Genomic DNA, 144,179 nt, shown 5'->3' with positions numbered 1-144,179 from the left:
ACGTTGAAATCTAAAAGTGGAGAAGCCTAGTTCCCCACTTAATGGGGAGCAGTGAATTGTGAGGCGCACTGGCTGTCAGCGAAGGGAGAAAGGCTGGTGGAGCGCGGTGCGGTAGTATAGCCACCGCAGCAGCACAGACCCAGCAGCAGCACCTCCTTCCCAGGAGGGGACTGCTGAGCCAATCAGCACGATGATGGCTGTGGCCAAAGAGGCAGACCCGGCAGAGTTAGATCTCTCCTTTGTTCTGCCTCCAGTTCAAGCTCAGGCAGTCCTCATGTGCAGCTCCAGGACTGCAGTTGCTGGCTTCAGCAGTTGCTTACTTTCCCAAGAGTAAATCCATGGGGGAAAGAGACCACTGAGTTCTCAAAAGAGCTCCAGAAAATGGGCTCAAGAAGGAGCAACCCACCCACCCTGCTATAAATCAGGAGCAGGCAAAAGACCTCAGAAAGCCAAGCAGGGAAGAGCAGCAAGGCCTCCATTACCGTCAAGACAAAGATCACGCTTTCTGGGAGGGAAAGCAGTGGAAGAGGAGCAAACTCTTTGCTGGGAGTTTGGAGATCAAGGAGCAGGAGAGGGAGGTGGTCCTGGGAGGAAAGGAAACCCTAAAAGGCGGGAAGAAAGGAAGCAGGAGGGGGTGAGGCTGCAAAAGTTAACTAGGGCAGCAAAAGTCTATAACTTTCTCCCCCCACCCGGCTCAGGAAGCAACATGCTCCTTCCCCCTTTTAATTTCTCACCAGCTCAGCCAGACTTAAACAAAGGGTATAATTCCCCCCCTCCCTGCTTCATACAGCATTTGGCAGCTACTATTGGGAAAGGATAGGTCACATGGCAGTGGCCATTTTAAAATGGAACCAGCCCCATGTTGGTGGCAGCACAAGTACAAACAAAAGTAACAGAGGCACGAGTTACTTTTAAGAGCCGCCCTAAAGAAGGCCTTCGCCCCTGCATAAGCTACGAGTATCCGCTGCCCAAGCCAAAATGGAAAGAAATTATCACCCACTCTAGGGAGAGGGCAAGCAATAAAGGATTCATATAAATGGACATTGCAGCACTCCCAATTCCCCCCCCCCCCGATTAAATCCTCTCCTTTAAAGTTTACTGCAGGGGCTGCGGCTCAGTGGTAAAGCACACGCTTGGCAACTGGTAAAATGGGGGTGGAGGTAAAGCTACAGAAAGCTCTCAGGCTTAGCCACAACCAGGCAATAACCTACACACAGCTGGGAGTATACAAAAGCAATGCTCCTGCACCCCATTATTGAGAAGGGAGAACTTGCAGGAGCTTCAGCACTCATCCAGACTTCATTTTCCTAGAAGGAGGGAACTGGAGATTTGTGGCATTTTGTTTACTGTCCTCTAGACAAAGGTCCATAACATTGCCTGTCCATTCAATCCCTCCGCCCTATCAGCAGTATGGGGAATTTCTTTGATCTGAGAGTCACCCTTTCCCCAGCCTCACATCCTCCTACCCACCAGGACTCACTCGGCCCTTCCCCTGGGCCTAGTAGAACAAAGGTTACCAAATCAGGAATCACAGGGAAATCCTTAATCTCTTTGTACTCAGAAGAACTGAGTTGTAAGGGATCTCTCAAGGTAATTTAGACTGACCCCAAGCACATCACATTCTGGAGGGGTGCATAAGAATAATAGCAGCAGGGTTTAGCATCTGCCTTGCAGGATGCAGCAGGTCCCGGCTCAAGCATCCCCCTCAGTATGTAGGCATATAAAGATTAGACATTCTAGATAAGGAATTTTAAACCACCACTCCCAAATGCCATAGACGTATGCAATTCCATGGTATGACCACACTTGAAATACTATGTACAATTCTGGTAACCACACTTGAAACCAAACAAAAAAAAAAGGCAACAAAAAGGAGAGCAACTCCCTTATGAGGAAAAAAAGGTTTCAACTCTTTGGGGTTTTTTTAGGTTTGGAAGGAGGCAAGACATGACATGCATGGTGTGGAGAAAGTAGAGAGGGAGGCAATTTCTCTCTCTCCTATAACAGGAGAATGCAATAGGGTCATCCCATGAAGCTAATTTTGGGAGAGTCAGGGCAGATAAAAGGAAGGACTTCTTAACACAGCATATACATAAAGTATGGAATTCACTTCTACAAGATGTAGTGACGAAAACCCATTGTGGACGGCTGTAAAAGGGGGCTGAACAAATTCCTGGAGAAGATTACTATCAGTGGCTTCTAGCCCTGCAGGCAGCTGGTTGGCCGGTATGCGAGTAGAATGCTGGACTGGGTGGACTGATCCAGCACAGCTCTTTGCATGTTCTTATGCTAACATTATAGGTGTGGGTCAAATGGGCATAAGCGTCAGAGAAAACAGACCCCAACACAGGCTCAGTACAGAGTCCGCCTCAGGCAAGGGGGCAAGGGCAAGTGAATAGGAACAGCACCAGCCTTCCATGAACTAGGTCCCTGAGCCAACTCTGACATTCTGCAACAAGGGTAAGAAATAGCAGAAGGCTGCACCTGGTGATAATTTGTGTCACAAAGGAAGAACAAGGTTTCTTCGGCCAGTTGCTGACACTCTAATCTACTTAATAAACAGTTGTTTTGGCATGATATGTTGATCCAAGCTCCAGTTATGCTTCTTGTGAACCTGTTGTGAGCAGTTTGTCCCCCATAAACTGAGGTCACAATTTTGCAAATTGCCAAAGTTTCTTCAGTAAAAGGTGCTGGTGTGTGCGATTTGTTCACCACCCGATAATTTTGAGCCTGGATTGAAAACAAGCAGTCTACATGTAAACTTACCTTGATCACAAACTTTGAACAACAAACGCCCAATTTTGAAACCAACAATTCAAAAGCATTCTTGATAGTTTTGAACATTATGATCTGTACTAATGAGGAACAGGTCACAACAACAAAACAGTTTGGGCTTGGGGTGACATATGAAGCTGCTTCCCAGAATGGGAAGGAAGAAGAGTTTGATTTAGAAGATTGCTCCTAATGATGACTAAAACGGCAAGGCTCTCTGTATTGCAACTAATTTCATGAAAAATTGAAAGGATAAGAGGAAGAGTGCACAATTTTGTGTGTATCTGTGATTACTGGTTGATGAGGAATATGGTGTCTACGACAGGTGGGCAACCTCTGAGGGTCTGGAGGCCAATTTCCAGTCGCCGGAGCCCATGGGGGCACCCACCCACCCACCAGTGAAATCCCAGCCATTGAATTGTCGCTGAATTTCAGCAGTCCAGCGGCAGGGGCTGCAAAAAAAAAAGTACAGGTGGAGCACATGTAGCCACCACTGGTCTGAGACATAAAGTTTCACAACATAGTTTACAGCAACGTTCTATACGCATTTACTCAGAAGTATGTTCCATTGAGTTCAATGGAGCTTTTCCCCAAGGAAATGAGTATAGGAATACACTCGTAACATAGGGATTCCCTAAACTTAAATGTCAGGCTAAAAAAGAATGGACTACATAAGGCAGGACAGAGCCCAAGGAAGACTGTCTCTGTCACCACTCTTACCTAGTTAGTGTGACCATATGAAAAGGAGGACAGGGCTCCTGTATCTTTAACAGTTGTACAGAAAAGGGGATTTTAGCAGGTGTCATTGGTATGCATGCAGCACCTGGTGAAATTCCCTCTTCATCACAACAGTTAAAGCTGCAGGAGCCCTCCCTTCTTTAGTACCTGGTCACTCTAGTATAGCTCTGGCAGCTTTTTTTAAAAAAAAACCTGGGATGTTACAAACTGAGACATACAGTTGAAAGTTCATAAGTAACCTCTAAAAACATTCACTGGGTTCCCATCTAAAGTCACTCGCCAGCCTTACCTCTGCTGGTAATGGAGCTGCTCTGGACTTCTCCAGGGCTAGAAGACAGAAGAGGAGAACAGCAGCCAGGAAGTGCAGCCTCATTGCGTTCAGATCTTAGTCTCTCTGAAACAGGACTTCTTTGGGTTGTTAACACCCTACTGTGATGTTACCCAGGTCTAGGCTTCCTTTTTATACCTAACAGAGAGCAATAAATGCTTCAAAGGTGACCAAATACTTCTTCCTCTTACGTTAATGCATATTTCTCATCCCTTTTTTCCTTGTCCTTATCTTTTTCCTCCCGTATTTTTTTTTTAAAAAAACTTACTTGACATTCCTGAAACTTTGAGCAATACCAGTACTAAGAATATGTAAGAGCAACAAAGCAGGACACACCCACAAGGAATATTGAAATAGCTGTTCAAGCCTGGTGTTTATGGTAGAATGCTATAGTGCTTCACTGAGGTTTTGAACGATTTACAAAAAACATGACAATTAGTATTAAAGACCATCCATTAATATATATATACACAGAGCGTTACATGTATAATAAATCTGATATTCCCCAATGTTATTCAGTAAAAACAATCATTTAAGTTTTTACTGAACTTTGAGCTGTTTGCAGTATGACAGACAGAAACAAGAATTATTCATTGATCTTTCTAAATTTTATTGACTTTAGTAAGTAAGAGAATGAGGAAGATAGCTCAGTTATTTCAAATGTCAGAGGTGCTTAGTAAATGTTGTATTTTAGGATTTTAATTTGTGTGAACTGCCCAGAGAGCTTTGACTATTGGGCAGTATAGAAACGTAACAACTGAATGAAATAGATAGTAGTTAATGCTTTAACTAGTTAATGCTTTAACTAGGACCCAGGTCCAACAAATGCTGTAAAGTGGACAAGGCACATTGAAGTATTTAGCAGAAAGAGTTAAAGGTCACAGTTGAAAAGTTGTATGTCAGTCTGAAACAATTATTTACTCATGTCTTTGTGCTTCTCTACATCAAGCAAAAATCCTGCAGCCTTGATGTCATTGTGAAAAGGACCCGCAAATGTCCATGAGCACACAATAAATGCCTCGTGTAGAGACAGCTTTTGTTTCAATGAATGTTAGCGTGCTCCTCACTTTCAGTTTATTAGGTCTGATGGAAGATCTACAATGGAGGAGAAAGGAAGCAGATGGGGCAAGAAGTTCAGTGATTTTCATTGCCTACGATACTGGCAGGTCATTGGCTAGTTTGGTATAAAGATATGGACGCTTACTTTTGTCTTCTTAATATTTTTTATTATTCTTAGGTATAACAAACACATTGACAAATAAATACGTCTTGCATGCATAGCCAAAGGTCTTGTAGAGCCCAATTCAGGTACATAATTTCTCAGGGTATCTTCACAGCCCCACATTCCCTTAAAACCCTGCAGCATTGCAGCTTCAGGATGGGGATAGTTGATCACCACAGCAGGAGAGAGCATGGGCTTTTCAGCGGCCGTTTGGATCATCAGGCCCACCCCCTGCCCTCTCTCTGGAGTTCCCCATTCTTCCAGTGACCTATCAGTGGTCGCAATCCACCCCCAGAATGTCCCTAGCCTGAAACTGAAGCAAGGTCACCGCCAACAGATGGTGGGAAGGCAGTGGTGACCTCACATCAAAGCAAAGAGTCATGGTAAGTCCCCAACTGTTTGAAACTGCAGCTTTAGGGAAAAGCCCCGTGGTGGCTGCGAGTTGGCAGCTGTGTTGTACAACCAATGTAGACCCACAACACAGCTACCACGGGGTAACAGAGCACATAGGCAGCACCCAGAAAAGGATAGATTTGTGCCATTTTGTATGGAAAGGATCAGTGCTTACTCTGTCTTTTTTGAACTTCATGAAACTTCATTTTCACCATTAATGTTTCATCCCACGTTGTAATTAGCCAGTCAATGATCTCTGAAACCAGTATCCAACAAAGATGGTTTTAACAACCACCACCAAGACTGAGGCTGCAATCCAGTATGGATTTCCTCATGAGTAAATCCAACTGATCTCAGTAGGGCTTACTTCTGGGTAGACTTGTATAGAACTGCACTGTAAATCTTCGTCCTCATTTGATTTAAGAATGTTCCAATTTTCTTCACTACAGTCCAGAACTAATTTCAACTGCTAGGCATGATTACATGGACAGATAGAGGACTGGTTTTGCCCCATTGATGCATGGTTTTACCCCATTGAAAATGTAATCTTTAGAATAAGAAAATTAGGACTTCCAGCTGTAATGTGAGTTAGGATACATGCCTGAAGGCAGGGTAGACACAGAAAGTGGCCAGTACTGGAACTGGGTTTGGGGAGAGTGGATATACCATGAGGGTGTGGGACTAAAATATATTATTTCAAGGAACCAGCCCTTCAAAAACCAAATAGATGGCGGGACAGAGGCACAAAGTAACCAGACATTGAATTTGGGTTTGGGAAGAATGGATGTGCTCTTTATGGTATTCTAAGTTTGTAATCATATACACACTTATTTGGGTGTGAGCCCCATTGGACACAGTCAGACATATCTGAGCGCTTCTCTACATTATGCAAAAATCCCACACCTTTATAGGGTTTTCTTCTTCCAAAGTCTTTCTGGATTACAGTGGGCTCCTTTAGATGGCAAACATGTGATTTGGAATTGAAATCTTCCTTTCTCAGCAATGTTATATACGTTCAATGAAACATCACCATCTAGTGGTTGTTTTATAGCTCTATGTTGGCATTACACACTGCTGATATATTGCGTTAATTTTTATTTCAGTTTATCTCCAATATTTTGGAAAGCAAGATAAAGGGGGAAAGCACGGGAGACGTCCCTGAAGTTGACAACATCATGTAAAGGACTTGCAAACCTCTGTGCAAACCTCCAAGAATGACCAATCACGAGCAGCTCTTAGGGATGGGGGAGAAATTCATTCAGTTTACAATACAATAAGTTTGAGTGCAAACTTACCTAATTTGAACTAATACTTGAACTGAAACTCAGTTATCCTTCAGAATTTCACTGAATTTTGCAGTGGAGTTTTCCAATCCAAAATGTACAGAAAAAATGCATATACAAGTGAAAATAACACCCAAAATGAATTATATTAGGGAAAATTCATGCAAAGAATGTGTTTATTAGTTAATGTTGTGCACTAAAATGTATGTATGCATACACATTTTCTTTCAGGCTTTTTTTAAAAATGGGGACAAACCAAAGTTAAAAATAAAACAATGAGAAACTGAGAGAATAGAAATTGATTCACCCACCCCTATCTTATTTTTGTGTAAACAGAAATACGACTGCACTTTAAAACAGGTAAGTCGAGTACCAGGCCTTCAGGGCAGATCTTGATCTCCAGGATGGCTTCTTCATTGATAACCTTTCCAAAGGAATTCCAACTTACATCTCTGGTGTGTCAGTACATTTCTATTTTGCTGATTCCTTGCTGTAAGAGAATGAAGACCTATAATTATATGGCCAATTCATAGGAATAACACGGGTAAATATTCCATCTTAGAATGTGACGTATTTGGGAAGCTGTAACATGAGGGAAAGCGTTTTGGAAAAACTAACAAATTTAGCCCTAATTCAAGGAAATACGTATTTCAAGGTTAGGCAGAAAACAGATATGTGGGTGCCAGAAGTCTTCCATAGTGCTGCTTCTAAAAAAGCCAAAGTTCTGACAATACTGCTCCATAAGAAAATTAAAGCATAAACGTTCAAAGTAGATTTCTTATACTGAGCCCTCAAATAGGAGAAAACTTAGTGTTTTCCATCATACGGACAAAACTCCAAAACATAAGAACATAGGAAGTTTCCTTACATCATGGGCACTATCCAATGTTCAGAAGAAAACAAGCCCAAGCAAGTGCTTCCAGAACAGGACACTCTGCAGCGCTTCCTTCCAGGAGCTGTGTGGATTTGTCCCATTCTCAAACCACTAGTTTAGCTAGTTATCAGTTGCATTAGTTCCCCTGTGGAACTCCCTGCCAAGAGAGGCAAGGTTGGCTCCCTCTCTGCTGTCCTTTCACCAGCAGGTTTATTCAAGCAGGGGTTTTTGTTTGTTGGTTTTTGGTTTTTTGCTGTGTAAGCAGGTCTGTCTTTATTCTGTGATTGTTCTGCTTTTTATTTATGTTTTTCTGTTGTTTTACTTTGTGAACTGTCTAGAGAGCTTTGACATGGAACCCTATAATAACTTTGCTAAAAAGCTCACTTGACGGCTCAAATATCCCTGATAGGTTGCCTCCAGCATAGAATGGCATTCCACATTATTTAGAATAAAAGAAACAACCTGCAACAGGGGTGTTGAACTTCTTTCAGCCTGAGAGTTGAATTCCAGTGGTGGGTGGGTCTGAAGAAAAAAGGGGGCAGGGCCTTCTTGAAAGGCTTAAAAAACCACACAAGGGAGCTAGTCCAACCATGGATCATTCATTTCTTGTGCTGGCCCTGCTCTTGCACACAAAGGCCAAGGGAATGAATGAATGAAACACATCTATGTGAAACTGTATAATGGCTGGTTGCTAAATACAATAAACTTGACTTGGACTTGGTACAGATGTTGTGGAATACATTGTTGCAACTACCATTATTATTATTATTATTATACAGGAATTCCTTTGTTATTTATTATTTAGATTTATACCCGGCCCTTCAAATACATTGTCAGAGCAGCTTACAACAACACATTGAAAGCACCATAAAACAACCCAGGGCGCAATTCTATGAGGATGGTCTTAAGCCTCTGAACTTGGAGGCTTACCGCTATCCAAAGCAAAGCAGGAGGCAGGGCGGATATGATCTTTGTTCCTGCTCTCCTCCTGCTCTGTGTTTCAGCTAGGCGGGCTTTTTCACATGGTATTGGGGAGGGGGAAACAGGAGAGTTGAGGATTCTCATATGGAGGCTTCCGCAGTCCCCTCTCCTCCCTGCCCACGGACTCACCCACTTTGCCTTCCGTCCGCTGCCACTTTTGCGGTTCTCTCCATGCCAGCTGCAAGAGGGAGCAGGGCCGGGGTGCAGGGTCCTGGGTTCCAGGTCAGATCCAGGATTCGGAACTACCCTACAACTAGCATCCATAGGATTGTCATACATATTAAAATTAATCTACAAAAGCAGTGTAAAACTAATCTGAGTATAATAGATGACAGAAGTTTTAAAAGTTTAAGAATCTGGGGGTCTTGCTAGACCTACCAGAAAATCCGTCTGGGAGGCAGGGCGACGGCGCACTACAGCTAGTGCGCGCCGTTGCCCTTTTCCACACATCAACACGCGACAGGGCAAGGGAAAGCTGCTGTTTCCCCCCTTAAAGGGCCATGTACGCAGGAGCTCACCACCGGAAAGGTAAGTGCTTTTTTAAAAAAATAAAGGGTTCCCCGCTCCCCCTGATTTCCTCCCCACGATGTGTGAGGACCCCCTGCCCACTTGCTCGCCCGTCCTCCCCCGTACATCATGCCCTGTTCCCCGTCCTTCTTTCCCCCGTCCGCCATGCCCTGTCCCCTGTCCTTCTTTCCCCCTGTCCCCGATGCCCTATCCCCCGTCCTTCTTTCCCCGCCGTGCCCGTCCTTCTTCCCCCCCGTCCGCCATGCCCTGTCCCCCGTCCTTCTTTCCCCCCCGGTCCGCCATGCCCATGCCCATCCTTCTTCCCCCGCCCCCGTCCGCTATGCCCGTGCCCGTTCTTCTCCGCCCCCTCTCCTGCTGGGTCCGGCCTTTCCCCCGGCCTCTATCTCTCCCCCACCCGTGATTCCCCCCCCGGCCCGATGGGCACAGCGCTCCTATGAGCGCTGTGCCCAGAACGTGGCTTCTCCCAGCTACTCACGAGTAAGCGAGCAGCCGGGAAACGCCACGGACCCTGCTAGACCTTCCGCAGCCCCGGCCTGAGGTCGGGGCTGCGGAAAAGCCAGGCCATAAGCGAATCCGCTTATCCCGGGTTAAGGGAGGTCTTAGCCTGGCCTGACCCCGGAATCCCCTGTGCGTCATCTGGATGCACAGGAGGGAGACTGGGCCTCACACCACTCTAAGACCTCATCTAGCAACAGCCTGGGACAATGAAAGAAACAACTCTGCCTGGTGCTGGAAAAACATCACAGTGGGCATTAGGCTAATCTCTGGGGTAAGTATGCCAAAGATAGGGCACCACCACTGCAGTAGCCTCCCACCACACCTCCCAAGGTTCATAGTTAAACGATGGAATTTGCCAAAGCATCTACTGAAATTCACCAGCATAATATGCCGGTCATAACACTCGGTCCTGCCAAGTTCTGAATTAACTGCAACTCTTGACCTGACTTCAGAAGTAATCCCAAGTATAACCTGGACATTACTAAAGCATGGATCACTCTGTCCTTCCTTTTCCATTTGGAGGGGTGTAAAGATCAATTTATTTTGTTGTGCCTTTTCTGATTGATTTTACCTGGCAATTTTGGAACTTTTGACTCTTTGCCATTCTTTTTAATCTGCTGTTATCCTTGTTTTTGTAATTACTACTTGTAGTTTTAAAGTTATTAATTACTATTTTTTTAAAAAAATGTGTCTGTTATTATTGTCAACCATCATTATAGTTGAAACATAATTACTAATATTGTAAATACAAACGTTGTGATAATTATATGTTCACATCCTTAGTTTTTTATGTAAATTGGCTCACGGCCATGACAGCTCAACTATATAGTTAAAGCTTCCTGCTGAAACTAAACTTTGTAGAACAGTGGTTCCCAATTAGCTAAATACTGCGGACCCCTTGTTTTTCAAATGTCAAGCCATGGACCCCCTACTTTTTAAAATTTTGTTATTTCTATGGTAGTTAGTTACCTGTGCAAAGGAATTTTTTGGAGAAAATAAGGGGTAGCCCCTAATAAGCAAAGAATTTTAGGTATACTAAAAACAGACCATAATGTCTAGCAGCTACTAAACCTTTTATTAGACTGTAAGCCTGAGGGCAGGGACTGTCTTTTTTGCTAAGTGTAAGCCACTCTGAGAGCCTTTTTTGGCTGAGGAGCGGGGTATAAATATGATAAATAAATAAAATAAATAAATAAATAAATCATGCATCTTTTTGTCCCAAACAATCCCTTCCACATCCAGTTCAATATTTCCTACTTTTAATCTCAAATCTGGATCAACATCGAGCCGACTTCTATGCTTGTTCTTCATACAACAAAATGTCAAAAATGTTTGTTCACCAAGATATATGGAACAAAAGGGAACTAGATGTTTCAAAGCTTTTTCACCTAACTTCTTATAATCAGGAAAAACCTCCACCCAGAATTGGTCCAGTCTATATTCTTTGAAAAATGATTTCAATGAACCATCACAAGTCACGTCAACAAGTGCATCTTGTTCTTCCGCAGATAAGAGTTGTTAGTTGTACATCACCACATTCAAAAGGATTCCTTCTCCATGAGTTTTCAGGATTAGGTGCAGGGAAGTAACCTCTGAAGCTAGTCGCTAAATCACGCAGGTACTTTCGCGCATGATGTCACTGTCAAAGCAAACAGAGCGCGGGAGATGGCATATTTTCTTTTATTAAAATGCGGACCTTGCAGAGCTAATATATAACTGGTGCCACGGACCCCCTGGGTGGGTTATGCGGACCCCCTGGGGTCCATGGACCCCCAATTGGGAGCCACTGGTGTAGAAGAAATGCTTTCTTAGACAAATATAATTTAATATTATGGACCACAAGAGGGCGCTAAAATAAACACTTCAAGACAAAGAGAGTATTATTTATTACAGTAGCGTGACTCTCAAATAGATCTCCTGTTAGGCTCCCATTTAGTTATCGTTTCTGTTGAACTTCAATAGTTCAAATGTCATAACACTGAATCCCTCTGTGTTGTTGTTGTTGTTGTTGTTGTTGTTTTTATTGTGAATTTAACAAACAAAAAATAGTGAAAAGCAAAATGAAAAAGTATCATATAATGGGCAATATCCATGGTGACTTCCTGCAAGTAGCCAGTCCTGCTTGTGCAATGGAAATGTAGTGCTTCCAGAGGCAACTCGAAATGAGCGGAAATGTTTGTTTCTGGAAGGAGCAGGCCAGCACAACTCGCATAAAGAAGCTTGGTCAATCTGCTCCATTCCAGAAACAAGTGTTTCCACAGAGCCTCTGCTGATGCAGAATGTTGCGTTTCTTCAGTAATTTCTGAAGGCCTTTTAGCAGGGTCTCTGTCCACATAAGGATGGGTGACAGAGATGATACTATGTTCTGCTGGTATATTAGACTCTGTGATTGTGGTGTAATGTTCTTTAAAGATAAAGTATGTCTGCACTGTATTTAAGTAATCAAGGTTTGGGGACTAATGAGTTCCTTGCATTCAGAGTGTGCTGCCGTTTGTCTGGACGCTGGTCTCCAATGGAGAAATAAACATTGTTTGTTTGCCGTACGGGAGCCTCGATTGCTTTGGCCTCTGCTCCATAAATCCCTCGTAAGAACCAGACATTATAGTGATACTCTCTTCATTGGTTTAGAATTTGTGGATTCTGGGCCACCAGCACATAACTGATTTTGAGAAGAGGGAGATCCCTGAGGAGATACAGGGTCTTCTCTAAAACCATTTGGTATGCTCTCTGAGACAGGAGACAGTGAAAAATAAATAAATTTTGGGTATTTTTTCATGGCTTCTTTTTTAAGCCTCTTTTCCTTTCTTTTAACAGGTCCGCTTTCAAGATGCGCAAAGACATTGGGGTGTGGGATGGGGAGACACTCAGTGGCAGCCAACAAATTTTCTGAGGGTGGCACAGAAGAGGCAAAGTACATTTATGAGTGGGCAAGCTGTGTCCCACATTAAATTTCTGAAAGAGAAATAACAAAAACTATCACATTAAAGCTCCAATGTCCCATTGTAAACATATTTTCTCTGGAATAAGCTCAACTGATTTTGTTTAGATATAATTTATATTTTATGTTGCAAATATGACTAGGGTGACCATATGACCGGATTTGCCCGGGTTTTTGATGGCAAATCTGGGAGGGGGAAGGGAAATCCGGATTTTTTTTTTGAAGAGCAGCTCTAATGGGAATTAACAAAAATGCTTATAACTCCGTCATTTTTTAAGATAAAAACATGAAACTTGGTACAATGGTAGCTCTTAGGAAGGGCTTTAAACATACCAAATTTGAAACAGATCCGTTCATCCATTGATTTTTTAGGATTTTTTTAAAAATTGAGGTTTTAAAATTATTATTCTTTAAATCGTCATTTTTAAAGATAAAGAGATGAAACTTTGCACCATGAAAGGATTTAGGTAGAGCTTTAGCCACACCAAATTTGAAACAGATCCGTTCATCCATTGATTTTTTAGGATTTTTTTTTAAATTGAGGTTTTAAAAATATTATTTTTTAAATCGTCATTTTTAAAGTTAAAGAGATGAAACTTTGTACTATGATAGGATTTTGGTAGAGCTTTAGCCACACCAAATTTGAAACAGATCTGTTCATCCATTGATTTTTTAGGAATTTTTTTAAAAATGAGGTTTTAAAATTATTATTTTTTAAACTGTCATTTTTAAAGATAAAGAGCTGAAAGTTAGCACCATGATAGCTTTTAGGTAGAGCTTTAGCCATACCAAATTTGAAACAGATTTGGGGCCAGTAGCAAACCTTGTTAACAACAACAGCAGCTTGCAATGAGTGAAGATACAGTCAGAAAAGATATTTGAGGGAAGGGGAGAATGTAACACACAGAGTATAGCAAAAGCTTCAAAGTACAGCAAAACCTACAAAAGTAGGAGTGAGTGAAGTTAATTTCAGATACATTGAATCTCTCACTTGTTCTTTATTTCAGTGATTTTAACCTTAAGATGTTATGTAGAACAGATTTGTCTTAAATGTGTGCTGTAAAATCAGACATGTGACCAAGGCTATGTTCGGGTGGGCACGCCCCCTTGGTACTGGACACGCCCCCTTGGGGGCGACCATGTTGTCCTCCTTTTTGGTTTCCAAAATATGGTCACCCTAGAATCAACCATCTCTCTTAAAGGCACACGTTTACAGAGTAACTCACAAGGTAGGAGGGTAGTTGAATTCTATATAAGCCTTTAAAACCGGAAAAGCAATAATTAAATTAATAACTGTGTATGGGGTCTCCACCATTTTGGGCCCTTAGATTTGGCACTTTGAGAAAATGCCATGGGCATTACTACAAAAGGATTGCCATGGGTATGGCCAGTCCCAAAATGGCTGCCATGGGTATGAACAATCCCAATATTTACTACTACAATGAAACATTCATTTATCACAGAAGGCTAAAACACAAGTAAGTTGCCCAAGAACCTTAGTAAAAAGCAGAAGTTGGGCATATGAGTCCCCAAACATAAAGCCACTCCTTTGAACTTCTGCTCCAACATAACATCCCTTTCATAGGAAGCAAGTCATTTCCCCAAATCACTTCTAAATAAAATACATCACCCATACACACACATACACAATCTTTTCCTCCCCACAGGTCCCTGGCCCTCAGTTTTTTCCTCCCCAGCCCCTGGCCTAGACCCTCCACTTTTTCTTTCCCCACAGTATTCACCTTTTCTTCCTCCCCTGAAGCTCAGGTACAGCTGCTCACTTCCTATCTCCACTCGACTGCTCTTCTCTCCTTGGAGTCCACATGCTCTCTCTGCTGGTTCTGTCCAATTAGAATTGTTCTTTTTTCTTCTCTTGTCTCCTTTTCTCCGGTTTTGCTGGCCAATCAAAACAGTAGAAGAGAACCTGAGAAAACTATGTTGGGGAGTATTAAGAGGCCATTATAATTTATAATTGCGCAACGAAGGGAGGGCCTTCTGCTAAGTCTCTATGAGCTCACTGGTACTTGTAGGCACTGCATTGAGGACCCTGTAGTGTATGTCTGACTAGGGTTGGGCTGGGTTGCTGCAGCTACAACCACCTTGCTCATGCTGCCATGACAAAAGGACACAGCCACTAGTAGAGTTGGCTTTGTGATTCCACCCCACCCCACATTAAGTTTATGGAGCTCAAGTTACAGGATTCTGCAAGAAAAGAGTTGGCACCAATGCCAATGTTCATGTCCCCTCCTCCATATGGGAGGCCTCCCTCATATGTGAGTCCTGGAGCAATTCACCTGTGCCTACGCCCTCCCCACCCTGCTGCCATAATAAATGGATTAGTCTTTAAAGGTGCTACAGGACTTTTTGTTGCTTGTGCTGCAGCAGACAAACATGGCTACTCCTCTGGAGGTTTTAATCCGGCAGACTAATCCTTTTATTGATGAAAAGGAAGAGAAGCCGAATGTAAATCTGGTTGCATTCATACAGCATCTTTATTACTCACTTTGCACCAAACTGGATGGTAGTGGTGGTGGTTAGTATTTGAATGAAGATAAGTACGTGTCCAATTATACAAGTATATGCTAGGAAAGATGGACTAATGTTTTAAAACTGTAGGAACAAATTCATTTTGACCCTACTCAGTTCAGGCATGGGCTCAGCCATGTCAAGTTAGGGTTCTTTTTCCAGTGGCAAATGATACGACTTTTCAGGCCTTGAAAGTGAACCTGATCTCTGATCTTTGGAACATCATTTAATTTTTGTGGTGCAACTTTCGGCTATACATTCTTGATTATCAGCGATGGCTTGATTAGATGACTTTGTTAGTTAATAATTACTTTCCATTTGCCTGAATTAGATGGCAATAACTGATACTGTAGGGAAACCTTTCATCTGGAAATTATACCTGGGCAATCAAGGCTATGTAATCACTAGCTCAGTAAATGAGCTCGCAATGTGCTCCTTTAGCATACATTGTCCTCAAACAAAATATTACCTGGGAGCACCAATTGACAATTAAAACATGGAGTCCAGAGAACACCCATGATGTGGCTCTCATTGGACTTAATCAATGCAGATTGGGAGTGTAAGAGCCATAGCCCCTCTCTCTTTCTGTCCCTTTAAGAGCCAGAATTATCTGTCTGTACCAAACATCTCTCCATGCCATTATCTAAGAAAGAGAGAGAGAGAGAGGTGCTTCTAATCATGCAGCTATTCCACCTTTCTTTCTGTAACAAATGTTTTAATAAAAAAGACAAAAAGATGGAAGAAGTGTTGGGAAAAGATGGGAGGATTAAAAATGGAATGTGGCGATGTCTGGACCCCCTGTAAAAGTTCTGTGAATGAAGCAAGGCAGCTGCACCATAAAAGCTGTGTCTGGAAGCACCCACAGCATCTCCCTCTGTTCCACAGAGAAGGGCCAACATCTGTTTGGCAGGAAAAAATCAAGAGAAGATAGTTTCCATTTGCAAGGCACTTCCATGGGAATAAATCTGGAGTTGGCAATGTTGCAGTTGCATTACTCCCCAGGCACCTCCCCTGGTGCCCACAAAGGTGCCACCTTCTGGTGGCTGGAATCACTTCAAAGAGAAGCTCTGGCCTACAGCAACCACCATCTTCATTTGCAAGAATGAGTCCCACATGAATCCAGAGATGTTCTTAGGTGCTGAAGCTAGCTAGTAGCTGCAAGCCAGAGCTTTGGAGCTCCATCAGACGAGTGTTTTATTGCACACTCGTTATTGAGCACTCACGGATTTTTGTGGTTCCTTCTCATGACATTGTCTGCCTCCCGCACTCCTCTTGCCCCTTCTAGCCTTCTTCACGTGACAACCCCCCCCCCAGTAAGTCTGACTTATTTTTAAAGATGGACATTGCCGCTATCTCCTGCTATGTACAGGAGAAGCAGCGGGATCAAATGGCCCACTGAATGGGCCTTTGGCATGTTGTTTACTTCCTCTTTTGAAAGAGGAAGTAATGAGGGACAAGTGCAGGGGCGGAGAAGCAACAGTAATCAAATGAGATTTCTCCCTGTGTGATGACGCTCTAAGTCCCACACAAACCCAGAGATGTTCTTAGGCGCTGAAGTTAGCTAGTAGCTGCAAGCCAGAGCTTTGCTCTGTAGCATGCCCAGCCACCCAGCAAAGGAAAAACAATAATACAAAATGGGATCTTTGCTGATTTGTGACTGCAATCAATGAAATGTTGATGATGATCTCTGCCTCTGCTACCTTGTAAACTGGGGTGAGAGGGTGGCAAGAAGCCAGCGGGAGATTTGGGAAGCTAGATGGGGAGCTTGGGAAAGGTTGGCTGGGGCTGGGGGTGGAAGCCAATTGTGGGGGAGTTTGGGAAGCCATTAAGCAGACTAGAAAAGCTGGCAGGGCTTGGGGGAAGGGTAGTGTGCTTGTGTATCTCTGAAGGATGGTGGATGAAGGTGTGAAAGTTTAGGGGTGAGCCAGGGAAAAGGAGCTAATTTGGGGGATCCTGGGAAAGTGCGTGTGTGTTTGCAGCATGAGGGAATGTGCATGTTTTGGCGTATGGGTGAGTGCATCTTGTGTGCTGGGAATGTTGGGAGAAGAGAGAGAGAAAGTTTTGGGACAGTGATCCTGAAAGACAGAGAGAACTGTGGGTTCAAAGAACTGGTTCTGTATTCTGAGGCTCAGACCCCATCTTTGTCATGTATTCAGGTTCTTGGGTAAGATACTTGTCTTTTAGTGTTACCCTGTAAATACACACACACACACACACACACACAGATCAGTCTTGTCCATGAACTGCTAGCTTTCTAGGTACAGGCTTTTTCTGTTATTTGGTGTATATGGAAGCAGGCTTCTGCTCTCTGTGTAGTATAGGAAAAAAAACCCTGTACCCTGTGATACCTGATTGTGTGCTTCAGTTCTGAGTGGCAAAATCTACAGGCATAGCATGGCAAGCCCCATGCAATTCCACATTGTCCAGTCCCTGTGGGAAAGGGTTGGCAGCTCTGCGCAGCTCAGTGGCACCTGCCTGGTCCTTGCCATTGCTGCTGCTAGTCAAAGAAAGGTATATGTGGGAGAAGCGGTGTTAAGGCATGTGTATACCTTGAGCTTCTTCAGATGAGCATTTTATCGTATGCTTGCAACTGACCACTCACAGATCTTTGTGGGTCATGTGGCCAATGCAGTGATCATCCTGGGTGTCTCCCGCTCTATTTCCTGGTTTTAGCGCTGTAAATTAATCCACAGAAAAGCCAATTTTTGTTGGGATTTTTTGCTGTGTGCAGGAAAGTTGTGCTATAAAATGCCCAGCAGAAGGCACTGTTCCCATTGATATGTATGGGCCACGTGGACTCTGCTCTGTTTCCCCGTGTAATTTCAGCTCATTCCCAACACAGAAGAAAGCAGAAAGCAAAAGCAACAGCATGCAACGGTAAGGAAACGCAATTTCCCCATCTGAAGACGCTCCTTGTTAAAGGGATGCTCACAGCCAAGCTGGAGGAGAATGTAATGCAGAAAGTTGGAGGGAAGAATGGCAAACTCAAAGAGCACTGAATGTTGAGCATGGCTACCAGCTTCTGCATCTCTTTGTTGGGTACTTTGGTGGACATCTGGTTCATCCAAGCCTTTATTGACAGAAGCAGAAGAGATGCACAGGCCTCTCACACTGCCTGGCCTTGCAGGGCCAGCGGCAATGGTAGGCAACGTTGTGTACCTGCTGACGACCCCACAAGGCCCTCCTCCTGGGATTGCTCTTCCTATTCACCTTTGCAATCCGCTTGTTCATGTTCCTCTCACTCTGACCCAGGCAACAGTGGTGGTGAGAAAGAGGATCCTTAGATGCCTACTGTCTACTGCTCACTGGTTCTCTGCCTGTCAAGCAAGTGTGTGGGAGCAATTGTGAGAAAATGGACGAGGTGCAATAGCAGCTGGTGACAATGGTGCTGAGGAGGGAGACGCACTGAGGGAGGGGCTCCAGTGATAGTGTCTTGCCCAAGGGCCTTATATAGGAAGCTGCCTTTTATGGAGTCAGGCCATTGGTCCATCTAGTCCAATACTGTTGACATTGATTAGCAGTGGCTGCCCGGGGTTTCAAGCCCGAGTTTTCCTGCTCTATCTCCCAGGGATCATTACTGGGAGCGTCTGCATGCAAAGCAGGTGCTCTGTCATAGTGACTCACAGACCCTCCTTCAAAAACTTAGAGCACTGCCTGGCAGGATTACCTTTGGATTGGCTGAGGGCCCTCCTGTCTGACCACAAGATCCCCAGGCATTATTTTATTTTCATCCTCAAATCAATGGATTCCGCACTGAGCAGGAGGGTTGGACACAATGGCCTTATAGGCCCCATCCAGCTCAACTATTCTATGATTCTATAATCCTCTGCATCCCTCCACATTTCATTCTGTGGGTGCTTTGCTGTTGTGCCGGGGCATGACAGAACTGAATGGCAGTATTCCTGGTGGGAACCAAGGATGAAATGACCTTCTGATGTATCAGGTGGTTAAAAATCATTGCAAAGAATCAAAATCTCCCACCAAAAGTGCCATGAGGTATTGTTTAACTGCATCAGTGTGGGTAGCTACATCAATAGGCTGTGCTGAGGGAATGATTGTTCTGCCTTTTGTGGCATGATCCACAAACTACTTATCTGAATTAGTCGGCTGAAATAGAGGGAACTGCTTATCTTATCTCCCTGAGGATATAATTTGAGAATTGTAACTGAAATGGACTGAAGTCCAACATGGCACCCTGCCTGCTAAACAGTGCCAGGGCCAACGAACACCCAGTCAGATTAACACAGCAACCTGCCTGTCCCCCGAGCTAGAGGAGAAATGGTAACGTCATAGTTGTGGTAGAGGGGTGGGATGGGAATAGGGGAATTTGATGGCAAAATGAACTTATCTTCCCAAAGTTCCCTAGCAGTTATGACATCCTGTATTTCAGCTTCTGCTTTGTGCAGCATTTTGTGACCAGTTCCGACTCCTGAAATTATCGCAAACATGGCATGATTTACTCACGCATGATGCTCAGATATACTTGAACAAATGTTTAATCCATGCATCCAACATACAGGGAAGTGGACTGAGCTACACAATTATTCAATATCTGTTAAGTATTTAGAATTCCAAATAGGTGGTTTTTCACAGAGTACTGGTGAGAAGTATGTCTGAGTACGAGCTACCTTGCGAAACATGGTTAAGAATTTACAATGAAGCCAAAGTTAGGCTAAATAGTGAAAAAATACATAATCATGTACATGTAAACTGGTGGCATATATTTTAAGTTCCGGATGGGCTCATAACTATGCAAGAATAGTTGCTCCTAAGAAAGTCAGAGATGACTTTCCACTAGAGCTAAAAAATAAAACAAATTAGAACAAAATCCAGTGCATGTTGATATAAAAATAAAGTCCTACAACTCCCTACATGCATAGGATTGTGCCCTTACAGGTTTACAGTGAAATTCGTACAAACATCTACTCAGAAGTAAGCCCCATTCAGTTCAGTGGGATGTACCTGCGATTCCATACCCACTTACCTGGGAGTAAGTCCCACTCAACCCAGTGGGGCTTACTTCTGGGGAGCCCTGGCTCAAGTTCTATCGCCACCTGATGCAGGGCAGGACAGACCACGTACCACTGCCACATTGTCCCCACCCCTTCCCTTATCCCCCTTACTTTTGCCACCACTGCGTGTGCTCTGTTTGCATACTCATGTTCCCAGAGGGAGCAGTTGCAGGGCTCTCACAAAAGCTTGCCTGGATTCTGTGGCCTGGGCAAGCTCCTGCAGCAACGGGGCTGTCTATACATGAGGAAAGTCCCAGAGTGGCTGTGAATCTGCACTGCATCAGTTATATGATGCAGCTGTAGCTTCACAACCACTGTGGGGGCTTTCCCACGAAGTTGCCCATTGAAAAAGTCGGGGACTTAGCCTGACTTTTTCATTGGGAGCGAGGTCAATACGGTTGTTGTCGCCTGGGGTCACTCTGGGGTCAATCCGGGGTGGTGGTCCTGACGTAAGAGGAAGGGGGGCAGCTTTGGTACCCAGGCTAGATGAACAAATGCTCTGACTCAGTATAAGGCAGCTTCCTATGCTCCTATGTGTCACTCAACAGGCTGGTGGAGGAAAAATGCAGGCTTCTCAATTTGTCTTCGAACTTTTAAAAGCATATATGCCAGGTGTCCAGGCTGCAATCTGACAACCATAGATTGTTTAGAGGAAACCTCCTGGAATATCTACTGCCCTGGCATTTATTTATTTTTAAATACATGTGCCACCAGTTTAATAAATACGCTTACTAGAATATTGCTCCCAAATCAGTCCTGTGTTGAGGCTTATGTTTGCCCTATGAACACACACACACTCACACAGCCCTCAGCAGCACACACATTACTCAGCACAGTTTGAACTTGTTTGCCTTTGCTGTCCACCTCCCAAATTCAGCCCAGCTAGCTGCCATGAATTTACCTCTTCAGAATTTCGAACTGGAAAAGCAAGAGGCACACACCTATGCGGTGGGGTGGGGAAACATAATGGGTGGCTTGCAGAACAAATACAGCCAATAAATAGATCTTCCCCACCCCTCTTCAACACAATGGAACAGCTTCCAAAGGCAAGCTGGACTTGCAAGGCAGAGCAGAGAAAGTTTGTGCTCTTTGCTTGGGCAAATATTTAATTTCTCTCAGCAATATAAAGACATTACAGAAAGAAAGCATTGATGCACATTTGTTTGTTAAAATAAGAGTTTCAATTAAATCAAGGTACCACCCTGATCTTTCTTTCTTTTGCAATACCCAATTTAATACGTTCTTCTGAGCTGCCCTATGGAAAGAGTGATCAGTTCAGCAAGGAAGGAGACAAGAATTTTATAGGCGACGTTTTCTAATAGAGTAAAGAGCTAGAATCAATTGCAGCGGCTTGACCTCTCAGGGTCATGTGACTAATTGCACTTTAGTCAGCCACATCAGTGTGTGAATTGCTTTCAAGATAAGTCAAGGCATAAATCCCTCTTAGAAAGGTGAAGCACACTTCAGATTGTGCGGAGAAACCACCTCTGTTTTAAGCTCCCCTTTTTACAACTGACAATCATGACATTCGATGGCACCTGGAAAGTGGAGAAGAGTGAAAACTATGACAAGTTCATGGAGGTGATGGGTAAGATCTATGTTTTCTTTGCTTCCTGCGAGAATCGCCTTAATTACCACCATTCAAAAGGTTGTTTGTTGGATGTAGCTCCTGCCCCCTCTTTTTTTGCATGGAGTTTGTCTATGTCATAGTGTGCTGTTACTCCATAATTGAGCAACTACACTGTTTACCAACTAACTCCTAGTATTTTGCTCTAAAGCTTGTCTCTTTTGCCTTCCAAAGGGAATTTTCTTCGAAATACCATGCCGGTAAATCCTGCATAATTTTGAGGGTTGCCTCTCCCTTTCTGTCAAGAGCAACTTCTAGAGATACTGCTGTGTTGAGAAGGTTCTCCTAGCATAGGAGATGCAGTTAGGTGGAATTGCTTTGCCCCTTGAATTTTTTGAGTGTACAAGTGTTAAAGGCACAGAAATGGCTATTAACTCTTGGCACGCCATCAATTAGTTAGAGTTGTAATAAAAGAACCCAAAGGCGCCCACTTCTGTTTATGCATTACATGTTTATCCTGTCCTTCAGCCAAGGAGTCCAGGATGTTATGCATCACATGCTTTTATCCTCATAACAACCCTGTGAAGTAGATTAGCCTGAGAGATAATGACTGGCCCAGAAACACTCTGTGATTTTTATAGCCAAACGTCTAGTCTGGCACTGTCCAAGTGCTACACTAGGGCCTTAGCTAGACCTAAGGTTTATCTCGGGGTCGTCCCGGGGTTGTCCCTGCCTGCTCCCGGGATCCCCTGTGTGTCATTTACATGAACAGGGACCCCAGGACATTCTTGGGATAAACCTTAGGTCTAGCTAAGGCCTAGGTCTCACTTTGGTGAAGTTTGCCTTCCATGCTAAACTTGCAAATGTTGGGGAGAGGATTTCATGTTTCCAAAGGCAACCTCTCCTAAGCCCACAAGCGTTTTTGGGAAATGAAGATGGTGGTGGCCAAAGCGTCCCTTTCCAGTGATTTAACATCCCCTTGAGCACAATATGAAAATCCACAAGTCGACTCTGTATTATGTCCCCTTAGCAGAAAGTACTTAGGTCCCAGGCTTTCTTTTGCTTTTCCAAGCATTTTAGCCCTTGCTTTCATCCTGCTGCTATAGGCCAGTCAAGGCATCTGTGGCTTTTCTCAGCTGTCTCCCAAAACTGGCTTGCTGCGCCAACCCACATGGTTAGTTACAGCTGTTCACTCTATTCCATTTAGGGTGACCATATGGAAAGGAGGACAGGGCTCCTGTATCTTTAACAGTTGTACAGAAAAGGTAATTTCAGCAGGTGTCATTTGTAGACATGCAGCACCTGGTAAAATTCCCTCTTCATCGCAACAGTTAAAGCTGCAGGAGCCCTGCCCTCTTTTGTATCTGGTCATACTAGGCATGGCTCCTGCAGCTTTAACTATTGTGATGAAGAAGGGATTTCACCAGCTGCTGCGTGCATATAAATGACACCTGCTGAAATTTCCTTTTCAGATTCAGAAGCCCTGTCCTCCTTTCCATATGGTCACCCTACTATGCAAATTGACATGCTATGCCCAGGATTTGTTTTGTAACTACAGCCTTTGCTTCTGTTCCAAAAAATTTAGAGCAGCTATGCCAATGCATTCCTATAATGGATTTAATCTAATTAAAGTAATTATGCTCATTGAGCTCAATGTAGCTTAGTGCTGAGTAGGCAAGTATAGGATTTCACTTTAAGCCCTTTTCATTGAAGAGAGTGGGATGGAGGGGCAGGAAGTTACTATTCAAAGTGTCACTGAGGTAAAACAACAACAACCAGGAAAGCGAAATGGAGATGGAGACGCAACAGAATTAGTACGTCCAATATTCTTCCTTGGCTTCAGTCTGTGGCAAGGTGCACATCACATAACTTTTGCACTGACTAAACATCCAACAACATTAAAAGGATATAGCAAGAGAGATAGAAATAATCCGTCTAAACTGGGTGAGTTAGCACTGAGCACACATGAAAACTATTTCCAAGGTCAGAAGCAAAGGAGATTGGGTCCAACCTGCCCATCTCTAGCCTTCCTCTAGTCAATTTGTGTACTCTTTTTTTTAAAAAAAGTTTTTTTAAAAAACCAACTCTTCTGCAGTGCACCTCACTTGCTATCCCCTTACCTTCCTAGGTATTAATTTCGTGAAGAGAAAGCTAGGAGCCCACGACAACCTGGCGATCACAATCCAACAAGAAGGAAACAAGTTCACAATCAAAGAATCCAGCAGTTTCCGCACCATAGAAATAGTGTTCACTCTAGGAGAGAATTTCGACTACAGCTTGGCCGATGGAACTGAACTCCATGTAAGAGACCTGCTATTCCATGATGCTTTGTTCTTGCTTGGCTCGTTCTCTGAAAGGATTACAAACCAAAGCTATCCCTGTCAGTCCTGCTTTGGTTTGGGGCAGCTTCTAACCGTATATAAGCTCAACCATCTGAAATTTCTGTCTTTATGTTTTAGGGTAACTGGGACATGAAAGGAAGTCAGCTGGTAGGCACGTTCCACCGGAAAGATAATGGGAAGGAACTTAAGGCACTGAGAGAAATCGTAGGAGGAAACATGGTTCAGGTAAGTTCACCTGGAATAGCTGGTGGGTCTTTTCATTGATAATGCTATTTGTTTTTGACAAGAAATCATGTTAGCCTTTTGACAAGGAATGGAGCAAATATTTTTAAGTCCCAATCCTAAACATTTACTTCCAGTTTGGATGGAGGAATTAGTGGGGGGTTTCATTTTCCTTTGCACGTTAAAATCATTGGGATGACAGCCTGAGGGAGCAATCGCTTATCTCCTCTAAAAGTTGAAAAACTTCAACCTGAACATATATAGTTCATGACAAGTGAAGCCTACCACAAAATGTTGCCATCTTCAGGGGTCCTATTCAGGATTCCAGCCAGCCATGCCCTCTTCTAGAATACTCCATTACAGTCACACAGAAACACACACCAGTTTTCTGTTTTTCCCTTCAACAGCCAGTCATTCAGTTCCCCCTAAACATGCCTCGACTCTTCTGGGGGTTTCCTCCTTTGTTTGTTTGTTTTTTTCTCCCAAAAGATTTCTTGTTCTCCTGCAAAGCTTTAGGCTCCTGCAAGCCTGCTGAGACCTCTCTCTTGTGCAGGGATGGTGCTCCATAAGGATCCACACTTGGGGAATTATTGGAGTTGTAGTCCAGCACATTTGGAGGGCACCAGCTCATGAAAACCTGGTATATAGGATATGCTTCCCCACTCATTGGTGTTCCAGAACATAACATTCTTTTTGGCAAGAGGCCATTCTAGAGTAACTTCCTATGCCTATTTTTTTTTTTAATAATTTTTATTCATTTTCAACACTATATAAACATAAATGAACATTTCCAAAATATATTTGAAACAACACAATAAGAAAAAAAAATACATCAAATATCTGCTTCATACATATTGAATAATTGTTGAGTACAAATATCAAAAACTATTACATATGCCTTATCACACTACAACATTTCCATTCTTAACATAAAAGTGCACCCCCCACCTCGGGATCATTCTTGAGTCCAAAATCTAATCATTTCTTCTGATGGTGGTTTCCCACTTCCCTTAGTAAACACGAACACTAGGAACTGTTTCCAAATTCCTTCGAACTCATTTATTTTAGTTACGCCTTTTCTCCACTTAATATTGCATGTCAGTTTATCATTAATGGCTATGTCCCATACTACTTTATACCATTCCTCAATAGAATATTCCCCTTGGATCTTCCAGTTCCTAGCTATCAACAATCGTGCTGCAACCAACAAACTCGATATCAGCTCTATAGTTCCTTTTCCACACTTTATATCTTCAAATAGTGACAGCAATGCTATTTTTGGTGTTTGTTCTATTTTCATTCCCACTATTTCTTCAATTTCTGAAAACACCATCTTCCATAATCTTTGTACATATTTGCATTGCCACCACATATGTAAATACGTTCCTATTTCCCCACATCCTCTCCAACAATTTGCTGAATGTTGATCACTTATCTTGTTCAATCTAACCGGGGTTAGGTACCACCTCCATAAAATTTTAAAATAATTCTCCTTTATTCTTACTGATAAACTTCTCAACACTCTTTGTTTCCATAGTCCCTCCCAGCTCTGTCGCCCTATTTGTATCTTCAAATCTGATTCCCAAATCATTTTCTCTGTATTCTCTCTAAACTCCTTCTCTAACAATATTTTATATATTTCACTCATTAATCCTTTTGAAACTATACTACCTCCTTTTCCTTTCTCCTTACTTACTACTAATTCTTCAAACCTCGTCATCTTTCTGCACATTCTATTATCTTTAATCCACTTTTTATTCCATTGTTCTAATTGACCATATTCTAGCCAAGATAGCTTCTTCTCCTTTAACAAATTTTCCATATCTTCTCTTGTTTTAATATCTCTTACCCAATCCTTTAATTTTATTTTATTTTTCTCTTTTAGTATTTTACATAATCTACCCTTTAGATCCTCTGGGAAATTCTTTAACATTATTATCGGTGCTAAGGGAGAGTTGCTCGGAAGCAGCTTCCCTTTAAATTTGCTCCAAATTTCCCATTGAGTCCTCAGGAGTGGATTATCTATACTTCCAACCCATTTTCTTCCTCCATCTTTAAAAAAAACATTCTCCAGATTCATCTCTACCTTACTTATGTTTTTTTCTTCCATCCAATATAAATCTCCTACTCCCATAATTGCTTCTACAACATGTCTTAATCTATTTGCTACGTAGTATAATTTTATGTTTGGGAGACCCATTCCCCCCTTTTTTTGGCTTAGGTACCAATTATTTTTATTCACTCTTGCTCTCTTTTCTCCATTACAATATTTATTAATAATATTTTGCCAACTTTTTATCTCGGTTTCTGATATTTTTATAGGTAGCATCCTAAATACAAAATTAATTTTAGCTAATATCTTCATTTTTATCAAAGCTATTCTCCCAAACCAAGATAAATTTAATCTTTTATATTTCTCCAATTTCTCTAGTACCTCCTTCTTTAACCTCGTTAAATTTTCCCTTTCTAAATTCTCTAGATTTTTTGTAATTTTAATTCCCAAGTATTTAATCTCATTCTTAACTTTCAATTCCATTCCCTTAAATTCCCAATCCTTTTCTTCCTTCTTAGTATAGTTAAACAACATCATCTCTGATTTAGACCAATTTATTTTTAACCCTGTAATTTCCTCAAACTCCCTCAACTGATATTTAATTCTTTCTAATTTTCTTAATGGATTCTTAATGGTCAATAAAGTATCATCCGCAAACATGTTTAGCTTTATCTCCCTTACCTCTCCAATTCCTTCTAATTCTTTATCCTCCCTTAGTGCCTTCGCCAAAACTTCCATAACCATTACAAAAAGGACCGGCGAGAGCGGACATCCTTGTCTTGTTCCTCTGGCTAGTCGTATCTTTTCAGTAAGTCCGTCATTTACCACCACTACCGCCGTATTTTGGGAATATAGCTGTTCTATTACATTTTTAAATTTATTTCCAAATCCCAATTTATCTATAATACTCTTTAGTGCCTGCCAGCTCACACAATCAAAAGCTTTAAAAATATCTAATGCCATAATACCTGCCTTAATATTTGCTTTTTTTATTACATTTATTACATTTAAAACTCTACCCACTAAATTATGCATATGTCTTCCTACCACAAACCCACATTGATCTGCCCCTATATATTCTGCCAAAAATTTATTTAGTCGTTTGGCCATAATAGATGTAAAAATTTTAGCATCCTGATTTATTAAAGAAATAGGTCTATAAGAATCAGGATTAGTCAAATCTTTATCTGGTTTTGGGATCAGAATTATCACTGAATGTTCCCATGATTCAGGTATCTTCTCTCCTGATAATATCCTATTATAAAGTTCCATTAATTTTGGAACTAAACAATCTTTGAAGACCTTATAATATTCTGGACCCAAACCATCTGCTCCTGGTGATTTACCCACTTTTAACTTATCAATAACTTCTTCAACTTCTCTTTGAGTTATTACTGACTCCATTAACTCCTTATATTCTGATTTTATTTCCTTCTTTATAAACCTTCCAATATACTCCTCCACCTTTTCTTGTTGAATTTCTTTACCCTTGTACAATTCCTGATAAAATTCCTGAAAAATTTTTATTTTAGCTTTCATTGCATGACAATAATTCCCTCGGCTATCTTTCAACGTTTCTATCCCATTCCTCCCTTTTTCTTTTTGTGTGAGCTTGGCAAGCAACCTCGAGTTCTTATCACTGTTTTCAAAATATTCCCTTTTCATATACATTAAATTCTTTTGAATCTCTTCTATATTTAAGTTTTCTAATTGTTTCTTCTTAGCTTGTATTTCCACTAATTTATATTTATCTTTACTTCGCCAATATCTTTCCTCCAAGTTTTTAATTTCTATCTCTAACTTTTCCTGTTCTGCACGTTGTTGTCTTTTTAAACTACATGTTTCTCTAATACAGATTCCTCTTGCTACAGCCTTCATGGTGTCCCAAATGACTGACCCAGCTGTTCCTCCTTTTTCATTAATTTCCCATGACTCTGACAGTTCCTTCCGAATTTTATCTACTATTTTATTGTATTTCAATATCTTTGTGTTCAACTTCCATCTATATGCCTCTTTATAATCTTTCTTAACTGTAAATTCTAAACTTAACAAGGCATGATCGGTTACTTTTATTACCCCCATTTCCATTTTACAAATCCTCGTTGCAAAGTCTTTTGAAACAAATATATAATCTATCCTGGAGTATGTATGATGAACTGGGGAAAAGTATGAAAATCCAGGCCTATTCCCATTAAGTAAGCGCCACGAATCTAAATAATCATTTTCTTTTACTAATTTATTCAATATAGTCATATTGTTCCTCTTTTCAGCATTAGTGGGATTTGACCTGTCCCTTTTATTATCCATAACCATATTAAAATCCCCAGCTAATATAGCATACCCCTCCTTAAATTCTTCTATTTCTTTAAACAACTTTATAAAAAACTCTCTATGCCTCTCATTTGGGGCATAAACATTAATCAAAGTATAAACCTTTCCCTCAATTTTACCTTTTAACATAAGATATCTACCCTTATCATCCTTTTTTACTTCTTCTAATATAAACCCACTTTTTTTTGAAATCAAAGTGGCCACTCCATTTTTTTTTGATGTCCCTAATGATTTTTCATAATAGGCTAACCACTTTAATTTTATCATATTCGAATTCTCGGAGCCTTGGTGTGTCTCTTGGATCATTATAATATCTGATCCCTCTTTATTTAGCATTTGTTCTATTCTCTTCCTTTTCACGACTGCCCCTAAACCTTTAACATTGAGTGTTGATACCTTTATCTTTTTATCCATAATCACCCTTTTGAAATCTCTTCCGATCCCTTGTGCTCAGCAATTCAAACTTGCTTACATAAAAACACAAACTCCGTACATAAAGCCCCCACCCTCCTACCCCGATCCCTCCTCCCCTACTTTCCCCCCCTCCCCACCCCCCACTCTAATCCCCCCCCATATCCCCGTGAGTCTAGTACTCCAGCCATCTACTTTAAAGGGGGAGGGGGGAGGCAGTGCTGTGCCTGGCCGGCAGGTTTCTATATTAGCATTTTTATTTGCAATTATCTCCAAACATAATTAACAATTCTCTTACTCTCCAGATGTCCCAGCCTCATTCCCTCCCCCACCCACTCCAGCCCCATCTGCTTCCCCATCCAGACCCAGCCTCTTCAGCAAATCTTTACCTTGATCCAATGAGGTTACTCTGTGTTCCCTCCTCCCATATGTAAATCTTAAAAAAACCGGGTAACCCCATGCATAAGGAATTTTATTCTTCATTAATGTTACCGTTATTGGTTTAAGACTACGTCTCCAATTTAATGTGCGTTGAGAAAGATCATTGTAAATTTGCACTGGTTTGCCTTTACACTGTATCTGAACCTTAGATCTCAATTCTTTCATAATTTGCTCTTTTTTGTAATAGTTGCCAAATTTCACCAGTATGTCTCTAGTCCCTTTGTAGTTTTGCCCCCCCACACGGTGGACTCGGTCCAGATCCGATCCATCTATTGGTATGTCAGGTATCAGCTCCTTGAACCAGTTCACGATAATTTCTCTAAGATCTTCTCCTTGCATCTCCTTCAGCTGCTTTATTCGAAGCGAAGATCTACGAGATTGATCTTCCACGGCAATCAAACGCAATTCCCATTCTTTAAATTGTATATTAATTAATTTTTCGAAAGCCTCTTGTTTCTTCTGGTCCAGATCCGCTTTAGCCTCTATCTTTTTGATCTTATCCGAATTTTCCATCGCTTTATCCGCAATAGTACGCATTTGTTTTCTGAATTCACTCATATGCTGATCCATTTTTTAAAAAATAATAATGTTATTTTCTGCTATAATAGCCTTGATTTCCATTAAAGAGGGAGGGTTACTACCACTTTCGTTCCCCCCTTCTGCCATGTTTTCTTCTTTATTTGGTATTGTATCCAAAGAGACTGGGTCTATATCTTCCTCTTCCTGTTCAACTCCAGGGGCTGTACTTTCCAGGAAGGAGAGGTAAGCCAAATTATGATTTGAAGGTTTCTTTTTTTGTATATTAAGCTTTTCCCAACTTTTGATCTTTTTTTTAACGTTGGGCATGGGTCCCTTCTGGGTAGGGCATAAATCTTAGAGTCCAACTCTCTTCCTTAGCAACTTATGCTGGCTTCTCTATTATATAGCACTCACAGCTCCTTCTTCACGAGGAGGGGGGACAGATCCAGTTCACAACAGCATTCACTAGAGGGGATCAGATTTAATCATTCAAAGTCTCTCAGCATCCCACATCTCCCTCACCGAATGCCAAATGCAGCTTTTTTCGCCCCTTCACCCCCCCTTCTCGCCACGCCAATAAATCCAGTCAACCACTTCAACCTTAGAAAGCCAGCATTTCAATCGTTCCCATATGAGATAAAGATGAGAGGTTATAACACAAATCAATGTCCAGCAAGCGTAAATTCCTTCTTTTTAAACTGCGTCAGAGTCAGCGTTTACTTTACTTTCACTTTTGACAAAGTTGCCGTTTAGACAGACATTGCATTAATCATAGTTCATCTCACCTCCCTTCTCTCCACTTTCCCGGCTCCTGTTGGTTTTATAATCATTTTCTGTCAGTTGCTCAAAGATTTATGCCCATTAAAAGAGAGATAATTGCCTTTTCCGGCAAGCGCCGTTCAGAGCCTCAGAAGAAACCCGCCATCGCTCAGGCTGCCAAGCTCCGCCCCCAACTTCCTATGCCTATGAGCTTTTCGATAAAAGGCCATTGCATCTAGTTTGGTTTTGGGCGCAGAATTGAGATCTACATGAGAAGTATTTCATTTCCTCCTTCTCTGTTACGTAACTTCTAAGTGGCACTGTGGTGTAGTAGAACAGCACAAATATGCAAGAGAAAATTGCTTTTGCTTTTGCAATTAAATGCTGCATTTTCCCTGCTCTTAAAAAGGGTTGAGCTCAGTGAGATTCCCAGGTAGGACTGCAGCCTTATTGTGGCATGAGCCATCATAGGCAAGCGCCAGAGATGACTGGGTAGTAATAAGTAAACCTACTTAGAAAGCTCCACATTTCACCTACCGCCATACTACCTTGAACACGCCCGATCTCGTCTGATCTCTGAAGCTAAGCAGGGTTAGGCCTGGTTAGTACCTGGATGGGAGACTGCCTGGGAATACCAGGTGCTGTAGGCTAGGGGGGGAAAAAAAGCTCCACATCTCACTTTGAGAGGTGTGGAATGAAACCATCCCTGGGAAATTCAACATTGTAAATGGAATCTCTGTAAACCTCAGTAGCATTCTGACCTGTGTTTTGTTAAACCATTTCAGACTTACACCTATGAAGGGGTTCAAGCTACAAGAACCTTCAAGAAAGCGTGAACCATAGCCTAGAACTGGAATCTGATGGAAGAATTGTTGTACTTCTTTTTACAGCAACTGTGCTTTCCCCACTAAGCCCAAAGTAACTGTATTCAAATATTATTGCCTGTGTTCCATAACTGAAATGCAATTAAGATATATTTATATTTTATGCCCATGTCTGTTTAGGGAAATGGTGCTGCTAAGCGTACAAAGAATATTTACCTTTTATATATGGGCCAAAAATAAACATTGTTTCTACTCCCATTTTTTCAGGATATCCATCTGTCTTTCATTATTATTGTGTATCAATTTCTGGATAAACTTAAAGAAAAATAGATTGCTTCCTACACAATGCAAATCTAAACAAATTGGCAGTGTTTCAAGGAAGTGTGATGTAGTAGTGATGGGGGACTTCAATTACCCTGATATCTGTTGGGAGACCAATACTGCCAAAAGCGGCCCTTCCAAGAAATTCCTGACATGTGTGGGTGATAACTTTCTCCTACAGAAAGTGGAGGAAGGAACTAGAGGATTGGCAATCCTTGACTTGACATTGACCAATAGGGATGACTTAGTGGATAAAGTGGCAGTTACGGGAACTCTGGGGGAAAGTGACCACGTCATACTTGAATTCTTGATTATGAAGGAGACAAAAGTTGAGTGTAGCCATACACGTACTCTGGATTTTAGGAAAGCTGATTTTAATAAACTCAGAACTATGATAAGTAAGGTCCCATGGCAAGTGAGCCTAACGAGAAAAGGAGTGCAGGATGGGTGGGAGTATTTAAAAAAGGAAATTTTAAAGGCACAGTTACAAACAATTCCAACCAGGAGAAAAGATAGAAGACAACAGAGGAAACCAATGTGGCTCCACAAAAAGCTTAGAGATGACCTGAAAACAAAAAGGGATACATATAATCAGTGGAAGGAAGGCCAGGCTACAAAAGAAGAGTACAGACAGGTGGCACAGAAGTGCCGAAATGGCGTTAGGAAGGCTAAAGCTGTGAATGAGCTGAGATTAGCGAGGGATGCTAAAAGCAATAAAAAAGCTTTCTTCAGATACGTGAGTAGTAAAAGACAGAGGAAAGAAATGGTGGTTCAACTGCTTAATGAGGATGGCAAATTGATAACAGATGACAAAGAAAAGGCTGAAGTGCTCAATTCTACTTTGCCTCAGTCTTCTCCCAAAAGCGGGTCTATGACCCCCCTGGAGAAAGTGAAGCAGAAGTTGAGGGGGCAGGATTGCAGTTTGAGATTGATAAACAAATGGTCAAAGAACACCTAATTTCCTTGAATGAGTTCAAATCTCCAGGGCCCAATGAACTGCATCCTAGAGTAATGAAGGAGCTAGCAGAAGAACTCTCAGAACCTTTGTCTATTATCTTTGCAAAATCATGGAAGACGGGTGAGGTGCCGGATGACTGGAGGAGGGCTAACATTGTCCCTATCTTCAAAAAGGGCAAAAAGGAGGAACCTGGGAACTACAGACCAGTCAGTCTGACATCCATCCCTGGGAAAATTCTGGAGCAGATTATAAAGAAGTCAATCTGTAAACACCTTGAAATCAATGCGGTGATCACTAGAAGCCAACATGGATTTGTCAGGAACAAGTCCTGTCAGACTAATTTGATCTCATTTTTTGATCGTGTAACCTCCCTTGTGGACTGTGGGAACGCGGTGGACGTCATATATCTTGACTTCAGCAAAGCTTTTGACAAAGTACCACATGACATTCTGATTAACAAACTAGCTAAAAGTGGGCTAGATGGAACAACTATTAGGTGGCTTCACAGTTGGCTACAGAATCGGACTTAAAGAGTACTTATCAATGGAACCTTCTCAAACTGGGGAGAGGCAATGAGTGGGTACCGCAGGGCTCAGTCCTGGGCCCAGTGCTCTTCAACATTTTTATTAATGACTAGCTGTACCCTGCCACTCGTTGCTGTGGCATAGTCTGGTTAAATTGAAAAGAAAGAAAAGACAAAGCGGATGTTTCTAATATGTTTAATTTCACAATGCTTGTGGATATACAATATTTTTAGTTGTTCCATTGTCTGTGTAGATATAGAGATTGTCTGGTTTGCCAACTCTAGAACATGCAACATATAATTGTCCATGTGAGAAGCAATCTGTGTCTAGATCTAAACCGCACAATTCTAAAGATTGGCCCTGAGCTTTGTTGATGGTGATTGCAAACGCCAATCGAATTGGGAATTGCAATCTCTTAAAATGAAATGGCATATCTGTTGGAATCATAGGAATGCGAGGAATGAGGACATCTTCACCTTTGAAAGGTCCTGTCAAGATTGATCTCTGACTATAACAATTGCCACTTCGTCTATAGTTGGAGCATTGAATCTTCGCACATGTTCTCCAGCAGGCGTTTTGACAGCATGAATAACAATCTTGTGTATAGCAGATGGCATCATGTCAATTGCTGTTTTGAACAAATGTACTAAATTGTTTTTTTCGTGAAGTAGCTGTTGCAGTTTTGAAACAATGGACCTTTTTATGCCGGTATAAATTCCGCAGCGTGCATTCAATTCATCATTGCCATCACCAATGAAATACATTTGTAGGAATTTATGTTGACTATCTTGAAACGGAAGGAAGGAGCCGGCTTTATGATAAATTTGTCCTTTGACTTTGAAAGTTGGCATAAATGGAGCTGTGATGATTTCTGCGCCGAACGACGTCATTTGGAAGCATGAGTTGTATTTCCTGATGTTAGATAGGAAATGCTTTGATTCTGCGGTATATCCGGCAAGCAAAGTTTGTAAAGGCTCTGGTGGTTCTCCAAGTTGAGGCAGTTTAATTTTTCCAGCAGCGCAACACATTCCTTTTGTTTCTCCATTAAATTTAAGAGCCTTGCAATAAGGACACACTTCAGTCATAGTGCCGATGAGAACATGCCGCCTCAAACTATAATCATCAGCTGGGTTGTACCGGAATGCAAGGCGATTGTAATCGTGTGATTGTTTACCACGGAGTCGTGTTTGACGCTGATGTGCTGTTTCTCGTTGATGTCTTTCAGCCACTCTCAGCCTGTCGCGTTCATTCTGTTGAGAACAAAGCAGATCTGAAGCTGTAGAACGTGATTGCCGTGCTCGCAATCGTGCATCCTCAAGTCTGGCTGAACGTTGCTTGGCTGGTTCCTTGGCACGTATTTGAGGCATTCTTTTTCTTTTTTTCTCATTTGCTGATGCCCGTTCTTCCTCAGTCTGATTTGCAATTTCTCGTTGCAGTGCTTCCACTCTGCGAGTACGACGACCTAAGTGTGATCTTCTGTGAGGCATTATTTGGATGAAGTAAAGCAAATTGTTTGGTTTTTTTAAAAAGGATGTTTTTACGGTGAGAGGGTTAGCTGAAACTCCTGGCAGTTACCTTTCTTCAGAACGTGTAACTGTCACAGGTGTGACATCTATATTCACTCAGCCAATTGTGAGAGAACATGCAAATAAGAGAGAAGGCAGAGGCAGTGGATTGGCCTACTGGTTGGCGATGTCACAATGATCAGCAGGACTGGTTTTGAGGAGGCCTATTTCTTCAATTTTAAGACAAACTTTTGTCCCCATATAGAACATAGTTACATAACAACGCTCGCGTATTCGAATGCAACGTTGTGTCAAAATTTCAAAGCAATCGGTAAAGAACTTTCGGAGATATAACGTCTGTTTCGAACGAACATTTACATTTTTATTTATATATAGATTTGGATGAGGAGGTGCAGGGAACGCTTATCAAATTTGCAGATGACACAAAATTGGGAGGGATAGCTAATACCCTGGAAGACAGAAACAAACTTCAAAGTGATCTTGATAGGCTGGAGTGCTAGCCTGAAAACAACAGAATGAAATTTAATAGGGATAAATGCCAAGTTCTACATTTAGGAAATAGAAACAAAGACACAGTTACAAGATGGGGGATACTTGGCTCAGCAATACTACAAACGAGAAGGATCTTGGAATTGTTGTAGATCGCAAGCTGAATATGAGCCAACAGTGCGATATGGCTGCAAGAAAGGCAAATGCGATTTTGGGCTGTATTAATAGAAGTATAGCTTCCAAATCACGTGAAGTACTGGTTCTTCTCTATTCGGCCCTTGTTAGGCCTCATCTAGAGTATTGCGTCCAGTTCTGGGCTCCACAATTCAAGAAGGATGCAGACAAGCTGGAGCGTGTTCAGAGGAGGGCAACCAGAATGATCAGGGGTCTGGAAACAAAGCCCTATGAAAAGAGACTGAAAGAACTGGGCATGTTTAGCCTGGAGAAGAGAAGATTGAGGGGGAGACATGATAGCACTCTTCAAATACTTAAAACATTGTCACACAGAGGAGGGCCAGGATCTCTTCTTGATCCTCCCAGAGTGCAGGACACGGAATAACGGGCTCAAGTTAAAGGAAGCCAGATTCCAGCTGGACATCAGGAAAAACTTCCTGACTGTTAGAGCAGTACGACAACGGAATCAGTTGCCTGGTGAAGTTGTGGGCTCTCCCACACTAGAGGCCTTCAAGAGGCAGCTGGACAACCATCTGTCAGGGATGCTTTAGGGTGGATTCCTGCATTGAGCAGGGGGTTGGACTCGATGGATTTGTAGGCCCCTTCCAACTCTGCTATTCTATGATTCTATGATTTTATGATTCTATGATTAGCCTGATCCCAAGACCACGAAGCTCTAATTAAACTGGCTTAAGGTTCAGTCCTATGTATGTTCAGACAGAAGGATGTTCAGACAGAAGAAAGTCCTACAACTCTCAGCATTCCCCAGTCAGCCATGATAAGACCTGTAGGACTTTTGGGGCGTTGCTAGACGGGGCTGTAGCGTGCGTTACATACCGTCGTCATCTAGACAGATCCAGATGACGTTCATCCTGTGGTGAAACCTCTGTTTTCCGTGTTTTATGAAACGACTTTAAGCAAGACTTTTCCTGTTGGCGCGTGCTAATTTGGATTCGGGAGGCGGAGGTGTGGGACGAAATGAGGTCAGCGCAGTTTCCGGCGAGGTCAGCACTGGTCAGGAAAAGGCGTGCTAAGCGGAGTGGTCAGCGGTTTCGGCCAAACCTCCTCCGCCATTTGCACCCCGTGCGCAGCTGTGGCCCCTTTGCATTGTGTCAATACTAGGCATGTGCTCCTCTCCGATTAGGAGCGTAGAAGCAGTAGCGGATTGGCCTGCTCCGCCTTACCCAGAGTAAGGGTAAGGGTAAGGGTAAGGCGGAGTAGGGGCGGACCGCGGACCCCTAGAAGCAAGGCGAAGAGAAGCAACCATTTTTCGGAGCTCCTAGTTCAGGCGGAGCGCTCCGGTCGCCATCTTGAAAACATTTCACCATAGGATTGCATTGTGGCAAATAATCGCGGATAACTACATTCTTTTTGAAGCTATCATTCTGGAAATTCTTGTGCACAGAGAGTCGTGGATGGGGGTCATTTTGAGACCACTCTCACCTCTCTGCATCGTGCAGGTCGCGTGCTATATTTTTTTGAAAATCGGGTCAACCGCGCGGCTCAAACGGCGTTTTTCGGCTTTTCGCCCATAGGATTGCATTGCGGGAAAGACTCGGGCATAACTGGGTTGGTTTTTAAGATATCATTCTGAAAATTCTTGTGCTCAGAGAGTCGTGGATGGGGGTCATTTTGAGACTACTCTCAACTTTCTGTATCCTGTGGTTCACGTGCAATATTTTTTAAAAAATCGGGGTTTGGTTTTTTTTTAGTTTTTTTGAAGCGATGACAGGCACATTCAACTCCCAATCCTGATGAGAATTGATCACCTCAGAAAGCATCATCCTCCAATCCCAGTGTTGGAGGGGGGACTAAGGCAGACCCACCCTGAGAGCTTTCTGCTTTGTGTCTCTTTGTGGGTTGGCGTTCGTGGAGGGAACACTTAGTTAGTTAGTGCTCCTGCTTTGGACTTTGGAGATAGATTAGGATAGATTTAGTTTGGCGCGCGTGTGTGTGTTTGTTTGCTTCTTTCTGACTTATAGCTTAGTTTGCCCTGTGTTTTTCCCTTACTTTGATTTAATATAAACTTTATTTTTAAATTTTGGAGTGTGTGTTTGGTTGGTTGGGTTGGTTGCCCCCCCTTCCCTCTATTAAAGCCTGACTGTTCTGCTTTTGTGAAAGCTTTCTTTTGAAAGCATACACACACTTCTTGTCCCATTTCCCTACATTTATTAGTAATATTCTTAAACATATTTTTATATTCTTTTACATATTCTTAGTAGTATATATATTAGTATATTCTCATACATATTATTAGTAGTATTAATATTTTATTCTTCTTATACAGCATACACACTTCTTGTCCCATTTCCCTACATTTAAACATATATTCTTCTTATACATATTCTTAGTAGTACCTTATACATATTATTAGTAGTATTAATATTTTATTAGTCATCATGAGAAGAGGGAGCAGGCGTGCTGAAAGCAGCAAGGCTCAGGCTGGCACCAGTAAGCAGGCAGGTGGCAAGAGGCAGGTGGCAGCAAGAGGCAGGTTGCAAGAGGCAGGTGGCAGCAGTGCTATTAGAGGAGGAGGAGGAGTATCTCCTTCATTATCCTTTGAGCCCATGAGCCCGCTGATGGACCTAGACGAGGTCCTCAGCACAGTGGAGGGGGAGGAGGAGGAGGCGGTGGTCCTCCAGGATGTGGGGGCTGAGGAGGAGCAGCAGCAGGCCGAGGCTCTCTCCCCAGTCTCATCCCACCCCTCTTCCGCTGCCACCCCTGTTTCTGTGGCAACACCAGAGAGTTCAGGCGGGCAATTGGTGATGTCACCACGGAAGCGAAAGACAAGCATCGTGTGGGACCACTTTGAGTTGGGAGCGGATCCCCGCTTTGCTGTCTGTCGCCACTGCAAACTCAGCCTAAGCAGGGGTTCATCTACAGGGCATTATGGAACCAGCAGCATGAAGATGCTTCTTCAGAGGAAGCACCAGTCGGTCTTGCTGGGGAAAGAGGCGGGCAAGGCGACTGGTTCCAGGGGAAAGCCGAAGGCTGCTGCTGGCACTGCCACTCTAAGCTCTCCATCTCCCATCCCCACAAGGGTTAGGCAGGCAACCCTGCAGGACATGGGGTGGGGGAAGTATGGACCCACAAGATGGCGTTTTCCAATGCCCACCCAGGGTGCTACTGTGGTGGGGCATCTGCCGGGACTGACTCCTCCCCAATACTAGATCTATGACATGTCACTCTGCCTGCCCCTCTGCTAGCCTGTCCTCCTCGGTGACCGACTCGCTGGGATGGTTTGCGTTTGCAATGCGTGACTAACTGCAGTGCTGGCTTAGAAACCAGCCATCCTGACCTCACTTCCTTGTGCCCCCAGAAATGCCCGCTGCCTGCCTGCCTGCCTGCCTGCCTGTCTGCCCGCCTCCCCCGGGGTGCTGCTGTGGTGGGGCATCTGCCAGGACTGACTCCTCGCCTGCTCTGCCTGCCTCTCTGCCCGCCTGGTGCCTGGGAGATGAGCTTTGCGGTTCGTGCCCAGCACCCTCTGGCACGCTTGCTCCCAGTCGTCCTCCTCTGTGCCCCTCAATGTGTAACTGCTGGCTTAGAAAGAAACAACCAGCCATCTTTGCCTCACTTGCTCCTTGCGCCCGCTTACGGGTTGGTTTGCTATGCGTTAGTGCTCAAGCCATCCTTGCAGCACTACAATGCATGCTGCCTGCCTGCCTGCCTGCCTGCCTGCCTTCCCTCCCTTCTCCCCTTCCCGCCTTGCAGGGATGGTGTATGTGTCTTGCTTTGACTCAGGGGAGAAGTCCTTCCTGCGCTCACTTAGACTTTATCAAGTTCAAAAATCCATTTTTCAAGTGTGGAAGAAGATTTAGGGTTATCTCATGGCATGTTGGGATTTCCTTTGAACTGGCCCCATTGAGCTGTCTGCATTGCAACTTTAAATCCCTGACATACTGGAGTGCCCGATTTTCAAAATTTCCCCTAACATCAGGGGATGATGGGATTGCCTTGAAACTTGGCATCCATGTGGACACATGGGTAAGCTGTCCTGGTGCTGAGTTTGAGGTTTCTAACGTGCAAATTGACGTAGTTGTAGAATGGGACTTGATTTGGGGTGCCAAAAATCAGGGGATGATGGGATTGCCTTGAGTCTGGGCGTCCATGTGGACAGATAGATAAGCTGTCCTGGTGCCAAGTTTGAGGTTTCTACATGCAAATTGACGGCGCTATCCCAAGGGGTGTGAATGGGGTGCCCGATTTTCAAAAATTCGCCAAAAATCAGGGGATGATGGGATTTGCTTGAAACTTGGCATCCATGTGGACACGTGGATAAGCTATCATGGTGCCAAGTTTGAGGTTTCTAACGTGCAAATTGACGGAGCTATCTAAAAGGGTGTGAATTAGGGTTATGGGTGGTGCGTTAGAGGTTAGAGCCACGCCAAAAATCAGGGGTTGATGGGACTGCCTTGAGTCTGGGCGTCCATGTGGACACATGGATAAGCTGTCCTGGTGCCGAGTTTGAGGTTTCTAACATGCAAATTGACGGAGCTATCCCAAGGGGTGTGAATGGGGTGCCCGATTTTCAAAAATTCCCCAAAAATCAGGGGATGATGGGATTGCCTTGAAACTTGGCGTCCATGTGGACACATGGATAAGCTATCATGGTGCTGAGTTTGAGGTTTCTAACGTGCAAATTGACGGAGCTATCGAAAGGGGTGTGATGGGTGGTGCATTAGAGGTTAGAGCCACGCCAAAAATCAGGGGATGATGGGATTGCCTTGAGTCTGGGCATCCATGTGGACACATGGATAAGCTTTCATGGTGCCGAGTTTGAGGTTTCTAACATGCAAATTGACAGAGCTATCCCAAGGAGTGTGAATGGGGTGCCCGATTTTCATAAATTCCCCAAAAATCAGGGGATGATGGGATTTGCTTGAAACTTGGCGTGCATGTGTATACGTCCATGAGGTGTCATGGTGCCAAACGTGAGGTTTCTAACTTGAACAGAAAAAAAGTTGTATACTTTTTTAGCTTTCAATGCAACCCTATGGGGGGAAAAAACGGAGCTCCGGATCCGGATCCGGAGCTCCGAGCGGAGCGGAGCGGAAGTGGGCGGAGCAGGGGCGGGGCGAAGTGGGCCGCTCCAAAAATGGTGGATCTCTAAGTGAAGCGGAGCGGGGGGTCCGTGCACACCCCTAGTCAATACACTCCCCTATCCTTTCGACTGTATTTGCTGGGGGGGGGGGGGGGAGTGACGGCGGCAGGCTGCTGATGCCGGTTTCGGACCTTCGCTGGTGCGGAAACTGATGGGGCCCCCTTCTTTCTGCTAATGATGCCAATGAGCAAGGTTTGCCCTTCGCCATAGACACAGGAAGACTAGACGTCCGCAGTTTGAATGCATTTTATTGAATACATGTGGTGCAAAGGACGTTGGGATGGGGGGGGGGGGAAGGCACAGGGCCGGTCATCGCCAGCAAAACTCAGAGGCGTGATGGGGGATATAGGCACAGAGTGCCCATGCAGACGGCTGTCCTCGGATCACAGTACGCCTGTCATCACCCCCGAAAGGAAATGACAGCATCCCTGCCTTGTCAATGTTGCCGCTCAACAATGCCACTCGTTCCCATCCTGCTGCCACCGCTGGCCACGCCCCCTGTGGGTCATCCCCCAATCCCAACTGGTTCCCCTGTGCCCAGCCTGAGGGGTGTGTGGCATGGAACAACAGCAGAAGCGCCACTTCAGCTGCCGCCGCCGATCTACGCGGATTCCGCTCTTTCACACTTGCGCAAATCATGCGGCGGGCGGAAAAAAACAACCCGGAAATCAGGCCGGTGTGGCTGCACAACTCGTGCTCGACCCGACAGCAGCACAACCGGAGCAAACTCCTGCAACCAGCCCCCTCCAATACCGGGATAATCCACACAAGGTGTGGACCATGAAGTGTCACACCTAAACAGGAAAATCCGGTTTCACCCCCTCTCAACCATGGAACACCCAGTAGGTCTAGCAAGGCGCTTTTTCTGTCTCAACATGGGATTGTACCATTAAAAACAAAGAGCATAACCTAGCCAAGTTAAACACGTTTAAGTCCCATTGAGGTCAGTGTGACACTGAAACAGGTGCTTAACATTCAAATTTATTTATTTATTTATTTATTTATTACATTTTTATACCGCCCAATAGCCGAAGCTCTCTGGGCGGTATAAAATCAATGGGACTTAAAAGCTGATTCATTTTAGTTGAATAAGGGTGCAATCCTATGCTTATTTAGACAGAAAAAGCCTTACAACTTCCAGCATTCCCAGCAGCTGATTGCAGCTAGTTTTTGTTCATCTCTGTCTGTGAATGGCCATATATATATATATATATATATATATATATATATATATATATGCTTCTCCAAGGCTAAGAAAATAGCTTATAAAAGCCCTGCAGTGCTTGTCATCCGACATTGCAGGTTGAGGTATTCACTAGGGGTGTGCACGGACCCCCCGCTCCGCTTCACTTGCAGATCCGCCATTTTCCGGAGCGGGTCGCTCCGCTCCGCCCCCGCTCCGCCCACTTCCGCTCCGCTCCGCTCGGAGCTCTGGATCCGGATCCGGAGCTCCGTTTTTGCCCCCCCATAGGGTTGCATTGAAAGCTAAAAAAGTAAACAACTTTTTTTCCGTTGAAGTTAGAAACCTCACGTTTGGCACCATGACACCTCATGGGCGTATACACACACACGCCAAGTTTCAAGGCAATCCCATCATCCCCTGATTTTTGGCGAATTTTTGAAAATCGGGCACCCCATTCACACCCCTTGGGATAGCTCCGTCAATTTGCATGTTAGAAACCTCAAACTCGGCACCAGGGCAGCTTATCCATGTGTCCACATGCACGCCAAGTTGCAAGCAAATCCCATCATCCCCTGATTTTTGGCGCGGCTCTACCCTCTAACGAACCACCCATAACCCTAATTCACACCCCTTTAGATAGCTCCGTCAATTTGCACGTTAGAAACCTCAAACTCAGCACCATGATAGCTTATCCACGTGTCCACATGGACGCCAAGTTTCAAGGCAATCCCATCATCCCCTGATTTTTGGGGAATTTATGAAAATCGGGCACCCCATTCACACCCCTTGGGATAGCTCCGTCAATTTGCATGTTAGAAACCTCAAACTCGGCACCATGAGAGCTTATCCATGTGTCCACATGCACGCCAAGTTGCAAGCAAATCCCATCATCCCCTGATTTTTGGCATGGCTTAACTCACCCCAAATTGTCCCATTCTACAACTACGTCAATTTGCATGTTTGAAACCCCAAAGTCGGCACCATGATAGCTTATCCACGTGTCCACATGGACGCCAAGTTTCAAGGCAATCCCATCATCCCCTGATTTTTGGGGAATTTATGAAAATCGGGCACCCCATTCACACCCCTTGGGATAGCTCCGTCAATTTGCATGTTAGAAACCTCAAACTCGGCACCATGAGAGCTTATCCATGTGTCCACATGCACGCCAAGTTGCAAGCAAATCCCATCATCCCCTGATTTTTGGCGCGGCTTAAACTTTTTAACTCACCCCAAATCAAGTCCCATTCTACAACTACGTCAATTTGCACGTTAGAAACCTATCCTTTGGTCCCATGACAGCTTACCCATGTGTCCCCATGGACACCAAGTTTCAAGGCAATCCCATCATCCCCTGATGTTAGGGGAACTTTTGAAATTTGAACACTCCAGTATGTCAGGGATTTAAAGTTGCAATTGCAGACAGCTCAATGGGGCCAGTTCCAAGGCAATCCCAACATGCCACGAGATAACCCTAAATCTTCTGGCACATTTGAAAAAGGGATTATTGAATTTGATAAAGTCTAAGTGAGCGCAGGAAGGACTTCTCCCCTTAGTCAAAGCAAGACACATACACCATCGCTGCAAGGCGGGAAGGGGAGAAGGGAGGGAAAGCAGGCAGGCAGCATGCATTGTAGTGCCGCAAGGATGGCTTGAGCACTAACGCATAGCAAACCAACCCATAAGTGGGCGCAAAGTGAGGCAAAGATGGCTGGTTATTTCTTTCTAAGCCAGCAGTTACGCCTTGAGGGGCACAGAGGAGGACGACTGGGAGCAAGCGTGCCGGAGGGTGCTGGCCACTAACCGCAAAGCCCATCTCCCAGGCACCAGGCGGGCAGAGCAGGCGAGGAGTCAGTCCTGGCAGATGCCCCACCACAGCAGCACCCCGGGGGAGGCGGGCAGACAGGCAGGCAGGCATGGGTTGGCGGGCCCAGAAAAGCTGGTACCTTGCACAAGTAAGCCATAGATCTGTGGGGGAGTCAGTCCCAGCAGATCCAGCTACCTCACAAGGATGGCTCCCAGGCAGGCGGGCAGGCGCCTCCACTGTAGTGGCTGTGCTCAACTCGGCGGGCGCACTACAAGACGAGTTGAAGTGAGAGCTCACTTCTCAGGAAACGTAGTGGCTGTGCTACGGGAGATCGGTGGACTGCTGGAGCTTAGCTTTTTCTCTGAGGGGAAGTCCATGAGTTGAAGTGACAGCTTGCTTCTCAAAGACAGGGTTACAGCGGAAGAGGGGTGGGACGAGACCGGGGAGAGAAGCTCGACCAGTGACTACTACTAATCCCCACATCCTGGAGGACCACAGCATCCCACACAAAGTGGCTGTGGTGAAGTCAATGGCTGTCATGAGTCGAAGTGAGTGCTGACTTCTCAGGAGGAAACTTAAACTGTCCCTAGTATGCACTAAGTGGCTGTGCTATGGGAGTTCGGTGGACTGTTGGAGTACCAGCCGCAATTGGGGAAGTGAATGAGTTTCAGTGAAAGGTTGCTTCTCAAAATCAGCACACAGATCAAGGACTCCATTTGATCCCTGAGCTATCTAAAGGGTGACCCGTGGACTGCTGGAGTTTTCCTCCGGTTCCCAGTGGCTGGGATGGGTCTTGGCTTCTCAAAGCCATGGCACTGCTGCATATGCAGTGCAGCTTCTCGAAAGAGAGCTGTCCCACGGAAAAACGGTGCATTACTGGAGCTTAGCTTTTTCTCAAAGGGGAAGTCAATGAGTTGAAGTGAAAGGTTGCTTCGGAAGTCTATGGCTTTCATGAGTTTCAGTGACAGCTTGCTTCTCAAAGAGGGCGTTACAGCGGAAGAGGGGTGGGACGAGACCAGGGAGAGGAGCTCGACCAGCTGCTGCGACTAATCCTCACCCACATCCTGGAGGACCACAGCATCCGCAGTAGTGGCTGTGGTGAAGTCAATGGCTGTCATGAGTTGAAGTGAGTGCTCACTTCTCAGGAGGAAACTTAAACTGTCCCTATGCACTAAGTGGCTGTGCTATGGGAGTTCGGTGGACTACTGGAGTACCAGCCGCAATTGGGGAAGTCCATGAGTTGAAGTGAGTGCTCACTTCTCATTAAACTTAAACTGTCCCTATGCATAAGTGGCTGTGCTATGGGCGTTCGGTGGACTGTTGGAGTACCAGCCGCAATTGGGGAAGTGAATGAGTTTCAGTGAAAGGTTGCTTCTCAAAATCAGCACACTGATCGGGTCACCCAGAGGACCACAGCCTGTACGTAGTGGCTGTGCTGAAGTCAATGACTTCCATGAGTTTAAGTGAAAGGTTGCTTCTCAAAGGCGAGGACTTGCCTGTTTCATTTTCGCAGCGAGACAGGCAGCTGCAGTAACACTCACAACCACACACACAAGGACAGCTTTTGCACAGAGGCTCATGAGTTCAAGTGACAGCTTACTTCTCAAAACCATACTTCGGGATCAGGGAGTACGTCTTCCACTCCCAGGGCACTCCAAAGGGCGACCCGTGGACTGCTGGACTTTACCTCCCTCAGTTGGGGAAGTGAATGATGAGTTTAAGTGAAAGCTTGCTTCTCAAAGACGGGTTACAGCAGAAGGGGAAGAGGAAGAGGATGAGACTGAGGAGAGAGAGGTTGCTTCGGAAGTCTATGGCTTTCATGAGTTTCATGAGTTGAAGTGAGTGCTCACTTCTCAGGAAAATTAAACTGTCCGTACACACTAAGTGGCTGTTCTATGGGCGATCGGTCGACTGCTGGAGTACCTCCCACACATAGGGGAAGTCCATGAGTCGAAGTGAAAGCTCACTTCTCAGATAACTTGAATTGCGAGACTGGGGAGAGACGCTCGGCCAGCTGCTGCAACTAATCCTCCTCACCCACATCCTGGTGGAACAAAGCATCCACCGAGAAGTGGCTGTGGTGAAGTCAATGGCTGTCATGAGTCGAAGTGAAAGCTCACTTCTCAGGAGGAAACTTAAACTGTCCCTATGCACTAAGTGGCTGTGATATGGGCTTTCGGTGGACTGTTGGAGTACCAGCCGCAATTGGGGAAGTCCATGAGTTGAAGTGAGTGCTCACTTCTCAGGAAAATTAAACTGTCCGTACACACAAAGTGGCTGTGGTATGGGCGATCGGTGGACACCTGGAGTACCACCCGCACATAGGGGAAGTCCATGAGTTGAAGTGACAGCTTGCTTCTCAGGAGGAAACTTAAACTGTCCCTACGCACTAAGTGGCTGTGCTATGGGCGATCGGTCGACTACTGGAGTACCACCCGCACATAGGGGAAGTCCATGAGTTGAAGTGACAGCTTGCTTCTCAAAGACAGGGTTACAGCGGAAGAGGGGTGGGACGAGACCGGGGAGAGAAGCTCGACCAGCGACTGTTACTTATCCCCACATCCTGGAGGACCACAGCATCCACAGTAGTGGCTGTGGTGAAGTCAATGGCTGTCATGAGTTGAAGTGAGTGCTCACTTCTCAGGAGGAAACTTAAACTGTCCCTGTGCAGTCAGTGGTTGGGGAGAGAGGCACGGCCAGCTGTGCCTCCACCGTAGGGGCTGTGCTCAAGTGTCTGAACTTGAAGTCGAAGTGAGAGCTCAAAATTGCTCCATATGAGACTGGGGAGAGAAGCTCGACCAGCGACTGCTACTTATCCCCACATCCTGGAGGACCACAGCATCCGCAGTAGTGGCTGTGGTGAAGTCAATGGCTGTCATGAGTTGAAGTGAGTGCTCACTTCTCAGGAGGAAACTTAAACTGTCCCTATGCAGTCAGTAGTTGGGGAGAGAGGCACGGCCAGCTGCTGCAACTAATCCTCCTCACCCACATCGTGGTGGAACAAAGTATCCACCAGGAAGTGGCTGTGGTAAAGTCAACGGCTGTCATGAGTCGAAGTGAGTGCTCACTTCTCAGGAGGAAACTTAAACTGTCCCTGTGCAGTCAGTGGTTGGGGAGAGAGGCACGGCCAGCTGTGCCTCCACCGTAGGGGCTGTGCTCAAGTGTCTGAACTTGAAGTCGAAGTGAGAGCTCAAAATTGCTCCATATGAGACTGGGGAGAGAAGCTCGACCAGCGACTGCTACTTATCCCCACATCCTGGAGGACCACAGCATCCGCAGTAGTGGCTGTGGTGAAGTCAATGGCTGTCATGAGTTGAAGTGAGTGCTCACTTCTCAGGAGGAAACTTAAACTGTCCCTATGCAGTCAGTAGTTGGGGAGAGAGGCACGGCCAGCTGCTGCAACTAATCCTCCTCACCCACATCGTGGTGGAACAAAGTATCCACCAGGAAGTGGCTGTGGTAAAGTCAACGGCTGTCATGAGTCGAAGTGAGTGCTCACTTCTCAGGAGGAAACTTAAACTGTCCCTGTGCAGTCAGTGGTTGGGGAGAGAGGCACGGCCAGCTGTGCCTCCACCGTAGGGGCTGTGCTCAAGTGTCTGAACTTGAAGTCGAAGTGAGAGCTCAAAATTGCTCCATATGAGACTGGGGAGAGAAGCTCGACCAGCGACTGCTACTTATCCCCACATCCTGGAGGACCACAGCATCCGCAGTAGTGGCTGTGGTGAAGTCAATGGCTGTCATGAGTTGAAGTGAGTGCTCACTTCTCAGGAGGAAACTTAAACTGTCCCTATGCACTAAGTGGCTGTGCTATGGGCGTTCGGTGGACTGTTGGAGTACCAGCCGCAATTGGGGAAGTGAATGAGTTTCAGTGAAAGGTTGCTTCTCAAAATCAGCACACAGATCAAGGACTCCATTTGATCCCCGAGCTATCTAAAGGGCGACCCGTGGACTGCTGGAGTGTAACCTCCCTCACCCTCAATTGGGGAAGTGAATGAGTTTCAGTGAAAGGTTGCTTCTCAAAATCAGCACACTGATGGAGTCACCCAGAGGTCCACAGCCTCTATGTAGTGGCTGTGCTGAAGTCAATGACTTCCATGAGTTCAAGTGAAAGGTTGCTTCTCAAAGGCGAGGACTCGCCTGTTTGCTTCTCAAAAAACCATACTTCTGGATCAGGGAGTACGTCTTCCACTCCCAGGGCACTCCAAAGGGCGACCCGTGGACTGCTGGAGAGAGGCAGCCTGGCTAGTGGTGGTGGTGGTGCCAGGCATTGCCTTGCCCCCTGCTTGCACCTCACCTAAACGTGCAGTCAATCATGGACAAACGGTTGTAAACCGCCCAGAGAGCTTCGGCTGTGGGGCGGTATATAAATGTAATTAAATAAATAAATAAATAAATAAATGGAGTCTTTTGGAACTGGGTGGAAAACTATCCGGATGAGTTGACTAAGCTGTACCGGACGCCACAGAAATGAAATGAACTCAAGTGCGGTGCTTTGCCCTCACAGTCAGTCACACACACGCACGGTGACAAACTCTGCCTAGTGCCTACAGAGAAAAAACCAGCCTGCCTGAACTGTAGTGTGCCTGCCAACCCAAGGAGGGGTGGAATTAAAGGGAGCCTGCCTGTCACTCCCACGAGGGCTTGAGGGTGGGGTATCCCAGCAGGGGGAGATTGCCCTTCAGAAAGACCAGCTGCTCCACCAAGTCCGGCTCCAAGCGAGAGCGGTGAGGGGTCACTATGTCGCCCGCCATAGAGAACACCCTCTCGCTTGGAACACTGGTGGGTGGGCAGCTGAGTCGATCCATGGCCACCCGCGCCAGGTCCGGCCAAATCTGAAAACGGGATGACCAGTAGGCCAGGGGGTCCATGGAGGAGTCCTCGATGGGCTCTGACAGGTAACGCTGCACGGTGGTTGCAGCGTCATCCTGGCTGGTGGCTGGGGAGGGTCTCTGCCCAAACACGGTGTGCAGAGCCTCTTCCCAATACCCCTCGCCTGTGCTGCTGCTGGGAGGGATGCACGTGAGGCTGCTGCTGGTGCTGCTGGTGCTGCTGCGGGGAGGGGTGGCCTGCTCCTCTGCCTCACTCTGCCCCACCCTCTTGGCCCATGCCGCCCGCACTTCGCCCACCAGCGTTTCCACCCAGTGCTGCCTGCTATTTGGCCCACAAAGCCCATCCTTCACACGAGGGTCGCACATGGCTGCCAACATGTGGACCCTGTCGGTTTGGATGGGCTCCAGCCTCCGCGTCACGCCGTCCCTCAGCCTAGTCACCGCTTCGCGGACCTCGGGCTCGAAGCGCCTGCCGGTGACGGGATCCCTGTACTCCAGAAAGTCGCCCATCTGTTTCTGGAGATGCCTGCATACAGGGATCACCTGGCTGAGGAGGGCAGAGCTTTTGCTCAGGGTCTCGGTGGCGTTCAGGAACGGCTTGAGGACCGCCACCAGCTGGGACATGGCGTCCCACTGCTGCTTGCCCAGGTGGTGGACGCCCATGTCCCTGACCCTGAACAAGTCGTAGATGGCACGCTGTTGCTCCACCATCCGCTCCAGCATCAGGTAGGTGGAGTTCCAGCGTGTCACCACATCCTGCACTAGCCTGTGCTGCGGGAGATTCAACTCCTCCTGCTTCTCCCGCAGCAAGCGACTGCCCTTGACGCTGTGGTGGAAATGGCCTGCCACCTTTCTGCAGCTCTCCAGGAGGTTACGGATCCCGGACAGGGGACCGAGGTTGGGCTTGCTGCTGCCCATCCCAAGGCCATCCCTCACCACCAGGTTCAAGACGTGCGCGATGCAGCGGACGCCCTCGAATCCGCCGTCGCGCACCGCCTTCACCATGTTGGCTCCCCCGTCCGTGACCATGTAACCGCGGGTGACCTTCTGCCCAGCTAGCCACCCATCCACCATGCGGTTCATGGCCTCCGTAATCTCCCCTGCCGTGTGGGACTGGTCCATCACTTGCGTGTGGAGGAGGGCCCAGCAGTAGCCCTCCTTGCCAGTCCCTGTAGTGCTGGATCCTTCCTGCCCCACGGCTGCCCACCAGTGTGCCGTCAGGGACAGGTAAGCGTGCACTCCGCCCTCGCTGGACCAAATGTCCGAGGTGAAGTGCACCATCCGTGCCTCTGCCTGGCACAGACGACCCAGCACTAACTCCCTGCAGGAACGGTACAGGGAAGGCACCACCCGCCTGCTCAGGGTGGTGCGACACGGCAGCTTGTAGTATGGCACCACAAGCGCCATCAGCCTCTTGAAGCCTGCGTTGTCGACGAGGCTGAATGGCTGGTCGTCCAACGCCACCATCTCACCGATTGACGTGGTGATCTGGGAGGGCGTTGGAAAACGCCATCTTGTGGTTCCATACTTCCCCCACCCCATTTCCGGCAGGGTTGCCTGCCTAACCCTTGTGGGGATGGGAGATGGAGAGCTGAGACTGGAAGTGCCAGCAGCAGCAGCAGCAGCAGCAGCAGCAGCCGCCTTCGGCTTTCCCCTGGAACCAGTCGCCTTGCCCGCCTCTTTCCCCAGCAAGACCGACTGGTGCTGCCTCTTAAGATGCATCTTCATGCTGCTGGTTCCATAATGCCCTGTCGATGAACCCCTGCTTAGGCTGAGTTTGCAGTGGCGACAGACAGCAAAGCGGGGATCCGCTCCCAACTCAAAGTGGTCCCACACGATGCTTGTCTTTCGTTTCCGTGGTGACACCACCAATTGCCCGCCTGAGCTCTCTGGTGTTGCCACAGAAACAGGGGTGTGGGATGAGACTGGGGAGAGAGCCTCGGCCTGCTGCTGCTCCTCCTCAGCCCCCACATCCTGGAGGCCCACCGCCTCCTCCTCCTCCTCCCCCCCCTCCACTGTGCTGAGGACCTCGTCTAGGTCCATCATCGGGCTCGTGGGCTGAAAGGAGAATGAAGGAGTTGGGGATACTCCTCCTCCTCTAATGGCACTGCTGCCACGTGCCTCTTGCAAACGGGCACTTTTCCCATTCCCACCCTCAAAAAGAGAACGCCGGGCACAAGTTGCAGAAGAGAGTGGCTCTGCCTGCTGCTTGTCCTGCTTCTGTTTTGGAGCAGTCAGCCAAGGAGTTGCCCGTTTGAGTTTCACAGGAGGAGAGGAAGCCTGCTTACTGCTGGCAGACTGAGCCTTGCTGCTTTCAGCACGCCTGCTTCCTCTTTTCATGATGACTAACAAAATATTAATACTACTAATACTATGTATAAGGTACTACTAAGAATATGTATAAGAAGATATAATATGTTTAAATGTAGGGAAATGGGACAAGAACAATAAAATATACTACTACTAATATGTATGAGAATATACTAATATATATATCTATATCTACTACTAAGAATATCTACAAGAATATAATAATATGTTTAAGAATATTACTAATAAATGTAGGGAAATGGGACAAGAAATGGGACAACCACTACTATAACAAGAACAAAATATGAATACTACTACTACTAATATGTATGAGAATGTATACTAATAGACTACTAAGACTATGTCAAAGAATATAATATAATATGTTTAAGAATAGGGAAATGGTGTGCGTATGCTTTCCCCAAAATGCTCAATCTGTGGCTGCCTGTTGAACTTGACAAAAGCAGCCCACTCCGTCGAAGTTACACAGAGAAGAAAAAGAGAATCCAATTTTTTTGGTATATTTGGTATATAGAAGATAGAAGGAAACACAATCAGGATTTAAGAGAGGGGAGGGGGGAAAAGAACCAACCACTACTATAAGAAGAACAAAATATGAATACTACTACTAATATGTATGAGAATGTATACTAATAGACTACTAAGACTATGTCAAAGAATATAATAATAATATGTTTAAGAATAGGGAAATGGTGTGCGTATGCTTTCCCCAAAATGCTCAATCTGTGGCTGCCTGTTGAACTTGACAAAAGCAGCCCACTCCGTCGAAGTTACACAGAGAAGAAAAAGAGAATCCAATTTTTTTGGTATATTTGGTATATAGAAGATAGAAGGAAACACAATCAGGATTTAAGAGAGGGGAGGGGGAAAAAGAACCAACCACTACTATAAGAAGAACAAAATATGAATACTAATATAATATGTATGAGAATATATACTAATGGACTATGTGAAAGAATATAATAAAATATGTTTAAGAATATAAATGTAGGGAAATGGGACAAAAAGTGTGTGTATGCTTTCAAAAGAAAGCTTTCACAAAAGCAGAACAGTCAGGCTTTAATACAGGGAAGGGGGGGGCAACCAACCCAACCACACACTCCAAAATTCAAAAATAAAGTTTATATTAAATCAAAGTAAGGGGAAAACACAGGGCAAACTAAGCTACAAGTCAGAAAGAAGCAAACAAACACACACACGCGCCAAACTAAACCTATCCTAATCTATCTCCAAAGTCCAAAGCAGGAGCACTAACTAACTAAGTGTTCCCTCCACGAACGCCAACCCACAAAGAGACACAAAACAGAAAGTTCTCAGGGTGGGTCTGCCTTAGTCCCCCCTCCAACGCTGGGATTGGAGGAGGATGCTTTCTGAGGAGATCAATTCTCATCAGGATTGGGAGTTGAATGTGCCTGTCATCGCTTCCAAAATAAATAAATAAATAAATAAAAAAAACCCAAACCCCGATTTTTTAAAAAATATTGCATGTGAACCACAGCACGCAGAAAGTTGAGAGTGGTCTCAAAATGACCCCCATCCACGACTCTCTGTGCACAAGAATTTTCAGAACGATAGCTTAAACCCCCCCCCCAGTTATCCCCGATTCTTTCCCTCAATGCAATCCTATGGGCGAAAAGCCGAAACGCAGTTTGAGCCCGCGGTTGACCCGATTTTTAAAAAAATATTGCACGTGAACCACAGCACGCAGAGAGGTGAGAGTGGTCTCAAAATGACCCCCATCCACGACTCTCTGTGCACAAGAATTTCCAGAACGATAGCTTCAAAAACAACGTAGTTATGCGCGATTATTTGCCGCAATGCAATCCTATGGCGAAATGTTTTCAAGATGGCGACCGGAGCGCTCCGACTGAACTCGGAGCTCCGAAAAATGGTCGCTTCTCTTCGCCTTGCTTCTAGGGGGTCCGCGGTCCGCTCCTACTCCGCCTCTGGGTAAGGCGGAGCAGGCCAATCCGCTACTGCTTCTACGCTCCTAATCGGAGCGGAGCACATCCCTAGTATTCACGCAATAATCCTCCAGTGTAGTGTACTGTTATTATACTTCCCTACTGCAGTTTAGCCACCACTGCTGAAAGAAAGTAGCTTACGATAACCATGCAATGTTGTCCTTGGTAAATATTGCAGGTCAAAAATGGGGCTGAGGCTGGTTTGGACTCGGAGGCAAAAATACCCCTACGGGTTGCAGCAAAGATTAGTCTTCTTAAATGGCCCCTTCAGACTCCCTCCTTGCTCATATCTATTGCCAATTGCATGCAGAAGCATCCTGCTGCACACAGAGAGCTTGCCCTCTTTTAGGATCATTGGGGTGGGGGTGGGGAATTGCGTTTCCCTACCATCATTTTGCGTCCTGCTTCTGTCCCACAATAAGGATGAGCTGCTTCCTCTTTCTTCACATAGGGAAGACAGATGGAGCAAGCAACGACCACGTGGTGCATTCAGTGGGCGTTTTTATTGTGCGGCTTCTGCTGCACACAGCAGGAAATGGCGGCAAGTATCATTAATATTGCGCAAAACAATCAGATTTTCTGATCTTACTTTGTGACAGAAAAAAGAGCAGAAGGAATGAGAAACGCATGGGAGGATCGCTGTGTCATCAAAATGTCCCGCGAAGAACCATGAGTGGCCAGTCGCGAGTGTGTGGTAAAATGCTCATCTGAAGAAGCTCTTAGACGTTCAAAACAAAATCAAAGAATTTCCCCACATGCACTAAGCAAAAGCTAAGTTACAAAGAGTGTGGTCTTCTGCCTTTACTACTCCCGTTTGTATGGGGGTGGGGGTGTTACTTGCCTAGTTACGGATTCGGTAAAATCTTGGGAATCTTTTCAATGATTTCTATTGGCACCTGTCACTTTTACCCTGAAAAAAAAAGGGTGTCTACTGAAATCAAGGCATCTGCCTCTTTTTTGTGACACCCTAAAGTCTAACCAGACATGCCAAGATGGAGACTTCCAGCTTGTGGGTTTAATCTGGCCCACAGAGATGCCCCATCTGGCCCCAGTGTTATGGGTGACCTCTCTGGGTCCTGCCCTCTCCCCTAACCTACCCTTCCCAAGCCCTGCTCTCTGGCCTGGAGGGAACTGCGGTCTAGGGTAAGCACACCAGTTGGAGACAGGAAAGGGCTTCCCCTTACTTAGTGCACTTGGGTAGCGCTTGCTAAAGCTCCCGAAAGTGCCAGCTCAGCACACGTTGCTCCTGCTTTTCTTTCCCCATGTGAAGAATGAGAAACAAGAGTGAAACGTACTCGGCCATAAGCTTTTATGGATTAGAGCAGGGATGGACAGAAAGTCAATCTCCAGATGTTTTGGACTTAAGCTCCCAACATTCCTAATCATTGGCCATGCTGGCAGGGCCTTCTGGGAATTGAAGTCCAAATATATGGAGATCTACTTTCTACTTACTCTTGGATTAGAGCACTGTTCATCAGATGCATGGGGTGTGATCCTCAATTGTCAGGTATTTATGTACACGAGTTTTAAAGTAAAAGAAAGAAACAAAAATATGAATTGTGTTAAATGGCAATGGAATACAATAAGTAGTCAAGATGACCCTTTACAGCAGCAGGAATTGGTGATAACACAACACAATCGTTTGTTTGAGTAAACACCTGCAGTGGGACAAAGAAACCATTGCCCTGTTCCAGTGAACAGAACTGAATTGATTGGAACCAAATGAGTAGAACTGAACTTTCTGGTAAGCTGCAATTCAGCCGTTTCACGTGAGAGTTTCCAGCGGAGGCTGGGGGCTCCGACGTCAGTGGGGCTGTGAATCCATTCTGAGTTTCATCCAGAACCAGTCAGAACTCTAAGGTAGCTATCCGCCGGGCTGAACCCAATCCCCAAACTGGGTTCAGCACCTTGGATAGCTCCTTTAGCGTACTGGCTTAAAGTGGATTCACAGCCTCACTGACATCGGAGCCACCAGCCTCCACTGGAACTGTCTTCTAGAAACAGCTTTCTCAATTTCCTCCTATCTCTACGCTCCCTGCAGCACAATCACTGCAGCGTCACAAGACCAGTCAATGAGATAGGAAAAATTAGAGTGACACGCCACCGCAATTCGCAGCAGCACTTCCGACCCACAACTGAGCCGAAGTTCTCGCTCTAAATTGAATTCCATAGCAAACCATGCTTGTTTGGAGTTTGGTCTCCACGCTACGGAGATACGACGGGAAAGAGCGACGCCGCCCTGTGCTCAGGGAGAATCACGGCTCAATGGGGGCGTCTCTGCCGGAAGTGTCAGCTAATTTGCATCCCCGGCCCTATTTCTATGGGCACAAGCGCTGACGTTTACGCAAGCGTGAGCGAGCCGCTTCCTCTCAGCAACGCCTGACAGACCGGGAGAGACGCGATGGAGGCTACGGAGGGCGCTCAGCTCCGCGAGCGCGGCAAGACGCTGGAGCGCGAGCCGGAGGTAGCAGCCACCGCAGCAGCAGCAGCAGCAGGAGGGGACACGGCCCGCGGGCCACCCCTCTCCGGCACGTCCTACTGGCTGGACTTCTGGCTCCTGATCCTCTTCGACCTGGTGGTCTTCGTCTTCGTCTATCTGCTGCCTTGACGGGCAGGGCGCGCGCGCGCGCACCTCACAGGTGAGTCGGTGGGGCGAGGAAGCCCCTTCCCCAGCCCAAGGAACCTGGGCCGGTTACTTTTCGCACAAACAAGCAAAGGGACGCGCCTTCTTGGGCCATAAAATCCAATCCACACTCGGGCAGCCCTGTTTTAATTGAAACGTCACAAACTAGAGAGCAAGTTTTCGAGCTCTCCAGAGGGGCAACTAACTCTCTCAAAATACTAGAACCCGGGGTCACCCCATGAAGCCGATTGGTGGGAGATTCAGGACAAATAAAAGGAAGTACTTCTTCACACAGTGCATAGTTAAATTATGGAACTCACTACCGCAAGATGTAGCGATGGCCACCAATTTGGATGGCTTTAAAAGGGGGTTGGATAAATTTCTGGAGGCGAAGGCTATCAATGGCTACTAGCCCTGATGGTTGTGTGCTATCTCTCGTAGTCGCGGCAGTAAGCCTGTGTGCACCAGTTGCTGGGGAACATGGGCAGGAGGGTGCTATTGCACCTTGTCCTGCCTTGTTGGTCCCTGGCCAATGGCTGGTTGGCCACTGTGTGAACAGAGTGCTGGACTAGATGGACCCTCGGTCTGATCCATCAGGGCACTTGTTCTTAACTTGTTTAAAGCACGCACTGAGTCACTCTTTGGGGCAGCGGGGGAGCGGGTAAGAGGTCACTAACAATGCAATCCTATGCATGTCCAGCATTGGGCAAAAGGCGGAATACAAATAAATATAATAAATATAATAATAATAATAATAATAATAATGTCTGTTCAGGGGTAAATTAGGGTGACCATATGAAAAGGAGGACAGCGTTCCTGTATCTTTAACAGTTGTATTGAAAGGGGAATTTCAGCAGGTGTCATTTGTATTTATGGAGAACCTGGTGAAATTTCCTCTTCATCACACCAGTTAAAACTGCAGGTGCCCTGCCCTCTTTTAAATCTGGTCACTTAAGTATAGCTCCTGCAGCTTTAACTGTGGTGATGAAGAGGGGATTTCACCAGGTTTCCCATATATACAAATGACACCTGCTGAAATTCCCTTTTCTATGCAACTGTTAAGATACAGGAGCCCTGTCCTCATTTTCATATGGTCACCCTAGGTAAGTCTCAGGGAGTTCAGTGTTGGGGTTGAAGAAGAGACTAGCAATGCAATCCTAGGTATGTCTACTCAGGAGTAAGTCTCAGGGAGCTCAGCAAAATTCCCAGATAAATGGATATAGGTTTGCAGCCTTAATTGTGTTAGGCCAGGGATAGGCAACCTTTTCGGGCCATGGATGCATTTGGCCATTTGAGAAACTGTCCTGGGAACCACCACAAAATGGCTGCCATGGGGGTTGTGCCAAGGATGCCGAAATACTAAGTCCAAATTGAGGCTCCTTTGAATCCAGTTTTCAACACTGCCAGAAACCTATTTCATAGCAATCCCAACTGCTAAGAAAATGTTTTAATTAAAAAAAAAAGTGGGAAGGGAAGGGAAGGGCAACTTGGTGGGTGCCAAGAAAGGTGGCTGGGGGACATTGGTGTCCACGGACACCATCTTGCCCACCTCTGGGTTAGGCCCAAGTAGGCAGTGTGCAGGTGGGATCTAGTAATGCTGGGACAAAGAAGAAAACAGCTATGTTAAAAATCCAAGAAAAGACTGTATGAAAAGGTGTATTTTCAGGAGGCATTTAAAAGATGTTACGTTTTCTGCCTCCTGAACCGCACGAGGGAGGGTTTTCTGGAGGGTGGGTGCCGCCACAGGAAAGGCCCACCACCAAGGTTCTTCATGGTGACATTCCGTTCATTTCAGAATGGCCAGACCTCATCTGAAAATTGTAACTATCATCTGGGTGCATATAAGGGAAGGCTGACTGCTAGGTATGCTGGTCCCAAGTTGTTTAGGGTTATATAGGATAATAACATAACTTTGTATGTGGCTCAGTAGCTAACAAGAAGCCAGTCAATTTATATACATTATGAGGGAGTGATCTTATTATTCTTTGCCTAGTTTTTGTGCTGATTATGAGCAGTTGTGTGGGAAAGTACAAGTTGTAGTTTCTGTTTGCTCTAAGGAGTTTCTGGGTTGTATTTAATGTTAGTCTAATTGAAGTAATTTTCCAAAGTGCTCAAGACACACTACTACACAATATATACACAGGGTAGTGTGCCTTGACGTGGGAGAAGATGACTAGGCTAGACAGACTCAGGTCAGCAACAAGCAAGCATTGATGCTGTTGGAGCGCTCGCTCAAGAGGATAGCAATGGCCACGTTGCTCATGGGAGGAAAGGCTCGGGGGCTACAGTCACTGTCCCACAGCACTTGCTGCCCAGGATAAATGCCTCCCTCTACCTGGAAAGATCTTCTGGGTTTTAAACAGTAGGGTCCCATGTGAGCAACTGCAATGTGTAGCCAGGCTTCCAGCAGGTCTGCTTTTGCCAGATCCGTGCATCGGGCATAGGGACAGACTCACAGTACAGACTATTTCCAAGTGGATCCTTAATAGGAAAAAGTATACTCCAACGACTTTGGAAGTGCACTGAAGACCACTTATTGGCCATCCACTAAGAGCTGTGTGTAACTTTGGTTTAATAATTCACTATATTGTATTGCTGAACCTCATTAAGGGTCCCAGCCTGGGTATAAACTGCACTTGAAAGCCCACCAAAATTCTGTGACAAAATAACACTAGTTCCAAGCCCAGAAAAACTGGGTTCTGTGAGCTGTGTCAATGGTGCAAATCTATGCTTATGTTAATTTTCTTTGTCCTTTGCTTGGTAGAATAAAGTAGAAAAAAGCAAGGAGCCTTATCTTTTGACAAATGGGAACTATTACTCAGCTCTTCTGTTTATGAGATTTTTTGCTACACACTCTCAAGTCTATATTCAAAAGCTAGGAATATACTTTTAAACAGATGCACAGCTGAGATACTAGGACACAGGAATCTTCAAACATTACTGAATTCTGCATTCACATTTTGTGAGTTGGTTTAGACTTTCTGTTGAGCGATGTCATCAATAATATCATTGGAAGGATAGAAAATAATCTGAAGTCTGAAATGTAAGCTGTGTTGGTTAACTGCAATCCTGTGCCTATAAATTCCTTTACATTCATTAACAGCTTTGAAAGTGGTTTTAGACTCATAGCTTTATTCAGATATTGGCAGTATTTATATTCCAGCCTCTGCTGTAGTCTCAACATAGATAGTAATTTCTTATATACAACCCTCCTCCCCCTGGGAAAGCTATCACTGAGGCCCACATGAAGTGGGCAGCTGGGGGGCCACAGCTACACACACCAACAGTTAAGTCTCATCTTCCTCATGTCTTACATATCTGCAGAAGCAGCAATTGGCAGCTTTATGATGCCTGGATACTACTCTGGTTATTATGGGAGGTAGGGTGGGTGGGAAGAGTATGACACTCCCCCCTCACCCGTGGCACATTAGGGGCTCACAAATGGCCTTCAAGGGACTCATGTGGGTGCATGTCATCCATCCCTGCCTGAAAGACTCACCACCTTCAATTAACACAAAGTGTTGTAATTGTGCTACTTCAGTATGTGTTATCTGCATCCATTTCTGGCATAATCAAAGCAGGCTGATTTTATAGCATCTCTCTTCAGCAGGAGCAAACAGTGGTTGTTCTCACAGCTAATGCTGCTAGGTTCTGTTGGGACAATGAACATCCTGTACTGTACGGGAGCACCCTCTCTTAATATTAAAGACCTGAAGGCAGTTGTTACTGCTGAAATGACAGAAAAAATATGCGTATTTTCCCCACCTATTATTCCAGAACCTAGTGGGAAATTTAAGACACTGCAGTTAATTTGGGGTATTTGCTGCTACAAGACATGATGCTAGCTACTAGCTTAGATGATTTTAAAAGGGGATTAGACAAATTCATGGCTATTAATCATGATAACTGTATACTGTCTCAATGTTCAGGGGCAGCATGACTCTGAATTATCAGTTGCTGAGGAAGGTTATACCACCTCAAATCCTGTTTGTGGGCTACTCATAGGCACCTGGTTGATCACTGTGTCCAGATGATAGACTAGATAGGCATTTGGTTTGAGACAGCAGGGCTGTTCTTATATTCAAATTATACTGGGCACACTAACTGAATTGAAGAAGTGTCTAACTTCAGTTTTCTTTATCTAGCAGGGCAACTGGATTCTACTCTAGAACATCTGCCATTGTCACTCCTTCAGCAACTCTCCAGTGCAGAACAGAATTAAGAACACATTACCAATACGTGAAATGATGTCTGTGACACCTGTATTTTAACTATTGACACATTTTGCTGGGCGTACCAGATATGATTCATGAATGAACTTGGGAGTGGAGATGATTGACATTTATTCTTCAGGCTGAAGTACAAGTTGTGCCTTATGTTAATTGTAACTCAGGTATTTAAGTGGTTGAAGGTTTTCAACGATGTTGAAATGCTTCATTTTCAGTCATTACTTTACTTTAATAAAGAGTAACCTAGCACGGACTCAAAAGCTAAACACATTATTTGTAACCAGCGATACTCCGAACAGTTCAAGAATCTCTATTGCTTATAGTGTGATAAAACTGTAGCATATATATATTCTGATCAATTCTGAGGGTTAAAATAGACATAACTGAACAGCCATGTTTATCCTTCACGTAACTGATGCGGTCACAGCTAGTGCTTGTTGGTGCGTTTTTACAATATGGATCACCACAGCTTTAACAGACTTTTTTGCAGCCTAGTTCATATTAGATGAGCAGGAAAGGAAATTGCTTGAACTGATGGGGTCAGTATCTCCTCCACATACATATAAAATGGCTGTTCCCATTGCATTGAGTTTGGGCCACAGAAGCACCCTGCATTATTTTGCACCTGTAACTAGACAGTAGAGCATAATAGATATTTAGACATTTAAGAAGTTTATATTCAACAGTACATGTTTGAGATGTGTTGGACTCAAGGCATTGTTTCCTGAATTGTGTTTGGAAGTTAGCAGTACGGCCACTTGAATTTGACTCTTGGCGAACTAAGCACAGTTGAATGGAAACTGACTTAAAGCATTTACAATTCTACACACACTTACCTATGAGTAAATATAGTAGGACTTAATCTTAAAATGTACATACCTACATGAGTGTTCATATGAAATAATTCAGCATTCATTTAATGAGTTCTTACAGGAATATAACTCATTAAAACACAATAGGTCAAAGCTATTTATGTAATTCATAGATGCAATGCTGAATAATGCCATAGAGCAGAATGCAAGTTGGTAAAGGACTTTCTTTTATATCTGACGGTAAAAGTTCAACGATACCAAACCAAGGGCAATTTCACAGTTGAGTATAAAGCTAACACAATTTGGATGTTCCTGCTTTGTTGAAAAAACAGCAGAGTAGAATAAATCTTACTGTGGATGTGCATACATAAACTAAGTAGAAAAAGAAACATATAGGCTAATTTTTTATCTGACTGTTGGAACAAGCAAAAAAGCAACTTTAGATTAAAATTTTCTAAAGACAAATATCCTTTACAAGACATGTTAAATGAATTTAACATTACAAAAGTCATACAAATCTATAATCTGAAGGGAACAATTATAAAAATAGGCACCCTGGAGAAGTCAAAAATCAATGTGTGCACATTGCTAGCAAATATTCATTTACTTAAGAGTGCAAGGTCAGTTATAAAAATTGACCATGAATTATAATGAAATAAGCATTATCTGGTAGCCACAAATCTGTACAAAAGGTTGTCTAAAAAGACTGAAACAAAGACAATATTTAAGTCCCTTTAAAGGACACAACTTCAGAATATATGATACTATTCAACAACTTTCTAATAAACAGAATAAAAGTGTACTATTTGTGCTCATTAGCACTTTAGAAGTAATGTACAAATTAAACATTTCTCATTTGTACAGGAAGTGAACATTTGCTATGCACATTTTTAAAATGTAGTAATGCTCTTACAGCAGGTCATTCACATTAGTTTACATAAATACTGCAAATTCAGATACATAATTTCAGTAAGAGCTTTCAACTGTACACTTACAGAATCCAGTACTTGTTACAAATCTGTTTTTACCTACAAAGCCTTTAAACTATTACACATTACCTGTATATAAGGAATGAAATGAGATTTTAAAAGCTTGTCTTTAAAACACAGACATAAGTATTAGAAACTATAACTTTACACAGCTGCTTTCAGATGAAGTTCCTTTTGTCTTATATTGAAGGAAAAAGGTTCAATTTCACTTGCAGTCAATAAACATGTTACATATACATGCTTTAAGTAAAGCAATAGTTTTGCAAAAACACTCTGAAGCACTACTAGGAGGGAAGGGCGGGAACACGTTTTAAAGCAACTGCTTTAAGATATTTGGTATGCTGCATAATGGTAAGTAACAATTCTTAAGTTATGTTTATGGATTAAGACACTCTCAACATAAACATCGGAGGCCTGCTTAGATGTTACTTTCCCCTATAAATCTATACAGTGTATAACTGGAAGGTCAGAAAGATCCCCCCTTCAAATAAATGTGGGATCTCACAGTGAAGTCATTATTTTATCCTCATGGTAAGGGAACATGCAAGTCTAAGCAAGCTCTCCATCTTACACTAGGTAGTGTTCTGGAACCAAGTTATGTCTTGAATAGGCCCAAAATTATACCATTTGGTTAAATGCACAAACTTGCTTTCTGTATTTAATCAACTCCAGTGCAAGCATTTGATTATTTTAAAATATATCAATTTATCATTAGGCTTAAAACTAAAAGGCATTTACGTTTCCTTCCCTCCGCCCTCAGAAATACCATCTTTGTAGGCCTTACTTTAGTCAAGATGCTTATTAAAAGTGATTTAAAAAGAGAATTGTGCCATACAATTCATTTTTGTCCTATAATAATTGGATGGGAAATCCATTTAAATCTTCTAAAACAAATTACTTCAAGACCAGAGAACTGATCCCATGACAGGAGCTCCTGGGCGATGTTTCTCCTGTGCTCCTAACTAATAGCTTTAAATAAGACATCGGGGAAAACCAAATAGTATTTTCCATACAAGCAGATATTTAAATACCGTTTTCCACAGCAAATTTAATAGAAAAATATATTTATACAATTCATGATATGATTTTTTTCCTGCAGCACAGGTATAACCCCAAATAACCCCTACTACATATAATTGCTATGCAAAATCTGCAATATTTAAAATATACTGAGTGGAACACCAACTATTGCTGTTTGAAATTCTAGCTACCATTTTATATATTAAAATAAAATCTTAAGTCACTCATTAAGGCATCTTTTCAAATACTAAAAACTGCTGGGCAGATCTGTGTTAAAGATATTCAGGACAATGGGAAATGATTGAGTCAAGGAACTTGGATGAATTATTAATTTCTAACTACTATAAAATCTATTTCCGTAGCGTTTTTATGATTACATGTACCATTCTGTGCATAGTTCTGAGATCAGATCATTCCAGTATTTAAAGGATTCCAGGTTAGACTAAAATAGAAGTTTTAAGGTAAGCCTACAACAGCAAGAAAAACCTCCATCTTACCAGTTTAACAAGGCAAAACAGTAGTATCAACTACTGTTAACTTTTTATTAAGAATACCTGAATGTAAGGGAAAGTCAAATCAACACTCCCATTAAATGCACTTCACTTTTCAACAATCTTGCAAGAATTCTTAGGCAGAGCCAGTACTTTAAAGTACCTTAAGGGATACTTTCTTTTCCCATTATTCTCTTAGTGCTCAGAACTCAGCAAGAGCTGGTCTTTTTTTTTTTTTCTAGGAAAGTCCACCCCATACACTGATAATTGTGTACACAATGTTGTAGGTCCTGTGAAGGGTTTTAACCTGGAAGTAACCAGCTCACAGGCAAGTACCTAACTACGTAATGACATCACAGACCTATGTAGGCTTCGAAAAGTAGACTTCAAGGGTCAGATGCAGCATGCAGACCATATGTGTCTACTCCTGAACTAAAATATTTCCCCTAGTTTATGCATACTAAAGGTAGAAATATACATGCTGTAGTGAGGTAGTAAAGTTCATGTGGGGCTGTAACAGTTCAGTTTTACATGAAGAGTTTATTTGAAAGTGCCTCTGTAAGGAAAAAAAATCACACCCCATGTGATTCGTCACAGAGAAGAAAATTTGCTATTGTGAGAATTTTATATAAGGAACACAATTTTCATGTGGGGGCAAAAACTCCAAATTGAATTCTGAGGTTTTCCAGGCCCCTATGAGGACTATACTACTTTGTTATTGCATGTATCCTTTGGCTCTAAGTTTGCAAATATAAAAACGTAATAAATAATCCTTTTTACATTTCACCATGGTTCATTAAGCCAGGGTATGAGAAGTTATGGATGGATTCCCCACCCCACCCAAACCATGGAATATTATTGTATCTTAGTGAATGCTCAAAATAAACAGAAATAGTTACACTTAAACATTTCAAACTGTAAACAAAATGTTGTTTGTAGATTAAAAGATACATGATTTGTATTGTGTAATTTAAAGAAGTGCCCTAAAATACAGATTAGTAACTAATCAATTAAAACAACTAAGATCAGAACCAAAAGGGTGGCATTTCATATTGATCTGTACAAGTTATCTTGAGATGTTCTAAACCAAGTCATATTAAAAAGGAGCAGCATTAGTTGTAAAAAGCAACCTGTTTAAAAAGTTTAACCATTCTTACTGAATTCTGCATTAGCTTATAATGGGTGTAAATATTTAAAGCATAAAAATGACAGATTCGCGAACATAGGACCAAAAATAGTTGCATCTTTCTTGATCACACATGCATGTGCAAAACACAGTTCAATAGCTGTAACTTCTAAATGAAGTATAGGTGAGGTATAGAAACCTAAATCGCCACATCATGTTGGGAATGCCAGGGATTTATGTTCATTTATGACACAATCATTTTACCTATTGCAATACACATTTCCAATGCTAGGTTTATGTCTCTGCTCAGCTGTGGGATAATTTGATTCAGAAGTATTGTGGTATGAAGTGTTCAGCAAAATTCCAGCTGGTGGTAAAGATGTCTCTTTGTTTAACACACCAGTATCAGCAAAATATAGCTTGGGTCTCTGGTGGTATTTCATCCTATATGTATCAGTCATACAGTTGTCGACTGAAAAATAAGTAGTAAGAGATACAATATCATTTGCATTTGCATCCAGGGAGCTAGCGTTTGGTCCTTTGAGGCAAGCCCCCTTATTTGTAGGATTACTGGATACAGCCCACAAATCATTTACTGATAAACTTGATGGAAAATCTGTCTTGGAGGACTCATTCCCATGAAATGATGTTTTAAGTCTTTCTTCATCTGGAAATGAACTTGCTTCAGATGTAGCTTTTGAAGTAATATTTGCCACTTGCCTTTCAATATTTGAAGGATTTGTGCACAGTACTTCTGTTCGTTTTAAATCCACAGTGGATTCATGTTCTATTCCATGCAATCTAGTCAGAGCGTGTTTCTTTGGTGGTAAAGGAGGAGGAAGGTTTTGGTAAATTGCTTCTGGAGTATCATCAGACTTGCCACTATACAAGTGAATTGTATGCTCAGCAGGTGAGACTGATTCAGTATAGGATGGTTTGGATATATTCTGTTGTAAGAAAAATGCAAGTGCTGGTCCAGATCTAATTGTCCTTGTATGAGGCAACTGCAAATGGGAAGATTCACTATTCTGAACCCTTTCAATCATGGTTAAGTTCTCCCCATTATAAGAACAAGCTGTACTGTCAGCACTGTGTACTGGTATGTTTGTTTCATCAAGTATATCTTCATTAGGCCACCGTGCAAAGCTTTGTTCACTTAATACACTGTTCTTCATTTCTCTCTCAGTGTGGTCTTTTAAAGTGGTCTGTAGCATTAATGTTGGAAAAAACTTCTTATTGCAATCAGGTACGTCAGTCCTAGAAAAAAAAGTATAAAAGGACTAGTGACCAGCAGAAATTTCATGCGATTTCAATTGTTCTAGTTGAGCTGTGCATTTCAAAATACCGTATTTCTTCGATTGTAAGATGCACACTAATTTCAGTACCACCAACAGAAAAAAAAAACCTAAGACATGCCTGCAATTCTAAGATGCACCCCGTTTTTAAAGATGTTTATATGGGGGAAAAAGTGCGTCTTAGAATTAAAGAAATACAGTAGTTAAGCCAGTTTCCAATCCCTGCCATACTACAGAATCAGGGATGGCATATGCTAATTAAGAGGCAGGACTATAGATATGAGCAGGCTTGATTCTCAATGGCTGGGGTCACCAATGGTAGAGAACACGTTTAAAAACTCCATCCCAATATAGTCTTTCAGTGCAACCCACATTTTTCCAAGCAAGTGAGGAGTTGCTATTCATGCCCATGAAGGAAGCATTACTTTCAGGGAAAACTGTGGTCCTCACCAACACAAATTCTGTGGGGAATGCAATGTGTTGGCACTCACATCCTCAGGGCTCCCCGCAATAAATAAGCCCTCTACCCACAAAACTAGCATATCATGACTACATTTTCCTAGTTTTTAATCATCCTTAAGTCTATATCTGATTGATTTTCATGGCCTCACTCTCTCAAATATTTTTATCCCTCCTACCTATATCAAGTCACGGAGGGCGCAATCCTTTGGGCCCTAGAAAGAGTTGGGGCGGGGGCATAGGATAGTTCCGATTTCTGGATCCAACAGCCTTTTTTTCTGTAAAGGCTGTTCCGCTTGGGTAACACCAATGATAAAACACTATTTCTGGTTGCCACCCAATGTAATTTCTGATGGCAGGGGCACCCAAAGCAAGTCTTTCATTGAGCATACAATATGGGCAGATAGAGGTGAAGGTGCTATTTATTACCTCTGAACTGCAGCTGGAAACAGACTGGAAGACTGTACATATCTTTAAACAGAAAAGCAACATTTGGCCTCACAGCCCCCAGTGCAGCCCCGTCAAGCCTGAATTTGGGGGAGGGCGCTTAAAAATATCTTCTAAAAAAATATTTGAGGGCAAACAAAGCAGCATCTGCAGCTGCAACAGAGAGTCAAAAGGATCAAAATGAAGTTGTTTGCAAGTTCATTTTGACCCCTTTGGGACTCTGTAGGAGCTACGGAGAATAAAAAGGGTCAAAATTAGCTTGCAAACAAGCTCATTTTCATCCTTTTGGCACTCCCTAGCAGCTCCAGAACCCATTTTTATTTTTCAATTTCTTGTTTTTGGCACCCAAGCACAGGGGAAGTGCAGCCTGCGTAGGGGCAAAAATGACCCTTGGACCTCCCAAAGTTGCCCACTTGTGCACTAAAGTAATGTGCTCAGAACTGTGAATACTAGTTAATAATTATGGCTGCCAAATAAATTGTAGTTTCCAAATGTTCCACATATAATCAGTTACAGTAATGTAACTCGAAAGTTTTCAACGCATGGATGGCAGTGCAAGATTGCCTTAAGATTTTGTAAACTGGAAAAACTGAAATTCAAGACTTCATGGGAACCATCCAATGAGCTTAGGCTACTGGGCGATATAGAAATGTAGTAAATAAATAAATGCGGGAAACCTGCAGCACGTGGCGTAGGAGGAGGAGTATTTTTGTGGGGCCCTATCCACTAATGTGGACACCAAAACATTTCCCAGCCACCAATGTGGTCCTCCACCAAAACATGTTTGCCCATCTCTACTTTAGACTGTATACATAATATTAAAAGAGATACCTTTTCGAAGGTGGACTGTGCAATGGCAGATGTGATGCTGAAGGTAGGTTATGAGGTTTGTAGTTAATTTGGGTATTTATATGATCTTTCTTCAAGGCTGAAAAACAATGTTCATGTTTACCTACAAAACATTACACTATTTATTTACTTTAATTGATTTACACTAGTTTTCTATAAATGCATGCGGAAAGTATCAGCAGTACCAGTAACAAAAAAACCCTTGCAAGCTTTTCACGTTTTTCTTCTAAAAAAAATACCTCTTGAAATTCAGTGGTTAAATGTGAATAAAATGCAAGGTATTCTCTTTTTAGAATCTATGGAAATCAACCAAATTTAATCCCTTTTAATAGGTCCCTGATTTCAATTGCATACTTGATGTTGACGTAGGTCATTTGCTATCAAAGCTGGCCACTACTGCATTAAAATACAAATTTCTGTAACTGAACATCTGCCCCAGGATATCCAGCTAACTGAACATGTTCAGGTGGCAAGTCGCATATGGTTTATTCAACTGCCTCAATATATATATATATATACATATACATATATATATATATACATATACATATACATATATATATATATATATATATATATATATATATATTTGCTAATTTTTTAGCTTTTTTCCTGCTGTTGAATTATGCTGATGACTATAAATTTGCCCAAGATTGGGGTGGAAGGTGTGTAATATAAATATTTGTATGAATAAATCTGTAATATGCTTATGAAGTTACAGTACATGATGTAACACTGACATTAGATGATAGGAACCATACTGACAGTGTACTCCTAAGATTTGCTGCATTCACAAATAAGTGATTTGAAAGGGACTTATTGCTGACAAATTTTACATTGGCAGTAAAGGGAGATGCACATAGCCAACGGTATATTGTTTTGAAAACACTTTCTGCATAGGTGTTCATTCCAACATTTATTTATTTTATTTATTTATTTAAGGATTTTTATGCCGCCATTCAGCCAAAAAAGGCTCTCATGGCGGCTTACAAAGGTATTTCTTGACAGTCCCTGCCCACAGGCTTACAATCTAAAAGACATGACACAAAAGGAAAGGGGATTGGGAGGGAGGAGGAGGAGGGGGAAAAGGAAAGCAAACTCAGGCACTACAATCTTAGTTGGAAAGTTCAGCAGTTACAGTTGGTAGCAGGAGGGAGGGGGCTCTGAGCTGGAGCTGGACCCAGGCACAGTGGAGAGGTGCCTGGCTGCTGCTTCCTCCCTCACTGGTGGCCTCTCCAGAGACAGTTGGCAGCAGGAGGGAGGGGGCTCTCAGCTGGAGCTGGACCCAGGCACGGTGGAGAGGTGCCTGGCTGCTGCTTCCTCCCTCACTGGTGGCCTCTGCAGAGACAGTTGGTAGCAGGAGGGAGGGGGCTCTCAGCTGGAGCTGGATGGCCATGTTCACCACACAAAATATCCTGAAGTTTCAGAGGTGAGTTACTTGACTAAATTGCTGTGGTTTTTATTGTGCAGTTTCATGTACTCAACAGAAGGAGGCAGGGGAAGCTTACGAGATGAAACTCCTATATAGTATCAGTATGGCAAGCGTTCAATCAAAGCTGCTCACTGACACCAGGAGGCTTATGCCTTCAGAATTCCAGCTAATTTAAAAATAGATGTGTTATTTTTCTCTTCTGCTGACATGAAAATCCATGCATGGTTAAAACCAGAGACAGTCCAGTAGGAATTTTGGCTCTAGGTTCTAGTCAAACTAAATATGGCTGATATTAGGCATGCATAGGAGAGGCTTCACCATTATCAATGAAGCATTAACACTTTAAACAGTAGAAATGCAATTTTGGCTTCTATTAATGTTAGAACTTGTGCAAAGAATTGTTTCACTGCAGGAACACATTTGAAATTTTCCTGGATTGGACAAATCATTGCTTCTATTTTTGAATTAGTGAGCTGTTTTTTCAGAAAACAGTTCAGAATATAAATGACTATAGTGATTTCTAATATCAGAAGTTAGTCGGCAATAACACATTATTTTTTCTTTGTACAAAGAAATCAAAGGCAAGTGAGAGGGAAACTAGAACTGTTAATGATACATAACTGCAGCAATTATAACTATAGATATGCTCACTACACTCTTTAGAAAGTAAAGCATTATTTAAAAGTTGAATATATTTAGGTAATACAACTGAATTCTTACCATCCAAAGAGTTTTTGTTCTGCTGGGAGGTAGACTGCAAGACACACCCAGGATTTCTGACTGACAAATTTCGATCACTATAAAACAAGATGCAGTAAATATAAAAACATTCAGATTCGACCAAAAGGTAAAATACTAAGCCTAAAGTACAAAACAATATCTCACTGAAAATTTTTACTGAGCATATCCAGAAGAATATTTGTTCCCATTTCCTTCTGACTCTCTACTCACCCTATCTGCAAGAAATGTTTGTTACCAATGAAATATTTTGTTGCCAATTTTGTCATGTAGTTTGTCCACCTTTCATTAGAAAACAGTGAATGCAGAAGCACCAATATAGAGTGCCTAACCAAGCAGAAGTTAAAATGGAAAAAGCAAGCAAAGAGATTTGCAAGGTCATAGTCTTCTCATCCTGCACACATGCGTGCCTGTGCATAAACACACACACACACCTATCCATAATATATTGTTTGTGCCTTAATGGAAAATAGCCTGATTCTGCTTTGAATATTTACCAGCAATATAAATAACAATTATTGTCAAAGCTGAATCTTATGAAAAAACACAATATGAGCAGAAGAGTTCTCATTTCTACTAATTCAGGTGCACTCTCTTGTAGTTTAGCAAATTGAAAGGCATCCCCTATTAATTTGTGCCTTTATCATAAAGCTTAAACAAAAAAACAGAAAAACCAATTCTATTTATTAGACATACAATTCTCCCTTTCTCTCTCCCAAAGTTTTGAATACTAAGAGATTTCTGAATGCTGAACAATTGGTATATTACAGTTCTAGAAAATAGTAAACTAGGTTTTGAACATTTTTTCCATCCCAAAAATGCTATTGTACCATCCACAGATGTTTCCTCACTCATCTTGGCATAAGGTTTCAGATAAAAAATGTTTCTCATGGTGGCAATGTTTTATATAATAGTGAGGCCAGTTTGCATGTCACAACAACCCACCCTGCGAAATATGACACACAGTGTGGATTGTTGTCCAAAAACCCACAGTGAGCCCGAAGGACGGTTGGGCTGACTGTGGGCTGTTCTCTCCATCCATTCCCCTCAGTCCTAAGGCAGGGATCCCAGGGGATTTGGCAGAAGATTTGCACGAACTGGAACCATATATATCAGCCAGGTAATGTACATAAATGTCGCCATTTTTTTTAAGCAGCTGTCAAAGATTACTGCGGTTAGTGTGAAGAGGTCAGCTGACAAACATAGACACAGCTAAGGCAAAAAGGTGCGGAAAAGGGAGCGCTTTGAACTTCTCCTCTATGATCCTTAGGGCATTTTCCTGAAGTATATTTGTGTAAAGCGATCGAACAGCCATAGTAACCAAAATGTCTCTGTCTTCTACACTAATGGATGCTAGTTTGTTAATAAAATCAGAGAAATCACGTACAAAGGAAGGTGACAGAGGAATAAAGGTTTTAGAAAATGATCTACAAACTGGGAAAGTGGTTCCAGTACAGAGTTGAACCCAGAGACCATGGGGCGACCTGGAGAGAGAGTAACTCCCTTGTAGATATTTGGAAGGGTGTAAAATACAGGGATTCTGAGGTTTATGTTACACAAAAAAATTATATTCCCCCGTTATATATCCCACCAGACTTAAGTCCTCCATCAAGGTGTTCTTTATGTACCTGGCAATACCAGCAGTAGGAACATCTGTACATACCCTGCATGCAGAAGTGTATGCCAGGTATTAAAGGATCTCTTTCTTATAATCAACACTGTCCTGAATCACAATGGCCCCTCCCTTATTTGCTGCTTTTATTACAATGGAGAAGTCCTGGGCTAAGGTCCGTAAAACCTGTATCTCTCTGTGATTCTTGTTGTTCCAGGGATGTTGAGCTGTGTTAGATTGCTTTACATAAATATGCCTCAGAGAATCATACATCACACACTTGACAGAAGAGTGGAAAAATATACCCCCACTCATTTCCCTTTTACCCTTGAGGAAATAGCTCCAATTAAAAATTATTTCAAATTTAATAACAGTTTTTACTGGCAGACTAAAGGAGTCACCATAGGCTGCTCCATAGCTCAAGAAGTAGCCCATGACAGACTTTGAGAAGGAATTTGTGTCCTCTGAGGGACCATTCGTTGCATTTCTCTATGAACATGACATACTGGGAGTTCAGGCAAGTGTGAACTCAAAGCAGGGCACCACCAAGGGTTAGGGCAACACTTAAAACTCTGGGGATCACCTTGTTAAGGGATTGATCTGCACCCCTTTTCCCCACCTGTCAAGTTTCAAAGGCTGCATAATCGGCTTACATCTAGTCTCCTCTTGCCAGTTCCAATCATACAAGGTAGCCTATCAATTTTGGACAGTTTGAGTTGTTCACTTCAGCAACTCTGGAAATCTGATAAAATAATTTTTTGAGGACATTTGTGCCCATTACCAGGGCCAATAATAACAACAACCACTTGTGCAGATTGGAGGGGCTGTCACTCACACACACACACACACACACAGACAAGATTGATCAGCCAGCAGGCAAGGATTTCTGTTGCCATACGCCCACAGTCCATGCACAAGCCATGTAGAAATCTGACCAGGTTTGTACAACATGTCAACCAACCATGGCTTGTCACCCATGATGGGTTGGTATGTTGTGCAAACCGTGTGTGCACGCCTATATATGGGCACAAGCACACACATGCACGTGTGCACAGAATATATATCTACTAATATTACAGGATACCTATTAACTTTTGTTACTATTACCTGCAGGAAACAGTTTCTCTCATGGTGGTATCAACTGGGTTGTTTCCTTCAATGACAGGTGAATCCAGATTAGCAGATGCATTGCTGATATGATCACTGCTTTCATAACCAGATTCAGTCCTTTGTATCTGCCAGCTGTCAGTATGAACTTTTCTCTCTGTAAATCCTTTGCCCTTTTCTGCATTTCCTTTCCCTTCTGAATCTAAAGAACTCCGACTCCCTGTCTGTTTCGTTTCATCTTCATAAATAGTCATCAAGCCTTTTTGACTTGGATTTTCTTTTGGCCAGTTGCTTGAACTCTGTTCCTTTTCATGTTTAGGTTTACTGCTTGCATTTAATTTGGACTTTGAACTATGCTCTTTTTTCTCTGGCTCATTGAAGATGCTATCTACATTCAATGTTTCTCGCATGGGTCTCCAACCTCTGCTTCGACTTTTGCTGCTAGTGACACTTCCTTTATCTTTGGAGTCTTGGCTACTGTCCGTATCATAACCTGTGATGCTGTCAGCCTTTATGCGGCTCATCTTCTCTCCATCACAAAAGCCATCTGTTTTATTGGAGCTTGACATCTGTGCATTGGCTCGGATTTGGTTGTGTACTTTTTCATGTCTGTAAGGGCCTCTCCCCTGGCTACCATACACACGTTCATTAGAATGCTGCCTAAATCCATTTCCAGAAGGTGGAGATCCTGGCTTAAAATTAGTGCGGATTTCCCCAGACAGATCTTAAAATGAAGAACAAAATACGTTTTAAGCTCTCTACAGAATTAAAAAAAATCCTGTCTAAACTTTAAAGGCAATGTATTACGCTTGCTAGTAAATTAGAATTTCAAAACAAACATTTGAAGAAAACATTTAAAGGCACAAGATTCTTTAATCAGGGTGTGCAAGACAGATTAGTGATAGGAATTTTCCATTTTCAAACTAAATTCTCTTACCTCTCTGTTTTCCAGATTCTCTCTTTGATCCTCTGTCTGCATCTTTTCTTAGGGAGGATGAGCTTTTCATCTCCGCTACCTTCTGAGCACACTCTCTGGAAATGTCCTTTGCCTTTTCCCTATGCTCATTATGCCCCAATTTACCTGCAACAATAGGTATTAATTTGCATCATAGATTTACATACATGGGAATGACCAAAAAGCAGTCCGGTCCAAGCACCTGCCATGAGGAAGGGCCGTCCATCTTAGAGCCACCAGACCAATATGACAGATAACAGCATAGCCCCAGCAGAGCAGATACATCTAGAGCTAACAGTTCTGCACTGTAAGTATTTATTTATTTATTTATTACATTTGTAAACTGCCCAATAGCCGAAGCTCTGTATTTGCTGTAGTAACAAATATTCTACAGCAGAAGCCCAACCACTATCACCCATTGCAGGAAGTTACACATTTCAAAAAACAACAACTGTAAAGTGTCAAAATAAGGAAGTGTCACACTAATACTTATTAATCCTGTGGGACTGCTGTCCTTTTGATAGAAGTTTCCAAGCTTGGAGGCTTCAGAAAATCCTATGCCCTGCCAGGGTTTTGCCAGCAGGGCTGGAGGGCCTCCCATTCCTCCTCAACAACAACAAAAAAAGTCAGCTAAATGGGCCCCTGAGCACATCTAGCTCATTTGCCAGTACTGAGTGGGAATTGATGACAGACCATAAGATCCTGCAGATCCCGGCATCTCCTCTCCTCTCCCTTCCCCACTCACTAGAATGCTCCCTTTTGGATATCTATGAGGTCATTTGTGATCAATTTCACAACCTTGGAAAGCAGCCACTGCAGTGCTTGCAGGCTGCAAGGGGGAAGGATCCAATCTCATATTTCTCCCGCCTGAAGGCATAGGAGCGCCTTCTGCCTCAGAAGGGGGAATCTGAAATATCCTATGGTCCCTGGGACACTTTCCCAGGCAACATAAAATTACTCTTCTAGAAAGAATAGATTTTAAGGTGGTTTTAGCAAATATTTCATTCTCATAAATAAATATAATCTTATGAATTTCATTCTTATGAATAAAGTTTGTCTTTTAACCTGAGGCATGTGAATTCGTTTTCATTTCAAGATGAAAACTAGCTTCTCTGGCTGCAGTCAAGAGATGTGCACACTTCAGGTCCACATGCATAGCCAATTTCCCATTTGGTGGTCTGCATAGCAACTTCTCTGCCAACACCCACCTCATCCAACTGCTTTTGAATCCTCTTTCACTTAAGAACTGGTTTCAAAATATAGCACAGAAGGGCATAACAGAAACTGATGTGCATATTTGATTTCTTTTTAGAACTGGGGAAGAAAGATTCCAAACTCCACTAATTCCACCCTCATTACATAAAAATAAAAGGGAATGTTTTCCACTTTGTACCATGAAGGCCCAAACTGTGGGAGGAGGGGAGAGAGAATCATGATCATTTGTCAAGTAGCATGATGTACAAAAAAGTTGCAAGCCACAGATCCACAATTTCATTTGTCATGTTAAGTGTGCTGCTATCCTGTGGCATAAAAAGCCTCCATCTTCTCCCAAACTTGGAGATGGAGAAAGGGCAGAGATCTTATATGGTGCTTCATGGCAACTTTGAAGCCCAGCACAATTGCAGTGAATATTTTCCCAATACCACCCTACACTAAGATTGGGAGGGAGGCTAAGAGTTGTTTGGTCTAACTGATCAAACATGTTACATAATTATGCAATTATTTGTAGTGGACAATTTTAAGAACCAAGAAAAACTAGGCATGATAAGCCTTGTACGCAACGTTACCATAAAAATAATTTGAGAATTCATAAGGTACGCACCTGACCCTCTGGGACCACTAGCTTGAAAATGGTTTCGACTAAAGGCTGGGTTTTCTGGCTGAAATTTTTTAGGGATCTTTTGAGTAACAGTTTCTCCAAACCCATTCTCCTTTGTACGATCTGGCTTAGGCAAAGTAGACTTTTCAAATCCTAGGAAAAGCAACATTAAATAATATTAACGTCCTTTTCTCTTATTCTTTTTAAAAGAAAGGGTTATTCCTTTCTTACCACTCTATTAAAAGTTAGTGTAATAATTGAAAGGAAATTCCAGCATAAATATGTGATGATCTGGAAGTCATACAACAGTACTATAACTAGTGTTTAAGGCTAAATACAGAAAACCAAAAATAATTCAATTTCCTATAAACTCAAAAGTTAAAACACTTCATATCTCTTCCACATATTACAAACAGTAGTTCGTCTTCCTTCAGCAGGATGATTGCAACTACTCTCAATTCATTCCTCACATTCTCCTTTGACAGGGTGGATTGATTTAAATTAAGGCAATTTAAATCAGTAGGGAAAAAGAAACTATTTAAATCATTAATATAAATCATGTTTCCCATTCATGGTTCTTTATATATATCCTAAACAATGCCTTAGTGTTGACCATGTGGATCTACAACTAAACAGAGTATTATTACAATGTATCATCCTTACAACCAGGCCTTGCATCTCCTGCACTGTATACATTTTGCATGCTTTCATTTTTTTACCAATAATGTCTTTAAAATATTTCCAGCACCCATGCCAGTTTGCGAGCTTACATATGAAAATATAGGAATCTGTGCATTGGGAAATTTGTCTTCTTTAATTTCTAGTGTTTCTCCTTTCTGTCTAGGTCTAGCCCCACCATCACAAAAGCAAAGTAAAACAAAAATGAAATGCCCATGAGTGATTCTTAGAAGTAAAGTCTGTTAGTGACTGGTCAGACGAGAACTGTTTATTTTCACCAGGTGAAAATGAAATTACTATGTTTGAAAGGTAGAGTGCAAATATTCATATCTAAGAAATAATCAAATTGGTTCTCCATTTACATAGAAACGCCTCTTTTAATTCAATGACTGGATTCAGACAATTGCAGAGAGGGAAGCAACCATCATGGCTGCTCCCCCAGCCCCTGCGACCATCATTTGCATTATTTCCTGTGCTGCAGAACAGGCTGCCTTGTCATCCGAACCCAGTGTGTGGCAGGGGGTTGCACCCACCCCACAAGCTACGATATGCAGTCGAGGTTGTAGGGTATGACACACATACACACACGTGGTGTGGTGTGTTTGGACGACATGCCAATCCGCCCTATAGCATGGGGAGTAATGCAAATGGTGGTTGTGCATACAGCACATATTGGGGATGGGGAGAAGCAGGCATGATGGTTGCTTCTCTCACTGCGATCATCCAAACTCACCCAATGTGTCTGGTAGAGAGGCACTGATTCTGCTTAGAGACGAACTGTAAGGGTTAACATGCTTATTTACAGATTTAATATTAACCTAGCTATTAAACAGAAACTTAGAATCTAGAATTTTAGAATCTAGAATTTATAAATTCAAAAAAATCTGATTTATAAATTTAAAAAATCTGATTTTTTTCTTTGAACAATTGGTTTTCCCCATCCACCCTGCTCTTTAACACCTCAATTATACCACCTTATATGAAATATTAATAGCCTCCAAACCCTGCATTCTACCTCCCTCCATCTAACACAGGAAGAGCAGATCTATGTTGCTTTCACCACAGAGGTGCTAATCGCCATGGTAAGTTTGCCACTTCCCGGCTGTATTATGAAGCAGAACTCACTGAACAAGTTGAGTCCACCATGTAGTAAGTTTCCACGCCCTGCGACTGCCGGTGAAATCAGAAGGGGTAGAGAAACCTACCACACAGTGGCCAGTCAATTCTACCTAGCAAGAAGATAAAATCAAGAGGACCCCGCTGCTTCCCTCTTCGTAGCACTGATCTCAGGAAACACCAAGGGCAGTAACAGACCATGTACAAATTCAAGCACTTCCTTCATAATAATAAATGTGTAAAGTTTGAATTCTTTATTACCAAGTTCTTCTCCATTTCCTGCAGAGGCTTTATAATGTGACCAGTGAATTATCTGCCTAGGTGCGTCTTCTGTTGATACAGGTGTACCATCTGGGTTTGCATAAAATAGCAGCAATGGCTGAAAGTGACACCGAATACACTTGGACACCACATCTTTCCATTTTGTTCCAACCTAAAACGTTTTCACCAGATAAAGAGGTAGTTATTTAACTCAACAAAGAAAAAAGTTATAATTCAGCTATAATAAATTAGAGATAATCTAGATACATTTAATGAACTACAACATCTATTTCATTAAAGAGATTATTCAGACATGTGACGAGAGGACTACTTTTTACATCTGTTTTTGCTTCTTCTTTGGCAGTGAAAGACAGTGCTGTAGTAAATTCCCTGCATAATTCAAAATAGAGAACATTCCTTTGTCGGAAAGGATGCACAATTTATAAAACTTTATTTCAATCTTTAAGGCCATCAGAACTTTTATATAAAGTTTCTCATCAGTTTTAGAACACATACAGGGGCTTATATATAAAATACCAAGTATCAGGACAGTCACACTTACCTCTTTCACATTAGCATCATCAAACAACACCCATTTGCAGCTCTTTGTATGAAAGGCAAAGGCACAGTAATGTTTGCTTGCGTAGCAAATCATCCCCACAAGATAAAGTTCGCTATTTTTGGCTTGTTCATCAGTAACCCTATAGAACAGCTGCAAAAATGATTTTGTCAGTAAACAAGAAATTTAAGAGAAGATAAAAGCTTGAAATGAAAATATTTTGATACATTTCTTTACTGCAATTAATAGAACAAATATGAACTAAAGAATGTTAGGGTATTTCAATTATTCTTTAATATTTATTTCTTACATGGCAATTCTATAGATATCTACTCAAAAGTAAGTCCCATTGCTTTCAATGAAAGTGATTTCCAGGTACATGGCCATAGCAGCCTTAATCTTAAATCACCATCATCTTTTCCAAGTGTTAGAATTTACTAAAAGTATGTAAATTACAAATCTACACATAGCAGGTACCTTCTACTAAGAAGGTGCATCTTACCCAAAGAGGTGTTAATGCATACACTGATAAAGAAAAATACCTTTTATAAAAAATATATGTTGTCCGTTTAATTGGGAGTACCTCTGTAAATCCAAATATTTTAAAGCTATTATTCTCACTGATTGACTAAACAATTAACCAGGGGGCACTAGTTGTGGAATGGTCTCCCAGGGAAGTTTCACTTGACACTTTCTTTGTTATCCTTCTGATGCCAAAGTGGAACACCTTACTTTCCCAAGACCTTTAAATAAATTTGATCCCAGATAAAATTTGTTTTATGCTAGTTTTGTCAGTTTTATGTTCAGTCTGACTGAAGTAATTTGAGGCCTTCTCCTGTGTCTCCCAATCATCTGTATATAGGGAAGTGGTGACCAAGGAGAGAACGTTTTCAGCAGAGATGCCTTATCTATGGAATGTCCTTCCCAGACCACAAGGGGTTCATCTAGAATCAACACTGATGTCATTCTGACACTATGCAAAGATCTTTTGGAGGCTAGAATAAAAATGCCTTAGATCAAAAATGTTGTAGACCTAATTATATCAAATGTGATAAGAAAAGAGAATGTTTCAAATGTTAGGTATTTTTTAAAATTAAAAATAAAGATGCTTTTTTTCTTCAGAGGCTGCAATCCTATACACACTTACCTGACAGTAAGACTTTGTCTGGGTCCACATATCATGCTAACCCATGGTGAGTGGCAAGCTACACTGGGTAGGTGGTTATGCAAACAACCTACTGTGCTCTCATCAGATGATCAGACATACAAGCTACACAAAGTAATTTATTTCACACACACCCCACCCTCCCCCCGGGTAGTCCTCCCACTGCCAGGCTGGTATCCCAACTTTCTTTGCAGTAGGAATAGAGACTATTTGAGAGGAACAGAGCAATGACAGTGTTTTTAGCCGCTCTTGCCAAGCAGCTGTGTAGGAGATCTCTGGCTAATCCAGCATAGGTAAAATAACTTACTGCAGACCATGGGTTCTCAGGGTGGCTTATTCAGGGGAAATAACCCACCATGGAGGAGGGGACATTCCACAGACACCTTAACCCATCATGGGTTGTTCCGGAAAATAAACCATTCTGGCTTAGAATGTTCTGCAAACCCAATCTCAATAAACTCAATGGGACTTACTTTTGAGTATAGGACTGCAATGACACAAGCAGAAGTGCCTCTCTCACATGCAAAGATTTCGTAGAATTTAGAAATAATTTTATATGGTGGGAGTGAAGAAAAATGATATTAAATATTGTTATTCAAATACCCCTGGAAGATAAAGATGTGTTGCCAGGTTCCGGATGACATCTTCCGTCAGGTCGGAATGTTCCGAATCCCAAACTAAACCAATGGTGACAATTTCAGGACAATTCATTAGAACACGACGGATTTTTATTTTTTGGCCACAGTTACTCTAGAAAAAGGGGGGAAATATAAACCATATTCAGTTTAAATTTTTCAATACACAAGTTCCTGTTTAATCACATCATGTTACTTAATTTGACTAAAATGGTAAGTAGCTAAAAACACTAAAACATTAATAATTATTCCCCTGGTCATCTGCGTTTCCTGCTGCTATTCTATAAATAGATTTATGAAGAGACAGAGGTAGATTACTGTTATTTAGTCCTCTGATCACTGCTATTTGACGGTCTTAGATATTTCTGCAACACTGCCAGACACTGACAGAATGGGGATGGACAACCACTGAAGGAAAAAAGGTTATTTTTAAAACAAATTGTAAAGTGACTCAAATTAAAGTCTGTTAAGGCATACCACTATATTTTGTAAAAGTAAAACATGTTCAATTTAACTAGGATACCTGTCTCACTAAGCAATTTACTATAACATAATTTAGACCTAAGGTCTATGTGACAATAGTTATTTTAAGGCTGTTCTCCAAAATGACAATTTCTATATTTGTACATTTTGAGTGTACTCAAGATAATATGTTTAGTATTATAAATTCATTCAGCTGTGTGCACTTTAAATAATATCATAGACTACATACAGAATTTAAGAAACTACACTAATTATTATGATAATTTGTATCCCACTGTTCCATTTCATAAAGTTGCCAAAACACTTTACTTCATTAAAGAGACAGAGACCGGGTTCACACAACACACTAACACCCCATGGGTTAGCGGGTTGTCTGAATGCAGTGCGTTTTCTGCAGGGTGGGTTATTGTGTAGTCTGACAGCACGTTTTCCACAGGATGACTTGTTAACCATGCAGTGTGGTTTATTTTCTCAAACAAGCTACCTTGAGAGAACCCATGGCTTGTTGTTGGGTTGTTCAGGATGGTTAACAAATCACTCTGCATGGTTAACGAGCAACACTGCAGAAAACATGCTGTATTCAGACAACACAATAACCCACCTACCAAAAAACACGTTCTGTTTGGACAACATAACCCACCCATGGTTCAACAACTCACACAGGGTGGTTTAGCGTGTTGTATAAACTCAGCCAGAGAAAAATAATCATTGGTCTTCATCCATTCTTCCAAGTGGGTACCTAACTACTCTGGGGTCTTGTTCATATACTACTAGTCTTCAAGACTCACACTAATCCAAGGCAGCTTTACAATCTGAGAATTTAAGGGAAGGTTTTAGGACACTACATTGACCTGCAAAGCTAAATTAAAAAGAATATTGTAGTTCTTTTTCAATTCTGTGTTCAGCTTCATAATTATCAAAGGAAGTCCAAACAGATTTTTTTTCTATGTTTACTTACAGGACAGCTCCTGAAGTCATCAGTAGTATTTGCAGCCTGAAGCAATTCTGCGAACATATCAGGCTTGAGCCGCTCATGCCTTTCCAACATTCTATCAACTTCATTGCTGTAAAGAGGAATCAGTAACATTTCAACTTAGCATATACAATTACAGCAGTAAACATGGTTTTCAGCTATTTTGATCATGTAATTGACAGTAAGTCCTACAAATTTCAAAGGTAAGCAACAAACCCAAATTAGGCACGACTTACTTCATTTACAGATTTAGTTCTCTTTTGAACTCTGAAATATTAAATAATCACCAGAGAATCTAGGATCACTGGGAGGCTGTGCCCCCTACCTGGCTCAGCCACTGGCCAGAGGAGAAAATAGAGAGAGCTTACTTCCCCCTTTCTTCAGAAATAACACTCAGCTCCAACTAAGTGTTGCCCCGGTACTGTAGAAGGGGAACAAATACTCCGACCTCACACACCAAACAAAGAACCACCAACTGCTTTTCAAGCAAGACTGCCATGAAAGGAAGATCATCCTGGTCCAAACTGCATTTAAACACCCACTTATACCTCACCACTTTGTTCTGGTCTTGAAAACTGATATCCCTCCTCTTCCTGACCATTCCAGAAGAAGTGACTTCTTATAAGTCCAAACTGTTGCCTTTGCTCCTGAAGGAGAAAGACAAAAGCTGAGACAGTGACCTAGTTTGGACTTAACGCTAAACCATAGCTTAGCATTTTGCTGAAGCCTTGGACTCAAGCACTCCCCCTTCCAGTGGACATCAGAAGGTAAGATTGGAAGCATCCACTACCTGGTTTAAAACTACCAATTTGTCATCTCTGAACGGGAACTGTGATTAGTTTAAAGTATGGTTTGTTGGAAGAAGCCAGGTTCAGAAATGAGGTATGAAGTGTTACCTCAGATTACATTTTAATTTCCCCCCAGTCTTAGATCTAGGAGTTGTTTTTCTGAAACATCAGCTAACTTGATTGCTTCCTCCAATTTCCTTGAATTCTTAGCCATCCAGGCCTGCTCTTATAGTTTAATAACTAAAGTCATTATCTCCCATGACTCCCTATTTTACTGAGTTAAACGCATTCAGGGATTTCCAATGATAAAGAACTAGCGATTTAACATTTGGAATAATATAGTAAAACAGAATATTATTAATGGCTATTGAGCTCAATACACCATTTATTTATTTATAGTATTCCTATAATGCTTTTCTAGATCAATGTAGGGCGCAATCCTATGGAGATAGTCAATAGCCTCTGAACTCGGAGACTGATGAATACCCAATGCAGGGGAGCTGAATAACGGATGTCCTTCTCGCATCTATGCTCCAGCCACTCTGCATTCTTGGCTATTCAGACGATTTTGCCTGTCTAGCTGGGCAGCTTTGAAGGTGTCTGTGTGTGTGTGTGGAGGCCACATAGCACATAGGAAGCTGCGTAAAGCTGTTTCTGTGGTCTCCTCCCCTCCCTGCCTCGGGGCTGCTCCGTTTTTACCCTCTCTGCACTCCATTTCCAAACACAGAAACATAACTGGCAGGCAGCACAGTTTCTGGGAAGCAAGGTTGGAGCACTGTCTCCAGCCTTGGTTCCTAGAACCCCAAAAACCTATAACACTCTAGACATTGTCTAATGACTTTAAGATTGGACCATTAGTCGGTTTCCAAAAAGATTCAAAATCTAAAAATTGTTTATACATTAAAAAAAACTTCTATAGATTTTAAACATAAGGTGTCCTAGGAAGGCTAGTTCCAATAGATATTTGGTCTGCGTGCAACAACAGCTACTGTACAGATTTCTGTAATAAGTACTATGTAATTGTACTAATTTGACTTTTTTCACCCCAATTTTGAGCCAGGTATATCCAAAACATCCACATAAATTCTGCTCTTCACCATTCATTAGAATTCACAATTCACATGTTATAAAAATCTAGGGAGAAGAAAAAGAACAAGACTCCCAACCAAAAAAAAGAGAAAAGAAAACAAGGCCTCTTACCACAAGGCTGTTGTTGAAATGTAACGTACAAATTCTGTGAAAGGCAAAGGATCTGAAGATGCCCCACAACTGCGACATACACACTATAAATGAAATAATGAAATCAAGTTTTAATTTTTTACAGCTTTAAAAACGTCAAGGTAATAAAAAATATATAATGTAAACAAAAGTCTAACCTGTTCATATAATGTCATAGCAAACTTCTGATGAGTAATGCAGGACTTAGAAGTGCACATATCTGTTTCACTGCTTGGCACTATGTGATAGTGAATCCTCTCAAGGATATTTTCCTAAACAAAAGAATATTGTGACTTATTTGGAAGACTTATATCCTGCCTTTCCACCATGTAGGTCTAACAACAGGCATAAGTAGACTCTGATCTGTGGTCCAAATTAAGCTCATGGGGGCTCCTGATCCAGCTCACCAAACTTCTTCCCCACCCCCCCACCCCCTTTCACCTATTCCAGGATGAAAGGGTTTTTTTTTAACCTCTGATCTGCAGCCAATTGGAGATAAGCCATCTTCCCTGTCCCAGTAATGAGAAAGGGAATCTCTCTCAATGCTGGCAGAGAATATGCACATATATGTGAATATGTCTGTGTGTGAAAATGTGGGGGAATATATGCTTTATAACCAGCCCAACCATCACATTGGCCAAAAAATATCAAAAACAAATTGTTAAAGAACTTATTAAAATACATACAAAACATTCTGCTGCATCATCCATGAAGCCAAGTTGAAATCGCTGTTCATCTTTAAAGCTTTCAGCTAAAGCATGCCTCATATTATTTGATGGGAGTGCTTTTTCTCGACTGTGCTGGAATTGTGCAAATATTGTCTGGAAGTCAATAGTAGTGTTAATTAATACTGCTGTATATTCATTGTTTGGACAATGTAACACACCTCAGCGTACCTTAACAGAAATGTCTTCACCTTGAAGAGATGCTGAACATGGTGCATTTTTCTAATACTTAATATTAAGTTTTTTCTATTTACAAGAAACTCTGTAAAATCTAATTACTTGCGCTCCCCCATCAGGATAGTTTTCTGTACACCTAGACCTTGATGAAAATAAATGGATGGGACTTGCACAGATAGGGCAGAGACACTGCCCTTGGGTGGCAGCAGTCTTTGCTACTGTAGAACTGGTGAAGAGAACACAAGAAATCTGCTGAATTGGAAAGGCCCATCTATTCTAGCATCCCACTTCCCTTAGTGGCTAATTAGACGGCTCCAGAAAGCCCTCGAGTAAAGCATGAAAGCAACAGCAATGTCCTACTATTTTTCCCCAGCAAGTGATATAAAATCTCTGTGCATGGAGGTTCTACAAAGTCATCATAAGTAAGACCTGCAACAAAATGTTACATTACTCTATATCCTCACCCACTAACAGGCATGGTCCTGTTCAGGATTCCTGAGCTCAAGCAGGCTCCAACCCTTCCCTTCCCATATTCTATTTTTCTTTTCTAATCTGTATCCAACTGCTCAGTTATCATCGGTTAAGGAATGCCAATTAGAACCTCTTGCAATGTAAGACTTACACTGACAAAAGTAGTTATGACTCTATATAAAGTAGATAACATAAATCTAAATTTACCTTTAAAGCACAGAATATGCAGGCATCACCCTGACAAACATGTCCTGTTAAACCTCTTAAACTCCGTCGGAATATGTCAAGTTGCCATAAAACCTACAATAAAGATGGGAAAGCCAAAGAGTATAAAATCTTCACTTTCTTCCCCCAAAGATTTTTTTCTGGTTTAAAATCAAAGGTTTGCAATAAACCGGTCTTTCAAGCTACAGATAAACCATAGTAAGGAATATTAGAGAAATTACACTGGTTTAGAGACAGAATGTTTTGCTTAACATTTTAGTAGAATCTGACATAATTCTATGCAACAAATATTAATCAAGTGATTATCAATGTTTACTATTCCATCTCTTCTCTCCTGCAGTTCATTACTGCTCCAATCAACAGATAAAATGTTTTTTTTTTAAGTGTGGGTAATTAAAGTTTACTTAATAATTGTTTTGGGCTTTTACTGATTTTTATTTACAAAGGAGTAAGATGCTGCTATATGAAATAATTTGAATGATGTACACAAATTCAGTTAATTATTGACACCAATAGTTGCTGTTAGATTCATTGAACATATGTTATGAATGATTTAATTTTTTGTAGACTCATGAAAATTCCAAAAGAAGGGTGAATGACTGGATGCTGTTTATACATTCTTTCATGCTGAACAACATTAAGAGATTCGAATTTTCATTGAAATAGCATAGCCCTATTTTCTTGTGAAAACCAGGACTACAAAAGCTCAGTATTTATGCAAAAACACATTAGGAAGGGACAAATAAGGTCATATGGAGCAGGCAGCAGAACCTAATAGAATAAAATTTGGAGGGCATAGATTGGGGAAGGCTGCTTTATATCAAATGATTGTATATAAAAATATAACGATTTTGAACCAATAGAGTGTGTTTTGCATAAGATATCTCACTTTCACATTTGGAAAAAAAGTTTTAACCATGATCTCTACTATCTGCTAACACAACAAAAAAATTATTTGTTTAGATTAGATATACTTTGGAGGGGCTTTTTGTATATTTGTATATTAGCCATAAAGGCTATCTTCTCTCTGCCTGCTTTTTACTGGTTTATCCATTACAAAGGACATTAATGTATTTAAAACTATTCATTGGGAAAACCTCAGCATACTTTTAACAGGGATCTAGATTAATGTAACAACATTAAAATAGTCTTTCAATACATATACTATTAACAGTTATAACCTTTGCATTAAATGTAAGGATTGTTATAATTTTCCTTTCTTACCTGTACAGCACTATTGAGAAAGCAACTGTTTTGTCCTGGTTCATTTAACAAGCCCTTGGTAGGAGCCAAAGACATCATACTTCCAGGTTGATAAACTTTTCCAAGGTTTCCTCCAGGTTTCCTCAAGAATTTTACCCACGCCATTATTTCGAAAACAAGTTATATTGATGAAATATGTGTTAAAGGATTCTGAGCGGAGCAAGGCAAATAAGTTGTGACAATTGCCTTTAAAACATTTCTGTCATTGTATCCAAACAGACTTTCAACTCCTCAGATCGTGCTAAGCAAATATTGCCTTTGCTTTATTCTGTTTATGAAAAAAGTTTAAAAAATCTTGAAGACAAAATAGAACATGAAAAATGCAGAGGCTCTAGTGAACAAAATAAGTTAAAATATACTAAAAAACCATAAAAATATTTTGACAATCTTTATACTATTTCACTTCGCTTTTTATTAGTGCAAATCACTCTTTTGAAGAGGATTTTTAAATACTATGACAGCTTTCTATTAAAAAAACACAGGAGTTCTTAGCTAGTATTATATCCAGTCTCTTTCATATTGACTCTTCCTTTTTAATTCTGGAAATAAATCACATTTCTTCTTTTGGTTTGAAAATGTACCTCCACGATGCACACTTCATTATTTTCTTCCAAAATCTGTGAGGGAGGACAGAAAAGTTCCAAAGTTATGATAGTATTAACTATGAAGCCAGAGTACAAAGCTGAATACAGGGAAGACAAAAAATAAATGGGCATAAAGGATTGTATCCAGCGGGTTATTTCAATGGGTCTACTCCAAGTAGGGCTAACATTGGATACAACCCACACAGCTTTCATCCCAACATTTTAGTGTGGTCTACATATTATTACTGAAGATCCAGGAGTGAAGAAGAGAGGGGGTGGGAAGTTTATTAAGAATCCAATTCTCTAAGATTATTTTAACATTTTGAATGTGATCCCAGGATTCAAGGAGAGGTCCACACAAACAATGCAATATGCACTTTCACTTACTCTTCTGACAATACATGTATTTTGCCAACATTAGCCTATGAAAATATAGTATACTGCATCCACCAAGTGGTAATTTCAAAAACATCCAAAAAATAATCTTACATTTCACGACAGCCAAACACTACCACAATATAGAACAGAGACGGCCAGCCATTGCTGATCTTTACCACGTTCATACATGTTTTAAATGAACTGTACTGAATGCTTCATTCCACTGAACTGAATTACTCTTTAATGCAGATTTCTCTTGATAGGATATCTGGGAATTATTAACAGCCACAGGGCATGCATTTTTCCAGATTATCTCTCTAGAAATTGAGTGTCATGAAATTTACAAAAATTGTAAAAAAACACAACCCAAAACCATTCTGCATTTCTCCATCCAACATGATAGTTTATTAATACAAAACTGTGGTAAGATTCTTGATTATCATCAATAAAATATAAGCTACTATGGTCAAAACGCTAATTCCTAATACAAATTACTCTCCTTCACTTCTTTTTCAACAAAAGTAACGATATGATGTATTGACATATACAAGAGAACAGCAGTTCAAAGGTTTAATTCATGTGTTAAAACACCTACACACAGCAGCTGTCAAGAGACAATGATCTAGTAAACATAGTACATATTTTGGCATTAAGAAATATAGATTCAAATATGATGGGCTCACTCAGTGCCTTTCACCATGTTACTAGCTTTCATTAGATGTACCAAGCAATGCTGTATAAAAAGAATTTTAAATTACTCTGCAAGTTCTAAATATTATAGTTGTACCATTAAGTGAAAGATTAAGAGTTAATTGGGGTGGGGGGGGAGGATAATGACCTGGGTCTTAAGGTAACTTAATTGAAGAAAAGCAAAAGTATCCATGATGGCAAGAAGAAAAATTCCTAAAGAAAAATGCTAAAATCCCTATTAGCATAATACCTTGTAACCCTTGAGGCCAACAAAATACTGTGTACACTTTTGAGTTCTTCAAACCTCTTCAATAGGCAATAGTAAATAAAGCAAAAGGGGATGGGGAGTGGCTGATGTTAAAGCCATAGAATTTGCATTTATTTACATTCTTAAGATGAAAAGTGTGAAGGTACTGCAGACATTCAAATTAAGCTCTACCAGGAGCTGAGATAATTTCAATTTAACCTGCAACATCCAAAAAGTTTCTCTGGAAGACTGGGGAGCCACCTGAACAATGTTGGATTGGGTGCAGGGACGAGAGGGACATGAATCTTTCCTTCTGTGAATTTCCTTAGCTAAATTTATCTTAGGATGTAAGCCATTTAAGCTTTGTTGAATTCTAAATTCAGATATTGATAGCTTAACAAACAGACTCCTTGCATCCATATATCTAGCTTTCAGAGAGACTTACTAAAGAACATTTAATGCACAGTCTCTCGCCCCAAGTTCTTCCATTTGCAACATATGCATTTTCTGTTGTTAGTGCTCCAGCTTTAAAGAATACATTAGCAGTTATAGCATTAAAGATCAGCAACCGAAGGTGCTGGAATTTCCCCCAGAAAATTTCTGGGTTGAAAGGAGGCAGTGCCCTCCTGTGCCTAGCAAGGAGGTAAATATTCATTGTTGAGACGTTCTCTGTTTTGTGTGCTCTAGGTGTGAATAGCAAATTCCCTGCTCTCATGAAAGTTTGTATTGTTTTGCATTTTGGAATGGAGTATAGAAAACAGGGAGGTGAAATGAATCACCAGGTCAGGAGTGATATGCGAGTACAATTTCAAATTCTTGGTGGTAATATTTCTGAGCTTCTGAACAAACTGCTAGTAATATTTTGACAGTTGTTGATTACTGCTCATTTCAGACCTACCTTTTTAAATCAAAAAGGTATATAGGCAACGAGTAAATCCAGAAGTCAAAATAAAAATAGTGGGATGACTTTTGAGAACAAGGACTTGCTGTATTAGATGAAAGCGTGAATATACATGTAGGTTGTTCAAAAAAGGAACAAAGTTAACTTTGAACCAATACAACATTTAAAGTATTCTCCACATAGGGGTCACATTTTTTCTTTATCTGCACTGTAAAATTAACACAACTTAAACTGTGGTTCCTGTAGTAACTTGTAATTTCAATTGCACTCTGACAAGCGCACAACACTGAATGTAATGCTCCAGATAAGAGCCTACACACATTTCAAAATGAAATTGAAAGACCACTACCCATAACATCAGATTAATTGACTACTAGATGCAACTTGATAAAACATTACATTATTACATATTCAAACATTTAATCCGTCATGTGTATTATATATTGCTAGCTCCCCACCCCATGTATTCTGAGCTGCATTTTTTCCTGCTCCTGGACTCAGATTCAAACAAGAGCCCAAAAGTTTTTTCCTTATGTGTGATTGCTGAAGATGTTTCTACAATTATATTCAAACATGATTAGAGAAATCAAATATGAAAGTATTCTTTCATAATTTGAGGTTGTCATCATGGGTGGTCTAGAAACGCAAACATTGCGTGCAACCAGTAATTTTAGAGATATTAACAAGTACACACAAGCCAACAATTTAAAAGAACTGAACATTTTTACTGTTTGACTCCAAATCCTGTTATGGATTGGCATCAGAACAGATCAAAGTAAGATATTAAGTAAGTATTAACACAAAGCTATGCACAATGTATGACAACCACTTACTAAAATTCCTGGAATGAATTTCTCCTATGCATTCTATAGGAATGAAAAGGAAGTGCAGGCAACATTTATCATTTAACTACATTATATTAATTGTTTCCTTCCTGACAACTGTCAATGCACTATTAATACACATCATATTTAATCACAGGCTGGTTATGATTTATATACAAGTAAGGCAATATGACATATGACATATTGGGAATATTCCTGGCATCTGAAAATCTGCAACTTTTCCAGGCCATGATTTGAAGCTCTGTATTAAGCAGTGAGTATCTGATATATAACTGCCAACTCATACACAAAAGATTCAAAAGCAGACTGTCCTCAAATGAAATATCCCAATATTAAAATAAGTCCACCCCAATATCTATATACCCATTTCTGAAGTTAACACCATTCTTTGGACAAGCTTTTAGGGTATAGATGTGGCAAGTATTAATGCGACAACTTCTACTAATAGTAACTTAACATTAAATAATACTTGGCTGTTCAAGGCTACAATCCAAAACACTCTTATAAGGGAGTAAGCCTTGTTGAAAGCAGAGGGACTTACTGTCGAGTAACATGCCGAGGAATGCACTGTAAATATGTTACCTTGTAATCTTTACAAAAATCCCATGTTAGGTTACTATTTTCACCTGCATGCAATTTTAAGCACACTACTCTCAGAGAGAATGAGAGTATCTTGCCTAAACTCACTGTGATAATGGTAGAGGACTGAGGACTGAGTCTCTTCACCCTTATCCTACAACAGCACAGGAGTTGTCAATTTAAAATAATAAAAATAAGACAAAATCAATAAAGGAATAAAACCTAAACTAAATTTCAATCGCAGTCTTTGAAATCTCCAGAGCTTTTGGCTCCAAGAGCTCTGGTTTCAGGTGAAGTAAGTCCTTTCTAGCTCAAATGATGTATTTGTACTGGATCATCACCGAAAAAGACCTAGACTGGGTTCGGATGACACGATAACCAACAGAGGGTTAAACAGTCAACAGTGAGTTAAATAGTCAACAATTGGTTATTGTGTCTTCAGTCAGCCAAAATAAGCAGAGTTGATTATTTGAACAACCGTTGGCTATTGTGTCATTTGTCAGATACCGTTGACTATTTCTTCACACACAGTTGGTTATTTTTGGCAACTACAGAGTCCCCTGGCAAGAGTGATCAAAGCAGTGGCTGCTGCTTTAGTCCAGCCAGCAGAATTCACAATGGCTGATGGGATATCAGCAGGAGGACTGAGTGGGGGAGAAAGGGCAGGGGATGTATCAAACACACTGTTGAATAATAGTCAACTCAACGCTGGCCTTAATCCACACCATGGTTAATTATAATCATGTTGTGTGTGGAGTACCCTCTCAATAATCAACTGTGGAGTTGACTATTAATCCTCCTTTGACAATAGTGTTGTCTGAACGCAGCCCTAGAATCTGTATGCTGTTGAAAGAAAAGTGGGCAAGACTACAGAAATGCTGATCAACTATTAGGACTGTGCGTGAAGTCTGAAAGTATAGGAGTGGTCTGTAATTTAGAGTTGACTGAAATGGCCACTAATGTGCCACAACTCAGCTCCCAAATCTATGTGTTATCTATTTACAGTATTTTTATACTATAAAAAACAGGAAGTAATGTGTGGAAGTATTGTGAATAGGGAAAGTGGGCCCAAACTATATTACATAAACAGCGAATTTACAGGGTTCCATTTATTTTAATCTATTTCTAAAGCCTATCCTGAAATAAGAGAACTGGAAGAAACTATGGAGCAAGAGATTCAATTTGTATGACCAACAAAGATATCTAATTAGAACCAAAGTTTTAAACTGAACGTCAGTTGAAAGCAGAAATAACATTTTGTTCAAGCATTAATACTTTTTTGTTTTGTCATTTGTCTAGCTCAACATGACTAAATATAAATCAGCATGTTTCACTTACTGCATATACACCAACTCTTATAAAAGTAGAATGATCCTCCTACAATTAAAGATTTTAGCTGAAATCTTTGTTTCAAACTGAAGAACGTACTGTGATGCTCTGTTCTTTATAATCAAATGATGCATTCAACAATATATTATTGAATAAACTCCCACAAAGAAGCCATTAATGACTGGTTCACAGACCTACATTTATTCTACTTAAAGTTGTTCCTGTACTATATTTACAAAAAGCTGCAATTCTATGTATCCTTCCCAAAAAAACCAAGCCACATTAAACTCAGTGGAATGTCAAAGTGAACACAATCAGGATTGGTTAGTGCATTTCTAGGGTAGCCTTTTGTGGTAAATTTATGTGGTTAGAAACCTGATCAAGAAATCTGCTTTTCCAGTCATTTTCTCTGTAGTCAGGTCAAAGAGAATTACAACGTCAATAGCATTTGCTTGTAGATAGAAAACCTTACCAGACTCCATTTGGGTCATTTTTTGTTGCATTTAAATTTTATCCAGCTCTTTCTAACCTGAGGGGCATAAAACATTATGAAACTGACCCAGGGCTGATTTAAACTGTAACGGATAATTTTTATGTAACATTTAGCACTCCTAGGAGGACATTATGATGGAAAAAATATCAGACATGATATCCACATGACTTCTCTGGTTTTATCCCATAAACAACATTAACAGAATTTTGGGATCCCCTTACTAGAAAAGTTGTGTATGTAATCCATTCACAATTTAAGTTTTTGCATGTGCGCATACTTCAGAAAGTAATGCCAGTGACACATTTAGTATATAAAAATTTAATATTTGCAGCATGTAAAAATAAACAGGATATTGTTAAGCTATTGTAAGGATAACCCATTCTTATCTCTGATAACCCATTCTTATCTATGGAGGAAGCATTTGAATTTCTAGCTATGGGTCATGGTGAATAGCTAAACAAAAACTTCGATCAAATTTACACAGCAGTAGTGAAAATTGCAAATTTCACCTTATGCATTACTAGTAAAAGGATTAGCAAAAAGGAATGAAAATAAGCCAGGCAGTACCTTAATGAAGAAATGTTTGCAATATTGTGTACATTTCTAGGACTCCTCTCTCAGATAACGTTATCAGAGCTGGAAAAGGCAACTAAAATGATCAACCAGCTGTAGCACCTCTCCTATGAGGAAAGGGCAATGTGTTTGGGACCTTTTTTAATTTAGAAAAGAATGACAAAGGGGAAACATGAATGAGATTGTTAAAATTCAAAATGGTGTAGAACAAGGCCCTTTCTACACCAAAGGATTATCCCAGGCAAATGGAGGGATCGTCCCTGCCTGTTCATTTGCACAGGTACAATCCCGGGGAAAAAGGCAGGTGTAGAAATGGCCCAAGACTACTCATGGTAGACTACTAATATCTTTAAAAGAGATAGTGGTTCAGCCTTTCTTGATTAAGCTGGGGTTAATTCCAGAGCACTTTAATAGTTATAGAGTCAATCTTCCATTTTTAGGCAAGGTGATTAAGGGAGTGGTTGCTGGCCAACTTCAGGCATTTTTAATACTGATTATTGGGACCCATTTCAATTGTGTTTTAGGCCTGGTTTTGGAGAAGACACTGTCTTGGTCACCCTGGCGGATGCCGCTTGCAGAGACAGAGACAGAGTCCATCTGTCTCTGTTGGTTCTCCTAGACCACTCAGTGGCTTTCAATGCCATCAACCATGGTATCTTTCTGGGAAGACTGAATTTGGAGTTGGAAACACTATTTTACAGTGTCCCGCTCCTACTTGGACAGACAGCACCAGAAGGTGGTGCTGGGGGACTAGAGTTCTGCCTCATGGAGACTCCATTGTGGAGTCAGGGCTCTATTTTGTTACCCATGCTTTTTAACATCTACATGAAACCACTGGGAGGGGTTGTCTACAAAGATGGAGTGAAATGTCATCAATACACAGATGCCACTTAACACTACCTCTCCTTTTCTTAAAATACAGGTGAAGCAGTGACTATCCTGAACCAGTAGTTGGATTTGCTAAGGAGCTGGATGAGGACCAATAAACTGAGTCTCAATCCAAACAAGACTGAATATTGCTAGAATAGTATCGCTGCTAGTAGGCGGTTCATCTGTCCAGTTAAGTGGCATTCAACCTGCTCTAAATGGGGTGGCACTCCCTCAGGAGCAAGTTCGTAGTCTGAGAGCGCTCATGGATCCAGCTGTGTCACTTCAGTCACAAAGTGGCCTTTATTAGCTTTGGCTGATACACCAGCTTGGCTGATATACCTGCTATGGCCCAACCGGGACAGAGATAACCTAGCTACAGTTATCCATGGACTGGTAATCTCCTGGTCTGGATTATTATAATGGGTTATACATGGGACTACCTCTGAATATGGTCCAGAAACTTCAGTTAGTGCTGAACAGAGCAGTGAAGCTGCTTACTGGGACTGCCATTTCAAACATATTGCCTCCAGTGCTGCTAGTCCATTTCCAGGCCCGATTAAAGGTGTTAGTGTTATTATTATTATTATTTATTTATATAGCACCATCAATGTACATGGTGCTGTACAGATAACACAGTAAATAGCAAGACCCTGCCGCATAGGCTTACAATCTAATAAGTTGCTGACCTTTAAAGCCCTAAATGGACCAGCACCTTCTCTAATATGTCCCTGCCCTATGGGTAAGCTAGTCTCCACAGGCTCTTCTCTGGGTATCACTACCGACAAGGGCGCAACATGTGGCTATCAGGGAAATAGCCTTAGTGGTCCCCTGTCTGTGGAATGCCCTCTCCAGGGGAGATCTGCCTGGCATCTTCATTGTATCCATGCAGACATCACATCTTGACATTCATTGTTAAACAAGCATTTAATATTTAATCTGATTATTAAATTTTACTTCTGGCTCCTTAAGGTTTAATATTTTTAATGTTTAATATTGCATTACTCTAAAAATTATTGCTTTTTTGTTTTGGTTGATTATTTTGTTGTTTGGTTTAAGATTGTGAACTGTCTCAAATCTAAAAAAAGTGAAGAGAGTGTTTCTCCTTCTCTCACACAAGCACTCAGGTGTTTCAATGCATTTCACTGGCAGTAGATTCAGAATAGTCAAAGGGAAGTACTTCACACATGATGCATAAACATGGAATTTCTTATCATAAGATGTAATGATAGCCAATGAATTAGACAAATTCATAGAGGATTGGTTTATAAACAGTAATTAACCATGAAAACTAAATAGAACATCATGTTCAAAGGCTATACATGTCTGAATACTAGTTGTTGGGGGCAAACAATGGGGAAAGGTTATTGCTTTTATGCCCTATTTGTGGGCTTCCGGGAAACACCTGGCTGACCATTTTGGAAAACAGGATGCCCGAGGAGACGGATCCTTGATCTGATACAGTATGGGTCTTCTTATGTTCTTAGCTAATGGCAACAGGCCATCTAACACCTCCTGATTAAACAGAGTTCTTGACAACTTCTCCACTACATCAGCCATCACCACCTCTACTCTATTACAATAAAAACAGCCCACATATGAGACCTCAACTGACTTGTCTCTTCCAGTTAAAGTTAATATTGAAAAAACAAATTTGGTCACCATCTTGTGCAACAACTTCCATTTCAACAAAACTGAAATAGCATCACATCATTTAATGCCCTCTTTTAGTTTGAAATGCCATTTTATCTATCTCCTCCAATCTCTCTTAATTTAAAATGTAATGTCCAGGAATTACTTCTGAACATCAAGTATTCTATTCCTCTACAAACAGAAAGCCTTTTATTGATAATTTATGACAGCTTGAGTGAATAAAACTTTTAAGAGTTTAGATATGTTATCATGTTTAAAGAGGATAAATACCCTTTAAGCTAATTTTTAGGTGTAGAGTACTGATACCTTATACACTGTGATATATATGGTATTTATATTTTGCAGACACTAACCTCCCCATTTATGAATGAAAACTGATATGACGGCATTGTTAAAATAAAAAGATTACTCATATTTTAGTGCTACAAATTGTTTTTAAGTATTCTCTTTTGTGCGGCTGTGCTAAACAAGTGCTGGTACATCCATCTTTCAAACAATAAGAGCAATTGATTAGTTAAGTTACTTGACTTATAGTTCCTCAAAGCAGTGTATTTAAAAAGCAAAACAAAATACTCAGATTTCACCTGTGATAACTTTATATAGGAAGGGTATTCCATTATTGTGGAGCATTTGCAAATGCAGAAATTATGACAATTATATCACTAGACCCCATTCCTTTAGCAGGGTGTAATCCTAAAAAACACTTTAATTTAAAAAACAACAACCATGCAATGAGTTGCATTGAAGTTCAAGATGTCAATAATAATCTTTTTATACAATATGAAGGGCTGGAAACAGTTCAAGGTCTTAATACAAACATAATTCCACGTAATTAGGCACCTGGATTATTCTTGCCCATGAAGAAATATTAAACCTTTAAATCAAACTGAACAGGTTGAAGCCACTAAATATTCCTACCATTAAAAATAAGTCCATGTATTTTCTCTTTCTCTCTTTTCTCTTCAGTCTTAAGAACAGCTAGTTTCTTAAGTAGGTTAAACAATGAAGGAAATGTAATATACAAATCTAGTTAATATGCTCAAATTACTAATAATGATAAAACATTACATTTAATATGAAATATTTTGGTATCCATGGGGGATCCTAGAAATATCCATGTTCCTGAGTTGAAAATGCATATGTACTCCGAAAGATAAATATTCTGATTAAACAGAAAATTTCAAATAGTTTTTGCAGAACTACAAAAGACTTAAAGTCAAAACTGAAAATATTGCCCAAATGAGTCAATAACCCAGTCTGTGCTTTTAAGCAAACAATGCTGTATTGTTGCACATATGATAAACAATGATGTGCAATATTGATTCAATATGCATAAAATTCTGTTCGTGTAATTGTCACATACCAAGTTTTGTAACTATTTGTTCCAGCCATACGATGCCAATCTTTAGGAAAGTTGAAATCTTTATACAAATAAATGGGAGGCCCTGAACATCCCTAGTAGCTTTGGCTAAAGAGTTTCCACTTCTTACACTGACAAGCAGTTGAAAGATTACATGAAAAACTGAATGAAACCAGCATTTGTGTATCTAATTTTGAAATGTTTTCATGATTATGTATCAAGGAAGCATTGCTGGCAAATTATTTAACCTGCTTCATTCACTACAAAGTATGAACTGTTTTCATGTTAAGAAAATTGCTCTGATATATTTATTACTTATGGGTGTTTTCGTAAGTGACAATTATTTGATAATCAGAATTGACACACCGGATACTGAATCTCATAGGAACAAATAGCATTGAACTCAATGACCTTACTTCCAAATAACTATGCACAGGATCATGCTGTAATACAAAGTATGGTTGCAAAGAAATCATCCTACTGAATACTTCCAAATAAAAGTTTAGGATTGGACTAAATAAGCATTCTTAGCATCATGTCTGAAAATGCTTTCTTGCCAGATATTGTTTTAAAAACTACTCTAAACCAGTCTTAAGTAGAAAGTAAGACACACACTCAATCCCATTTCTCCTTTAAAAAGGCTCAAACTCAAATGAGAGATGTAAAAAAGCAAGTACAGCAGACCATTTTGCAAAATAAGTTTCCAAAAAAGGGAATTGTACCCCCCAAAATATATAGCTAAATATAATGGCTTAGATCCAGAAGAACCCTAGGATAAGGCACTTCTGTTCAATCGGAGGTGGGCATCTCTGATTTCTGCCAATTCTCTTTCCCCAGCTGCAACAACTACTTGTGCTATATTGCATGCTATTTGGGAGGGACACTAAGCATTTTAGCAGGTATTGGGAAGACTGGGGTAGGATAGCATGGTTCTTTGGATATAAATCAGTTTTTATCTTCTTTCCACTATCTCACATAACATACCACCAACTTTTTGGTGCATTTATTTTTAAAGGAGCAACCAAGCCCTTTAGACATTCAAAACATTGCTTACATCAATCTGAGGAAATGAACAGGTTATGCAAGTATTTATTTGTTCAGCATATGCTGCTTTAAAAACACAGTTTCCTCCATGGATCACAAAAAAGTGAGAGTTTGATCTCTGAAAGTTACTTTACAGCACATGAAGTGTCCATTTTATGGCTCAATCAAGAAAACAATTTTAATTAAAGTAAAACGGCTAATAATTAAGTCACTCTTTTGTTTCAAAAGAATAGGAACAAATCTCAGATAACTAGCCTGTAAATTTCAAAAGCTATTTCTTTAACTGAAGTATCAATTATATACTTAACCTTCTGAACTAAACAACTTCTTCTCACTTTGAAAACTAAGCACTTCTATCCAAGACAGTGCACTCTTCAGTCACAACATATGTATTTTTTCTAAACATATCTGGAAGCAAACACTTCAGTGAACACATTTACAAAGCATTTCAGTTGTAAAAGAATAAGATATCTACCTCAATCAAGATTATGTTTGTAGTACCTCCTAGACCTCATGTAATACATTTGTAATTCTTAAGTTACTCAAGCATTTTTTAAAAAACTCCTATCTAGATCCTGTATCTTATGCTATGTTATAGCCCATAATATTTCAAGCACTGGAAATCTGACCCCACATACACCTGCACACTGACATTTCCTGTTTTCAAAGAATGTTTAGAATGGGTCTCATACACTTCCCCTGAACATGCATGCAACATCCAGGTTAAAAATTAACTTTATAGTTCAACATTTATGAAAGTAGCTACTAACACTTACTCACGAAGATAGCAACATATACAAATCCAAGTTTTGTCACTTGCAGGTACTTAAATATGGATATTGATAAGTAGGGCATCCCAAACAATCTTTATACAAATCACATTTATCTTACCTTTTATAATATGTAAAAGTACAATACACTTCATTGGGATACCTTTTGATGCAGAAATGCCAAATACAGAGGAAGTAGAAAATTAAAATAGCATTATGCATCCACTGAATCCCATCCCCCCCCCCGCAAACACACCCACAGACACAAGAACAGAAAACCTCAATAATCTAGGTATCTTAACTTTTGCTAAATCTGTCTAATGTGAGGATAGCCAGCAAAATAGGATACTGGCCCCAACACCGCAATAACCTCCTGCAGACTCTCAAACCTGGACCATTTCTCATCCTAAGGGTACCTTACAGCAATTAATGTTCAGATTACATTTCCTGCCCTCTTACTATTCAATCTGAAATAGTTAACTAGAGACAGGACTTTGAAGGGGGGGAGACAGGAGGGGGAGGAAGAAATCCAGTGGCATAGTGAGATGTGGGCCACCAGGCAGCATGTCTACACTTAAGGAAGGCTCCAGATTATAGAAGAAGAAATGGGGGGGGGGGGGAGAGAGAGAGAGAGAGAATGGTCATTTGCTGGACCATTTCAACAGCCAGCAAACTGAGACTGAGCAGGAGCTGGTGAAGGAGAAAACATGAAGAAGTAAACAAGGAGGAAGAGAGTTATAAAAGCTGCTGAAAGGGCTCAGCAACGGCAAGGAAGAGCATACTACTGGGAAGGGGGATTTTTTTGGTGGGGGGGAGAACAAGAGGCTTCTTTGCACGCCTCCTTTGCTTTTAACATCCTAGCCAGCAATGTTCCTCCTCCCCACCCCCACCCCCGAAGTGCGAAGGGCCCTAAGGGGATCACTTGAGAATGGGGAGGCGTGTTTGTCTAGGCTTCTTCATACAGAAATATATACACGCACACAATCGGGCTGCGTCAAACCGAGAGGCGAGGGGCAGCCGTGGGCACCTGCGGGTCGCACTCCGTCCGTCCGTCCCTCCCTCGACCCCACCCGCCAAGGCTTTCGCCTCAGGCACCTGCCGCCCCAAGGAGAAACTTTACGTGCCAGGAAGTTCCTGACTGAAGGGTGTGTCCGCCGGCAGGCGAGCGGGCGCAAGGAGGCCCCCTCCTCAACCCCGACTCTCGGCTCTCCACCGGGCAGCTTTCCCGGAGCACCGGGCGCGGCGTGCCTCCTTCCTCCCCCCTCCCCAAGCCAGTGCCTCCTGGCCGGCGCTCGCTGCGCTCTATCCCGCTGCCGCCCCCTCTCCACACTTCAGGAGCAGCGCTGATTAGCCTCCTTGGAAATGCACGGCCGGCCACCTCCGCATGCCCCATTTCCTGCTCTCCCTGAGGGGGACTCACCTCCGGCCCGACGCTGCCGCCACGCCAGCCGCTTCTCCCCATCCCTACCGCGGCTCCGACCGGCAGGCGACCAGACTGTGCCTCGGGCGGGCAGGGAAGCAGGCTCCTTCCCCCGCCCACCGCCGCGCGACAGGCCCCGCCCCTCTGTTTCCCTGAGTAACTTTCTTCCTCCCGCTTTGAGCGACGCTCGCGCGCCCTCCAGGAGGGAGGGAGGGAGAGACGGCGGGGGGAGGGGGAGCGACTCGTGAGGAGGAAGAGAAGCCGGACAACAACAAGCCGGGAGTCCTCGCGCTCTGGTTGGCTGGGCGGCGCGCGCGCAGGCACGCGAAACAGCTGACTGCTGTGGGAGGGCTAAGTAGTCGGCCGTCTACTTAGTAAGCTCCTGGTAATTCCGATGACTTCAGACGCCGAGAAAGAGAGGACGGCCTCCGATTGGAGGAAGAGGGAGGCCATAGGGAACAGACGCTGGAAATGATTGGAGGTACGGTCTGTGACGTCATCGCAACAGGAGCTAATCCGAAAGCGGGGTTTTCTCCGCCTCCTCCACCACCAAGAGCCTGGTCCAGCGGTGGGTTTGGATGTTGCAGAGAAATTGGTATATAGTACTCGAATTTCTGATGATTTAAATGAGAAGAAGTTGAACCTATAACAAACGGGTGGGGGGTGAGATTAACAATATTTTTATTTTATTTATTTATTTATTTAAGCATTTTTATGCTGCTATTCAGCCAAAAAAGGCTCTCACGGCAGCTTACAAAAGTATTTCTTGGTAGTCCCTGCCCACAGGCTTACAATCTAAAAGACATGACACAAAAGGAAAGGGGATTGGGAGGGGGGATGAGGATGAGGGGGGAAAGGAAAGCAAATTCAGGCACTACAATCTTAGTTGCAAAGTTCAGCAGTGACTGTTGACAGTTGGCAGCAGGAGGGAGGGGGCTCTCAGCTGGAGCTGGACCCAGGCACGATGGAGAGGTGCCTGGCTGCTGCTTCCTCCCTCACTGGTGGCCTATTTTCCCCTACTAAAGAAGCCCATTCCTTCCATACTTGTTTTATGTGCCCCAACCCGCCAGGCACCCCTAAGCAGCACTGGGAAGAGTGGAACACACACACACACAGGACCTTTGCTTCCCTTACTAAGCCTTCCAATAATTTATTTCAGAAATCTAATATGCACGATAAAGTTTGCACCACTTGAAATGCCCTTTGCTCCTTCTCTGTTCCCCAGTGTTCCCTGGGGAACACTGGCACCCTGCATTCCTATGAACTGTCCAAGAGTCAGCAGCAGAAGCTAGTGCCATTGGATGGCTCCTGAGACCCCAGTGCCAATTCCTGACTAGCAGTCACTGAGGAGGAGGAGCCAAAATCACTAGTGGGAGGAACATGGGACATAGACTCACTTATACTGAGTCAAACCATTGACCCATCTAGCCTAGTATTGTTGGCACTGACTGGCAGTAGGGAAGCAGGGAAGCACATGGCAGTTCAGAAGAGCAGTTGCGTTTGCTCTCTTGCCTGCACTAGGTGGCAATGGGGATTGGGCCCAGTACTGTTTCTCAAACTAGGTGGATAGGCAAGTGATAGTGTCATGGCATCTGCATCACTGGACAACACAGAAGACAGGTTTGCTCCTTACAGCCACCTCCACTGCTAGGTTGGAGGTGGCAGCATCATCATGTAGGATTGGGCTTATTGCACCCAGTCCCATCTGGGACGCTGCCCATGGAGAGCAGAGATGGTGGCAACTGCTCCTTGCTACCTGCTCAGTTGCTCGTTTGTGTGAGCAACTGATGGAGACAGTTGCAAGAAGCTGCAGCTGCTGTCTGGCCATCCTTCCTCTGGGCAATGTGGCAGGGAGGATTGGGCCCTTGGAGAAGCAAGGGGGGGAAGTGGAGGAGGGGAGTTCACCAAGGGCTCTTAACCTCCTGGAACCAAGCTTGCCCTGTCTCTAGACTCCTCTGTTTTCCTTACTTTGCATCTCTTTATCATCCCCTGCCCCCCTCCAGCTCAGTTAGCATCTTTCTTTCCATCTCCCCCTATGTGTCCCAGCTCCCGCTTGGAACAAAACAGCCCAGGAGAGTCACACCCTCTGACCTGTAAAGCCTGACTTCCAAATCTCAGAATGAAGTGATGAAGAAAATGCATTCTCATCTGTATATCAGACATCATGGAATGTTCATAGGCATTACAGCGGCCGATGGACTGAAATTGTGAGCTACAGAATGATTGCAATAATAGTAATAATATAATTAATAATCAAGCTGCTCTGAGGGAAAGCAAAAAAATTGCTTGGCTGAGAATCCTATGCCCCAGAGACAGGAAGAGCTGGGCAGAAGAGATAAAATAAAAATTAGGAATAGGGAACTCAGATATGGAATGCACCAAGGAAGAGCGCAGAGTAGCTATTGTGCTGTGAATCAGAAGCCTGAGCCAGCATGGCTGGTAACGCTGAGAGTTGTAGGACTTTTTTCTGTTTAAACATGCATAGGATTGTACCCTAAGTGTCAGGATAGTTATAGTAAGCATTATAGAGTAGACTAAGCTATAAGTCAAAGACCTGAGGAAAAGGCATTGGAAGCATTGAGTTGACAAAGGAAGTGCAAAGTACTGAGGCAAAACGTCACGAGGGGCTGTATATTATTGGCAGGAAAAAAGTGGAGAGGTGAGAAAGATCTGGGGACCCACGGGCCTTGGGTTGTGTGATTGCCAGGTCTAGACCTTGAAGAGGCTCCTGCACCTTTAGGAGTCTTCTAGCAGAGAGAATTGTGCAAGGTGCGCCTTCTGCCCTCACTGGAGCATTATAACATATGCAGATCCCTTGATTGGGATCTGATGGAAACAATGTTACAGAGGAAATTGCAGTTCGAGAAGATGAGGTAGGAGATCACAAATTCCTTGTTTTGCCACATGACTTTCAGCAATGGTAGAAAAGAGGTTTCTTCAGTGCTCCATTGTGTCATTATTCTTATCTCCTCATATGGACAAAGCAGAAGTTCCTTGGTGAAGCTGGATGGGGCTTTGAGTGGAAGGAATGTCTTCTGCAAACTATCTACTCCCACTTTTGTGTTCCTAAATCCACTTTAAACCTTGTCGTGCCTGCAGGGGCGGCTCAAGACAGTTAGCTGCCTGAGGCAAAGGACAAGATCCCCACCCCATTTGAAGTACAGAAGTCAACTAGACTGGTTGTTGAATCTTGTTTCAACCCTGGTGATGGGGCAGCATCCTTCACCACATCTGAGGACACCAGGTTAGCTTAGGGCAGGCGTCCAGAACCTCTATGAGCCTGAGGGCTGAATTCTATTTCAGAGAACCTCTTGGGGACCTCATTCCAATGGTGGGTGGGACCAAAGGCAAAGGGGGTGGAGCCAAGCGTACAAAAATACCACGTATATTAGCTTAAGGTTCTTACTGCCAGTAATGAAGCCTTAGGAATGGTGATTCAGTTGTTTAGAATAGCAGGAGAATGCACAAAATCCAGGGAACCGCCAAATGATCAGTAGTAGTGAATTGTCCAGAGAGCTTTGATTGTTGGCCAGAACAGAATGTAATAAATTAATAACAGCATGTAATAAATTAATAAATACATAGTTGGGGGAAAGGGACGGGGTGTGGCTTTCTAGGGCCCCTAAGAGGGCCAGATTTGGCTCCTGGGCCTGAGGTTTTGAACTTCTGGCTTAGGAGATGCAGCAAGCTGTGTGTCTCACACAGTTCTGCCCTCCAAAACTTTGCCTCCGCTCCCTGCCCTCCAGTATCTGCCAGGCCTGCCTGCATTTCTTCTTTAGCTCAGTACTCCTGTTATTCTGGCAGTTTGTGGAAGTCTCTGGAGCAGCACCCCTTTCCATGCCACCAAGTCAACGCAAGAAGCACCAGTCCACAGCATGGCTCTTCTCGTTGCAAGCATCAAAACTTGGAAAACTGGATTAATGTTGGCACGGGGCGGTGCTGCAGCATAGAGACCTCCAGAGTGGTAGTGAGCATTTTATGCTACCTGCCAGCACAGGAGGGACTAGCACTGCTGGACCTCACACACTACCAAAGTATCATGAATAGCAGGCCTTAGATCAGGGGTGTGGCCCTCCAGATGTTGTTCAATTCCCATCAGCCCCAGTCAACATGTCCAATTATTAGGAATGATGGAAGTGGTAGTCCCAAAAAGAAACCTCACTTTAGCATTATGACTTTATCCCTGCATTTTGACTACGTTAGCCTGTGACTCCAGGCTGACATAACTTGCAAAAATAAAACAGTAGCTGAAGAAAAAGCTAGTTAGAGAATCAGTTGTGTTAAACGGGATTAGATGCAGTCTTTTTGAGGCAGTCCAGGTGACAGTATGCTTCTTACAGCCAGTAACATATATGCTTATATTCTCAGTTTAAATATATATTTGATTTGGTATAGAAGGTGATATTTATGGATTGTCTACCGTTTATCCAGTTCAACTGTTATTACTCATCATAGAGTGTCATCCCACCCACTAATTCAGTAGACAAATATTAACTTTTTGTATTTTACGTTGTATTCCCTGTTACTGTACTTGTGATGGTCAGCAGCCTTGCAAATCAATTCACTATGCAATGTACAAAGCTCAGTTCTGTGGTACCGCTGGGCGAAGCAGTATGACATCTGCACCAAAAAGTGAATTCTCCAGGGTAACACATTCCAGCCCTTTCTCCCTTTATTCAGTATTTCAGGCTTGTGAGCCAATATCCTAAGAGAAATATCTGGACCGTATCAGCAAATTTGTACAAATGATGCAAAGAATGAAAAGATCAGTTATTTAAGGTCTGATACATGTTATATTTTGTTACATCATGCAGGAAGATTGCTGTATTTTGCACAGTAGAACAAATGCTCTCTGAATTGTGAAAGCCTTATTTTTTTATCATTGAATTAGACATCAGATTACTGAGGAAATACTTCATCTGTTTGCAAGGAATATGCAGCTCCCTTTCCACCTTCTCTTGTTCCTATTCAGCCATGCATACACAGCTGTTTTTCCAAGGCTGTTAGTATCCATAATCTGGAATAAGAAAAGAAAGGTATCCCTTTCCATTCTTGCAAGTGTTAGATGACTTTTTAAAGACTTTTTTTTCCTGGCAGGTATATGCCTCAGGGTTTTAAGGGAACATATAAAAGATTTTTTTTAAAAAAAGCTTGAGGAACGTTAAAGGCTAAATCAACAGGGATTGAAATAAACAGTGGGAGCAAGGTTTATTACGTGTCTGTTGCTGCTTTGACTACTGGGAAGTGGACAGGAAGGAAAAAACCCAGAGTGAATGTTTGAAGTATTTACAAGTGTGCCTGCAGTTAAGCTCAAAAGAGCTAGAGGATACACAGGAAAAAAAATGTTCCCAAGAAATGTACAAAATAAGCTGGGAGGCAGAACAGGGACATGGCATAATAGGGAGCACAGCAAGAAGATAGCGCCCGATCAGCAAGGATCAGAAAAGAACAAATCAATAATAGGCACAAAGCATGTATTAAATAGATAGGAAAGTCAGCAAATTTCATACTAAGGAAGGCTCTAAATGAAGAAGGGGGAAAGCTCTGATAACATCAAATGTGGTTACATACCCCGGTTAATAAGCAGGGATTAAACCACTTTCCCAGTTTAAATGTGATGAGAAAATAGGCTTTTAAAAAGCTCTATGCTGAAGTCAGGCATATGAAGGAAGAGACGAGTTCCCAGACCAGTGAACCAGATTGTTACATCTGAACCTGGTCAGAGAGTCAAAATCTTATTCAAAAGTACAGCTATTGACAGAGAATCTCTTCACACTCTCCCACTGCCTAAAATTCTGTAGATAATTCCCAGGTACTAATCTGAAAAATCTGCACCATTAAGGTTGCTTTTATATAACTGGCTCCTAGAACTAACCATTGATTGCTCTAATGTTGTAAACTTTAAGCCAAATTGCACCCGACTTTCCATATTATCGGGGGTATTACACATTTTCTATTTGTACATCCCGCTATCTTCGATCCACACCTGTAGATGTGACATAGCTGCTCTGGGTGGGGCCATTTAAAGCTCACACACATTTGCAATAATCCTTGTGGACACCATTTTTTTACTCCATTAATTTTTTAAATTAGTGCTAAGAGACTTTTCTAGCTATAATTTAATTTTTTTAAAATAAAGATAGTCATAGCAATAACACCATAATGCTCTCGTGATAATTTTTATATTATGGTATTATTGGGTCATATCCGGTGGTGTCGTTTCACCAATGGAAGAAAACTGTTGGTGAAACAAATTTTGTCTTTCCCTCTGCAATGCCCATGTGTGCTCCAAATGTGCTCTGGAATGTTTGGAACCTTCCAGAGCAGATTTGGGGCAAATGTGTGGAGCTGCAGGGAGGAGGAGGGGATAGGAAGGTTATATGTGGGGCTGCCTTTGAAAACAGTACGGAAACTTCAGCTGGTCCAAAACGGGGCAGCAAGATTGTTAACGGGGACCGGCTAATGAGTCCACATTATGCCAGTACGTGAGTGATGAAAGCATGTCAATTCCACACTAAATGCCTAGTGTGGAAGCACCCTCAAATGTAATTAAAAGGAGGGCTGTATAGGTCATGCAAAAAGCTCTCTCCACTTCCTCATGACTGAACTCAAAATGTTGACCCACTTTACCTTCTCCTATTTCACCGGACCAGAAGGGGCTCCATTTGTCAGGAGTTCATCAGGCAGCTGAATTTTCCCTGGGTTCAAAATCTGAGATTTTAAAAACATTTTCTGAATGCAAAGGGACTAGCCTAGTAAGGAATGGGAAATTGCAATACTCCCAATTTTGGACAGGAAAGTGGTGTTACAACTTTTCACTTTTGCTACATCCCTATTTCAACTATGGAGTATTATAAGCACATGGCCAAATATAACCTGAGTTTGATTTTATCAAATTTGAATGAAAGGAAGCAGACATCATATGGAAAAGAATTTTGATTTATTTTCATAATGACACATCATAGTAGGTTAGAGGAAATAGTTAAACAGAAATAATTTGGACATGAGAAAAGTGCACTTGTGACTGGGGAATTTTCCATTAACACACCTGATACAAATCACCATCAGACCACATTATACATATAGTATGAGTCCTGCCTTTTTATCCACCTGTTGAGTACTGAATTACTATGTATAAAAATAGCAGTACTAGCCACCATTTTGTGTAATTTTCCAGATAATATGTGTTTTAGTTAAAAGAGAGCACATCACCAAAATCATTTTGCTTTGCTTGGAATGTAAGACAATCCATTCTCATTAAATGAAGGTGCCCTTGCATTATTCTTATATCCACATCCAGGGTTTTATCACATATGTAAAGGCATATTAATAGCACAATCCTATACATGTTTACTCAAGAAGTATGCCTTATTGAGTTCAATTTAATTTATTCCCAGATAAGTGTGTATATATTGCAAAACACTAGATGTAAGATTTTGACACCAAATAAAACAAAGAGGTAGTATTTTCGATCAATATAACATTCTTTTACACTAGAAATGGATACTATATGTTCCATCAGCTTGCTTTATCACAAAAAAATTCCCCTTTCTCTTAAAACATGTTTATTATTTGGAAATTCTACTTCAACACTTCCTGTGTTATCCATCTTTTGCTAAAACCACCATACCTCTTATAGCCAAATCCTAGGCATGTTTATTTCAAACTAAGTTCAGTCAGACTTACTGCCAGATAAATATGCATAAGATTGTATCATCATTGCTGTCTAAAAGAATCCAGTGCTCACTTATGTGGAAGTTAGCCCCATTGAACTTAATGGGACTTACTTCTAAGAAAACATGCACACCTAAGAGCCTATCCTCTGTTGTAAACTGAAAATTTTATGGCCAAACGTATTTGTATTTTGTCAACATTAATGCAAGAGGAGTAATCATGGCCCTCCAATTGCTTTGACTTACAACTCCTGTCATGTTTTGGTATTGGGTATGCTGGCTAGGGCTGATGGAAATTGTAGGCCAAAATATGGGGGCAGGGGAACAGATTTTCCCACCCCTGATCTAGGAGATTTACAGTGGAACAAACTAGAAAGATGCAGCGGTTGTAGTTCAGACCAAGATACTGAGAAGAAAGGAACAATCATGGTCAAAGACCAGGCCAGAGGTTGCATGGGAAATCAACCCCTAAAACCTGAGAGCAAATGCTAGATGGGAAACGGTTGTTTGCATGCAACCTCAGCAGGAATCAGACTGGAGTACAGTTGAGGCAGGCAGGTTTTGAAGATAGCAGGAAATACTTTGGATACCTTGGTCCAGGGAGGCAGCAGCAAGGTACAAATCAACACTAGAGGAAACATAGAGTACCTTGTTGGCTACAGAAGGGATCAAAGAATGAACTGGGAACCAATAGAGTGGCTCCATTCATCCCCTGGCAATCAAAAGTTGTTATGAGTAGGTAATAAGCCCTTGGGAAAAAGCCCATCAGTTACTTGACATGGTTGGACTATGTGCCAGATGAGAAATTCCCCACAGTATTGACATTGGTGTTGTTGATGATGATGATGATGTTGGTGATGGTGATGGTACAGGAGCCTTGGATTAGTTCTTTCTGTTTGCTTGCTCTGCTCCCCTCCTCCCATCAAAGGATATGCTTTCATTCCCCAACAGTTTAAAGCCTGGCTCAAGAGCCCACAAAAGATGAAGCCTGCTGTGCCCCTCCAAACAAATTGGAGCAATTTTGGTTCCTGGTGCTCTTTTAAAATAAATTAGAGGTTGAATTCTGAGGATTATGTATCTGATTCTATATTTTCAAGCACAGAGATTCAAATGTGGCCAGTACTATCACATTCAGTAAAAACAGGAGAAAGGTAGGCTTCATTCCCTTAGTCTCAATTGTTTTTCACCTATTTGACCTTCTTTCACAAACTTTCTTATTTCACATTCTTCTTCTTTCACAAGTATGCTATCACACGCTCTGTCATACTGTCTTAGGTGACCACTTCATGCATCTGCTAAAGTAGGCTCTGGCCCGTGATAGTTTATGTTACAATACATTTGCTAGCCTTTAAGTTGCCAGAACGCTTTGCTCTTACCTCAATTTTGTCATACCTGTCTCATGGAGGCATCATTTGTGTGACTGTATAGTGATGCAAAACATAGTACACAGATCTGTTCTCAGATGAGATTCACATGATACAGCGATGACACTGATATCTTTCTTGGGAAAGTTGATCACAGTGCGCAAGTGTGTCTTCAAAAATATCGTGCATGATTCTGGCTGAAGACTGATGACAAACTGTGCTAAAGTGTCCTTTCAAAATTCAAATTATGTGCACAAAAAGTAATTACAACAACTAATATTCACAATTGGCCTAATAAAACTGAGCTTCTTGCAGTAAAAATGCAACTTTCTTAAACAGTTATAGAAAACACAACATGCAAAGCTGTTATTGTTTCAAGATCAGTATAACATTTAAAATATTAAGGGTGCAATCCTATGCATGATTAGACAGAAAAAAGCCCTACAACTACATGACTGGCTGGAGCATGCTGGGAATTATAGCCCTTTTTCCTGTCTAATCATGCATAGGAATTGCACCTTAAATTAATTATTGGTTATGAACAACTTGTTATAGTCTGATGAAGCAATGGGCATTGTTCTTTGCCTTTGACCCATATTCTCTTATCTTTCTTTAATCTGGTGCTTTCCTGCAATATTTGAGTCTATTCATGTACTATTCACAACAAAATGTTGTTTCATTTGCTGTCAGCCTGCTGTATGTAATGATCATTAAAAAATGTATATGTTTTTACACTTGGAGAGTTTTTCAAGCAAAATGTTTGCCCTCATCTACCTTGTTATATTTCTGTATATTAGACACTCGCTGTACGGAATAATAATAAACTGATTTTCATAGCAGAAGCAGAAACTCTTTTACTAGAATCAATAACCAAAAATGTTTCTTTCAGCTTTCTCGTAGCATCTCTGTGAGTCTGTCCAAACCAGAATTAACAAACAAAATAGTAGTGTTTGAGTAATTTTATCACCTTTTCTTTTCTTAATTAGAAGATGTGACAATGTAAATTCAATCTAGGGCTCAGTCCTATATGGATAGTCGGCAATCTCCAACCTCTAATGCAGGGTGGGAGAACAGTGGAGGCGATCTTCACCTCTGCTCTCCCGCCACTCTGCATTTTAGCTAGATAGGCGATTTCGTCCATCTAGCAATGGCACCCTGTCTCCTCCCCTCCCTGCCCCTAGGACCACCTTATTTCTGTTTCTGCACTGTTTTCCAAACATGGAAAGGTACATGGCGCAGTTCTCTCCGCACTGGCGATGAGGGGAGAGGGGCAGGAAGCATGGTTTCCTGGTTCCAACCTTGGAGCCAGGAAACTGAACTATTATATGCCTCCCCACACACACACACATGATGCTGTCTGCGGGAGGCATAGCATTGCTTCCTTGTACTTTCTTCTATTAAGCAGAAAAAGTAACGAAACAAAAGAGTCAAAGCTAGTTTTTCGAGAGTAATGACCAAGTTATTTTATTTGTTTTAGATCTGTAGAAGAAAATTAAAACTTCAGAAAACAGTTACAGCATCAGATGTTACATTTGAGTTACATAAGATAGGATGTTGGAACAGAAGTAGAGCATGTTAAAAGATCAGAATACTGCCATACTGATTCTGATGTGTGATGCACACACTACTTTCTTTTCACAGGTCGTCTGTTTCTGGAACACCATTGGCCTCTGTCGGCTGTATAGTTATCATTATAGGAATATTCTCAGAAGTCCATCCTTTAGGAGTCCTGTTGAAGGACCGCCTGGTTGAAAGAGGATTGGCAAGGACCATGAATCGTGGATCATTTAGCAGCAGAAAGTTGAAATCTGGTACCTTGAACTTAACTAGTTTCGATGCTCTCTCAAAACCACCAAACGGAATGGCAACTCTGTAGATGATAGGACAACAGTAAATGAAAAATATATTTTTTAAAAAAATGCTCTGCTTTGAGCCTGCAATTATAAAAAGGGGATTTCAGAATATTTTTCCTTGATTGTATATTGGAATGCTTATTGTCATGGAGGACTCTTAGTGTGTCTTTATCTCATTGATCCTAATAACAACCTTTTGAGAAATGTTGCTGTAATTTCCATTTTACTGCTGGGATGGAACTATAGTAGAGAAATTGTCATCTACTCAAGGTAATGTAGAGTTCCTATCAAGACTAGCAATACTGTACCAGACTGGATCACAAAAGCGTAAGTGTCAATTTTTGAAACAGCAATAAACCATTTCAAGAACTAAAGCTGTAAATCAGGATTTTACTTATTAACATTGATGATTAAATTGAAATCAACAGGGTACTTTAAAAACACAAGGAAAAAAACCTTAACAATTTAACTGAGTTGGCTTAGACTCTGCTGGGAAATAGGTGTGCAGGGACAGCTCCCACTGCACACCCTGTTTTCCAGTGCTGAGAAAGAGTGTGCACAAGATCCATGCACATGTACATTCCCAGCCAAGGTGTGCTTTAACATTGCCCCATGCCAGCAACCTGGATCAAGATTGCTGTGAAAGGGCAAAGTGAAAGTCTTTCTTTCCAGTGATCTAGATTGGGAGTATGTGTGGGTCACACATAGGGATGTACGGATTTTGTAAAATCAATTTTGTCTGCATTTCATGGATTGACAGGTGCCTTTTGTTCTGACCTCCACTCATTGGCGGAATTGGATTTTTTCAAATTTCCCAATTTGTGCAAATTCACATCTGCGAAAATGCGTAAATTTCACCAATGTGCAGATCCCTCCAAAATGTGCATTTTCATGCTTTAGCCTATGGGGTAAACAGCCTATGGGGTAAATGTGCATTTTGGCTGGTGTTTTTTATTTCTATGACCAAATTTGTGTAAAATTACAGAAAGTAAAAAAGATTGGTCCGCAATAAATAAATAAAGTAAATATAAGTTCACAGAATCTCTGTAACTCAGGGCGAGCCAGTCTGCTGTGGAATCTGTAGATTGGATTCATAGAAAACTGAACTCATTTTGTTCCGTTGTGGATTTCCCCAACAGCTCTAGTCACATGTGGCCCTTAGACAAATACAAGTTGCCTAACCCAGACATTGAGAAATGAAATTCTGAAATGTATTGGTGTGCATGTTTGTGTGAATGTGTGTTGGGGCAGGGAGTTACTTCCTTATTGGAAATTTAATCACAATGTACTTATACCAGAATCCAGTGAGGCTCATTAGTGTTAACATTCTTTCAAGGTAAACTATTACTTGCTCCTTCAGGCAATAAATCTGGGAATAATGTCTAAAACAATTTTTTTGCTGATTTTTTTTAAAAAAACTTCCTTCTATTATGCTGAACTATTCAGCTATATGCAGATTGCACTTGTATGCTACACCCCCTTTAGAAAGACCACTTCCAAAATTAAGGCCACAATCCTAACCCACTTACATTGACCTGGCTCGCATTATTGTTTCAGGCCAGGAATGCTAAGTTGGCAGTCCAAGCCCCCACTGCTGTGGCTTCTTGTTATGCATAACTCAGCAAGAGTGGTTTGTTGGGGTGATTGACAAGCCACCCAGAACCTATAGGCTGTTTTAGGTTTGTGGGTGGTTTGTCAACCATGCTAGCAACCGATCTTGGTAGGTTCACACATAATGAGAAGCTACAGCGCTCCCACTGTGCCCCAAATATTCACAATGGCTGCCACCACCGCAACAAGAAGCCCCACAGGGAAATTCACCCATGGTGGCTTCTCGTTACATGTGTACCAGGCCATTGAGTTCAATGGGACTTAACTTCTATGCAAATATTCACAGGATTCTGATGCACAATTGCAAACATGTCCACACTTACTTGGAAGTATGTTCCATCGAACTCTGTGAGCCTTACTTTTGAGTAGACAAATAGAATCAGGATGCAGATTGCTAACCTCCGGAAATGGTTCTGGATGTTACATGTCCTGTCTAGAATACAGATGGATTGGGAACCCCTGGTCTGCTCAGCTAGTTGGAAAATGCAAGTAAGAAGTTCATGGTTCAATGGGAACACTCATGCTTAGCATACCGAAGGACTTAGGCTGAGGGCCGAACAGGCATTAATTTCTAAATGTCTATCTAGCACAGGGGTTGACAACTTGTGACCATCCAGATGTTTTAGCCTACAACACCCTTCAGCCCTAGCCAACATAACCAATGGTTAAAGATCATGGGAGTTGTAGGCCAAAACATCTGGAGGGCCACAAGTTGCTTACCCCTGGACTAGTAGCTACATGTCTGTTTTCTATTTTATCTCTAGAGTAGGCACAAGGCCCTCAATATAGATCAAGATGCTAGCCTGGGATGTGTCACAAGAGCTTTTAAGATCAGACTGGGGGCCCCTGCACCATTCTAGAGTTAAAATGAAAAGAAGACATAGCTGCTAGACATATACTTAAATGAATGAATGACTTGCCTCTCATTCCCTGGCATCTTTACTTAAAACCTAAAAATATTTTGGGGCACAATTCTATGCATGTTTAGAAAGGAGAGAAAAAAAACTCCTACAATTCCCAGCATGCCCCATCCATTCATGCTGGCTGGAGCTTGCTGGGAGTTGTAGGAGTTTTTTTCTGTCTAAACGTGCATAGGATAATACCCTTTGTTGGCAGGTCTGAAAAAGACATCTGCTTGGAGAACTGCTGACGGTCAGAGAAGACAATTCTGGACCAGTAGTCTGATTCTGTATAAAGCAGCTTCACGTGTAAGTTCTATTTCATAACATATTGTCACCATTTCCCAATGGCATTGCTAAAAATATAGACATGAGCTGTCAGGCTCCCAGTAACTTTCCAGTGTAGGACTTGCTGATGAACATGTTACATAACCTCTGATATTATAGATGGATTTTGCACTACTTGTAAACGTGTTAAAAGTAGTGCTACCTAATTAAAAATATAGTACTCCTAGACCAAATGTTAAGAATACCTATTTGTATTCTGGCATAGATATACACAGTGATCAACGTAAAGAAAAGGGAAGAGTAATTAACTTGTAAATGTTCACACATGGCAAGAGTAAATTCCTTGAAGCAATCATTGGGATGATGTCAAGGAGTCATAATGCCCTATATTTCATGAAACATAAACATGTAATTTGAGGTCTGACTCATTGAGGTATGCAATCCAAACCCAGCATCAAAAAAATCAAAAAATCGTAATGCTCATTGAGTGTAAAAGGGAAATGCAGGTATTTTATACTGCGAAAATTAGCCCAACTTTGGGTTCTGCTGTCAGTTTTGTGATGTGTCGAAGTAGCTGATTTTCCATAGGCAGAGCAGTTGCACAATCAAGACTGGGTAATTTCACATAATTTTAGGCTAGGATACAACTATTGTTCTTTCATGACATACAGCTCCCAAATCTGCTCCAGAAAGCCCCAGTGTTGCTCAAATTTAGTGAACTGATAAAACATTTGAAATGCTGGTTCAGGACAAAAGCCTCGGGTATTTAGCAGACAGTACTCAGTTTATTCTGTTGAAAAATTTAACAGTATCATAGTACATAAATAGATCCTACTGTCTATGCACCAGTGGCATTTGCAAACCAGGGGCAGCATGCACGTTTCAATAGCTTTTCTTACAGCTCTGCCTTATTTCTATTCTTTTTTGAGAAATCACTTCCCTTGCTCATCTGTATTTTCCATGGCCAGTAGCTGTTCTTGCAATGAGCAACATCTGGAAGGCAACAGAAACCCAGGCCTACGCTAAACCATGGTTTAGCATGACATGCACAATCAGGAACGAGTCCCAGTGAGCTTTGGGCTCACACGCGTCTCCCTTCCTTTCTCCTGCGCTGCCAGAAGGAGGTGTTCAGAAGATTTAACTTTTGGTTTTAGTGAACCACAGTTTGTTGGGTCACCATAGCAAGTGCTAAACACAATTCTTGGTCCAGATGATAAGACAATCTGTGGTTAATTAACAATGGAAGCCAAAGCTTCTAAAGCCCTGTGGGAGGGGGAAAGGGACTTGCATGAGCTTGAGGCTTATGCCAACTTGTACACATTGCACGGAGCCTGATTTAGCACGATATGCAAACATAGCCGTAGTGAGAAAAGTGACTCTATTGCAGGAAGACAATAGAAGTAAGAGCTGGGTCTCCAGACATCAAGGAGGGCAGAAACAGGATGAGATCACCTGTCTCTCTGCCTGTGTGTGTGTGTGTGAGAAAGAGAGAGAGAGAGAGAGAGAGAGAGAGAGAGAGAGAGAGAGAGAGAGAGAAGCTACATGCTGATAAACTATTATTAATAATGATGATAAAAAATAATAGGAACCATAACTGCTTTGTATAATTTTACTTTCAGCCCCATTAAGCCTCTTTTACATTCAAATTAGTCTTTAGCCCTAGCTGTTTGGGGTGGGGTGGGAATTGCAATGGCATAAGCTTTCCTCCAAAAATAGTTTGGAGATTGACTATTTTAGAGTGAATTGATAGCTATAAACATCACCATTGGGGTTTGATGGGGAATAATAATTAAAACATATTTCATGTGCCCAGATTATTAAATAAAGAAACAGATCGATTTCATTTTCAATCATAAAGTAAATACTATTCCTAAACTGAATGCTCTCTCCGGGATGCTTGGATAACATTTTGAGGTCATTACTGGGGAGCCAGTGGTGCAAATGCAGGAGCTGCTTCCCAGCCTGCCGGCTTAGGTTTGCTGTATGTAGATTAGCAACACAGAGTGACATCCAGATGGACTGGATTCCTGTAGTGCTTTGAAAACAATCCATTAAAGGAAGGGAACTTCTCTAACAAGGCAAAGAGGCAAAACCAGTCGAGCCTGCTTATTTTTACATTTAAACATTCTGCAGTACCTCATTTCTCATCCAGGGTTTTATTTTGGATGTTTTTCCTAATCGGAAAAAAACTGGTGGAGGAAATATTTTCAAAGTTAATTTCATTGTTGTTGTCATCATCATCATCATCATCAAAAACAATGAGTAAAGATAGTTTTGAAGTGTCTTAACAGTATAGGTGTATCACTAGATTCCTCCAAGCTGACACAAAGAAATAGACATTTATTATGCCCTTTGGCAGCCTTCCACAGCCTGGAGCCCTCCAGAAGTATTGGACTACAATTGCCATAAATCCCAGCAATGATGGCCACTGGTCGGGGATGATGGGAGTTGTAGTACAAAACCTCTGGAGGGCAAGAGGTTGGAAAGGGAGTTCTACAGTGATATATTCCCCTTGTCTAAGGAGGATTTGTCTTCAAGGATGGAGGAAAATGTCACTAAAACGACTCTTTTCTAAGAATTCCATTAAGAGAGAAAAGAAACCAGGTTTTCAATTTGCCAAGAGTTCTTTGGCCTGTTTTGGTGTGATAAAGCCAAGGTCAATTCAACTAGCTTTCCTGAGTTAACAACCTTAATCTGAGTTTGTTCATACACACATTGAAACCCATACTTTTGTAGCTATATTCCTTTGTTTGCCTCCTGTCTTGTTAACATTTACTGGGAATTTGGGTGGGGTGGGGGAGATACCATGCATCCCCAGGTTTTGAGAATGGCAACCCATTTACCCTGAAACAAAGGAACCATGAAAATTGTTCCTGAACATCCAGGGACTTACTAATTTACTTCAATTATGGAATGACTCCAAGGTTGAAATTAGTTAAATGAAAGGTACTCTAGGATACCTGACCATTTGAAGGGAAATGTGTCCACATTTAAGATGCACCCTTTTAAAACAAAGAAATTACAGTACTGTAAGAGAGCCAAGGTGGGAACAAATTGGCAAGTGAAATAGATGGGCTGTTCTGTATTATGCCAAGTGATCTAGGGCTAATGTCAGAACCTTAATACTCCTTGCTATCTGACTCATATTCAAGATTTAATTTTAGCTTGTGCTCTTAATGACATTAATAAAAGTAGTATCCACGGCAGCCTTGTTTAGCACTCGGAATCCCAAGACATAGGGTCAAACTAGCTATGATGTGGGAGATTAACAGCAGCAAACAGCTGCTTTGAAAATGGAAGAAGTGGCACTCTGGGAGAAGGGAATAATCTATTAAAATATCTACTGAGAGACATTGACTTATGTGCCTGGGAAGTGTTGTAGATGATAGCCTGGCATGGGGGAATGCTGGTAGGAGGAGACATGGTTTTGGTGGTCCGACAAGCTGACTGAGGGTATGTTGTTGTTGTTGTTGTTGTTGTTGTTATTATTATTATTATTATTATAGTTATATCCTACCTTTCCTCCAAGGAGACTAACGCAGCGTACATGATCTTCCTCCTCCTCTCCATTTCATCCTCACAACAATGCTATGAGGTAGCTTAGACTGCATGTCGGTGACTGTCCCAAAGTCACCCAGTGAACTTCATGGCCAAGTGGGAACTAGAACCTGAGTCTCAGTTGAGCCCTTTAAACTACTACACCACATTGGCTTGCTATATTATATTATGGAAGGTCTTTCCAGTCCTTTGAGCTTCTTATTTATTTTAATCTTGCTGCTGCTTATTGAGTTTAAAGGTTAGATGTATCTGGCAGACCTTGTTTTAGTGACGGCTGCTTAAGGTTTGGATTGTTTTATATTTTTACTGTGTTTTATTATGCTTTTATCGAGTTTATTGTAAGTGGTACAGTGCATTGCTACGGATCCTATTGTGGCACAGAATGTGACTCATATGTTTAAAATAAATAAATGAATAAAATAATAAATAACATTTTCCTTCTAGGTCTCTTAAATCCTTTTAGCTGTCTTCTGAATCCATTCCAGTTTGTTTTGAATTGTCACAGCCGGACATGAGCACTACTTCAATATGGTAGTGCCTGATAACTGAGAGGATGTTGCAGCTGCATTCATTCCTTTTATCTGAGCCTGTTCTATTAAGGTCACAAATAAAAACTGATTAGAAACACACAAAGCTTTGCTTGTTTAAAGCTTTTTCAAGTTCAAGTGTGGGGATCATCCCTCACCTTCCTTTTTATCAGCAGCGAGTATGACTCCAACGTGTTATATCCAGTCACAATTCCTAGAAATATTTTCCCTGCAATGACACCATGCAAACTTGAAGAGCTGACTCAAAGACTGATGTCATCATTATGTCACTGTAGTCTTTTCATGATGACCTCAATTCCATTTCCCCCCAAACTGCAATCAAATTAATTAGCTATAATGACTAAAGGGTATAGAGTCTAAAAATAGGAATTTTGTTCTGAGTGAGGAGAAGAGCCACAGAAGTGAACGTGTGTGTGTGTGTGTGTTTGTGCAGGAACATCTCTGTGTGTTTATTAATCCTGACTTTTTTTCACCCCATTGATTGTTTTCATTTTCCAACACTACTAGCAGGCTTGTCTAAACGATATTCCCACACCCACCCAAAATTATTTAGTGTCTTATTGAGCTCCTTCACTCCCAGTGTTACCATGCTACCATGCACACAATTAGGCTCCGAAAAACCTACTAGTTCAATGTGAATGAAGCTACGTTTATATAGGATTTGAGCCTTAGGAAACAATCCAACTAAGTTAAGCAATTTTTATTCCCAGTGATTTTCGTTGGAATCGATGGGACCCAGATGTGCCTAACTGTACCTGAGTCCATTACCACGGGACTCTTTGGCCATATTGACATTGAGAATGCACAATGATGATCCACAGGCTTGCGTGCTCCTCATTGCTCTTCTTAGCTTATGAGGAGACGCGAAAGGGGAGTACAGGAGCCCAAGGTTTGGCCCACGGCACATTCTTGTAACAACCAACCATGCCTTTTTGTTACATCTGGATGTGACCTTTGACTTTAATTTATTTATAGCTTATGCAATCGTGAGTTCAGTTTGATCAGCATCTGTTGCATCATTTTTCTGAGGAGAGCATATCCCCAGGAAGAGCATCCAGCCCCAGGTTATTCCTGTATGGCATCTTCCTCTTTCTCCTTCCTCATTTTAGCCAGCTGGAGTGCAAAGCTCCAATTGGGCAAGAGATTTTCCCCTGTAAAGAACCGGGGAAGAGCTACCCATACTACCCTGCCAGTTTGGAATAAACTGATAGTAGGGTCAATGTAGTCACTTCACCTCACTGTGCTATGTGGGTGTTGGCAGTCTATGAAGAGACAGCTGCAGAAAGAATCAGAGCCCCTCTGCTGATGGTATGTAGGACTGGTGGATTAGATTATGGTTATCTCCATGCAGATGTAGCCTGCGCTAGGCCTCCAATTTTCAGTCAATACACTCTAAGTTCAGGGCAGCTAACTTAGTGTCCTCCAGATGTTTAGGTTGATAACTTCCATAATCCCTGACCGTTGGCCATGTTAGCTGGGGCTTATGGAAGTTGGAGGTTATTTTGGTTCCCTACTCCTGTTCTAAGTCACCTCTACTCATACATACATTTTCTTACTCAAATTTGCAGAATGGCAATGCTGGTATTAACAAGCTGCTAAAGGCATACAGAGCCTGCTTCCTGTTTTCTGTAGCAACGGACTGCTACCTTTCGAAGGCTCTGAAAGGATTTTTTGTGTTGGGTTAGTCATTTGAAATTGAATACAAGCTATTCATTAAAAAAGCACATACACACAGTGTCTCAATAAATGAAATTAGTGTGTCAAGTATGAATAAGCATGAGCCACAGCTGGATATTTTGTGAAAATAATCCCAAAATACTTCCAGTCAATGTCAACATGTCTAGAGCTTCTGCTAGAAGCCAAAGGGCATCATTTAACAGGTAAACATCATCTTGCCGTTAGTATATGCTGCTCCTTGTATGTGGTGCCTAGATTTTGTTTTGGTAAGAATTTAGCCAGTTTTTTGCTGTTTAAAAAAGCTGGAATGAGTTCACCAAGTTCAGCTCCCTTTTGAATGTAGTGACACTGTGTGGCAATAGAACATGTTTCAGACTTTTGTGGGAGCAGATTCCAATTCCTAACCACAAAGCTGCTTAATATCAATAAACCAGATGAGTTTATTAGTGATGGGGAAGAGATGAGGGAAGCAATAACATCTATAAAGTTTAGAGCATATATGCCAAGTTCTTAGCTGGTTTGGTTCATTGGCCTTATGCCAGACAAAATGGTGGCTGTGGCACTTCCTGTGTCAGAGAATCTCACTGTGTGATCCAGCCTGCTCTCTCCATTCTAAGATGGATAGCACAAGTACTTGTGATGAATGGTTTGCCACAAATTCAGTGCATTTCTGGATCAAAAGGTATGAGGAACTCTTGCACATAGGCTAGGAACTTAAAATAAGTGAAAGTTTTCTGTCCCCACTTCCCCCTTGTAACTGCCCCTCAAAGCCCTATCTGAAGGGTGGTGGGGCCTTCAGAACAATGTGAGATGTGGCATGGGGACTCCGGGGAAGGAGAGACTTGTCTCAAATTGGGTGGCCCTCCATCAGTTTCTGACAATCCCCCCTTCTTCTGCAACGACAATCCCCTCTTTTTCTGAAACCCCTTGCATCTCATCCAACATTGTTCAGGAGATCCCCCCACAATCTCTGGTGAGCCTTTCCATGGGCACAGACAATTGCAATGGGGAGGATCGGATAGGAAACTTCCCTTCTGTCAACTTCCTTCCATTCACATTGTAGGGTCCCCTAATTTCCACACAAATGCTATTTCCATGCTATTATTTCTTCCCTCTGAGGAAAAATTGACAATTTTTCAAAATTACCTGTTAAAGCTCTTAAAGTTAGGCAGATCTGGCCTGGCTTCTGGCTTAAACAGTTTAGGGTATAAAGCCTCCAACAGCTCGGGATCATTGCTGATGGCTTCTATCCAAGGTGACTGATAGTACTTTGGCACAGATGTAGTGTTGAACCTCTCTGGAGGAATTGTCTTCAGTGGTCCGGAATATCCTTTGGGAGCAAAAATTATACACTGTGTTTGCATTCTACAGTAGCAGTCTCCCAACTCCTTCATGTAACAAAGACACAAATTTATTCTCACCACATCTCCTATGTACCAAATAAGACATTCTAAATTAGTCGACACTTGAGATCACATGAGAATTCTATGATTTTTCAGCCACAATCCTCAAAACTGTGCTTCTGAAGTAACCCTGTCGAAGAGAATGGATTATCTCTGGACAGAGACGTCTGTGGCTAATACCAGTCAAAAGAAATCATGCAGCTATTCTGCATTTTCTTCTTTAATAGATTTTCTGTGGAAAGAAAAAAGAAGTGGTGGGAAAACATGGAAGGGTTGCAAATGGAAGACGTCAATGTCTAGACATCCCATAAAATTCCATGAATGAGGCAGAGCAATTGCATAATAAATCTGGAAGCACCCTGGGAATTAATAGAATTTCAGCAGCGGTACAATTAGGACAAAACATTATTTGGTGGGATGGAAAGAAAGGTTAAAGATTATGAGAGGGCAAACTCTGTCCCCCCCTTTTTTTTTACTTAATTAGAAAAATCACTTATAATTAAAACTTATATTTGACATATACAGAACCTCAAGGTTTAGCTGTGCGAGTTCACCCATTCCTGTAACGCAAAAAACAAAGTAGGCTACAAAATACTTCCAGCCATCATAAGGGAGCATATATAAAGACCTACATAATTAGAGCAGTCAAGCTGTGTGGAACTGCATTGAATCCATGCTAATCAGATGTACAATCCACCCTGCAGGATCCGGATCAGGAGAAATCAGATTGTCTTGTTTCCAGCAGAAGCCAAGTGTGCACAGAGCTGATTGGCTGGCCATTGTGACATCACAAAGGCATCCTTCCCCTCCCATTCCCTGAGGATTTTTTTAAAGTTTAAAGGAAACTGAACAATATAATCATCATCATCATCATCATCATCATCATTCAAGGAACTTGAATTTAGTGTGGGGAGGGAGGGAGGGAGGAATGAAGAGGATGAGGATATTTTTGTTGTATTCAGAAAGAAATGAAAGCACTGTATGAAAAGTAAAGGGGGTAGTTTCACCCCACACAACAGCAAAATTAAAACAGCAGTGACTCCTGATTCTCCATAAATCACTGTATACCCTAAAATAGTATTAGGCTAATCTACATACCATTCAGGGCATGTATCTATGAGAGGGTGCATTTTAACATGCACTGAATGTTGATGATGACATGTAGCTACCAACTATTTAAGGTGCTGGATAGTTAATGGAAACTTAATTTAACATATTGAATTACAGAGTTCAGCTGTCCACAGGTATGAGGATTTTCATGTAGTTGGTACCAGGATTTGAAACATGTACACATCCTTACAGCACAATCCTATGTATGTTTACTCAAGTAATTCCCACTGTGTTCAGTGGAGTTACATTCCAGGAAGTATGTGTCACATCCTAGCCTAATTTAAATAAATCTGTTCAAAGTTATTGTGTAGAATCCATTATGTGATGGTCACAAGTAAGGAAAAAGGCTATGTTCACTTCATAAATTATTTCCTTAAATTAGTCAGCTCTTGTTTTTAAAGGGGCAAGAAAAGAATAGGCTTCTTTGTGGCTCAATGCCTTTGCAGAAAGGAAAGCAGTGTCCTTGCAGCAAAAGGGTTTACACTACAGCAGAAAAGGTTCTCACTGCCAGAGAACCAAATTGCCCTCTCAGTTACTCTCTTACAAAGGTTTCCTTTCAAACTTTTTTTCACTCAATTTTGAACTTGCATATTAGGACTAAATATGGTATAAATGGTGCTGTCTGTTATCTACTAAAAGATATACTCTAACAACCAAAAAGTGTGATAGATTTATACAGCCTGTAATGCATGAGATTAGACTCTATGGCCTCTCTTACCTTTACAAATCTAAGCAATTTAAATGTTTGATAGAGCTGGGTCAAAGAAAGTTGTAACCAAATGCTAGCTTTAAGATCTAAGCCAAATATACTTGGAATGAAAATTGAATGCCTGGGGCATGTTGGGAGCTGTAGTGCTTTTTTCTATTTAAACATGCATAGGATTGCCCCCTTAGGGCATTTCCAGATAATTGGTGGCTTTAACCCAATAAATACGCTGTACAAATCCAGACTTTTTTCTTTCAAAATTGCGCTTCTGTTGCAGAGCTACTGATTTCGTATAGAGGAAAATACTATTATACCCACAGCCAGTGTAATGGCTGATTGTGATGGTTGCATGGAAGATGATTGCTCAAGTGCCACAGGCAAGACTTCCTGTGGACATGACTGAATTATGTAGGCATGAATGAATTATGCAAAGTAAACAAATCATAAGCAGCAATTTGCTTATTTTGCATAATTTAGTCTGGTTTGTGAGTCAAGCAGTTGGGGAAAAGACCTGTGCGGCACAGCAAGACCAAGAAATTTGTCTTGAGATCTGGCACTGATTAGTTATAAGAAGCTATACTGTACAGCCCTCAGCTTGCACTAGATGACATTATATAATGCATGAGATAGTGTATGTATAGCACTTTGAATGCTCTAAACCAGGAGTGGGCAATTTGTGGCCTTCCAGATGTTTTGGCCTACAAGTTCAATCAGCCCTAAGCAGCAGAGGAAATGGTGAAGATGACGGGAGTTGTAGGCTAAACATCTGGAGGGCCATGTTGCCCACTTCTGAATGGCAAAATTGCAAAAGAAAATGTCTAAAAACCAGATTAGTGTCATACCGATTTATTAGGCTAGCTCAAAGTACTATGCAAGCTCTTTGGGGCCTAATCTACACCAAGCAGGATATTGCACTATGAAAGTGGTATATAAAAGGCAAGAGCCACACTACTGCTTTATAGCGATATTGAAGTGCACTGCAGGATCTACACTACTGCTTTTTAGCAGTATTGAAGTGCACTGACAACTGTTGGGGCCCATTGATGCATACCATATACCACTTTCATACCACTACATCCTGCTTGGTGTGGCTCCTGCGTTTTTCAGAACTCAAAGCAAAGTAGGGAGTGGGGAGAAGGAAAAAAGTGGTTGATGTTCAAGCCATGGAGTTTGCAAGTGTAGTAATAGAGGGGGTACCTTTCATCAAATGAAAAGTGACAGGTCAGTGGGGTACACTTGTGGCTCCTATTTGGGGGCCACAGTGCCCCCCTGTGGTCCCCAAATAGGGGCCACAAGTGTACCCCACTGACTTGTCACTTTTCATTTGATGAAAGGTACCCCTCTATTACTACTCACAGTCTTAAGACGGGAAGTGGAAGGAGGGTGCAGGCGTTCCAATTAGGCTCTATCAGGTATGGAGATGGTTTCAGGTTGCACCTGGGTCCCTCCCAAATGTTGCTGGGAAGAACAAACAAACAATGGTTGATCTCCAAGTTCTGAAAATATAAAATCTAGCTGTTACTCAGAATTATCTCCATCTTCAGGCGGAATGAATGGGCTCCTTGGTAGGTGAAAAACAATATAAATTGTAAGCGCTGTTGTTGCATATATTATATTATCTTTCTCACTGGTGCATTTGTGGGCTTGTTTGATTTTGGTTTGTTTCAGGGTTGTGGTCATAGTGGTTTTTAAATGAAAGCTGATATTCCCAGGGTGCTGGGATTTTGCAGTACTAGTTTCTGTGCTTGCATTGTGCAGTCTCAGATGAGTGAAATACTCAGCCATAGCCATAGGTTCCCATTGGCTATTGCCTGCGATGACATTAGTAATGGCCACAAAATGTGTTTCTTTCTTCCTCCTCAGCCCTGGAAACCTGCATAATTTTGTTACATTTGCTTTCCATTTAGTTTTTCCATCCTCCGTGAAGTTGCCTTATATTGAGCCAGACCATTCACCAATCCATCCCAGCATTGTCCGTGGTCTCTGTGGAGGATCTTTCCCACAAGCTGCCATCTGATCCTTTTAACTGGAGATGACAGGAATTGAACCTGTATGCAAGGTTCATCCTCCAAGTCTGAGTAATGGCCCTTCCCAGTGGCTGTGCACTACTACTGGTGTGCTACTCCTGTGTTGGAGCTCTTGTCCCATGATAGTTTAGACATTTCATCATCTTTCATATTCCCCACTGTGGAATGCCACAGCTGCAGCATTCACACTACCCTGCCTATAAATAGAAAAGAAACATCTGAACATCAGCATATCTCTTCTCCCTTAACACGACCAATCCACCCATACATTACATGGGGATATGGGATACTGTGCTTCTGACACTCCATCAAGACTAGAGTGTCTAGCTGCTCTACAGACTTTTATGTGTGTGGAAACTATGGATATCTTGTAAAAGTTCTGCTTATGCTTCTTTTTGGCATTGATCAACTCACAGATGCCTCAGGTACTGTGACTCATTTATTGCTCTTCTATTTTGGCATGAAACTAGACATTTGGAGGGATTTATAAGACTGGTTTTTACATTGCCTGAATGACTTTACCAATTCTTATTAAATATTTTTAAAAGAGCTCTGTCTGGTTAAGAAACTGTGCAGTAGCTTACCTGGGGCAATGTTTTCAGGGTTTGGTGGACTCCTTGGATCAGGTGTATTAGGAGGTGTGGTTGGTGCATGCTGCTGTCCATCTTCCATGCCACTAACATCCAGTTGAACACATTGTATGACCTCATTTCGCTGCATTTGAATGGGAAGAAATAGCACAGCTATCAGGTGTATGACGGAGACGCCGAAAGACTGCTGAAAACAGAATCCTGGTGACATGGCTTTTCCTAACTGGGAAGCTGATATAAGAGCTGTTCTGTCTAAATTTAATTGTTTTCTGACTGCTTTTTTGCCTTTCCACTCTGGTATCTCAACACCGCACACTCCTAAGCCTCACATGGCACCCTGATGAACTGGTGAAGTATTATTCTTGCTTTAGACATGTGGAATGAAGATGCCGGAGAGATTAACTGGCTTTCTGAAGCTAGAATAGAAAGTATCTGGCAAGCTGGGAATGATAGGTCTCTTGTGCTCCAGGCAAATGAGTTATCTAAACGAGAATATCCTTTTTCCTGAAGCAAAGGTTGTCAGATGCCCTTATTTTTTAAAAAAAACTTGCTGTACTCGCTGTCCTCAAAAACATAATGAATGGCTTTTATTTCAGAAACCTCTACTGTGTAGAAGAACCACAAGTCTACTGCAGTTCCCTGATTCTGAAGGTGTCCATGAAAAAGCCAGGAGAGGTGGCTGCTACAGTTCTTGAAATTCAGCCACCTTGTAAAGCACTTCCCATAGGAATAGGCCCAAGGGCTATTGGGAATGAGGACCCTAGGCAGATGAGGTGGGGGAGCCACAAAATGATTTCAACTTAGAATCAGTGTTTTGAACAAGTTAAGGTGTCCTGAACAGAGGCATGTCTTGCCCTTGTGGCACAAAAAGAAATGGATTTTCCAGCAGTTAAGGGCCGGACTCAAAGTGATTCAAGAGATGTTTTAATCCATCTCTCAGTGTTATTGCCTTTTGCTAAGACAAACAAACAAACAAAAGCCACAGGTAGCCTGATATGAATTTGGGATGGTTAAGAATTTTATTTGGTTCAGGGTTTTTTAATAAGAAGTTAGCAAAATTTGCCAATTTCTCCATAAACAAGATGGAGAGAACTTGAGGTTTTGCTTGTTTGTTTAATTGCATGCGAAAGAAAGTGAAACTGTCAGCTTTGTCTGTCTATAATTGTGATGGGGGCCAGGGTGCTGGGGAATGGGGGTTCTAACTCCCCCCTCCTACATGCCTTGGATCTGATCCAAATTGCCCCACTGAGGCTTTGGAGGAGAAAACATATTGGCACAGCCCCACCTTCCCCAGTGGTCCAATTTTCCCTCCCAGCATTGCTTTTAATGAAAGAAAGAGATGTTGGGAGATGAATTTACACATCTCCTGGATCACAACATGTGATGTTTATGGGGCACCTTAAGAAAGCTCTGAATTGAAGAAGTCTAGGCAAAGAATTGCCTAATAGCTTCAGGAGCTGAGAGGGCTTTGATGGTTTCCACTAATCTGAATGATTAAAACAAATTGGGGTTTATGTGTCATTGTTGTCATCTTTAGGAAGACTGAGATTCAGAATGGAACCCCACAGAGATGTGCCTGGTGGGGAAACTCACTGGCAGCCTTCCATTCCCTGCCAGCTCTCTCCAAAATTCCCCCTTCTACATAGCTATTAAAGGAACTCTGTCCTCCTTTGCATTTAGTCCTCCTAGCTACCTCACTCGGACACCTGGCCTTTGATTTTATTTGCTTCATCCTTCTTACGCAGTGTCCATAAAGAATTCCCCCAACACCACTTCAATTTGCAAATCATAATAATAACCTTATACAGGCCAGTTCATGAAGGTTAATGACAGGCTGGAGTTATCCAGCCTTTCTACTGGGTCATTAGTTCCAAGACTGCATCCCAAGCCTTAATCATTGTTTCTTTAACATAGAATTAGAGCTCTCTGAAATAAAATCTTATTTTAGCCATGACATTGAAATGAAAAGGTTTTAAGTACAGGCTGCCTTTAGGTAAGGGTGGGAGGGAGAATGAAAAGACAGAGAATTGAAGAACAGCCCTCAATGGGGAAGCTCAAACACTTTTTTGTCCACCCGTAATTGAGAGAGTCTCTATATGTTCAAGACTTCGGATCCATAGAGCAAGTTTTTGTGAGATAGGCTTTAGAGACAAAATGGTGAAGAATAATAGGAGAAAATATAGACGTTATGAACAGAGCTTTAAACTATTTTTCTAAAATAGCTTCCACCTAAAAAAGGCAGCAAAGCCTTTGTCTCTGTGGAATGCAGTGATGTTTTTACTGGCATTTGTTTGAACTGACCTGAATAACTTGGTGCTTTGCCATTCATGAGCGATGATCACTTCCCATATATCTGGCAATGAAAACCCTTAACCACACCACACCAATGTGTTTCAACTAACAGTGAAAGATTGAACCTTGCTTCTTCAGTGGTGTCATGGTAAATTTTGAAGTGGCAAAGTTCTAAATGACAGAGCACACTCACTCAGTACATAGCAGAATATCCAATTTATTAGGATCAGCATGACTACATTCCTATGCATAGTTACCTGGGAGGAAGCGCCATTGAACTCAGTGGTGCTTACATCAGGCTGCATAGATACCGCTTCTAAAACACACTGAGCTTTAACAAAAGATCTTCAGCCAGCTCAAATGCAACCTTTCACGTTTAATTTGAAATGCAAGCAATCTTGCAAAGAAGTAGGATATTTAAACTTTTAGTGTGAAATAGGAACTCCATCAAAGAAAAGATGGCGATTTCCTCATTATCTGACTTCCTCTGTGCTAATCAGCACAAACAACAATAAAGTATTTACTTGCCAGAGCAAAGAGTGTCCGCCAATTACTCTGGTGCTCCAGCAGTGGTGACATCACTGCCCCTGCTCCAAAAAACAACCTGGAACCGACCTTACTACAGTCCACTTCCACTACACCGCTGAGCTTCCTGAGTGTTCTTTCCAGAACCTAGAAGATTGCATACCTCTAAGTCTATTTGTCTGTACCTGTAAAACCCATGTGACCATGGGCACTAGTAGTCTGAGGGCTGAAGCATATTGTTCCTTGACTCCTGCCAGTCCTCCAGAAGCTATATAGAGGTTACTTTCCTTCAATGCAACGAAGGACTTTTGGCCCTTGTTTCCTCACAGCCAACACCACCGAAAGACATTCACTTCTTCCCCAAGGACCTCCTTCCCTCTTCCCCCACATTTTAAAACCCAGCTTCTCCTAGGGCCGCTTGTTTTCCTCCACCTCCACCACCTCGGAGCATTCACCACTTTCTCCACCACCATCTGTGCTGCCAGTCACTATTCATCTTTTTTTCTCATCAGGTTTTTGAAGTCATGTTCCTGCTTGGTTTCATTCTTATTTTTCTCATGGTTCTTTTAAATTATGTAGTTATTTAAAGCATTTATACCCTGCTTCTTCACCCAAACTGGCTCCCAGAGCAGCTTACAAAGATCAGAAATTAGACAGTCCTGGCCTGCAAGTCTAAAATCTGAAAGACACATATCAAAAGGAAAAGCGATTGTGAGGACAAGGAAAAAAGCAAACCAAGGCTCTTGATTCTTAGAGCGTCATCACACAAGGGAAAATCGTGTTTCCTTACTGTTGCTTCTCTGCCCCCTCATTGCTTCCTCTTTTGCCCGGAAGGGAAAGAGGAAGTAAACAAAGGCCACACAGCCCATTCAGGAGCTGTTTTAATCGCGCCACTTTTCCTGCACACAGCGTGAAATCGCAGCACATTCCACTTTTTTTTTTTTTTAAAGTCAGATTGAAAGGGAACCTATTTTGTGTCAGAAAAGCGAGCGGAAGGTGCAGGAGGCATGCGAGAGGTTGACGTTATCGTCTAAAGGACACACATCTGTAAGTGCGCAGTAGTGAGTATGAGATAAAACACTCGTTTGATGAACCTCTTCCTTACAAAGTTCAGTGGGTACTTTACTCAGCACAATGAAAGGCCTGCTGCTTCCTCTCCTTCCTAAGGCAGCTGGTTGCTAGAGGCTGGGGGCTCTTTGATTGTTTCTGTCGATGGCTTCTCTTATTCTTCTTTGCTTCCTTCTTCTGGAGGTATGCAGGATCTTGTTCTTTGATCTTCTTCACAAATATCTCTGCCTGTCTTATGGCTCTCCTCATAGATGTCTTTTCATTTTTGAAATTGTATTAATCTAAAACTGAATTTTTGATTTGTCTTTTTATAGTTGTTTCGATTTGCATCTCTTGCTACGTCTCCTTCTTCACAGGTTCATTAATTTTAGGGTTCTCAGAGTGTGGACACTGTCTTTTCATCGTTTTATTTTTGGTACAGCTAAATCTTGCCAATTTCAACTCTTAAATATCTCTAAAAGCTTCATTCTTTTCTTTCAAGGGATAGCACAAAGACTGTTTAATTCTCTTATATTGTCTAGACCTGAATGTTCTTTTGTTTGCTCTGCCTATTTGTAATCTACAAATACTTCCGTCTATTTTAAATTCTGAAGCACATTTGGTTTGTCTTATTTCTAGGTTTACCCACTAATTCTCTTCTTTATGCTTTACACTGGCTTACATTTTGCTAAAAGATTCAAGTTAATCTTCTTTTAGTAGCTTATCAATATCTTCATACTCAGGCTCCTTATCTTTTGGCTCTCATATCTCCACTCCTCTTTCTTTAACATCTGTTGCTACTATACTTCTTGTCTAACTCAAAAACTCATATCTTATCTCTTATTTGTACCCCTTTTCTCTTGTTAGTCTTTATCTCTGGAATAATATCAGATATCAGAACATCTCCATCAGTTTTTGGTTTTAAACGATGTTTGATGACATGCTGTTTTCCCTAGCTTCTACTCATTAGTTAATTCTTCTCCAGTTCCTTTCCTGGTTTGTCCCTTCCCTTCTTCTATCTTTGTGTATTAGTTTGTAAAATGGGAATAATGTTATATATTATCCTTATAGAGCAGCAAAAATAATAAGCATAATATTTCTGACTTATCTATTTCTCTATCTTGTCCTTGCTTTTGTTCACACCTTCATTGATGAAGGAAAACTAGTTGGATTCCACCCTTAATATTATGGCCTACTTCCTTCTGCCAGTTGCTATCAGAGCCACTGGCTTCTTCCCTTCTCTGTTAGCCCTCACCCCCTGTTCTTCTACACTGAAATCAGTTGGGCTACTTTACCGCTCTTCTGCAGTATCCTAAAGGGCCGTGGTAGTATTATCTTGTTTTATATCTAATATTCAGAACCACTAGGGTAACCATATGAAAAGGAGGACAGGGCTCCTGTATCTTTAATAGTTGCATAGAAAAGGGAATTTCAGCAGGTGTCATTTGTATATATGGAGAACCTGGTGAAATTCCCTCTTCATCACAACAGTTAAAGTGCAGGAGCTATGCTAGAGTGACCAGATTTAAAAGAGAGCAGGGCACCTGTAGCTTTAACTGTTGTGATGAAGAGGAAATTTCACCAGGTTCTCCATATGTACAAATGACACCTGCTGAAATTCCCTTTTCAATACAGCTGTTAAAGATACAGGAGCCCTGTCCTCCTTTTCATATGGTCACCCTAAGAACCACAATAATTTTGGCTGTTGGTGGACTAATGGCAGGCAGACCTGCTCATCACCTTGAGACTATGGTTCTCCAAATAGCTTCAGTAGTGCCAAACCTCTTAAAAATTGCAATGTTCTAATATCTTTCCATTCAGTTTGGATGGGTCCAGTTTTTTAAAAAAGGTTTATTAACGTAGTCTGATGGACACAACTAATAGCACATCCTTGACACGGAAGTAGTTGACTGCCATCTCCCTCCACCCCCCTCTCTCTCACACCCCCCCCCCTTGAATGTAGGAACTACTAGAGTCCCTCATCCTAGTAAAATAACAAAAATGAACCCTCCAGAATATGGTTGAAAACAAACGATGGGGCTTTTTGCATCTGCACAATTGATGTACTATGCAAAAAAATAAAAGAAAAAAGTATATCTGTTTCTCATTTTTGGCATACAGTTCTTACATTTCCCTACAAAATGTTGGCTCCTGCTATGGCAATGCTACATGTCTGAGCACTCCAAGAACAATATTTATAACTGGGAAAACGTGATCCCATCCTCATCACCCTCCATCCCCATGGTCTGTCCATCAACTGCTTAAGTCATAGCCAAGATGCTGACCCTCCCTGGGACTCACACATGAACACACAAACAAAAGTGTGCCTCATCTACAAGGCTTCTGGGACCCACTGTTGAGATCAAAGAGCCAAACTAGATAGTTGCTTGATAACATACAGATACATTCTTGTTTATTTCTTAATAAATGCAGACATGAAGGGTGGGGGCGGCCAGGGAGGATCCTTACCAGGCCATGCAGGGAAGAGAGGCTTATCTATTCGTTCTCCAGTGTGATTGGAACCAAAATCAACTCTTCTTGTGCAGTTAGAATATTTTTTTGGGGGGGGGGAATAACCTCCTAGACACCATTCCAAAATCACCATTTTAGAATAACTGGCCTAAAGCTATAGGTAACCCTTTCAAAGTAAATGATAACTTTCCATAATTGGATCAAGCACCAATTATGGAAGCCCACCAGAGGCTCCTGTTCTTGCTGCCTGCCTTGGAAATATGGTCGTCTTTCTTCAGCTTGGTAGGTCACAAATTGTCTCCAGCCAGACATGCTCTCTAATGCTAAAATGGGATCGTACTCACATTTCTTGGCTTGCTGGATAAAAAGTGAAGGTTTTCGTATGTGTACTTGTCAGACCTCCTTTGACGCATCTTGAATAGCCTTGCTCCTCGATTACTAAGCAGAGACAATTCTTCCAGCATGATATCTCTGGGGATGCTGACCTTTTTTCCAAGGTCCATTCCAGGGGATTCTGCAAAATAATGCAAGCACACATTTCCAAGAAGATTCTTCTACATCATTATTATGATCCAGCCAAAGATAAGCACTCTTAAGCTCAATTGATTTCAGCAGGAGAGTTAAGCATGTGCTTACATCTTTCCTACTGGCAAAGCTGGGAAACATTCATGTGAAATCTTAGGCCAGATTGAGACCTCAGGTGAGCCAGGTTTGGTCCATGAGCTTCAGGTTCAACACCCTTGCTTTAGAGGTAAGGTCTATCTCATGGTGGCCAGTGGAGCCTGGTGGCTCTAATATTGGTGGGGCTATGAAGCCATTGTGGATTTCAGCCAGCACCAGTAAGAACTCTAAAGGCGCTGAGCCCATTTTAAGGCTAGGATTCAGCAGTTTGGATAGCTTCAGAATGGATTCAGTCTCACTGAAATCGGAGCCAACAGCCTCCACTGGTGTTGGCTATGGAACTTCAATATTAAGAGGAAGTATGCTACTGAATACCAGTTCCTGAAGACCAACTATATGAGAGGTTGATAGCTTTCATGATGTGTTTGTGGTTTTCCAAGATGCATTTCATCAGCCCCTGTGAGGAGCAGGATGACAGACTTTTCAATACATGACCCTGCCCACTGCTGATACTAATTATGCCCACAGAACTGAAAAGTCTTAAAAGCACTTGGCTTTGGCTGGATGATGCCTACTATTCTTAAACAAGGATACAAAATTTCTATACTGTTGGGGGGCACTCTGTTCTCCAGACAGTGGTCAAGGGACTGAAAATATATTGTGCTGCACAAAGCCAATTCCTTATGGGTGGTCAAAGTTTATAGCAAAGTCAGCTTGTGTCACTGTGATGAAGCACATGCAATCACATGCTTTGCATGCAAAATTCAAAGACCCATGTAACATAAAAATGTGGAATATCTGTGCCATTTTCTTTTCCTTTCCTCATGTGTCAAACAATGGAAAATGGCCGCATCTTGATTAAAATTTGATGGTACCAGTGAAGGTACCAGTGATGGTTACATTGGTTCCTGGCTCAGATCTTGCCTGCAGACCCCTAGCTGGCTGTCTCTTTTCTTAATTCAGGCCTATAAAACTTGTGACTGTCTAGACAAATTCTGCCCATCAGTCAAATATAGCCAAGAATTCAGAACACCTCCTGCTTTGCTGCCTGCTTGGAGCTACAAAAACAGGGATGTTGTCAAACATTTGGCAGACCACACTATGTGACTAGTTTGGTAGATTATGCAGGTTTGCCTTAAATTATTGCATACAAGAGAGTGACAGTCACTGATTGCCAGCACCATAGTCTCCCCTCAAAAATGTCAGATTGGGAGGTTTGCACCATGCACCAGGCAGTATCCTGGTGTCACATACTGACTCAAGATGTCACATTACTAAGCAACAGTCAACTGTAAGAACACCCACAATGTCAATGTGAGATACAGCTTCAGACAGAGAGGTGGTACAAAGAAGCAAGGACTAGGGAAAGCTTACCTAAAAAACACATTAACTGCATTATAGCAAACATAGATGCAATTCTACACACTCAAGACTTGGCAGTATACTGATAATGAAATCTAACCAAGAACGGGCAGAAGGGAGATCTCCAGATGTTTTGGACTTCAACTCCCAGAAGCCCCTGCCAGCATGGCCAGTGGTCAGGAATGCTGTAAGTTTAAGTACAAAACATCTGAAGATTTACTTCCTGCCACCTCTGCTCTAGAGAACAGAATTTACTTTTCTCACTTCCCAAGCACAAAACATCATTGCTCTACATTGGAGAAAAGCTCTTTTAATAATCATCTCTGCAACATGAATCTATAGGCTCTGAACCCCTGCCATTTTATTTTATAGGAGGAAATATTATTTTTCCACAGCTGAACACTCCTTATTTTTAAATTTCTGCAGGATCTGTCTGATGATGATATGAGGTTCCCAAAATATTTTGCCCTGGCCAGACAGTTGGCATTTTCCACAGGAACATGGAAGAAACTCAAAATGAATCTTCCAGAAAGTAAGTTTAAATTTTAGTCTGACACTCCTCTTTCGAATAGACATAGTGATGAACCAAAGCTCAGAAAATGTTTTGAGTTCTATTAAATTCAAAATCAGAAAAGCACAAGATGTTCTACGTATCATGAATAAAATTAATAAGGTGTGTTAATGAATGCACTGCTATGAATTTTGAAGGTTTGAAACATTAAATGGTTAATTCCCTGACTCTGAATTGAAAGCCCTGGTCCAGCAAGAATAGTCCATGAATGGAAAAGCTTTCCACCTACGGATTTCCCCTATTGCCTGCCAATGGAAAAGGGCAATATGAGCTGCCTTCCATGCGTTCTACACAACACATGTTTACTCTGGACCCATTGATCACCTTTCAAGAAAACAGAACCAGAACTAGACTCAACCCCTTTCCACATTTTGTGTACCTAACATGTAACTACCACTACCAGTTTTAAAAATATGTGCGGAAAGTTAGTAGCCCACAGACCCATCTGCCCATACATACTAGTCATTTGGGCCATATCAACACCATAAGCATCCTTGAAATTTCCCAAAGGGTCAGTTATCATTCAAAGAAATTTCTTATCCTGGTCACCTGGAGACAATTCTTATTGGCAGTGACAAATGAGTGAATGGCTGTTTTGGAACAGCCGTTTTTATAGGAAAAGGCAGTGTAGCCATTTTGTTTGGAGCATAATGAGAATGAGAGATTCAGGGCACAATCAGAGGCTTATGAACATCCAGTGCAGAGTGGGAGGAGTGGTGGAAGTGATCATCGCTTCCTCATCCTCTCCCTCTGCAATTTGCCTGTCGAGCTGGGGTGGGAAGGAGGTTGGAGAGGCCATGGGATAGCTCGTATCCTGGCCTCTCCAGTCTCTTCCCCCCTCCTTCCACTAGAAATGTTTGTGGATGTCAGAAAGGCAGCTGGTGCAGTTCTTTCCATTCATGGGCTATTCTTGGTGGCTGCAAGGGGGAGAAAAGCTAGAGCCCGGACTCATGGATATGAGGTTGGAGTGCTGTCTCCGACCTTGGATCTGAGAATCTGGAGTATCCCCCATGCCTCTCCAGATGCTGTCTAAGGGCCATAGTTTTGCTCCCCACAAGAACTGGTAACAGTCTATTGCTAATTTGTTTGTTTAAGAATTTGTATTATACTGTACTTCCTCTTCTAAAGAAACCAAAAGAGCTAAAAAAAGAAAAAATTCAACAACTGCAGAACAATTTCCTCAGATGATGATGATGATATCACTTTTGACCCGAACAGATAATTTGTAGCAAATAAAACTTTTTAACGTCTTGGAATTCAGTTCCTGAACTACAGTGTACAAAGCATATGAATAATTTTCTCTTGCTACACAATAATCCACTTATTCAAACTGGAAATATTTTCAGATTTTTAAAATGTCATCTGATTCAGGTTTGAATTCACTCCTTGACGCTTCAGTCCGAAGCACACTTACCAGAATGTAAGTTACATTGACCTCAGTGGAATTTGCTTCTGAGTAACCATGTTTAGGATTGTATGTCTTCTTTTGTCCTAAAAAAGCAGGGTTTGTTTGTTTGTTTGCTTGCTTGCTTTTGCAGATAGATTTCTCATAATGTATGTTGCTTGCTAACGAATGTTAAATATTTGAGGATGATCAATCCCTCAAACACATGCTGCGCTCTCTGCTTTAGAACTTTCATTGGCCATCTCAGGTTTCAAGTGAGGATCTAAACCACTTTGTGTGTCTAGGCAGCTTCCCAGAAATGTTAAGCGTAAGATTAATTTGAGCTTTCTATCAATTAAAATATAATTCTGCTGTCTGCTGTAATTAAGCTGTGCATAGATGTCGGTTAATATGAGCTAAGTCCAAAGGGGTGATGAGAGGAGGAGGAAAAGATGGAGGCAACAGAAGGTCAATTTCATAGACAATTCATCTAAGATAGGGTGACCGTATGAAAAGGAGGACAGGGCTCCTGTATCTTTAACAGTTGCAAAGAAAAGGGAATTTCAGCAGGTGTCATTTGTATATATGGAGAACCTGGTGAAATTCCCTCTTCATCACAGCAGTTAAAGCTGCAGGAGCTTTACTAGAGTGACTAGATTTAAAAGAGGGCAGGGCACCTGCAGCTTTAACTGGTGTGATAAAGAAGAAATTTCCCCAGATTCCCCATATATACAAATGACACCTGCTGATTCCCTTTTCAATACAACTGTTAAAGAAACAGGAGCCCTGTCCTCCTTTTCATATGGTCACCCTATCTAAGAAGAAAAAATGGAAGCATTCCTACCAACTTCAGTACCCATTGATCTTGTCTCCAAAGCAGGAGCTAAACAAATTACTAATGGTGATCTGAAATTAGATCTGTTGGTTTGGTTTATGCCCTCTTCTACTTTTTGGTGTCTCCTTATCCCAATTTAAAAAGAAGTGATCCTATTCTAAATATGATTTCAGTAACTTTGTCCACAGCAAGCCTTTCTAATAATGTTATCCCTCTGTTTAAGCTTTTATAAATATATTTCGGATTGTGGTTATGCATTTTAGCAAAGATCCTCTTAACCAGGAAGTGCTGTCTGGTCTCCTCACCCCCCACCCCCATCCAAGGACTGGAAATAGATCAACCAATTTCCCCAAAAACTTGTCTCTTGAAAGTCCATTCATTCCCACTATTTTTGATGTTTAGGCTGAGAGTGCCATTGCTTATGTAGCCAAAATGGCACCATCCGCACACAACAGAAAGGTATGAGTAGGCTTGTGGAACCCCAAGGTTTGCAGAAGAGTGTGTGTATGCACACACACACGCACACACACACACACTGTAGAAAAAAAGTAAAGCATGCTCAATGGGGAAAAGACACAGAAAACCGAGAAGGAGATGGGGAAACATATTTGAGTTTCTGGAATCCTGAACAGCAGCACCCTGTACTGCAACATTTAGTTGCAGATCTCAGTTATAATAATTCTGTGTTTTAATGTTATAAGCTCATGAAACTCAATTAAAAACCAAGTGATGATTGCTTTTATCGTCCTTGCTAATCACTTATTTTCATTCATACATGAAAAAGAGCTGTGGGTTTTATTCAAGAGTAGAACCAGAAAAGAATTCCGGACATGGAAAGGAGCTCTCTTGTGTGCACTTTCCTTCTGCAATCTCCCAAAAGCCACTCCTGGGGTTCAGGGAATCTCTGGAGGAAATATGGGATGTGGCACAGTGGGGGAGGGAAGGAATCAGTAGCAATCATGGAACACCTCTCTTGAGGAAGTGGAACTGCCTTCTTCCCACACAAGCTGGCCTTTAGATCTACCAATATGAATGATTTAAATCAAAGTTTTATAGACCAAAGATCCAAGTTAACGTTGGCTTCTCTTTCCTCATTTCAATTTCAGAGCCATTGGTTAGAATATAACAGTGCTACATTATAAATCTTTTCCATGTTAGCCTGTTTCTAAAAGAGTCTTTGTTATTACAGGTCTTGTTATTTTTATGACTGGAAATGAAGAATACATTTTCAGTTTAATGCTAAATAAGTCTGTTCAGAAGTACGTCCCACCAATTTCAAAGGCACTCGCTCTCTAGAAAGCACATATTTAGGATTAGAGCCTTAAATACATATTTATGAGGGCAGATTAAGAATTCTTCAGAATCCAGGCCAAAAGAAGCCTAGGAGTCCACATATACTTGCATATCAATAGAAATTGTTTACATTTCTTTTCGTAGTCATTTGCAGATTTTTCTTTTCTTTTTTGCACTTTTTGTTTTTAACCTGATCTGTTGTGTGAGCTGTCTCAAGAATGTTTTGTTATAGGGCAGCATATATATCATTTACCCTGCAATCCTATGCATGTCTATCAGAAAAAAGTCCCCTTGAGATCAATCCAGCTTACTCTCAAGTAATTGTGTATAGCATTGCAGCCTTCAATTCCATAACATTAATTGTAAATTATGTAGTCACCACTGCAATTTAATTAAGTGATACCCTAGATCCAATGCAGACCACATTTATTTGTTAAATTTATAAATTGCACCCTCTGTCTGGCAGGAGGCACCCAGAGCAAACTACAATAAAAATATCATTCATTTTTTTTATAAAATGAAGAAACACAGGAGCAAAACTTCTAGAGTGACATTAAAATTAAAGTTGAAGAGTGATGTTGCCATTGACCTCGTATCCTTCATGCAAGAAAATGTAAGTACAAATTTGTATAATGGGAAAAATATAAATTTTATGGGGTGTGCGGGGAGGAACCCAGGTTGGAAAGAAATTTGAATCTATCTTTTCAGGCAGCAAATGACAGCTCCAGTTCCTATGTGAAACAAAATGACTGGATGGTGACAGAATTCTGTCTGTAAGTCGGAAACCAGGCAACAGATGCCTGAGAATATGGCTTGAACAATCTTCTAGGTCTGTTTTATAATATATTATGACCAAGTTCACATAATCACCACAGTTTAAATAAGTCATGATAGTTTGTTTAAGCCATGACACATTTAAACCATGGCATGTGATTGGGTTATTTGAGGGTTGTTTCCCCCTCAAACAAACCATGCTGCTTAGGTTTGCGCCCTGGCGGGTATTAGGCAAATGACACTCAGCATGTGCCAGCACATCCCATGGCTTGTTTAACTTGTGGTGATCATGTAAACCAGGCTAGTGCCTGGGTCCTCAGTACGATACATGGATTTAGACACAACTACACTGAAATGCATTGGCCAGGATGAGCTCTGTTCGTGGAATTACTTAATTAAAAAATAAATTAAAATATGACTTTCCCTATCGTTAAATACAGTCTGATTTTTCCCATTATTAAATAATAAAACATGTCACCCTGAGAGCAATGGCTATCAGGTGAGTCATAAATTGAATAAATAAATAAATAAATAATTAAATAAATAAACAAACCCCATTTTACATTTCATTTCAGAATTATGGGTTGGATCCAGAGGATCCCTTCCTCTGATGGAAAGAGTCTTCATATGATGCATGAGCTCCTCCCATTAGGAGGAACGGAAACCTTTGGATTCAACTGTATGTATCTGATCAACACTACATTTAAAAAGAGAGAACTAAAAACAGGAAATTCCTTTTGCAGAAATACATGTTTTGTTGTCATACCCATTCTAAAAACTGGAAATTGCTGAATGGGATAATAAGGAGCTGTAATGACCTTTGGGCACTTAGCAACCTATTTTCCAACTCAGTATTTAATAATTAAAATAATTAACACAATGTGACTAGATGCACATGACTATATTGTGGTCACCATAAGCCTCTCAATGCCCTAATTGCTTTGACCACCTGATGAGTCAAATGGCTGGCTGGCCATCATTTGCCAGATGAAAATGTGGCAACCCTAATGTGAGGGAAGTATTACATTTATAAATAATGATGTGATGGGCATGTCTATGATGTATGTATCTATCTGCATTCTGTTTGTAAACAAAGGGAATGTTTGGATTGAAATATTATAGATTCATAGTATCTGGAGAAATGAACATTTACATTCTCAGGACTATTTTACAATTCCAATTTGGGTCGAGATCTGATCCTAGATCTTCCATGTTCCATCTACTTTAACCCTTAGACCTGTTTAACAGCTACTGTCACTAGGGAAACCAGGGAAATGTGATTCAGGGAGGAGAGATAAGGATTTCTCTAGGAGAGCATTCTAAGCGCCCTCACCAAACTAAAATTATCACCATTCTTTGAGGAAAGTCGCAACATGCCCTAATTTCCCAAAAAAGAAATATTCAGTTTTACTGTCACTGGTGTGTTCGGGTTTTGTTTTTGGTTTGTAAAGAGCAAACCAAACCAAGGCTGTGAACAGAACTTGCTAGAAGGAAGGAGGGAAGCGCTTCCTAGCCATTAATCAGTGGAACTGTCTCTATATGCTTCTACATGTCTGCGTATGGATATATATTGGAGAATGTTTGGATATTTCTGGTGTTAGTGTTGCTTTTCAACTTTTAGGAGTTGGAAGGACTGACCTGTTTGCTCTGGGGCCTAGAATTCCAATTTAATAGCCTTATCTTTACCTGAAGTCTACATAGGGCGGCCAGTGACACATTGCAAAAGAAAAAGAAGAAGACATGCATTGCCAAAAAAAAAAAAAAAAAAAAGGGCAAAGAAGACAACGGCCGTGTCTACACCAGCTGCTTATTCCAGGATAATATCGAAGTCGTCTCTACCGGGCCACATGATGCCCATCTGATCCCGCAGTGATCTCAGGTCGACCCTTAAGTTATTTAGGAATATCACTGACTGCTTTTGTCATGTTTTTTTCATCTCTCTTGCTACAGACCTGAAGTCCACATTGGTGTCCCCCTTCCCCACTTTGCAAAGCTGTTGCTATTCGGTGTGAGCTCCTGGCACACTATCAGGGGTATGTGCATGGGCATCAGCATGTTTCATCACTGAGGTTTTTTGTTTTTTGTTTGTTTAAAACAAATATATCTCTGTGCAGCAGCGCATTTTCGACACAGTACATATTTCCCCCTTGTGTTGCTACATGTCTCTGCTGGTGCGCATCTCTCAGGAGTTATTAAAAATAAATCCGGGCCCCGTAGCCATCTGCCCAGTCCCGCCCACTTCTGCCAATACACATTCAGAACCGCCATCACGGGGCACATGTTCGCCCACAATGGCTCTCCTTTACTTGCAGGAAATCAGTGGCGTGTGCCCTGTGAGCGCTGATCGCAGAATCTGGGAACCATCGCAATTATCTCCTCCATTGCGAAAGGGCTGTAGATGTAAATTAACCCAATGACTTGATTCGCACATCCTGACAGCAAGTTCTGGGTTGTTTGACCCAGGAATTGTGAGAACAAGTAGAATGTGTCAGCTGCCTGTCAGCCATTTCGGCTTTTAATTAATTGATTGATTTGTAGCATGCCAACCAGGAAATTCTAAGTTGTTTATGGGTTGAGCAACCTAGACTAAACAACAGTCCATGGGTTAAAACTGGGTTCTTTCCCCCCCCTTTTATCTTTTTTTTTATTGTAAATATCAACAAACAGAACAGAAAATACATCGTGAAAACGGTGGTGGTGGTGGTGGACACCATGTATTGTGAATATAGAATTATAATCGTTCTTTAATGCATCAACAGCCCAGAGTTTTTGGGTTCGCACATCATGAAACAAACCAGGAATGGGGCATTTCTAGGTTGTTTGATTAAAAGCTGAAATGATGACTGCACCATTCATATGCTTCTCTCATCCCTGGCAATTAAAGAACCCAGGAATTGCCACTGGGTTGCACAAAAACTGCATATAGTAATTTATATGCAAATTTAGAAATAATTACTGTCATTTAAATAGAATACAGTACACCTCACTTGGGAAGTCTGTGAACAGTGAAGTCTGTGAACTGTGACCTGTGTGTCCGCTCAGTCTATTGACCAGTTGCTAAATGTTCGTGGGCAACTTAAAGGCCTCGACTCTCCCTTCTTAAAATTTCTTAGGTTCATTATCAAGCCGGACTTGGATTGGATGGCCCTTCAGACAGAAGGATACCTATAAACAGGGGGTGATCCTCTGACACTGTCCATTAGAGGATTGTCCTCTGTAAAGTAGGAACACTAGTCACAGTACACAGCACTTTGCCAAAAACAAAACAAAACACCGATTTTGTTATATTTATAACAAGCCATATTTTAGATGGCTTTTTGTGGAACTGTTGACCAGCCAACCAATTCATTTCAGAAGTCTGTCCCAAAAATGGCAAAAAGAAAAAAGAAGAAAAAAAGAAAATCTATTGCGAAACATTTCTCAAAAGAGATTAGTTGGGAATTGTGCCTTGAATGGTTGGATAAGACTACAGCCAGCTTTGAGTGGGCGGAGGCGGAGATTGAAACACAGTTTATATTGCAAATATCCTTGATTGGTTGTATTTTTAAAGGCTGCTCTAATATTGAAGAGATATACATCTCCTCTATATGAATAGTTTTGTAATACGGCATCCAGACATATTAGCCCCTCTCCCCAAATAATATTCCGAAAGTCAATCCCAGGCAGAATGTACATCAGCTGTTATATTACTTCATTCCTCCACAACAGTTGTTCATCTGAAAATAGCTTTCAAATGAAAAGAGGCAACTACAAAAGGATTAGTTACCATAGGCAGCATGATAGCCCCATGAGATTATTTATGGCAGCACACCCAGAGGCAAAGCTGTAAGGGAGTTAATGCTGTAAGATTAAAAAGAAAGGTTAGAGAGTGACACTAGACATGCAGTCGTAACAGGGATTTAACTCTATACCATTTCTCTGGATTTCCTTCATGATGGCGGATGCTTGCTGCTTCCTCTCTTTGACCATCTCAGAATGTGATAGCATTGTAGTTGCCTGATGTGGTTTTCTTACTAGAGAGGGAAGGAAAGTCACATTTAATTTTGTCGCGAGCCACCTGGTAGTTTGCATTTAACCCGAATCATTGCTCCAAGAAATGAATTGTATTCTTATTTGCAATTACTGTATTTTGAACTTCAGATATTGGCAAGCATTCCTTGCACACAGACGATAGGAGGCATGTTCTACTTAACACTGCATTTGAAGCCCCAACGGACCAACAGTTACTTGATTACATTCGACAAACAATGGAACAAGGTGAGGTGGGACTTCTCACATCTTTGTGTTCAGGCTCATCTTTCTATATCCTTTCTATATTTTTGCGCTACCCAACAACGTTGCATTTATTTTTTAAAAAAATGCAACATCTTTTGCAAATTTCTTTAAAAGGCTGCTAAAAGCTCAACAAAGAATCAATCTTTTGAACTGGCGTCTATTAATCAGCTAGATAAACAGAGAACCATCTTGATCAATCCCTATAATAAGTTGCCCATTTATTGTTGTAAACTTAAAATCCGCACACTCATAGGACAATCGACGTCAGATTATTTCAGGAAACAATACGCCTTACCTTATTGTTCTGGAGAACAGTGATCCTGATGCTTTGGGTGAAGTTTATGGAGTTTGTTATGAATGGGGAATGACCTATTCGGTCCTGGATGGTTTCTATGCTTGTTCTTGGTTCTGCATGATGCCTGGTACCGAGACAAACTGGGACTGACCCTCTTCAAAAAGATTGGCATCTGGCTGACATAAAGTAGTTATTTATAGAAGCAAACACTCCAGCCACTCATATCTTCCTGGCGAAAGAAGAGAACAGAAAGGATTCTGCCACACGCACCACAAAAGCGTGTGCATCTCTCCCACAGCTTACTGAAATGCTTGATAGAACGCATCTTCATACTTGCACAGCTCATCCCATCATCACCTTTGAGAATGGTAATCTCTACGTTAGGACTAGGAGAAAGACATTTAAAAATAAGTTCAATTAAATATCTGGGTGGCAAAGACGATATTTGATGAGCTTTGAATGGACTAATCATTTACTGAAAGATAACACCGCACTGCCTAATGGCTAAAATTGGTGCCTGTACAAAGATTGCAGTTAGAATTCTGCAGAGCTGTCTGTTGAAAAAATAACTTTGCAGGTCTTCACATCATAGTGGGGGTGGGGGGAGTCAGAGGGCCCTTTTTCTCATGAGTACTTTTTCTAATTCCTAACCTGGCTAGATCTACACTACTGTTTTATAGCGGTATTGAAGAGCACTGATAACTGTAGGGTCATAATCCACATTCCATATGCCACTTTCATAGTGTTATAACCTGCTTTTTATTCCACATTCATAATGATTTGACACAAGGTGTAGATCCAGCCTTGGTTTGTAATACAGACTACTGAAATGCCTGTCCTAATTTTCCACATTACACAGTACGTGTGTGTTCTCTCCTCTGTGCTGAGGTTAAAAGGACACTCGGTATTTCAGTGCTAAGACACTCAGGCCTTAGCTAGACGAGGGGTTATCCTGGGCTGATACCCGGGATCGCCCCTGTGCATCCAGATGACACACAGGGGATCCTTGGCTCAGGCAGGGATCAACCCTCCCTTGCCCCGGAATAATAGGCACCACTTTTGGCCCGGTATTTCCTGCGATCTCAGGCTGAACCCGAGACTGCGAGCGTGTAGCCCGTTCCGCTGCTTTTCCTGGCTCCGTGCAATTACTCGCACGTAGCCAGGAGAAGCCGTGCATGGGGCGCAGGGTGGGGGGAACGGGAAAACATTTTTTTTTAAAAAAAAAAAATCCACTTACCTGAGCACACGAGTGTTCGTACGCATCCGGTCCCTTTTTTTAAAAAAATAAAAATGGTAGATGTGACGGCTCTCCTTGTGAGCTCATCGCGCTTGACGTGTAGATGAGGGTGGCATCACGCGATACTAGCATCGCGGGGTCTCCCTTTGTCCGGCGCGGATTTAAAGGTAGGTCTAGCTAAGGCCTCAGTATTTCACTGCTAGTTTTACTGCAATTTGAGGTTATGTTCGGTTTTTGTAGTTATTGTTATTCAACAGGACATCACAATCCATACTTGGTCTCTTAGTGAGCTGCTCTACAAAGAAAAGGGGATTGGCTACTGTGACAACATCCCCCTTTATTCCACTCTGTCTTTTTTCCTAAGTGTAAGCCGCTCTGAGAGCCTTTTTTGGCTGAGGAGCGGGGTATAAGTATGATAAATAAATAAATAAATAAATAAATAAATAAATAAAGGCTCCCAAACAGGGAGCACGTCATCAGAATGCTACTCACTGACCCTTTTCTGGCCTCACAGCAACCAGCCCAGCACTCTCTATTCACCCTTTTCCTTCACCACTGCCACCATAGAACACTATACCTTACCTCAGGTACTTCAAGAGTCCAATCCAGTTTATAAAACAGAATGACATTTATAAGTAAGTTTATGC

At 41.8% G+C, this 144,179-nt stretch overlaps 4 protein-coding genes, 1 long non-coding RNA gene and 1 other non-coding gene across 8 annotated transcripts in view; 3 read left to right on the top strand and 3 right to left on the bottom strand.

The window, feature by feature from the left end:
- Positions 1-4,027, bottom strand: part of LOC134404612 (clumping factor A-like) — a 7,471-nt gene extending 3,444 nt beyond the window's left edge. For all 3 annotated transcript variants that reach the window (XM_063135379.1, XM_063135380.1, XM_063135381.1), the window contains exon 1: positions 3,800-4,027. In XM_063135379.1, coding sequence (XP_062991449.1) covers positions 3,800-3,883 — 84 coding nt within the window. In that variant the 5' untranslated portion in view covers positions 3,884-4,027. The remainder of the gene's footprint in view (positions 1-3,799) is intronic.
- A 17,504-nt stretch (positions 4,028-21,531) lies between these two features.
- FABP2 (fatty acid binding protein 2) lies at positions 21,532-31,779 on the top strand. Its single transcript, XM_063135592.1, has 4 exons — positions 21,532-21,681; positions 23,789-23,961; positions 24,120-24,227; positions 31,524-31,779. The coding sequence occupies exons 1-4, from the start codon at positions 21,615-21,617 to the stop codon at positions 31,572-31,574; spliced, it is 399 nt and encodes a 132-aa protein (XP_062991662.1). The 5' UTR covers positions 21,532-21,614; the 3' UTR covers positions 31,575-31,779.
- On the top strand, positions 31,270-31,388 carry LOC134405226 (5S ribosomal RNA). Its single transcript, XR_010025952.1, has one exon. It is a non-coding gene; the product is annotated as a 5S ribosomal RNA (ribosomal RNA).
- A 23,302-nt stretch (positions 31,780-55,081) lies between the features above and the next one.
- LOC134404731 (uncharacterized) lies at positions 55,082-59,881 on the top strand. Its single transcript, XR_010025902.1, has 2 exons — positions 55,082-55,408; positions 59,538-59,881. It is a non-coding gene; the product is annotated as an uncharacterized LOC134404731 (long non-coding RNA).
- Positions 59,882-62,942: 3,061 nt separating this feature from the next.
- Positions 62,943-99,305, bottom strand: USP53 (ubiquitin specific peptidase 53). The gene is made up of 16 exons (XM_063136273.1): positions 99,243-99,305; positions 85,471-86,126; positions 84,229-84,321; positions 83,335-83,469; positions 82,807-82,920; positions 82,631-82,713; positions 80,628-80,733; positions 79,155-79,301; positions 77,390-77,539; positions 76,828-76,999; positions 74,776-74,925; positions 72,936-73,079; positions 71,999-72,722; positions 69,262-69,338; positions 67,092-67,188; positions 62,943-65,316 (listed from the first exon to the last, which is right to left on the bottom strand). Exons 2-16 carry the CDS (start codon positions 85,612-85,614, stop codon positions 64,320-64,322), a joined length of 3,333 nt encoding a protein of 1,110 aa, XP_062992343.1. The 5' UTR covers positions 85,615-86,126; positions 99,243-99,305; the 3' UTR covers positions 62,943-64,319.
- Positions 99,306-109,762: 10,457 nt separating this feature from the next.
- Positions 109,763-142,376, bottom strand: MYOZ2 (myozenin 2). The gene is made up of 6 exons (XM_063136138.1): positions 142,296-142,376; positions 141,637-141,738; positions 131,230-131,399; positions 124,544-124,673; positions 119,860-120,043; positions 109,763-110,149 (listed from the first exon to the last, which is right to left on the bottom strand). The coding sequence occupies exons 2-6, from the start codon at positions 141,710-141,712 to the stop codon at positions 109,915-109,917; spliced, it is 795 nt and encodes a 264-aa protein (XP_062992208.1). The 5' UTR covers positions 141,713-141,738; positions 142,296-142,376; the 3' UTR covers positions 109,763-109,914.
- Positions 142,377-144,179: the final 1,803 nt, after the last annotated feature.

The sequence above is a fragment of the Elgaria multicarinata genome, chromosome 10, assembly GCF_023053635.1.
Source record: "Elgaria multicarinata webbii isolate HBS135686 ecotype San Diego chromosome 10, rElgMul1.1.pri, whole genome shotgun sequence".
Classification (NCBI taxonomy): Eukaryota; Metazoa; Chordata; class Lepidosauria; order Squamata; family Anguidae; genus Elgaria; species Elgaria multicarinata.
This window is presented reverse-complemented; position numbering and strand designations above follow the sequence as displayed.

Excerpts from the sequence above, each read along its gene's own strand:
- FABP2 (XM_063135592.1), top strand. The coding sequence starts at position 21,615 with ATGACATTCGATGGCACCTGGAAAGTGGAGAAGAGTGAAAACTATGAC. Across the intron at positions 23,962-24,119 it reads CCGATGGAACTGAACTCCAT|GGTAACTGGGACATGAAAGG; the intron begins GTAAGAGACCTG and ends TTTATGTTTTAG. Across the intron at positions 24,228-31,523 it reads TAGGAGGAAACATGGTTCAG|ACTTACACCTATGAAGGGGT; the intron begins GTAAGTTCACCT and ends AAACCATTTCAG.
- USP53 (XM_063136273.1), bottom strand. The coding sequence starts at position 85,614 with ATGGCGTGGGTAAAATTCTTGAGGAAACCTGGAGGAAACCTTGGAAAA. Across the intron at positions 82,921-83,334 it reads ATGATGCAGCAGAATGTTTT|GAAAATATCCTTGAGAGGAT; the intron begins GTATGTATTTTA and ends TCTTTTGTTTAG. Across the intron at positions 77,540-79,154 it reads CACATCTTTATCTTCCAGGG|CTGTTCTATAGGGTTACTGA; the intron begins GTATTTGAATAA and ends TCATTTTTGCAG.
- MYOZ2 (XM_063136138.1), bottom strand. The coding sequence starts at position 141,712 with ATGCTATCACATTCTGAGATGGTCAAAGAGAGGAAGCAGCAAGCATCC. Across the intron at positions 124,674-131,229 it reads TATCCAGCAAGCCAAGAAAT|CGAAATGAGGTCATACAATG; the intron begins GTGAGTACGATC and ends ATTCAAATGCAG. Across the intron at positions 120,044-124,543 it reads CCCTGAAAACATTGCCCCAG|GATATTCCGGACCACTGAAG; the intron begins GTAAGCTACTGC and ends TTGCTCCCAAAG.